Raw genomic sequence first — 121,896 nt, forward strand, 5'->3', positions numbered from 1 at the left:
TTAAGTTATAATTGTGAATTTACCAACCGAGATTAGCCAAAATAATAGCTATTCAAACGGCATAAGCACACCTACTTATAGTCAATAACGACAAAATATCCTGGCCTTCTGGCGTTGCCTGGAAGAATGCCATACATACCATTCTTTGGTAGATTTTAGTTTTATTCGTGTTTCATTCTCCATTTTGTAACGCAATGTGGACCTCGTGTAAAAACCAATTTAATAAGACTGCATCTATGGATTCACAGAAAACATTCTTATTTTAGCTAAACTGTCTGAATCTACAAAAAATAAAAAAAAGTTTATTTGACTGAAACGAGACGGAAGGATACATCATCACTTCTTTTGGTTAAAACGTTTAACAAGTTTAGTAAATTTTTTATACTTAATAATTTGTTAATTTGTTGGTGTGTGCTTTGGAGAGAAGTCAATTTAATGAGTATTCCAATATTATTCCCGTAATCTACAAATTAACGAGTGAGTTTTATAAAACTAGCATGTCTTTCCATATAAACTTTAATGGAAACTCGCTCATTGTTTTCTGGGCGTTTGTAATTGTAAATACTGACTGTCACAGTGAAGTGATTTTGTGTCGGAATTAGCTCGTATTATATAATTTTGCATTCAGGTTCTCCTAAATATTCCGTAATTTGATATAATTATTAGCAATTTGTTATGTCAGCCACATGTCTATTTTAGGATTTTATAGGAAACTAGCTACCTATTACATGAATTGCAAATAGATATAAATCGTTATTAGATCCTGAATACTGAAGTAAGGTTATGTTTATTTACCTTATATAGCTTCCTCATATAAGTATAAATGTTTCGTTATCTAAGTATTAATCTTAACTAGTAATATAATATACAACTACAAAAACGGATTTCAATCACCACTAATTGCAAATAAGATGCAGAATTAACGAGCATATACACAACAAATAAAAGCAAAAATAGACTGCCGAACTATGAAAATAAGAATTAGTTATCGTTTAGTTATAGGAAGTTAGTAGTTACTAACTTCCTGTTCGATGTGTATTATAAAATAAGCCAAATGTTCCAATTATTATCAGAGAAAGTAAGGACTTATAAATCTAAGTATCAAAATTGGTGCTTCTAGGTTTCGTTCACCACCAGTTGGTTGCGGGTTCAAATCTTCGCACGTTACTAACATTTGTTAAAATAAGATTTCATATAATTGTATATGCAGTGTAAGAATTCATAAGGTGTATTGTTACATTATGAATGCTTACATTGCACAATGTAATGAAAACTGTGAAATTAGTAGTAGTGTAAGATTTATATAATTGTATATGCATATTGGTAAATCTAATCCTCCAAATAAAGATGGGTGACACTGCATGTTGTCAACTCACCCGGCCGGCCAGCGGTGGTTCTGGGCCAGACGGATAAGGTCTGCCTCGGTGTCACTGTTAGGCAAATTGTAACATCTCGGCTGGAGTTGTACAAAAGTGGAAATTAAATAAATATTATAATATTAAAGTAAATTAAAAAAGGCACGGACGAATATGTCTGTGGAAAAATGTATTTAAATAAAAAAAAAACATTTATATTTGTGAATATGATTGATTGATTAGCTCTATTTAGCTTGGAACTAGCTACTAACTACTTTAGCTCCTTTTCTTGTTCAATTATGTATTGCTTTTAAGTACCTATATCCACATAATTAGGTGTAGTACACGTATAGGTATATTATGTTATATATTTATACACTTGTTCAAAGCGTATCACAAATACCTTCTCAATGAAAATGTTACTAGGTTCGGCATGGATTATTTAGGTAATACATTTTTCAAAAATCTACAAGTACTCTATTTTATACTCAGGTAGGTAAGAAATGTTATCTCGGAACTTATGTAATAACTTATAACTACTGTATTTCGACTTATCATAGTGTTGCAGCTGCGCAGTTGTCAATTCAGCACGTCTAGGAAGTACCTAATACCCACGTAACAGTGGACCAGTAACTAGCCAGAAATAAACAACGGGCCGACCAGTAATGCACTACTACCTACACAAAGAAATATAAACTGAATTCCACTTATCTGCTGAACTTCATATTTAATTACGAGTATTTATATCTACATAAAACTTACATTGGTAGTACTTAAAAATCAGTGAAGAGGCTGGGATTGATATTATTTATTATATCTATTACTTTACTATAATTTAAGATTATTTTCCACAAAAAAAACATCAATAGGAATATCATTGATATGATACCGACACAGGAGACGAACTTTGACGTTTTTTCTATAATTGAGACGGTAGATAGTGATAATAAAAAAGATCAAAAATTTAATTTTTCTTAGAACCGCCATTAACATTCTCTACAAGATTTCTTGGATCTCATAGCCCATTGTATCATAAGATAAATACGGCAAGCTATAGAGAATTTGAATTATGGTCTTTTTTTATAGGTAAATAAAAAAGAGGTTTGAGGTTACTAAGTCAACTGAGAGTGCCGCTCGAGAAATATAACTATAAAATAGGGCTCTGTAAGTGTTTTTACTTTATTTAAGAGCCTATCAATGTTCATGTTACGAACTTATTAAAAGTAGTTTTTTTGTGTATTTCGGTATATTTTTTGTGAATGATCACGGATTGGTGTTCCCACCTGTATTTAAAAGTATACGCCGCGCCGTCTGGTACGTGTAGTAAAAGTAGAAGTTAGATCATCGCCGTGAATTCACCAGGAAATAACCACGATGCTTGAAAAAAAGATCACGTGGGTTATCCGATAAGGCATCCCCTACTAATATTGATTAGCCAAATAATACACAATATTTATAAAATGTAGCAAATAATTACGTTACAATAAAACACATACAATACAAAATCATACATTAAACATATTACAATAATTTAGACGAGATTCTTTTATTTAATGGTATTGAATAACTAATGTCTAATGATATAATATTTATTATTAATAAAATATGGTCGAGGTGAGTCGAAGATTGTAATAGATTTAAGTTGTAATTATTTAGAGGCCAGGGTATGCCTACGATTATATTGTAATATTTTCATGGCACAGATGATTATAGTAGTTACGTCAGCCATGATAGTAGGTAGTTGCCCATTGAATGATCTATTCCTGGAAGGGATCCCGGCAGCAATTGATTCTAATAACCGCACGTAACGAGTCCTAGTTCAGGGCCAACATCAACAGAACTCGTTCATGTTTATGCACAAAATATTTACGGAGCTTGTATCGGCACGTGCGTCATATCATACCCCACTCTTATGGGTCGGTTATGTTAATTGACACCGTAGTGGGAATATTACTCACGGCCATTCCACACTACGATTTATTATTTGGTGCGTAAGTACACATGTCTCGATTAAACATTCTTCGCATATAAAATTAGGTATGATGTTTTAAGTGTCTTTTAATTGACAATAGAAAACATGTTTATTTAAGAGTAGCATGTACGCTTCTTTTTTATTGTGCCCATTTAATTTGTTTACGCTTTTTCATTATGGTTAGTTAAAGGATGTTATTATGATTTGAGAATATTTTTAGAAAACAGCCAATGCGATGAGTTAATATTTATCTACCGTTTTTTTTTCTAATTTATGATACTTCACTTATGATGATTATATACCTTTTCGTAGATGTTATAACATACCCTAAGCTAGATATATACGTGAATCGGAACGGCAAATGGAATTACTTTTACCAATGATTATTTATACTAAATTGTCTATGAGCTGATTGATTCAACTTAAGTTCAAATAAATCCAGAACTCACATTGTTAATGTGAAATTTTACATTACATAACAAACTGAAGAAACATTACTTAAATTACCTATCGGCAGGTATGATTTAAAAATTCATTCATCAGACTTGTTTGTTTACATTACATTATTGATAGCACGTCACTGATTGCGAGACGTAGGTAATGTTTCTTAAACTAATGAATAATCACGTCATACGTAGAAAAACAGCTGTTTACGTACCTAACGTATAAATAATATCATCATGAATCACTTGTTTATGAAAGTCAAGTTTAATGTACGCATAACTTAAAACCCAGTAACATAATAAGTACCGATATACGGTTACAAATGGATAACATTACCTTATTTATCTAAATATTTATAATAATAATAATAATATCTCTAGACAATTCACACAGCTTCATCTAATCTCAAGCTAAGCAGAGCTTGTGTTATGGATACTAGACAACTGATACAAATATTTATATACATTTCTTTTTGTAAAACATAGAAAACACCCCGACCAATACCCGCAATCATTACTAAGGAATAAAAAGTTTGTATAGTGCGAGGAATCGAAACCACGACCAAATCAACCGACCGACGGAATCAACGTAAGGATGCTAAACAGATAAACTGCGAAGGCAGGTTAAAATAAACAGGTTTACTAAATACCTAATCTTGAGAAAGTCACTTGTTTGACGATACTCATTCTTTTATTTTAAAAATGTCGAATAAAGGGCATATTCTTAAAATTGACATATTACAGATATGTCAAATATATATCAGTAGTAGGTTACGATAGATTAAGATGTCCTTTATATACCATTAATATAATATTGATAAATATGAATATATTTATATTTGTATTACATATTAGTTACGGAGGTAGGCTTTGTAAAAAGTCACCTCTGTCTCTACACTTCTAAAATTCTACCATCAATGATTTAGTTTGGAAACTGTGTTTGTGTGGAGGGGTGAAATACGTTAGTGATTTACAGTATTCTTCTAGTGCTTCTATGAATATAATTAGGGGTAACTTAACATGAGGTGGGTCGCCCTGTTTCCTAATCCAATTATATAAAAGAAATATCAAGTAAGTACTTATAATCCATTATATAGGGATTATAAGTACTTGAAAGAATCCTCGACATGGAATTTTAAATTTGTATCTCCGTACAAAGAAAATTCAAAATTGAAAATATCTTTATTCATGTAGGTCAGATATGTCAAATCTACTACAACATTTTGAATACTAAAATTATTCAAAATGTCATTAAGTATCACATATATATTAATACTGTTATGGAAGATTCTCCAATTGACGACTCGTGTGTGCGTATAATATGAAGACTACATTGCATTACGTACATAGTAGTACATACCTACTCCAATGATCGCATTACGATCACATATTGTTCCTGAAAACCATATTCGTCACCGCAGGCATCGTGTTACTTAATACTGTTTTGCTAATATTGTTCATAAAGATTGGTGACATGGTGGTCAAAATATGTTGCCAGAAACGATTGAAATATAAGTTAGAGTTTAACGTTCTCAGAACTTCCACGAAATAGAGACTCCTCTTCTTTTACAATCATCCGTTAAATAGAATAGAAGAATACATAAGTCAAGTATGTGTTGCTGTTTAAACAAGCCATTAAATGGCGCCCTTATAGTTTTTAGTTGCTTAGTTAACATTGCTAGGTAACCGTTTTTGTGTCGTGAATAAGCAATCAATCATTGTACATTTTTATTGAAATAAAATTAGACAGAACGACAACTTTGTAGTTATACTGATAGTAAATATATAAATTATTCTCGAGGATACTACTTATATGAAGCCTATAGTATATAATAAACGGGAAGTAAATTATGCAATTACGCTTCTTGTGAATAATAAACACTGTAATCGAATCACATAAATATTTTTCCAACTAACACGATCATGGCCGGTGACTGAACCCGGCAATATATTGTAAACAAAAGTGAGCCGGAACAGAATTCATCTTGTTACATAATGATATTATCGTTTTGACCAAGGTCTGTCCGTCTGAGCGTACGAGAGCAATTTGATTGACGAAAAGAAGATCTTTGCTGCACGTAATACGACAGCATTTTATAAATTGCATTAATTATCTGAAGTAAAATAATCCTTTGTCTAACATACATGTACAATGTATTACATATACAACTTCAAAACAGCGGCACCATATTTTTTTGTTGTTTATAGTGTTGTTAGTTCAAGGTATATATGAAAGAAAATATTTATAAATCAATAATCATTTCGAATTCGATATAATTTTGTTCATTAGTACAGGTATCCGGGGAGGAAAGCTAGATAGCTTTAAATAAAAAAATATTATTAACTGACTTCTAAACGACGGATTATATGCGTCTTTTATTAGCGCAGCTTTTCGCTAGATAGAGTTTATTCCCGTGTTGGTACCATACTAAGTTTCCAAGATTCAAAGTAGATTTTGTTTATTTATTAGCTACTACTGGACTTGGTTAATTTATAAGCTCCCGATATATAATATAATGTATAAATATCCTGTTTATATAAAATTGTAGAAAAAAAATAATTGTACAGATATTACTTTGAATTTTAGAAAATATTATTCTTCTCCTTAACTTGCATTTAAATACATAATAATAAATTTAATAAATAACACATAATAGTTATTGAACTTATTATTTCATAATTTTGTACCTTCATTTACGAGCTTACAATTTTATTTCTAACTCCTCGCCTTACAGAATATGCTGAGAAAACCAAGTAGCAATGGCCTTTACGCACATCTTTTGCTTCACCCACTTTCGTAACAAATGTAAGATTTAAATTACAATACAACTGCCTATTTTATAAAGAATTTGGTGAGGATAAAAATGGTCAATTTGTATGGCAACAACAACAACCTTGGCAGCGCCACCTTCAGCCCAGGAGAGGTTGCGCAACTGCTTTAGGTCAAGGGTGGGAACGTGCCGTACCTACTTGATTTTGGCAATACATATATTACCTACTTAAAAACATTCGATGCAAATTTTATTACTTAAAGTGTAAAGACAACGTCACTGTTACATTCGACTAACTATGTGTATAATGGTATCTACGTAACAATAATTTTAAAGGCATTTATATAATTCTTCAGATAAATAACTTACGGCCACTATTAGACTTTTTTTATGAATATTATTGGTTATTTAGTTATTTATGAACTGTTACTTAATCTTATTAATATTTACTAAATCTGACAACGAAAAAGTATACTCATATCAGACATATGAATATCTATTTTATTCAATATGTAGTGTAATATGCGAGCAATGTAAACTAAAGCTAAGTGTGTGTGACGTAGAGTTTTATAAACATAATGTAGAGTTCTAGTTATAAGTAGGTATTTTTTTCAATTTCCCACGAGAAGAGCGATACATTGATGAAGCTGCAGTATTTACTTCTACTTTACCAACGAGTAATTCGATATACATATATACTTGGATGAAAAGCCAATCGAGTTTTGTTTCCAACAATTGTCTGCTTCTCAGAACGTCTAGACTACGTTTTGTAAACAACCAACACCTGTGCGCGAGGTTGGATTCGTGTGTGAGCAATATCATTATTAAATTTTATTAATAGAGTTCATAAAATATATATAACTAAATTATAGTAAACATAAATACAAATGTAATAGATAGGTTACTGAGGGATGGGAGCAATGATAGAAATGACGGTCGAACGAGCAATGTACCATCGACTTACGAGCTGACCTCCTGATAACCATCGTGGTTAATTACTATCGAATTTGCCATGATGGAGCCCTGACTTATACTCATTCTAGCATCCTACACTGGTGCTCTCAGTGCCAGTATGCGTTTAGCGCAGGTGGATGCACCATTTCATATTCATTTCTATTAAAAAAATAGGTATGTAGGTATTCGCGCAACCGATTTATGCGTTATGTCCTGCCGAGGTTGCTTGAGACGCCAAACCACTTTTTGTGACACTCGATGCATGGCCTTGACCCGACTGATCACTGGCAAACCAGTTGTGGCGTAAAAAGTAAAAGCTTTCACTAATAATCGAACTTGATATACAAATATAAGGTTGTAAGTATACTTAATAACTATTTTGGTCCTATAGCTATATATAGTAATATAAACTTTATAGGTATTTTGAAAGTGACAAGCACCGAGCTATTGTCAATCATTTAGCTTATAGTAACTACTTTATCCCATCAAAAACATAAATGTGAAATGATAGCCGAGTTTAATATTATGATATATGGCTTGATTGTAGACTTCTACGACAAAAGAGATGAGATCTAAATGGGTGCCAAGTTCAATGGTCTGTCCTGAAATGTATTTATAACAATATAAAACATCATTTCTTCTTATAACTTAGGATAATATACTGTAGCCTAAGGTCTAACTTGGCCAGTTCTCATATACCAATTATTACTTTCGATTGCTAGTTACTATTAATATTAAAATAGGAACCGACAAGTAACATGTTTAGAACTTGCGAAGGCTACAGTATATTTCGTATATGAAAACTAGCCAAGTTAGACCTTAGGCTACAGTATATTATCCTAAGTTATAAGAAGAAATGATATTTTATATTGTTATAAATACATTTCAGGACAGACCATTGAACTTGGCACCCATTTAGATCTCATCTCTTTTGTCGTAGAAGTCTACAATCAAGCCATATATCATAATATTAAACTCGGCTATCATTTCACATTTATGTTTTTGATGGGATATCATTACTTTTTGTACATAAATTATACGAGGTACTTATTTATAACTAAATTAATACCAAATTATTTTTAATAAATTACTGTATTTTCGTATATTTACGGGGTATAATTGTCTTTTTTTTGTGTTATTTTCTATATTTTCTTGTAAATTTGAAATGTTCAAGTGCAATGCCAATTCAGTATCAGGAATTTTTGGGCAAATCGGGGCGGTATAACGTCCACAGATGGTTGTACTCTACAATAGAGCTCTCGTGATTTGGATCAAAATTGTTAAGACGTACTCCATCTAAGGTTTTAACTCTGGAGAGTCCAACGTAAACCTGCCCTTTATTAAATATAGAGGAGCCTATGTTGAGAAGAGGACTGCTAAAACTAAGGCCTTGTGATTTGTGGATAGTAATAGCATATGTTAAGCAAATACGGAATTGTTCTCTATCAACATATACATTATTTAATATCTGAAACTTCGTATTGACACGTTATAGTTCCTAAAGACGATTATGTAACAAATTGACTGTTATCTATTGAATTATCAAGAAAACAATTTGTTACCAATAAGTTCTCATTCTCGAGTTAACTGTACATTCCTACTTATAACTATACTAAAATTGTTATTAATTTTTGGTTTAAACTATTGTCTATACCATACGTATTTACTAAAATAATGTAATAATAATATAATCACAAATATATAAGTATAATTTAAGAAAGCTATAAATTTCGTAGCATAAATCGCAACCTTATAGGTTAGATATCCAGAAACAAAACATTGAGTTTTATCGCACCGCTCCCACACGGCGCCACCGCGGCGCCCTATACCGAAATGCCTATTATTTAATAATTATTTATAAAAATAATGATTTTACACTATCGATGTGCGCTAAATATTGAAACAATAATTAATACCAAATCTCAGTTAATAACATAATAAATACGAAATTCGACTATACTCCTAGTTATAAGTACGAGTATATTTTAGACAGAATCTAAATTATAGCAACTAGTGTTTACCGCTCAATGCAATATTTGAAGTTTGCTAGTTATCGACACTGATGTGAAGGGGTCAACGTAAATTGGTAATGATCGACGTTTTCATACAATATTACTTTCGGTCCAGTACAAGATGAGATTTTTCGCCAGGGATCAATGTCAATTGGTGGCTATCGACGTTTTCATAGAATTTTAGTATTCGTCCAGTATAAGTTGAAATAGAATCAATTAAAGTGAAAAATTGTAGTAAAATGATAACAATTTACCAGTTTCAGATTTTTTCCTTTATATTCACCTAATTACCTATCTGCATACCAAATTTGAACTTCCTAGGTCATCTGGAAGTGGGTTATAATTTTGATCTATAGTTGATCAGTGATAAAAATGACGATTTTTGGACATTAATATCTAAATAACCGTTTGAGATATGTTTATGAAATTTGGAACACATATTTATCTCGCAAGTCTCAATATATGAACCAAATTTGACAGGTTTGTGTGAAAGAGTTTTTGAGTTATGAGGGGGTCAAAAGTGGCTCCAAATGGTTCGTGTAAATATACACACGGTGCTGCAAGCCAGTTTACTTGAAACTCGGCTTGACACGCTGCCGCGTGTCTAGATATATACTTCTCGCATGTCAATGATGATGAATAGGGATGTCGAATGAATAAGTATGGCTCCAAGTACGTTGTTTTTTTTTCTTTTATGTTTTTGGTAAACGGGCCGACAGTCCACGTAGTGTAAATTAGTAATCGTGGCCTAGGTACATGAACAACACCACGGACATGGCAGAATATCTATGATGTTATGCCACAAGGCATGTGGTATGTGTGATATACTCATGAGGTATTTTGAAAAATAACTATGAATAGGATAGACTATATTATGCATCTGTATCTTATACCTGTTTACTCTGCTCTCCGTACCTATATCAATCATGAAACGAATTTAAGCGGAATTTTCAAAATTTGAACATCTTATTCATACAAATATCGGATGCATATTTAATACGAAATGATATTACATTTTAGTGAATTATGTCTCATAAGAAATATTTACTTTTAATTTTTTTCTTCCTGTTAATTACATTATATTTACATATCTTCGTATGTTGATGTTCAGTCCGGAAAACCGTAGTAGTGTGTCGTATGTCAACAAAGTAATATTAATTCAATGCAATATTTTCTATAAATAGGTCTTAATAGGTATATGGTTAATAGATACTATTCTACTGGGTACAAAGTATTAATAACTAGAACCATAAATTATGTGTCTATAGTTAATAGACTTCAAAGGTGTCAATTAGAATAATTTATTAGTGTTTTAATAACATTACATCGTTATAATATCGAATAAATATATAAGTTTTAAAATAGTATGAGAAGTAATGTATATTTTTACCAGTGTGATGATGCAAAAAATATTACGTAATCACAACTGACGTCATCTACTTGTTGACTTACTGCGGATTAACTGCTAAATAAACAGGTAAAAAGACAGATTTAAAAACGAACATAAATAAAAAATGATCAAGTATTTTTATTTCACTGTTTAATTTTTAATGTAATGTGTTTTTGTGAAATAATAAATTATATATGTGATAGTTCTAACATATAAAACTATATACTTATTTCAAATGGGGTAATCAGAGGCATAGTGAAATGTCAATATCCTTTATGGTAAACGCAACATTTGGCATAGATAATAACATTTTCCTTAGCTATAATCGAATATAACAAGGCAAGGGCTAATGCGGCCTCTTTAAAGTTTAATTAATTTTTGGTAAGAAATATAAATTGACACGTACTTAATTTTCTTTAGCTTGAGTCGAACCTACGACATTGTAAGGTCGGTTTAAGTCCAAGTAATAGACCTTGTAGTCTACCATATTCCAATATGATAGTTGCAAGTTTTATAGGTCACAATTAGCAAAAAAATATAAATTTACCCAAAATACGCATAGACTTCAAGTGACCGGTATACCAAATTTACCAAAATGTAAAATAAATTCACATAGGTTCATTTATATTCCGGTCGACATCACTAATAGCAGTCAGTAAACGAAATTTTGAGTTTGAAATTTTTTTATTATAGGGAGTCTCACGTAAAACGAGCCACATCATTAATCACTAATACCTGTTTCTGTCTTTAATTTTTCATTATAATAATCACTCAATTATCCGCTTTATTTTGTTCGCTATAGTTCATTACAAAAGGGAACTTAACTACCTTTTTCCCTCAAAATTAATCATATCTACATGTAAGAGCAAATTACTACAAGTACTAGTATTATAAACAAAAAACGCTTTCTACTTAAAAATCATGTCGGTAAAGTTTCAAAACAAGCATCTCCTACAAAATCTGGATGTAATACAGATCAATAATAGTGAAAAACAACGGAAACTGTTCAAAATGTATACGTGAATATCATTTACTCTATTATTCCAGGTTATCCAAATGTAGTATGCAGATCTTCATGACTAAATATTGAAATCGTTTTTATGACATAGGTAGACACGGTATTACAAAACGATTACATAGTTTGTTGTTAGTTTTGCAGTTTAAACATGTTTACTTATTAACCATAGACTAAAGGAGAGACGGATACATATAGAATTGGCTTAATAATCTTTGTTTGCATGTTAATTCTATAATTTAAAGTTGTCGAATGTAATTCGAAACAATATTTTTCACATAAAAATAGAAATTCCAATACAAACATTTCCATAAATTATCTATTTTATATTAATTGTGTTTACCATTTGTCTTTTACCATAAATAACATATCTCCACACTTTATTCCTGGAATTAATTTGCTATGACTTTTAAAGCTCAGTTATTTAATAAACACAGAGATCATAATTGTTTAAAAATGTATAAACATATGGGTTCGACGTCATTCTTATATCGTATATGGTATTTAGCAGACGTTTTGTCACTTCCTACTTAAATGCTTTTAATACTTACCTCAAATTCGTCACGTAAACAATCAATTGATACAAGTCATCGCTGATAACTAATACATTAACGAAACAATGAATATAGCACAACATTTAGTGTTGATAAGTTTTTTTTATTTTTGTTTAGCATGAACTATCCAATATTAAACAAATTTTAATTATTATTTTCTAGCAGTTATCTTAGACTGTTTTTTATATAAATATAGATGGGTTATGTCTATTTGGACCTATATCCTCTTAATATAAAATCTGTCCTTAAGTAAAATTTTGTGAATATCCTTACTGACGTTTAATCATGAAAGACAGACATTGTTTTGAAATTTATAATATTGGAATGAATAATTTTTTTTAATCAAAACATTTATATAAGATTTTTTAAAGTTTTACAATTGTGTACTGGTATATTTGTCAAATAGGTAAGAGAGCAAAGGAGTCAATGGTAGACATATTATTTAAATTAATGACTGAGATATATAAAATGATGGTCACCCGAAGTTTTATCCGCTTCCTAATCATATGATTACAAGGCGTAGGTATAATAGGTAGGTAAGGTTACCTAACTGATATTCATAGCTTCAACTATTTACAACTTGAAGTATTTAATAAAATAAATATTGTAACTTTTATGATTGAATTATATTCATCTATTGGCCAGTGTTAATAATATAGGAAATTTAAAGTAATAAAAGTAAAAGAATATTGCCTTTTTAAAACAATACAATTTATTTTTAGTTTATTTCTATATTTCTTCTATTTCTATAAATTTATTGAAAACATCTAAGGGTAATGTAATGTCAGTCAAGTATTAATTTTGCTTTGACACTAGTTCCTCTTATGCAGCTAAATACGTTACATGATATAGAGGAAGATTTTTTTGTATAATTGTAATGACCAATACGCTGACAGCTCACCTGATGGTAAGTAGTTACCATTGCCTATAGACATGAAAAGTACTATGTTTCATGTTATTCTGTGAGACCCATAATATATGTACTTCATACATTTTATTAGTAAAAAGATAAAATGTCTAGGTATGTATTCAATAAAGAAATAATAGTAGGTATTTAAAGATATATAAAACGATTTTAGACGTCTACTTTTCAAACACCGAGACATCGTACGTGCTGACCAGAGGGACTAAAACTATTAGTTGTATTACACGTCCATTAGTACAAAAGATGACAAACTGAATAAAACTGTAATATCTAGCTGTCTGACCAGTATAGTTACAGTAGGCCAGGTTAAATATAATGTATCGTATCGGTTGCAATAATAATAAAGAAATGATAAATAGGTAATGTGCTATGATGATACGTAGGTACATATTTTTCACTTGTGAGAAGTAGGTATATTTGATTTGATTGAGTAAGACCGTAGGAAAACTTTATACGATTTATTACTGCCACCAATCTGCGTTTTGGTTGATAAGCTTGAGGCGATATGGCAGTAAAATTACAAGATGGCATGGCATCTTAGTACTCAGGAGTGGCAAAGTTTGTAGATTACCAAGGAAGTTTTGTGATTACCGTAATATTTTTCATATCTCTAGACGATGGTTCGACATCCATTAGATTCAGTACAATTACTTGTTTGTCATTCCTTGCATAAAGGAAAGAATAAGACAAATAGATAAAACTTGTGGACATAGAAGTTTTAAACTTTTACGGAGATTGTTATGTGTTCCCTTCTATGATTTACACTAAGATAATCCATTTTGAAGACTTCTTCGTAAACAATAAATAATGAACCAACAAAAGATTAGAATTCAACCGCGGCAAACAGTCTTTACTAGCTGTTTCGCTGTGATACAATCTATCTTCAGGCCATACTTCATTATAATTCGTCCAACTGTTTTGCCGTGAAAATGTAACAAACAGATAAACAGACCTACGCATTTATTATATCAGTATGGATATAAGATCACGTGCCTACGTTCTGTAATTTTAAACGACTAGGAAGCAATTGCTACATTGCACTTCCGCGTATCGCGTCGCATAAGAAAATTATTGTGTAGGTGGTGACTGGTAGGTATTATATACTAGTACCTACAGCTTGATTGGTGATGTGCGACTATCTCAAGGATAGATAGGTAGTGTGTCTAGACATCGGTTGTTCAGAAGTCTGTCTCGAATGAGAGGTGCTTACGTCTTCTTTGATTTATCTGTAATAACATTATCCTATCTATACCCAAAGTAAACGGTCAATAACCTTTACAAATATTACTAGGCAAAGCACCGGTCACAAGAGCACTGCGTACATTAAATCATATAACGGAGCAAATAGATCTATTTTCTTGTTCTCTGAATGAGTTCACGAAGATCGCTTTATTTATTATAAGTTACAATTAATTTAAAAAATAATGTTTGCTGCTCTATTGTATTAGGCTAAGACCTGTAAAAATAGATGTAAGTGTGGAAAAATAAATAAATATTGCTTGCAGTCGCTAAATTGCTAATTACGAGTAGGATGTGTTTCAGTTTAAGGATGAGATAAGGCAGTAAAATTGTAAGATATGTAGGCTTAATATCAGCTCTCCGGAATGACAACACATGAGTCGCATCATGGGCGTCACATGGTAATATGATATCCATAGTCCCGTTTATTTATATAAGCGACAGCTACCACTCACCATCAAGTGCGCCGTTAGATATTATACCATTGTAATTAAATAAAAAAGACAAATATTCACAGTAAATACCTGTAATTGTTTTTAGACGGGTCTTATTAAAACATAATCTTAAAAATGCTCTATCAGGTAAATAATCCATTTTAATGTTACTTTAAATTAGTATATTTGAGACATACAAGCAAAAATCACTAAAATATTCATAGAACCACATTTACTTTAAGACTTTTTTATAATACTCGGAAGCCTAAACCCTAATTCTACTAATTCATAAAAAACTAACTTAAAATATTCTATTGACATTTTGTTGACACTCAACTACGTATCATTGTAAATTATTAGAATTGGGGTCTGATGGGAAGCGATAACCATCGCCTATAGATATAAATAACAACATTTTATAAGTCATCGCCATTTCATACTATTAACGGATTTTTTTAGCAGAATTAGCTTTGTTAAATGGAATTGTATTACTTTTCTTAGTGTAGTTCATATAAAAAAAATCTGATAGAGATATGTAAACACTCTACAAATTTCTACCAGGTATTGTAAACAGGTAATATAATCTATAACATTTATAAAGCCATTGATGCACTTTTAATGGCTATTAATGAATTTATAATATTGTAAAAAGGTTATCTATATAGTTATCTACCCTTGAAATATAATAATATTTTAAAGTAATTTATACCTGTAATTTTCACTCCAATGTATAGTAGGGCTGTAGGTATTCTAAGTGTATATTAGGAATATGTTAAACATTGACGTCACTATCTTTATTTTGCAAATAGGTACTTATATTGAAACTTTGACGAATAGTAATTATCTACTTCTATAAATTATATATATATTAAACAATTGATAAAATAGTTTTTACTTTTTCTTTATAGAGCTATTTTTTAAATATAAACAAATATGCAAATATAATTCGTGATTGTTATATTCTGTTCTGTATCAAAAAACACATCATACTAAATACAATCAACAGTAAATTAAAATCGCTTTAAACTGACATGAAAAAAAGACAACTCTATTATTCATTAAAAATTGCTCACGTCCTATCTAGTTAATTAAAGTGATGTTAATAGCACACCAATCCACACACATTTCCTGTGCAAGAGTTTATCACGTGTTATATAAGCGGCGGCACGCGCAGACGCGTTCCGACGCCATGTTGACATTAGTTAAGGTCAAGGTGAACACTATTATCCTTGTGACGCCATTATGGTTGCGTAATAGTTGCATATTGCACACTAAATGGACCGTAAACCGATTTTTTCTAAACTTTTATTTCATTAATAATAGTAGTCTATATATATCTATATAGTCTATAGTATTAATACTCTTACCATGGTATAATTGATGACCCATTAGTTGAAATTCAACCATAATTAATTTAAAATTCAGTAAAACTATACACAAATACTATTAAAGATAAACAATATTCATCTATTCTTAATTTGACCACAGACTATAACAATAAACAAAAGAGTATTTATATTTCTCTACCCTTAAAAATAATATTACACAATTTCCACTATTATATGTATATAAATATATAATAGTGAAAGTATTGAGTAAACTTTATTGAAATTTTAAATGTAATATAGCCTTCAGATAAAAAATATCCTTACGACAGTAATTCTGATAAGGTAGTCAGCTGATTTATTAACAATTTAAGAAATGGAATCAAGCATCATTTGTATAGAATAGTCGTAAAAGGCGTATAAGTTGTAACCGCACTGACTTTGAGAACCACTGTCAATTCATTAATTTCGTACTCTTCGTTTATGTTTGTATTCATGGAAATTTGTATGTAACTCTTCATTGTAAGTAAAGTATAGAGCACGGCTTTGTTTATTCTGTAAATAGTTAGTATCCCACAACATTATTTGCTGCAAATAAGCCAGCGTAAAGCCTTGGGCACGTCGAGATTTTATGTAACACGCAAAAAAACCGCAATGCGCTCTCATTACTTTTTATCGACAAAACTGAAAGCATAAAAACATAATTGTAACATGTAATTCTGATTTCCCTATGCATTTTTTATTTCAGTATTTATGTATTAATTGGAATGTTAACAACATACACATTACAGTATGCTATGCCTTTAATAATAACTTTATTCTACTATATTAAACCAATTATGCTCTTGTACCTACTGTAGACTATATCTGAAAATCAGTATTTGCTCCCCGGGTGAAAATTACATTGAGCTAACGGCCTTTGTTCCATGTTACATGCATTACGTGACACTTGTATCGTAAAGTTGTTTATTTATTATTGTTTGTTTTTGTTTTTGTCTTGATTTATTACTGTGTGTGCTGAAGATGCAAATAAAACATTTATCTGCACATTATTGTTCTTAGAATAGATAATATGCTAACATTAGGATAAGCTTACATCTAAAAGAATAATTAGTAGATATTGCTGATTTGAATTGGTATCAAATATTTTTTTAATGTATTATAATAGTAAGTGCTCTCTCAAAGGAGCATAATAATGTAATAAAAATAAACATAATGATTCATCGTTTTAAGCATTAATTCATAATCCACTATGGTTAATTAATTCTAACTGTCGCACGCTCTGATGTCTATCAATGGTATCTACATTGTAGTTACTTCTACAGTCACGTTTAAGTAGCTATCAGACCAGTCCAGTATCAGACGCTGACTAAACATGAAATCCCTGAAACAGACCGGACAAGAACATTTGGTACGATAAATACACGCCATTGACACCATTACAAGAATACATAAACAATGGCAGAACCTCTGTTATCAAGTCTCGTTGTATCTGATCGAAGCACACGGGCCAGTCACGGAGATTAAAAACAATGTCTTTATTGAAACTTGCGGACCCGCACATCTTCATCTGCGTCACATTTTCCCCGTTTCTGCAACATTATTCATTACCTCCACTTCTATTAGTAATATCATGATATTATATAGTCTATAATAATAACCTTTCTTGATATGTGGGTTATCCAAGAGATTTTTTTAAATCGGACTTTACCACCAGAGATTACCTCGAATATTACAAAACTCACAAACTTTACCTCTTAATAATATTGGTACAGACTAGTCATACCCACAATGCTGTTCGAGGAATTACTTTATACAATACCAAGTTATCAGCACATGTCTTCAAGATATCTTTCCAGAGTAATTCAGCAACACATACATTACATAAATATATTATATTTTCAGTAATCGTATATGTGGTTTATAAATCAAGCTGAAACTAGGTAAATCTTTCAGATTTAAAATGAAAAGTATGTTGTCAAAACTAGACTATGCTCGAATAAGTTAAATATAAATACTACAAAAACTATACACATTACATAACAATACAGCGTATAATAATATATATATATATTTAAAATAGTCAATGCCAAATTAATGAATAACCTTAACCTTTACATGTAAACAAATAGGTTGTAAATTTAAATACGTATGTTTTGTCAAATAGTTGTATTTTACCTCGAAAATTCGCGATATTTATATTTTTTATATTTACATAATTATACCGGTGGAAACATTTAGCGAGTAAATATTATTTTGCTTCAAATAAATATTTTTACTAATTTTCATTTGAAACGAAATTTGACTTTTTAGTGACGGTGACTTTTTATCAAAATAACTCTGTCCTTTTTCCGGAAAATAATTGTGTTCTAAGTAATGTTTTGAAAAACTAATTTATTATAAGATTTTTCCGTAATTGTAATGGCAAACAAGCCGACGGTGACCTTGTTGGTAAATGGTAACCTATACACATATTTAATACAAGACCAGAACTAATGACGTCATCGTAATGTGACCTGTGCCACGACTTATGCCTTACCATTTCGGAAAATTAAAATGTCTTACCTCTATTAATTCTGTATTTTCTCTACCTTGTCTTAACCTTTAAACGAAATGCGAAAGTACCAAAGATTGCTGAATTGACACAGAGGTAACTACTCACACGACTTTACACAAAGTCTACTTTATTAAAGAGAGTGTATAATTGCTTTCTAAACATGTAACAAATAAAAAAGGTATGTAACTCTCTATTGTCTAGATTATGAGCATACCAAATTTCAAAATGATCGGTTGATTGATTGGGGAGTGAAAGTGGAAAGAACAAACCCAATCTATTTTATTTTGTATTCTGTAATTGAAACAATAAACAGTCATGACAATTTATGTTATTCTCTAATACGTTTTTATTACGTAATTTTCCAAGAAACTGTAATAGCAATATTACGCAATACACAACCATAATACAATATACTCGTATGGACAGTTAAACCGAAAAAAATAGACACAAGCATTACTTTATAAAATTAGAATATTGTATCTCTAGTATCATACAGTGTAGATTTTATTTCTATATAACCTAAATTTCTATACCTAAGTAAGCCTATTTCCGTCATCGTAACATAGTCAAACATAAAATTTTGCTAAGACTTTATTAGCCGCCTACCGGCCTAGTCGTGACATGGTAACTTGTTGTCACTTTCGCGTTTATAATATTTTTTTGGATGTTTATTTAAAATGTAAAAGAAAATCAGAATCCATAAATTTAAAGATAGGTCACTTATAGACAATTACTTTACTGTTTATAACTATGTATTACATAGTAATTTAAATTTGATTATCATTATATGACAATCAAATTTCATGCATATGCACGGCCAGAATAAATATAATAATTATACAGAAACATATTTTATTTATGTTGCTGAATTTCCCTAACTATGTATAATACACTAAATATTGTAAACTATATATAAATATGTTTTTGTAAGATTGCTATGATGTAATATTATTTATTGTGTTAGTAAGTTAGTATTAGAAAATGTATTAGTTATCGGTATCGCACTGTCAATGCCGGGGTCATGGAATTGTCTTGTTGTTTCATTGAAAACAAATATGAATAGCTAATTACATACTATCTCAGATAAGTTATTATTATTATTCACTTAATACAAGGTAATAATAATGTAATATTACTATATAGATACTTGTAGGTAGATAAGTAGGTTTGCTCTATTTAAATTATATTTTTTTAATTCTCACAATTTTTATAGGTGAAGATATATAAGGATTCTATTCAATTTCAATTTTTATACAAGTTGCAAAACCCTTAAAAATACGTTACCACTTACCATCAGATGCCGTTAACTTGTTTGACATTCCAATTCCATAATACACAAAAATTATAGAGCTGTTTATTGGTAAGCATTTTTATCAGTAATACCATTCTATCTGTAATTTGATATTATTGTAGTTTTAGAAAAGTAATGCGTTCTGAGTTATTGAGCGAAAAATACCAAATAACATAAAAAAGCAATTGTTGAAATACACAGTGAATACACTTCTTTAGTTATGACATTTGTTCTCTGTCCACGATTTACGTCAACAACATATTGTAAGTCCATGTTTATATTCTCATAAATACTTTTACAGTTTATACAACAATAGATAAAGAAGTAAGATTTCAGAGTATCTTCAACCTTCAACTTTAATAAATATCATTAATAAAAATAAATGCTGTTTACAAAAAAAAAATATGTAAATAAAAGATCCAAACATAAATAAAAATAATATCATATTACTGAAAGAAATCTTGTCATAATGCGGAAAGAAATGCGGCAAAGGTTGAACGCGCACGTAATATCATTTCATTAGAATATAGAATGGAACCGAGCAGGGAAGCTTCTGAATAACAATTAGACAAGTGAATAAAACTTTTGATCAATTGGGTAATCAAGTTTCGCTTGCGTAACTGCTGCGGTGCGTAAGGTCATCATTTCATTTTGCACACTGTCGCAATGTTTATTTTTTACAAATGTGCACACAATTTTAGGCTTTACCACAATACATTATTGACCACATTGGCGCAATTACTTAGCTTCATTGATCTGTCTGCTATAAAATATACCTGACTTGTGCTGTTTAAAATAAGTAGGTAACTTCAAAACCTGCCGATAAAATGATGATGTGATATGCAATCTTTTTTCATCTTATTATATACATATGTATATGTTACTAAATACAGTGGACAACCGTCCGATATTTCACGGGAAGTTCCCGCAATAAATTATGAAATCGCGCATTGTAATAAGTGTATAAATTATTTTTTATAGGTATTTTTTATTCTAAATTACCAAATAATCCGTTGGTCCACATAAATCACCGCTATCTAGTCTGGTCATGGGCATCCTTGGTACTTATGTGGACTAAGGGATATTGAATCCCTAAAGTATGCTTTATACATCATCAGACATCGCATTTTCAGATGGATCTATATGCTTAGTTTATCTAGCACCATTTTTTTATACTATTGCACTTTATTATGTAATTTCACAAAACCAGCAATTTAATTATGAGTAGTAATAACACAGATATGACACATAAGGCAGAATAAGAAACGCAATATCTATGTTTATATAAATTAAAATTATAGACAACAGACATTGAATACTATGCGTTATATGAAATTTTCAATCCTAGTAGCAATAATTATGAAGGCTCCGTTTATTGCACTTTAAAGGATTGTCTTTTTATAACTACATATTGTTATTCTAATGTTAAATAAATACTCGTATATCTGATTACAGAGATATAGTAAAAGAAATTTGCTTCGAATGTATTCGAATTAATTTCCATTAAAGAAGATGTTTTGAAAGTTTTTCATTTTGTCTGCATTTTCTGTGCGTATAACATGTTTAATGTTATACGCACAGATAACATGTTATATGCGTATAACATGTTTAATGTTATACGCTTTCGCGTTTCAGTACTGTTTTTATTTATCCTTTACTTAATAGGTTATTTATTTGGATTAGTTAGTCATAATTAATGTAGAATTTTACCATCGAATAAAACCATAAATTTGAAATTAACACAAATCGTAGATTATTATATTGGCAATATACATATATCCTTCAAAGACAAAGTTTATAAATTGATTATAATTTATTTAAGAAAGGTCGCAGGATTATGTCGGAGACGGTAACCTTGACCTGAAGATGACGCGCCTACATTGACCCAAATACAGGTACGGTGATGTCATATTAAAAAAATCTTAATATTTTATAAATACAAAAGAAATATTATAATGGAACTGTATCAAAATAACACTGAATTTGTTATTAAATACATTCAAGGTCTGCTCTATCAGTGAGAAAACAATAGACGATCTTTTTGCTTTAAAGTGCTTTACATCTGCCTGTTATAACATTAACGAGTACAATGGTAACTTGTATTCCACCAAATATCAGGGTCACAATGAATACCCGTCAATCATGCGCGAACGCAGCTCTTGAGTCCGCCCATTCATCCCTTGCGACCTTGGCGTTTTGGTTCGGATGACATTACACGTGGCATATTAAGGTGTCGTTTTGATTTCACGATTATTTTTTTGCAACTGAACACAACACGTATTACAGTTATTATGTACAACTTAGAGTGTGTATAAATTTAAAATATTCTGTATGTTTTTAATCAATGATAAGGGAATGGTGCACTCATCTGCGTTAACGGTATAGGCAAGTGTGGCACCATTATAGGATAATAAAATGAGGATGAGTATATCAATTAACGACTAACGAATTCGCCATTAACTACGATGATGTCCAGAGGAGACCGCGTGGAGTTTTACCTGATACAGCATTATTTGGTTACTATAAAATTCCATGTGAAGTCACCTGGCCAGCGTGGCAAATAAAATGAGGATATACTCATATCAATTAACGAAAAACGAATTCACCATTAACTACGATGATGTCCAGAGGAGACCGCGTGGAGTTACCTGATACAGCATTATTTGGTTACTATAAAATTCCATGCGAAGCCACCTGGCCAGCGTGGCAATATCACTGAGGATTTGTATACATGGGTGTAAGTTTATTTATATATATTCTGTCTGCTAATGTTAAGAATATATATAAATAAACTTACGTGGTATAAATAAATATATTACATTTAATTAATTACATACTACACTTTCGAAGTCACGTAAACAATATTTTATTAATTATATTAATAATTGCATAATCGCACTGATGAAACTGTACGTTAAATCCTTGAACTTGGCATGGGACATTATTTGAATTCGTCGATTAAATAATACTGAATAGGCTCTCCCTTCTGACCCCTGAATGCTTCAAAATCACAAGGTCAATTTCAAAAGAACGACTATAAATTAATCTGTATTATGTGCAATCCTTTTGGAGCTTTTTTTATTATTAGGTATTCACCTATTCAACTTATTAAAAGTTCTACATAAGTAGGAGTTATATTAAAGGAATAAAAAAAGCTATATAAAAAGTGACTAGAATAGTCCTAGGTAGGTTTACATTAAAGAATTTATTGACCTTCAATCTTTTGGATTGTTTGCGCAGAATGAAATAGAACGAGGACTTGAAAGACATGAAAGAGGACTTGTTGAATATCTATCTTTATATCATAAAAAATACATGCTTGAGGCTACGAATGTTTTATTTTTTTAAATATCTAAATTTCTCTAATGAAAAACATTGAACATGCAAAGTAGATAGTACAAGAAGCACTTTAGTTTTACAACATGTTATAAAAGAGAAAAACATAAATTCCATCTAAATCTAATCCATTTATCTATTATGTCTTATTTTGGTTTTTTGATTAGTTTTTTTGCAATGGATAAATTCGTATAACCTCATACATTTTAAACATTCTTTCATCTATAGACATTATCAGACAGTCAGCAGTCAGTATTCCAGGCAGGCAGCGCCACAAGATATTACTACTTGTACAATAAAATTTCAGATTTCAAATAACATGATAGTACAACAAAGAACTTCCACGTGGATTTTCTGCCTCATTTAATTCTGCTTCACTTAAATGTCTATGTACATTTGTAAATTTAATTTAGGTAATGACTTCCCGTCATTCATTCACAATCATGGACAATGGGCAGCAACGTAACAAAGCTAAACAAGTTTTTGTCGGCGTGGCACAAATCAAATACGCGTCTGTAACTCATATTATTATATATAATTTATATATGTATGTATGTATTACAAGTATGATATTAACGCGTCATATTGTTTATATTTATTACTGCAAAACATTTTTTTGTCTTCACATAATTAGCCAGAAATCGTCAACATGTCTCATAAAGATTATACGGCTCATATCATAAACACGTATGATAATTTATGATTTGCCCTAAACTCAGAACGTCATATTTCCGTACATTAGTTAGTAACAATTGCATAATATGCATAATCACAGCTTATCATAAACTCACTGCGTAATGAAAACAGACAACTTAATTGTTGTTGCTTAAATATTCACATCATATTTATTCCTTTATATATATTTACAATAATTTATGAAATTTATGATAATATGTAATTATTTAATGTTATCAGTTTATTTGTTCAGTTGTATTCAAATTTAAAACGATATTTTTAAATATGTAACTGGAATGGCCTGTATACTGATTTACTGATTTGAAATGAATAAATTGGACGGAAATTGGTATCACCACAGCCATCACGTTGTCATGAGTCGACCGTCACACCGCTCATATATTGCCATTACTGAGGACTGCGCTGTCATTCCTTTAAGAGTTAAAGTTAAAGACTCTTCAAACCTAAAAACGACAACCTACAAAACTAGCAAGGTACAATTAGGTAAGACAGAAGTGTCCATATATAGATATGGACACTTGTGTCTGTCGATTAAATATAGAGCTACTATAGAGTAGCTTTATTTTTAATCCACTAATATATAATAATCACCATAATAATTAATAATAACGTTTATAATAGTTGTAAGATATAAACTTGTTACTTTATTATTTGCAAGTTTATATTGTATTTAATCAGTAAATAACTGAAAATGTTGATTAAATGATACGCTATATAAAAATAATGTATGTTTCTTACGCGATCTTTTTTGTTTAATATATTTTTTCACTTAAGTAATTATTTAGCAATCAGTAATCATTTTACAGAGTAAATTCGTAATGTCACTCGATATAGCCAACTTGATACATGTATGTACGTATGTATATCGAATTTCGCCAGTTGAGCTTGCCACTGGTTAGCATAAATTACAAAATTGCCACTTTTCTAGTAAAGGGTAATAACCTCTTTAATGTTATTCATTATCGAGTATCAAGGACTTGCATAAGCAGAAATCACGATTGGATAATAGTTCATTGAACCGATCTATACAATAACGTTCCGGGTTTAATGATCACGCAAGGTCGTCTATTAATCGGTATTGATTGAAGTGACTTGATCAGCGAATTATAACCACATGGTCAGTATTGATATTAAAAGTAGCAGCTTTCTAATTATGTATTAATTGGACTTCTCATTAGCAACAATCAAATAGTCATAATAGAGATTTTATTATACTATCAGAGTAATCTGTATGAACAATGATCTGTAATTTAAGGCCTTAGTTTACATATACTCATAATTAACAGCCTGTACTTTATAATGTACTAGAAACAGATTTTAGGTAATAATAAAATGGTACCTATATATAAATAGTAACGTCATTGTTCACAAATTCCAGTTACGAGCACAATTTTTCAGTTCTCTTTCAACCCAAATAATATAAAAATAAATAGAATTATTTAATAATATTATACTTCGTCTTAGAATAATCAATATTATTTTCTAATCCGTCTGATTAAAAAAAGTATAGGTATATGTACGACTATGAAAAATGTGTCAGTTGAATGTCTGTTATCATAATGATCTAGATTAGGACTAGAACTACCCATGTATCAATATATACCAAGAGACTAGGAGTGCTACGATAATAGATTGTTACCATACATTACATAAAAATAATATATCTGATTTAATCTTGAATCCTATCACAGACAATTCTTGTCTGCAAGCATTTTATATATAAGAATTTGATGGAGTTGTGAAAAAAATAACTGTAAATTAGGTTTATACAAATGCACATAAATATCTCACTTTTTTAAATTGGCGAATGGCTAGATTTACTTTATAAAATAAGAGTTACCGAATATCATTAATAGTATTCGATAATACTTATTTTAATTTTCACAAATACACCGATACAAAAGCCATTAACCCTGTGTATTATGCACCTTCTAAGCTTAGCATCCTCTTGCCTGCTTTTGCGTGATCTGTCATCTGTATGACATTAGATTACACCGTTCAATTCATATTTCGTAAAATACCTAGTTTTCTAGGTGCAGGTCATTGTCCTCATATTTTCCTGTACAGGTTTAATAAAATGAGAAAATAATGGTCTATAGATAAACGATCAAAGAGATAAATTTTCCGTTTGTTTTAGCAATATCTTAACTTCAATGCAGCATTTCAGAAACGTATTTGTGCAAGCTATAGCATTTGTTTTACCTTTGTACTGTCGAATAATTTTACTATATGCCTACTTAAACTTACAAGAAGAAAATGTTTATTATAGTGTTTAATCTAGTTCAATAAAAAAGTAGGCTACAATTTCTCACAATGCTATTGTGACAGGTATGTACCTACTGGAATCTGTAGTGTTCGGGGGTCAATGACCGGGTTACATACGTCAGTTAGTATTCTGTAGGTATTGTATTAAATCTTTATAGTTATATAAATAACCAGATGTATGTATTAATTAAGATCACATTAGACTTTGGTTAAGTTTTCGCCACACGTGCTGATGAACAGGTTTTTCGTGTACAATACATTGTACGAAAATTATAATAAAATTGGTATCTAGTTACCTTCTCATTTACATTAGTTTTGTTGTTTAGTGTTATATTCTCTATTCCTTATAAGTAGGTACTGAATAGTTCAAAAATTTTCGGAAACACAATTGAGCAGGTGAAAAGCAGACTGTTGTTCACCAATTGAAAATGATTATCTTCGAATTCGCATTAAGGGTTTTATCTTTTTTTTTAATTATTTATTTGTTCATTTACTTCAGGAAACTTGACCCATATTATAAATACCTTATAGAGTAACATACCTACATATAATTTAATATTTAAAAACTAATGTATTGATATTGTAGATATATCTATTTACATATTAAGCCAAAACCCAGTGTTATTAATGAATCAGAATATGGATAAGTTCTTAAGTATTATATTATAGATATACGAAACTATATAAGTATTACACAAAAATATTTTTTCTAAACAAATTTTGGTTACTGCAACTCAGGCGACTAAAGATTGAAAAAAACTTTCGTAAATGCTGATTAATAAACTCGTCGCAACCAGCGCCAGCGCGATATGAATTCGGCCATCAAAATGACGGTATCAGTATTTCAATATTCATTTCACATTTTCACTTTCATCCAACCTCTGCAAACGGTCAAGTGATGTTAGTGTCACCACACGTTTCAAAAATAAATGTATTTCCTATGTATGTAAATAATATTTTTTATATGTGATTCTCTTTATTGAAAAATCCAGAGTTAAATGCTTCTATTCTTTATTCAAAATAAATTACCATAAAGTCCTTACTCAGACATATTGATTCAAAATTCTTCTAATATAATAATAAGAATAAGAAATGAATGTTGATTTTTATTTTCTGTCTAATCAGAAATCCGAAGATTTTAGGAATATACTGAAATCATGTTTTTTTTCTCATCTTTCTGAGGTAGTCAACCGGTCAGCATGTAGATGTCTTATTTGTTACCTTGGTTCTTGGTCACTACCATAGGTCTCTCAGATATCCTGCCTACATATGTATGGTTTCCTTTCGAAACACGTGATGTCTTTAGTCTAAAATAATTTTTATATCTTCTTTGGGTAAAAAGTGGTCACCGTAGGTGTTATTAACCCCGTGTCCTCGCGGCCACAGACTAACACGACTGAGAGACTGAACGCACACTAAGTATCAAAATGTAAGATTGTAAAATTTTACCTGAAGGTTTCTTCATCGTGCCGATAAATGTATAATTATTTTGGCTAAGTTTTCTATTTTTTTTTAAACTTATAAAATTAAACAATATATTTTCTAATAATAATGTATATGTGTATGTGTATTTCATGTTTCCAATAATATTTATGTATAATCGTTATTATATTGCAAACGATAGTGTTGTGTTATATAATCCTATTCTAGGCAAACTGGGTGATATTTATCCAGAGTAAAAAGTGTAGTCTATTGCTATACACAAAGTTCAATTTAAGAAAAATCCTTGTCATGACTAAATAATAAATTTTAAGCCTATTTACCTATAGAGTACACATGTTTATTGCTACGAAATTTATAACATAATAACATACTATTAATAACTAAGAATCCTGGTCTATAATAAAATTTAATATACACTTCACACCTTATATTGAATACAAAATGTATTTAATATAAGGTATCGTATCGTCAGAACATAATATCTGTAATTAGGGGCGAGAAATAAACGGGCTTGGCTACCGCGTGCCCTCCTCCTTCATAGGTAGAGTATTTTATATACACACATATAAGCCTAACATATAAGTGTGAAACATAGTAGGTATATGATGACAAACAGATTAATAAAATGACGTTTTTGAGCAATAATGTCTAGCTAAATCCTAATAATGTAAATTTTTATACAAGTGCAGTCCTTCGAAGAACAAACATCAAAACAATATTATTTAAATTGTAATATAAATCCATACATTTATATATATATATATATATGTATAATATTGTTAACACTACATAAACTTTGATCTCAATTTTTATTGTTATTTTATTTTATAGTCTCGATTGGAAACTTGAAATCTTTCTAAACTTATACATCTTACGTAGTACAATTCTGAGTATAGGAAACGGCAGAGCCAGATTATTGTTTGTCACAGAGTTGCTGTATATTTTATTATTGGATGTTCTTGAAATGGTAGACTCACATATGGTAACAGTAAATGCTAGCGGTGCACCAGTGGAAGATGATAGGACGAGTATAGAATTATTAAGATCCAAGAAGGATCATGCAGAACTCTACTTGATACTATCATTGTAAGCAATGAACCCAATATTCTCCTATACTAACAACTCCGGTATGAAGTGATATCTCTGTTTTGTTTATCTACTCTTTATTGCGACCGCGTGCCGGTTAGATAATTTCCGCGATGCGTTGTCAAAATACTCGTGACCCAATGGTACACTGAATGCGCAAATGTCGATGAACTCTCTTCTTCTACACGGACGGTTAGTCTATTAAGTTACCCTGATATCCTGTAAGACTTACGCTAACAGCATCTTAAGTAGATCGGAAAGGACGTTCTTTCGAGGTAAACTATTAAACATTATAGATACTTTTATAGTACTATATATAGGTATACTATAAAAGTTTCTTTTTTTTTATTACATCTGACGTCAGTTACTATGTATTTGAGGTCTCTAGTAATAGCCTAAGGTGAGGCCAAGGCTGATTTAAATATCGTTTGATGGTTACCCTCATTCCAATGCTTGACAAGTAACCAACCACTTCAATTCCTATCGAACTCTCGCATGACCTAATGGTATACTATAATGCGCGAGTTCATTGAACTCGCCACGGACGCGCAAATTGCGTGTGCCGTATTTGAATGATTTCGCTGTGATAATCGTTATCAGTCGATAATATTAATACTAAGAAAATATCTAAACTATAGACAAATACCTAATAACGTGGTGATAGTTTGACAATTGCAAATTTTTTCATGTGAGAAAATGGTTTGTAACTAAGTACGTATGGACGAGACTACGGGAGTTGGGCCGTCGCTAGTCAAAAAAGGAGTTTTCCGTTCCTGCCCTCACCTGTAGAAAATCTTTACTATGGTCTCAGTCACACAATTTATTTAATGTGACAAAAATACTATAAGTATAAGTAAATAACAGTCGTTATGCAAATATACTTACACGTAAAAAATTAAATATTGTTCATTTCGCAAATCGGTTTAATCTCCTCTAATGGAACTAGTGGAACTACTCTATTTCAGGAAACAGTAATAATTGTATGATATATTAGTTTCATACATTAAAAAAATCTTATTTTATCCATACTATTAAACTAAATAAAATAAAAATAAAGAAATTGAAGCCTATTAAGTGATGGATGTAATGTAAGTTGCTATTAAATGTTTTATTATAAAAACTAGAAACCCCAAATATAATAACACAATGCATTTTTCTTCTCGATATATTTCTATGGTTTTTTTTGTCTACGTCTGATTCAGATGTTATCTCCAAACACAAATAAAGTAAGAAATAGTACATTTGGCGAACTTAACACCATGTATTTGTATATGCATATAAGATAAAATTAATTATAAACTGTGATTTTTATAACTCTAACTCTAGCTATGCATATATACTATATGTTTTATAAAGTATTTGTATATAGAAGAAAATGGTACAAGGATGGCGGAATCCAACGACGTCACCAACCAAGCTCGCCAAGAAGTACGGGTCAAAATAGGAAAATAATTTCTGAAACTTCATACTAAATTGGTTGTGACCGCGCAGTTTGTGTAAAAAGTTTTTCCATTTTTCCATCCATTTTCCTCGAAGAAAGTTCTCAAGTTTTACGACAGATGCTATCTCTGATCGGATTATTATTTGTTTATCTTTTCCATTACCTTCGAGTAGATATTACGGCAATTATTATATATAATAATAGTCATCTGTATAAAAAAAATAAGAATGACTATATATAAATCTTGTAATGAACCCAAATAATCCCTCTCACTATCACTCACCTATTGGATAAGTAAATCCGTGCATAAACAAATAAATTCCATATTAATACGTATTATAGTAAAATTATCAGAAAGTTTACATCAGAGTCAGAGTACGTTTGGAAAGGCTCTAAATATTTTGAAATGGACTGGCTTGAAAGTTCAACTGTTCCGCAACAAACGTGTTGTAAAAGGGTTACCTTACAGCATTGTTCCTACAGGCATTTAATAGATTACACTATAACAAATAATTTGTATGCGAAGATGGTTTTAACAATGAAGCCATTTGAGCTGAATTATACACAGTACGTATGATTGGATATTTGTTACTCTTTCACGCAAAAAATACTGAACGGATTTTAATGAAATTGTACAGTAATATAATTTGTACATCAAAATAACACATTAGTAGGCTGTAATTTAAAAAGATATTGTGTAAATTGTGCGAAATATAAATGCTATAAGCTAGTATATAAATATATTGAAAGAAATATATAATGAGGCATCGTCGCTTAACTTATTATTCGCAGATGCGTGGTGTGCTTTTATATACTTTTATATTAATTACGTAAGTAGGTACATAATCTGACTTATAACTCCATATTGAAGAAAGGCAAATGCAGTGTATGGTGCCCCTAAATAAATTAATAGTTTCAACAATTTATTTATTTAGGGTGCATGTTTATATGTGTATAAATTGTGGTGTAGTAACGCAGGTGCGCTTTATATAGTAGGCTTGTACACGCCTGAAATAATTAGTATCTATTATGACATACTTAATTCAAAACTAATGTAAGTATCTATGAGTAAACCTATAAATAAGATACAATTACTGTACCATTTATAATTTTATGCGAAAAGCCTAAAATTTTTCGAATAGTGCGCATGCTTGATTTGTATGTTGTGTTTTGGTGGTAGGGTGAGAAAAGGCAGTGAAATGACAGGATAAGAGACATGACATCTTGTCCTCCAGAATGGTGATGCTAACGATGATAACGAGATGTTCGTAGTGGGTTGATGTATCTAAATTACCACTTAATATAGGGTGGGCTATCAGGTTGTTTGCCATTAAAATTACGTAAAAAATACTTTTGTGTCCGGTTGATTGTTGCCTTGGCTCGCACTTCAATCATAAAAATGAAATTAAAGAATGCAATCAGGGCTAGATTCAGTGCGAACTCACACAGGTGAACGATGCAGGATATATTCATGCATGTTAATTGAGCGTTTTTATGTAAATAGGTAGATAATTAAAGTAAATTGATGTCATTAAATTAATATTCATATATTAATGTAGGTATGCATAATATATATTAACCCATGTTTTATGAGGTTGATGATCTGTCTTAGAGTCACGTGTTCATTGATTTACTTTGAATATCTACCTACATACCTACATGTCATGTTAACTTGATGAGATTTATTTTTAAATTACTTTTTACTTCCGATGGTCGCAAGTTCGATTCCTCGAACGGTATAAACATTTGTATTTATGAGTATGATTCTTTGTGTCGGTCTGGGTGTTTTCTATATACGTTATGTATGTATTTAGAAACTTATACAGGTATGTCTAAGTATTACATCAGTTGTTTAGAATACACATAACACAAACTCTGCTTACCTAGGACTAGATAGCGTTGTGTGTATTGTCCAGGAGTATTATAACTATTTTATATTTTATAATTATTACGAAGCTAACTTTTTTTCATATAAATATAAAACTAGGGTGATATTGTGTTGATTATTTGATACTTACTAACTGAATCCGACATCGACTCACATAGTGCGGTTAGAATAAAATGAACACTAAATTTTAAATGAAGAATATATACGTACTACATACTTTGATGAATCGGTTAATCCGTTAACCATTTCTGAGGTCAGCTGAGATTATTGTTTTGGTTTTTATTACTTCGACAAAGTCCTTCATACTCTTTTTCATATATTTTCTATATACCGACAGAAATCAGTTTAATGTTTAAACATACATAGGTATGATATACAAGTATGTAGATATTTTTATTTTGAAATCGAATGGATAAATATATCAAATAATTACACTACTATTTTGTATTTTTGAATAGACACCGTAAGTATTTTTATTAAAACAAAACCTTGTAAACGAACTAGAAAAATGGAAAATTTTATAAAGCTGGAATATTTATTTTACAGGGTATTTTCCTACTACTAATAATGCAATGACGTCAATGCTTGTTGCAACAGAAAAAAACAAAGTTCAACGACACTAGTTACCTACCTTGATGATATTTCGAATAGAGCTGTTATTTCGACACAGAAAATGGTAAACGTCTATTTACTAATGTTTTAATCACTATAATATATTATATTATTATCTACCGACCGACTCCATATTTCATCAACGTTTTATAATTAGGCGTATCTAGTTGAAGTTAGATATTTAAAATGATTATTAAATAGATACTTATAATTACGTAGGTACTTATTATACCTACCCATATGAGATTATTTCATTTGTATGTGTGATTATTTATATCATTATTTTGCAGTATGTTATTCATAATTTAGATACTATTTTTAACTTACTGTAAACTATTATAGATCCTCATATTTCACGAATGAATAGCGATGGACATATTGTATGTTTGCGTGAGTGTATGGTAAAAAAGATCTACGAGCTTTTTTCAAGCTGTTGTATTGTTTTGGTTATTATGACTTTAGAGCTGATTGACCTCACTGAAGATGAAAAGTGGCATCTACTCATATAATAAGTAGAATATAATTAATTATATCACACGTAGTCAGGGGTTCATTAATATTTTTTAAAGAGTATTAAATAGTAATTTCACTGCAACATTGCCTTTTAAACCGAAACAGTTTCCTAATAAAATGTTTGGCTTGTTTTACTCATTAAATAATATCTAATATAAAATATATACATAAAGTAGGTATATACTTTCTGGCAGATAATAGATATTATTACATCTTAAAATATATATAGTCATAATATGTATATGTAATATGTAGTCTCTATTTCTGTTACTATAGTAGGTTGTGTTCAAACCTACTAATAAATGCCGAAATTCCGCTGTGTCACAACACAAGCTTCGTAAGTTCAATGAGGTCTTTGGCATTTAGTTTGTTAATCGCCACATATTGACGACGGAGATAACATCTAAAGAGCGCTTAGCACCAAAATAAGGTATAAAATAATCGATTATAGTGTGCATAAAATGCATATTAGTAAATTTGCATGCACGTTCGGCGGTGAACGCACGCGGCGACCGGCGCGAGGCCGGCCGATCACCTGAACTGCGTTATGTAACTACAATCTACCATGCACTACCATAAAGTGCAATAACCGCGCTCAAAACAAATTGCGAATAGATACGACACGACAGACAGGTCTTTGATCTTGATACCTACGAATGCACTACGCCCGATAGATGCACGTAATAACAATAATTTGTTGTTTAATTGGTTAAAAATAAAGAAATACTTATTTGTCGCATGTCATAAATTAGTTTACAAAATAAATGTTTATAAAGAAGTATAATTATATAACGAAGTAATAACGATAACTGAAAAACAGACAAAAACAGTTATCACTCAGCTTTATATCAATGTTGTAATAAGTACCGAAACTGTGACTACAATATCTATTATATCAAAGCCATGCAGTTTATATTTCCCAAAACTTTTAAATATCGTACTACTGCTATTTTTTGTTACTTTGGTTATCTTAGGAAGGTAACAATACTTCCTAGTACGTTACAGTAATTATTTGCAATGATTGAGTGATCGCGTGTATTTTTATACTCTTTAGAAACATTAGATATGTGAAATACCTAGAACCATTGATGATCGTATTCTTCTTCTTTATTTTTTTATATATAAAAATGAAATGACGTTTGTTAGTCTCGCTAAAACTCGAGAACGGCTGGAACAATTTGGCTAATCTTGGTTTTAAAACATTTGTAGAACTTCAAGGAAGGTTTAAGTAGTCAGAAAATATGAAGAAATTACGCTTACAAATTTGTTGCGTAACTTTAAAAAACCTTTGACATATCATTTAATACTGAACCGGAGTTCGCGGCGTCAGCTAGTTTCAAATACTTTTTTTAGTGGAAAACTACGGTATGGCATTTCAAACTACGGATACCTATGGTAAACGCAGTCGATAACACCCATATTATTTAATCGAATTAGGTGTTATTTTGCGGAAGTCCATGTCACTACTTAATTAATTTATATTATTTGTAGCAGAATTGGACAAAATTATATAAATTCATCATGTACCCATATTATTGGCCATTTGTTGGATGACCCCATTGATGATAATACTTATTTCTCCCCAATACAGTGGATGAAGATATTTTTTGATTGGCGCAAATACGTAACTAATATAGCAAGTGTTATACCATTACAAAATCTGTATTAATTTTATGCATTAACAAACTTTTGAAAAGTTATAAAGTTATAGTTTACAGCAACGAGATTGAAATAATCATTATCAGATGTTGTTTTTTTTTAAACACTATTTTATGTTCCTAATAGCTGTGATGACTTTTCCATCTCCCATTTCCAGTATATCATAGACTTTTGGGGCACCTGTATGCAGGTAACACGCAATGAATACGAGTTTTACGTCAGTTTTGAAAGTAATTAATAAATAAAATAAATGCATTACAAATTACAGGTTTATCCGTAAATAGGTGTTTCGTAATGTATGTTATGGTTTACAGTCATTTTATTTGTTAATAGGTAAGGTGATAACTCATCATCATAAAAATAATGCAGGTTCAGTAAATTTCATAAAAATAAACAAAAAGCCGAAGTTTGATCGTTTTAAGGAATGTATACCTACCTATCTATACGATGGATTTATAAGAAATAGCGACAACATAATTTTTATCCATAGATAACATATGTAATTATTGTTATTATATAAAGCCTGTCTTTCCTTGTATGAAAATGGTATTTATATTTATTTGGGTTTCTTGCGAAGTAAATAAACTCTCCAGTGTTGCAAAATAAAAAAAAAATACTTATAAAAAGACTATATTCGATGTATTTACAAGTAATATGAGAATATATTTTAAATGGCTTTTAAAATCGTTAGTGGCTTGCTATAATAATTTTATGGCACGAATTTTGGAATAACCACTAATAACAATAACATATACTTACCGCTACTTAAAAAAGTAGTCTTATTTTTGGAACAATAATTATGCAATGCACAGGGTATTTCATAGTACTTGGTACAACATAATACATGAACAATGTAATTTTAATAAAAAGCACCTTTTGTAAAAATGCAATACAGTACAATTTAGCTTACAGGTTGCTTCGTCCTCTTAATCGTAGCAAAAGTACAATTAATTTATTTCTATCTCTACCGCGCGATTATTGAAATACTGCCACCAACATCGCTCGTCAATACTTATATAGCTATAAATTAAAGTGCGAAAGGTCATTGACCTGATAAATATGTTCTTATAAAGTACAAGTCATTACAACCATCAGGTTTGTGGATAACCAGTAAAAATTGTGTAAAATTCATTGTCTATATATACAATACAATACAAAATTCTGATGACAGTTTAAAGTCTCTTCAGCTATATAGTAATTATTATCTTATCCTAATTTTAATCGTTGTTTTTAGACGGAGTTACATTAATTGACATCTTGTCAAAAAATCATTAAAACTGTCTTACATCAGTCAGATCATTCGCAGGTTTGTTTTATACCTATCTATGAATGGATAAATATATATTAATCTAGTTTTCTCCACTTTATACGCTGTATATATAATATACGCGTATGAGATACGCGGAATATTAATTAATCAACCTGCGGTAATACAGCTTTATTTTATTAGGAGATTAATATTAATGGACATAAAAAGGCATATTACTAAGTTCTTTCGTGGCTAACCGAGCTGCTCTATTCAAAGTTACGTTACAATGTGTATGTAATGCTTCTAATGAGTCACTCTCCTGTTTCGTCCATTTTGTGTCCATGGCAGCTGAGAAAGCTGTGCAGGAATAGGTACATAACAAACTAATTAATACACAAACTCTCATTCTCAATGCATCATTTGGCTGTTCCAGAAGGTATAAGAAATTGAAATTCGGGTCATCGAATAGTATCTTCTCGACGACATCGGCGTGTTCGGGTAGGTCTTGTAACACTATTATGAGTAGTCCGACTATGTTTTGAACTATACGAGGGCTTTTTGTATCTGGAATCAAATTTAAGTAATAGCTATATAAAAATGTATTTATTTTTTAGGTAACTAGAATGACATTTAAGGTAACGGACCTTATGGTAATGGGTAACCGTCGCATGTCTACATGAACAGTGAGCTTACATACTGTGGCGCCCGTGATATGCCGTATAGCACACCCTCATGCATTACCATTAATTAGAATTAAATATCCATCCACAGTCATCAACTTCCGCGTTAATAATAATAATATTATAAGATATTGCAGTTTTAAAATTTAAAAAATCCGCATAATAATTCATTGATTAATTACTCTAGCAACGATGTCATAGACAGATACACAGACAATCCAACCAACGCATTGCAACGCACAAATTAAACGCCGATCCAACAACAGTGTTGTTGGATCGGCGTTTAATAATCCGATTTTTAATTGGACAATACTTACATTGGGCCATGAGAGTAGTGAAGACTGGATGTGCTGTGTGCTCAGTGAGAGCGGTGGCCAGCTGCCTCGCGCCGCGACTAGAGCGGGCGCACACCCACGAACACGCCTCCACCATGCGACTCACACCCTGCAACCTGCCCACATACAAGTACAATTTTTTATTTACAATTGTTAAGCTTTTTTGGATTGTAATATTAATATACAAATACGTATGTATCCTATTTGTAAAATAAATAATGCTATCCAAGGTTTAAAACGGGCACAGCTAGTTTTACTATATAAAATATAGTTTGAGTTAAACAAAATTGCGCCCTTAATTGTAGAAAACTAGTGAAATTGATTTTAGTTTTAAGTTCATTGAGAATTGATTTTTCTTATAATTAATATGGAAAATTAATATTCATAATAAAATAAAGAGATTGAAAACAACACATATGCTTTTTTTTAACAACATTTGCACTTTTTTGAAGAAATTGCTCTGTGTAAAGAAAATACTAGGTACCTGTCTTCTGCTTGATCATCACAGTTGCTGCTGTTTTTCATCAGTGTATTAATGGCAGCGACAAAGTTGAACACCACCTTAGCCTCAAGGTAAACCTGAATCAACATAACAAAATACTTTAGTATATAAAACATCCCAAAGAAAGGAATTTAATTGTGATTAGATGATATCAAGTGTGCAACTTATAAAACTTGTAGTTTGTACAACAATAGGGGTTGTAGTTGTAAACTATAAAAATGTTAGTGTGCTAGAACGCACGCTCTATTCAAGATTTTTCTTAAGAAAAAATAGTTTTAACAGTCACATCCGAGCACATAAACGCCAACAAGAAGTATTCAATTTAATAACCCTCTAATAATAATATACTCTTCGACTATGAAGTACGGATTTGAAGCCGTCACTGTAACGAGTTAAAGAATCCTGATTCTTTTAGGTTTTATTATTATGTACACAATTTTTTTTACACAACTTGGAATATAACATAACACATAAAGAATTAAAGAGCATGATGGAAGATCACGGAAAGTGGCATGAGCTCCACCGACGAGAGCGTAGCTCTTAAATTATGGATGAATGAACATGGGATAATTTTTTGTTCGTAACTACATATATCTAATAGTACCGATACCACATCATCATGTCACACGTCTATACCCTTATTTTACTACCATATCGCTAACAAAGCATATTGCTTAGTGGCAAAATACATGCAATTGCGTTATCCACAGACGAATTAGTGCAATGTCTACCTCATTGAAATATATACCAGTAGGACAAATTTATATAATAGTACCTTTACTGATATGATTATAAAACTAGAGATACTGACGTGTTGTATATTGAGTAGGGTATTCCTGGGCAGTGAGTGCACGAGTGCAGGCAGCGATAACAATGCAGCGACTGCGCCGCACACTCGTCCGCCGCCCGCAGTTCGTGACCGTGCCGCACTACCTACTACACCAATAACCATGCTCACCTGAAAATTAAAATGCACCATTAAACATGATTGATTGACTGATGATTGACTTATTTGATGGTAACCGGTAACTGTATATGTATCCACAGTACCATTGTGATCTCGTTACCATGTGACTCACACCATTTGTATAGTTATTCTTCGACTATAAGGTGCTTATTAGATTCTGTTTGCTTTTTACTGTGTGAATACCAGTCACAATGACATTTACCTTAGGCATTGGCATACTATCGCCCAACTGTGCGATGGCTAATGTATCAAAATCGATCGATCGATAGGATTAGATAGACATTGCAAAACAATACAAACCATATTAAGCTGAGTGAGAGATTCGACATCGCCGTCCATTACTTCGTTTATGTTCGAATTAAGAAATGCTTCCCATTCCTCTAATTCTATGGAAGATGGTTCTTTAGCTGTAAAACAATATCACTGAAATAGTACATGATGAGGCACCAGAGTGGCTAATAAAATATATGACAAAAAAAGGTTTTTGAAACAATTTGACATTACTAGGTTAATTTGTTCAAAATATCAAATTTCTAATAAACATATATGTTACTTATTTAATTCTTCTTTCCTTTAGATAATAGCTGTGAGAAAACGCAGTAACCGTGGAATTAAATATGTTTTAGGTTTTATAAATAAAAGGATTAACATTCATTGCATATAAGCTAATAAGCTAATATAATAAAATCCAATAAATATGTTAAATATTATGACCTTATTACCTTCATCCCTATCTTCTGGTTTCTGTACATTATCATTGTTAGCGATTTCTTTATCATCCAATGTTTCCTCAATAATCTCACATTTTTCACTATCCTCATCTTTCTCTTCCTTAGAACACTTTTCTTTATCTGTAGGAAAAATAATACTTGGTATCTCGACAGTGGGCTCACTTGTTCGCCTTTGACTATCACCTTTGTTTTTATCCCAACTTCTACTGAAGTGAAATGACCTTTTAATGCTTCTCGTTAATTTATTGCCACCACTCCCAAATCTAAGTTTATCTCTTGAAAATTGTAATATTTTCTGTTTATAGGAAGGTGGAACACTTTTACTGAGACCTGAACTAATATCGCTACTACATTTTGTTGAACTTTTGGGGTTTTCTAAACTTTGTGACGCAGTATGAGTTTCTATAGATTTCGCTTTATGTTTTGTTTCAATTACATCATTGCAGTTATTACTTACTGTTTTTGTTTCCTCAACATTTTTATCTACATTTTGTTTTTCTTCATCTATCTTATCCATTTTATTTAAATTACAGTCATTTTGTTTTTTATTAGTCGCCATTAATTGTGCCATGTTCTTTTCGAGATTACATACAACAAGATTCGAATTATTCATAACATTATATTCATGACGGAGTAACTTCGCATTGACAGCAGTTATCGGTTGTGCTTGGTCCTCGTCATCAGTTTTGAGACTGTCGCGAACACTGAAAGCACTTGTGGCTCTAATACTGTCGTCATCCGACATAGGCACACACTCTGTAACTTGCATCACGCCGCGTACATTTCGTAGATCATGTTCTCGAGTATTTTGTTTCAGTTGCCCGCTTTCTATTTTCATAGTCCTATAATTAATTTTTTTGCCGTTAATTTCAAACACAACAAAATTTAATATTAATTAAACATTTAAACATTAAACAATAAATCAAAATAAATTACACCAAGAAAATTAAATTTCTTGTTGTAATTCTTAATTGTATGAGTCTGAACAGCAGTCATGAGATACTTGTAATGTAGTGAAGATTAATTAGTTACTAGTAACTTCACAGTATGTATATACATATGTACAAATTTTATTCTAAAGTCTAGAGCCGTATACCCTATAAATTATCATGTTGTGCTGTATGTACAATGATATGTAAAAGTGAACAAAATCATTTTAATTATGAGCTTTTAAAAAACATAAAAATTAACAACATACCTGGCATTATTACTTATTATATCTCTTTGCAGTTGTTTAGCTTCTTGTTGGCTATGTGTTAAGGGTTTTGTAAATGGTGACTCGCTCTGCACATCTTCAGGCAATATTAATATGTGACCAGAAACAAATTCGTGTTGCAAAATTTCTGGCCAACTCAAACGTTTCATTGGATCTTTATGCAACAGACCCTGAAATTTCAAACATCATGATACTGTTAAAAATATATCTAAACTACATATATTCATTATTCATATCAGGTTTGACATTATTCCGTTCCTAACAGTTGTCCGCCTACAAACTCTAATGGCATATGTTAGTGCAACACCAGTAGAAAATGATAAGATGAGAAATCAAGTTCAGGTTAGTAAACCCATCGTGACAAAATAAAACAGGAATCAATCAGTATCATCTTCTTAGGAGACTGCATGAGGGCTAAACTGACATGGTACATTGCTACTAATGGGATCACCGGGTACTGGTGATTACTAACAATTCTCTCCCTCCAACAGACAAATTAATTCGTACAAGATATTACATAGATATTAGTTCTGCAACTGATTGCAGATAGGAAAAAATATATATATTATAGTTTCAATGAAAACCAGAATTGCTGTTACCTGTAAAAAGGATCGGGCCTCAACACTAATAAAGCTTGGCCATTGAACAGGTTTATGTCGAATCATCCGAACTAGTTGCCAAAGTGACAGGGTGCAGAATGGAGGCTGCCCAGCTATGAGCTCATACACAATACAACCAAGAGACCAAAGGTCAGCCTGTAACAATACAAATAAATTTCAATTTTGCTCCACATAAATTTAAATAAATAGTATTAATATAAAGAAGAAAAAAGGCATAACTGAAAAAAATATGGATGGTTTGTGTGTATAAGAGATATGTTTAAAAGGAGAGTATGTATCAGGGTTCAGTAGAAGAATATAACCTACAGATCAACCATAAGCAGCAGGATGAAGGAAGATAATGTTGATTAAAAAGCAATTTTTTTATTCATTGTTTGTAATTAATTTCTGATCTCTATAGTAATAGTAGCTCTATAAAGCAAGATTTGGTCACTAATAAATATCTTCTGTATATTAAAAACGTGATAAAACTAAAGTAAAATATACCTGATGATCATATGGTTTCTCTTCAATCAGTTCAGGAGCCATATAGAGTGGGGTACCTTTTATAGAGGTAAGAATATGAGTAGCATTGGTCATTATCCGAGCTAGGCCAAAGTCGCACAGCTTGGCCTGACCATTGCTGTCTATTAGAACATTCTGTGGCTTTAAATCTCTGAAACAAAAGAAAAGGTAATATTACATTTAATATAAAAAATAATAGTTACATATGCAAATTCTTATTTGGCTTTACAGGTGGTATGGATATAGGTGATAAAAAATATGACATCAAAAGGTCATACAAAAATATTTATTTAGTTTGAGTAGAGTTTAAAGTATTTTCTATAAACCTGCTATAATTATGCTACTGCTACCTTGCCATGCCTTCAGTTTCACCTGCATGAAGTTTATATAGCCTATGTGTGTGTATTCTGATGTATAAGTTATATTATTGTGCGTGTGAATTGTCCTGAGATATTGTTATTATTATTGTAGTTTCAATAAAATCCATTCTGTAGTTTTTGCATGAAACAGTAACAAATATACATCCACACTTACAAACTTCCATGTTTATAAGATTAGTAACATTTACATTTGAATTTTCTTTTTTATTTAATTGTAGCTACCTACTCCATAATAATTTAATATAAACTTAATTAAAATAATAAAAATATACAAATTGTAATGTGGACTCTATTCTCCGCAATCTCACAATTACTTTACCTGTGAAGAACTCGATGAGAATGTAAATAATACAATGCAGACACAAGGTCCCATGTTATTTTTTTTACTTGCTGTTCATTTAGACATCCTTCTTTCGCCAGTATACCATGTAACTCTTTCTCAGCATATTCTGTGACAACGACCAATTCAGTGTCTGTATCAAAACTATCAATCATGCGAATTATGTTAGGATGCTTCAATTGCCTTTGAATATCACATTCTTGTCTCAAATTTTTCAAGTCCTTCGACGACCGACCTTTCTAAAACACAACATCATATTTTTTTTATTTAACATACAAATAGAAAATTATTATATATTTCTTTTGCTGCACAAACCTTTCTTATAACTTTTAATGCAACTACAGCATCGGTTTCTTTGTGTTTGGCTTTAAAAACTCGTCCAAATGATCCTTCACCGATAAATGATATAACTACATAACTTTGCATGGTTTTATGTAAGTAATAATTTTCGAGATAATTTTAACAAACAGTCATTTTCATAATTATGTGTCTAATAATAAATGAATAAATATTAAAATAATTTCAAAAATTAATGTATATATATATGTTGTTTATACAAGACACTTTAGAAAGCTATCACTATAACTGTCATTCCATCAATCAGTCAGTCATTCCGTCAGTTGCTTGCAGATAATTAATACATAATGGCTACAGAGTATACAGTTACCATAGATTAATGTATTGTAAAGGTTGGTATTTGTTTATAGCATACTAAATATTCGAACACTAATGTCGTGTATTTTGTACTTCTACGGCATACCATGTTCCATAATTTAATTTAATTTAATTACGCTACGCTTGAAAAATCGTCACCCAGATTAATACAAACAGTTATGAACGTGAATTAATTTATTTGAATTGTGCAGGCATCGAACTAGCGAACGCAGAAGGTAACACAGTGTGTTACACCGCCAAGGTCGTCAATAATGTCTCAGCACTCATTATGCACTTACTCAGGCCGAGAAACAAATTTATACATATACCTACTCACTATTTAATTTTCATTGTTTTCGTCAGTAGAGACAGCGGAATGTATTGATTGTCTCTCTCATCTCGTGAATGCGACAACAATTTAATTTACGTTTTGTTTTCAAGTTTTATTTTTTCATGTTGGCTGTGAAATACCACACACGAACCGAAAGAGACGGTTGGTAATAGGGATTAGGGATTAGATTAGTGCCCTCATTGTTAGCATGTCAGGTGGACATCCATGTGGTCCACCGTGTCATGCATCGTGGTTTATTCCTGGTGAATTTGTCACTATGGGCTAACAGACCTGACCTCATTGTAAGCGACCGACTGCCGCAAACTATTTTGTGTTTTATATATCATGTTTTGGTAGATATTTCCATTGTCTTTTTCTTTTCGTAGCTATTCATCATTTGGAGAGCCATATCTACAGTCCATCGACTCTTTACATTAATCTTATAATTTTTCACTGATGCCCCGCCACCTACCGTTAGGGAAGACACCATCTATATGGCAATATTGATTATCTGTAGAATGAGTAAGTATTTAGTAAAGAAATAATTTAAAAAAATATATAAGGATAAAATAGTTAGGTCGACAGATTAATGTTACCTACCACACGCACTTTTTATTCATAGGTAGGTACATTACAGTGGCTGTACCTATATTTCATCTTAAATTTTCATAGATATGTAAGTAGGTAGTAAGTAATATACTTAAATACTTGTTTATTTAGTCATTATCATATTAATTAGCATTTGCTTATTATTACTTTTAAATAAATCCTGTAACTTGTTACACACATACATAGTTTTTTTATGGATGATAATGATGATATTGGTGCATCCGCATGCGCTAACGGTTTACGCTGGCGGGGCACCAGTGGAGGATGATAAATTAAGCATGAGGTCAGGTCAGTTAGCCCATCATGACAAATTCACCAAAAATTTGTAACGTTGTTTCCAGGGGGAACCGCGTGGAGGTCAACCTGACGTGGTACATTGCTAGCAAAAATAATAAGTCCACATTACTAAGAAGCCCTTTTTCCCCCACTACATGGTCTTAATACAAGTAAATATAAAACATCGACTAAATGCTGAAAATAAGATAATAATAGGTAATTATCATTATACTCGGGTTACATTAAATTTCGGCTGTAAACAAAAGATTAATGTATGCATTCGACAGCGGCTTAAGAAATGCTGATGGTTTGTTTTCTAACCGCTATTTATATTCTATTATACAGCAACCAACTGTACGAGATATAGCTGAGATCGCATACACAATAAAACATGGACCAACTGCGTTCACCAAAACTCGGACGAAAGCATTATTTAACTTTGAAACATATTATTCCACAGCCGTGTACGATGTTGTAAACACACGAGACAGAACGTGGGCGTATGTGTACATTAGGGATTTAGTAACTGAGGGGATATATTTTTCTAATCAATTCTTGTTTTTCATGAGTAGAAAGCATCGAAAATATGTAGCTGTAATGCAAATATGTAGATTGAATAAGCTTGGCACTCTTGGCACATCTTTAAGTTTAAATGCGCTTGCAGGCGCGTAAGTATAACAATAGCAATAAATTAATGAAAAAAATATTTTGATATCATCATCGAAATTTTACAAAACAGTCATATGTTTAGTATTTTGTACTAACTAATTAAAACTATTGACTAAAATAGAAAATAGACGTTGATTTACTGGATAGAAAGTGGTAAGGGTGACGACCGTAGTACCTACTTCTCATGTTCTGCTATACCCGAAGATTCAGATGTATCTATAGCTTTTACCGAGTCATTTTTTCTCCTTTTAGAATAAAATCTAAACATAGCTTGCATTGCTCTTTATTTAGGAAGGGAAGGTTAAAGTAAAGGCAAGTAAATTTCTTAGCAAAATGTGTTTAATTGACAATGGTTGGTGGGTGTCCAAGGGGAGGTGCGTGTGTGGATGTGCTTACGTAAATTGGTTGTAAAATAAACATAAACACGTAGCTAATTAATACAAGTGAATGGAACAAACAACTTCTATTTCTAATTGTAATGTCTTTGTTTTTCTGGCAAATCCTTTGGTTGGATTTTGTATTAATGTCTAATAATACTATTCAATTTATAGTCATTACCGCCAGCACTGCAATAAACATACCAATAAAACTTTAGTGTATCTTCTTACATACTATGTATTAAAATAATGAGCAAATGTAATGTAAATAGAGATACTCATGACCATGAATACATTATTTTTTCTACAGTGCTAAAATCAAACTCCCAAAAAACGGAAGGTAAAATTAATGATTAATTAATTATGACTAATAAATAAAATGGAAAATACCCGTTTTGAAAAAATAGGGATTTCATTCTGGAATTTATATTAACCCCGGAATCGGTGAATTGGAAATTCAAGATAATTTTACTTTATATAGAATGTTAATATTCTATTTTAATTATTGATATTATCAATAAATCAATATTACCATTAGGTACACAACAATAAAGAATTATCTTTTATAGTGATAAACAACATAAAGTGCTACGATGACTGGATCATGATGTACCTACACTATTAGACTCTGATGCTATAATCAGGTGGCACCAAAAAACCATTGAGTAAATTTATAATTCTCACTGACGCTCCAGTGATGGAAATACCGATAGCAAAAGAAACTATAGCGATAGACGGCCGCAGGCATGCCTCCTAGTTTAGTTATAAATAATTTATTATATGTAATATTGTATCCACCGAGCGAAATATGGACATGTTAAGTACTTATTGGGATCACCACGCCATCAACTGTTCTTACTGATTCTGCTTACTTTATTTCGGATAACAATAGTAAAGAAAAGAATGAATAATTTCTGAAAAAGAACCTTTTTTACTGATTGACTCTACTAACAGAACTATAAGGGACTAATTAAAAATTTTACTATGATTTTGTATCTAGTTACATTGTGCTTGATCTACCGTATATACCGAACTGTTGAGTTCATAATGGTCTAAAAATAACCTGTCTCGATATTCCAGTGCTCATAAAAATGTGATTGATTTATGGACGGTACATTTGTATTGGCACCACACCATTACTTTATAGGCTAAATAACAAGTTTATCATAAACCATGAGCCTAACAGATGGGAGCATAGAAATAACAAATGCTTACAGGAATATATTTATAGCTAACGGCTACATATCTATTGATACATATAGATACGAGTGTATGACATAGCTACAAAGATGTAATTAAAATAACTATTAATCATAATAATCTATGTTTAGTTTTTTTTTAATATGGAATATTTAAAAAAAAATTAATTAATAATATTAACGTTCGTCTCTTGTCCATGTTGCTGTACCTAACAATGCATATTTTGTGTGGGCATTTACTAGTGTTGTAAATCATTACATCATAATTGTGTAATGCATAATACATAAATATCTAGGATTTATTTTATTTTAGTTCCCTAATTTTATTTAAACATATGTTACAATATAAATAGGTTATATTATACTTTAATTTATTTGATTTCTACTATTACACTATTTTCATAATCTTATTCCATTCCTAAAGTAATTGTCGCTCTATATTCATCAATGTTTAATGGCACCTATAAATGTACCATAAATTATTGTTTAATTATGTGTATATTAGTTATGGTGGCTTAAGCTCTCATTATATCATATCTCATAATATATCCTTATTTCCTTATTATTCAGTGGTACCCGGCAGTGCAGCACAGAGAGCATTATTATTCTATTTATATAAAACCCAATATATCTAATAAATAATGTATACAAACGAATAAAATTAAAATGTTTCTTTGTAATTTCAAATTAACAGCTTTTCACTAAATTTCAGTTTACCCTGAAACAGCTGAATCGATTTTGACGTACTTTCCCTTACAGATAGTTAATATTATAAAGAGTAGTTTAATTTTATTTAAAAATGTTAAATTTATCGAATTTTATTGAATAATAAATACCCTGAACAATTCACACAGTGTATAAGATGCTCACCTTGGGACAGACTCTGTTTGTTTGCCATTATAATATTATAAGTATATAATAATAACAACCCTGGACATGTCATTTAGGCGCAAGCTCAACCGAGCTTGTGTTATGAATACTAGACAATTGATAAATAATACATATCTTTTTGTAAATGGATACATAATATACAAATGATGTTACTATTGTCATAGTAACATCATTTGTAAGCATGGGTATGATTGTTTGTATTGGCAAGGGTGTTTACTTTGTATATTATGTATCCATTTACAAAATGATGTTACTATGACAATCGGAGCTAAAGCGTTGTGCTAAACCGCTAGACCACTAAGGTTATGATCTAGCAGTTTAGCACATAATATACAAATATAACATTATTTTCATAATTCAAATGTATCTAAAAATATTTGTATTATTGCAGTAGCTAACGAGTACTACAAAGACTAAATATGTATTGTACATCATCATGTTTATTATACGCATTTACGTACAGAAATACAATAACTACATACACACAGTAAAAATAAAAAAAAAATGCACTATATGATATTATAACAATACGGAAGTATACTACGCCTATATTCTTCAGCGTACACAATTGCATGTACGTATATTCACCTTAATCTGAAAATAGTCGTTTCGCAACTCGTAGGAAATTCTCTATTTTAGTGTAGACAGACACATAATTACGCAAGTTCTAGCCACGACCTAGGTAACTGGCTATCTTCTTCCTTCGTTACGGTAGACAAAGGAATATAAGCCAAAAAATATTATTAATGTTCTTTACATGGTATCTTGTACAAGTAGGACTACGTTTATCACACCGCCTGACTTCAGATGGTCGCAGATTCTTTTATAATCGAAATTGAAAAGTCTGTTGGATTATTAATTCTCCAACAAATAACTTATAGAAGCTAAGTTAAGCAATGTAACCCAAAGAATGTATTCCGAATGTATTTCTGAATACATAGTGCACCTACCTAATATCTAACACCGGAAGGAAGGGGATTGTTAGTAATATGGACTAATAGGTGATCCCATTGCTAGCAATATACCATGTCAGGTTGACCTTCAAGTGGTTCCCCCTGGAAACCATCGCGATAAATTCATAGTAAATTACCACGATAGGGTAACTAACCTAACCTCTTGCTCATCTAATCAACCTCCACTGGTGCCGCGCAAGCGTAAACCGTTAGCGCAGGCGGTTGTACCATTCCATTATCATCAATAAGAATAGCGCGGTCTTGTTGTAAACTGAATAATATAATTTCTCACTCCACCACATTCATATGTAACTAATATTTTTTTTCTATATATTACCGTAAGTGGTAATAAGTATGTAAAAAGCCTGGTAGAATACTGAAATAGGTACTTAGGTACTAACAAAGAAGTGAAAATAAAAACATTGGCATTTAACTTCACATGGTAAATAATTACAACAAATTTTATAACGTGGTAAACTTTGTATAAAGCCGTTTGCGTAAGTACTTTATGTATTTCAGCTGCCAAACATCTTACTTTGTAATATCTGTTTCGATTGAAAAATTGAGATAAAGCAATGAAATTATAGGGTACGGTGGATTAACATTTTTGTCCTCTCGAATGGCATAAGTAAAACATTTAAGCGCTAATATTACAAGCAGACAGTGTCACGGGAAACGGCTAGTCATCAAATTGAGTTGGTATTTAGGAGAGAACAAAAGAAATTTATTTATAAACACACTACATTGACTTTTAGGGTCATAAAGGACGTGAGTGCTATTCAACTCAATCTGTGCCAATTTTCCAGTGCAGCAGTTCTCGTGACGATCTGCGATGATGGATTGATGACTGAGAGAATTTATATACCTTAATGTGTACATAAAAATCAAAGACGGACCAAATTAACCTTTGAGTAACATTTAAAGGTCCTTGACGTTTTCACAATCATCATGTATTTTTATACATACGCCAATGTACAAAGCTAAATAATACAAAAGGAAAATTTGTTTGTGAAAAATTTTTCTGTTCGTTCTTTTTTCTTGCATTATATTCAATGTGTATTACCCGTTATAACATACGACGTTATGATATAACGATCACGCAGTTCAGAAAATCCTTCTCTGAATGGAGCTTTCCAGTTGTTTAGAGCGCTCTGCGTCCATCGATAGGACTTAGTTATTAGTTACGAAACATTAGGGTACAAGGACATCATAATACATAGTAAGGTAAGAAGTTTGCTTTCGTTTTCGTTTGGAAAAGTTTTCTATGTTGGTAGTTTAGGTACCTACTAAACTTTTCTTACAGAGCAGCCGGGATGTACCAGCTCCGGCATAGCACAAGTATTTCAACCAATTTACACAGAACTTCAATGAATTTTACAACAAAAATTTCCTTTAATGCCTACTGATAAATGAAAACCGCGTAAAAATCCACTCAGAAGTTTTTGAGATTATCGTAAATATACGGGCAGATACGACTTCGAACTTTGTTTTATAATATGTAGAGATAAATGTGTAATGTAACAATATGTTCAAGTATTAAACACCTCTTATAACTATTATACATTAATTTGTCTGCGTCATTTGGTTTTACTCACGTCACGCAAACTTGTAGACAATTTTTTTTTCTTAATCTTGGCATAGGTAATACCTAAAGTCTGAAGTTCCAAGCATCCAGTAGCAGCCAGTTACATCAAAATATTAATGAAGAATTTTCAAAGTTAAATTTGCCACTAAATACCACGTAATAAAATTTAAACTAGTAGGAAAATAGCAAAACTGGTGCCAAGATACACAAATAATTTTATTCTGAATTATTAATGATGGGTATACCTTTAATTTATTGAAATGGTCGACATTACGATTATATCAAACTTGATCCATTTATCTGAATATCGCAACCGGAAAATAACGATAATCCATTGTTTTCGTATATGTATATGGAAAAGGGTAACAATCTAGTACTAGATACAACATGACTGGATAGTATTTATTTTGTGATTCCATACAGCCATACACCACATAATAAATATACGCTACGCCCACTGCCGTCTCTGAAGATTTATCTTCGTTATTTTCTTCATTTATTTTATAGAACAAGTGAAGGACAAGTTTCGTTTGGAACATAACTTGTAAAATGAAAGCATACTCTAGCCATCGAGATTTTAACAATGAGTAGACTAAACTGCAAGAGGCATTTAATTAGGCAGGTATATTACTTTATATAATTAATATCAGTGACAAAATTATATTATATTCTCGCTCTAGAAAATAAATATATTTAATACACTCTAATACAGTTTATAGAAGTAAAATAATAAGGATAATTTATACAGACAGGTATAACGTATACAAAAATCAATAGCGTCTTTTACTATAACAGACAAATAGTACGTCAAGAATTTTGTCATATGAGACAAAATGCTCGACGTACTTTTTGTCTGTTGATGCACAGACCTGAAGTATTGAGCATATTCCAAAAAGTCAGAGAAGTGTCCGTTGTTAATTTACCATCTTACACTAAATTACACGCCAAGGTTAGTGATTATACACCGCCTCCAATGTATAATTTACACACAGTTACATTGATATGCCCAAACAAAAACAAATTCATCAAAGCGAATTTATAGTACTTTCTTGTATAAACAAATTATACCGAAAATACAGTTTGAAAACTCCTCTCATATATTTATGATATTTCTGTCAAGCTTTAATTAGGTAGCCAGCAAAGAGGCCAGGGGCGGATGATATACACCACTAATACTTTATTGTATTAATAAAACTTGACTGAACTATATAATATTATTAGAATTTTGATTTAGTTACCTACTTAAATATATATTTTTATTAGCTGTTTACCTCGGTTTTGTACGCAAAACCCGTTTACTGTCATTACCGTTGGAATTTCGTCTATTATGTAGATGTATATATCCAACCATACTAATATTATAAATGCGAAAGTGGGTTTATCTGTTTCTATCTTTGTTACCTTTTCATAACCAAATGATTATAAGCAATTTTTTATTTCAAAAAAGCAGACGAAGTTTCGGGAAACATTTAGTATCTTAAGAGTGAAACATATATGTTACTTTTAATCAGGTTTAATGGTTCCAGAGTATATACATTCCACATTCCACATGTCGCGTGTACTCTCTTTTGTCCCTATTTACCTATATAGGTATAGCGTAGTGACAGTGGATTGTGAATTAACAGAAATAATAATAACTTGATAGTTAAGTTAACATAAGCTTTAGCTACCTTAGGTTGGGACTAGATGGCGCTGTGTGAATTGCCCTGAATTATTATTATTTCAGTAATCCATATCAGAAACTATGGTTAGTTTCTGATATGGATAACTGATACAATTACATAGATATATTTTTTTCGTAAATACATACATATTAGGTATACATAAAAAACGCCCATACCGATACAAACAATCATTTTCATGAATACAAATGTTTGTGCCATGCGAGGAATCGATCCAGCGACCATAGGAAGTAAGGCGGTGTGCTAAACAACTAGACCATCGGGGTCGTCAAATGAAATGAATAATTAGTACTTTTTAAAAAAAAAGTTCTAACGTTCGAGTAGGTGCTGTAAACTTTGAATGTATCACTGCTCTAGTCAACTCCGAACAGTTTTGTTTTATTTGGACAGTTGTCAAAACAGTTTAAGTACGATCTAGTATTGTTTGAATCTGAACATTAGAATTTGTAATTTCAGTATAGGATGATAGTGTTTTCAACATCTGAGGTAACGATAAGCATTGCCATTGTAATATCTACACTCTCAAAACTTTTGTAAATAGACTGATTTTGAAAGAGATGCGATAAAAGACAAAAATCGTCCAACGCCGTCTCCGATTTCTCCGCGTTAGCAACCAACTTCCCATAGATCTTGCTCAATTCTCAGCCAGTTACAACATAGTTTACTTGTATACGCCCTATACCCCCCGAACACCGCACGCATCGCTTGTTTACGTTTTTCCTGACCACGTTTCCGGCTAAAAATACATCAGCATCCTGCCGTTTGAGGCTCACGCGATTGGTCGACGCAAACGCAGGAAGACGGAGAGGACTCAAGAAGCAGGGGCCGCCGACCCCCCGCCACCCCCGCGTGTTTCCCGTTATATATGAAAGTATCAGAAATGCCGACTATATCGTGAAGAAGCAGAAATAACCCTGAACGCTGAAAACTAAAGACTCGTTGCCAGTCGTGTTGTGCGTCTCACAGTGATAACTAGTGACATCAAACATGGTTCTGGATACTGAAGACTGGGTAGGTATAATGTTATACAAAATTTTATTCAAGTTTATTAAAACAATATTATTTTTTCGGTTTTTAGAATAGAAGCAATATAGCCATCAATTTGATAATACATAGAGCCTAAAGAGGAATAGACATCAATGGTGTAGATAGTCACCAACCAGAAACTTAAAGCAATGCCAGTATAGTAAAAAAAACTATTCAACTTTCCTTAAAAAAGGTGGTCGAAGTAGCAACACTTTTCTAGGACCTTCCAGCGCGGTGACGTGATGGATTTATGTATGTGTGACAAGACCTATAAAAGTTATTTCCATATCTATCCCAAAAGTAGTTCAATTGCATGAATATTAGCACTGGGATTTTAAGTTATTCCTTTATGACCAAATCTGTGAATATACAGATAACGCCAAAGAAGAAATAAGACATAAAAATGAATTATTATGATATCAAAGAGAAGTATAGTAGGGTATTGTCACGCGTATGATACGACGCTACAGTGGCGGTCGCTTGTTAGTAACCTATTTGGATGAAATCTTTCGCCGCGTCTGATTGAGGCCAGCTGTTATGTTGACAGCTAATTTAGTTTTATTCTTTCATACTAGTGATGCTATGTTATTTTGGATTCATAACATATTTAATAATATAAATATTTATAAATTCTAGTAGATCTTCACCGTACAACATAAAAAGGCTTCAATCTCACTAACTTAATATGGCACTGTAAAAAGGCGCAAACATTAGCGAATAAAAAAATATAAGAAAATAGGTTCAGAACTCAACCTTAAAAGAAACAGTCAAAACCTTTAGAACACAGTTATCATATTAAGTCAAATGAAAGTTACAACTTTCCAATGGAACAAAAATTATTATTGCAACATAAATTGTCAATAACTCAGTACAAAAAAAGAACACAATCTATATCTAACTAAACTAGCGGATAACTTCTAATTTTATGTGTCACGTATTAAATTAAAATTAAATTCTAAAATTAGCCAAGTGAAATGAAAATTAAGAACAACAGTTTATAAAACGTTGAGAGTATTAAGAAATCATATATTTATTTAGTTCATATTGTTAAACAATTAATAATTTCCTAAAAGCGTTATCAAAAATTTGATGTTATTCTTTTTAGGGAAGTAAACGAACAGACAGTCAGTGCGGATGGAAAGTGGCTACTGTCATTTATAAGGACTTGATATAAGAGAGGGGTTAGTTTATTCTATGTAATGGAATTAACTAGTATCTCTGGTATATGGTCAAGTGAGTCTCGCTCCTTTATAGAATAGGCATATTTTCTTAAAAATTCTGTACGTACGTGCTCTGAAGTGCCTAATGAATTTGGAGGAAACAGTTTCAGATACCCTAAATTTTATGCGCAGTTACTATATATGTATGTGCCATACATCCAAAATGTGATAAAAGTTGTCTCTTCTTGTCAAAGAATTCATCAAAATTCGCCAAAGAAATTTTATTTAGGTATTGTCACTTTTTGGATATAACTATGAAACATAATATAAAAAATTTGGAAAAGAAGATGGATGGATGTAAAAGAAGTGTTAAAAATCGAACAGGATAAACGATTCCTAACAAGACACTGCATATTCGGAATTTATATACAAGAAACTAATGTTTAAATCAATAAGTTAAAATGTCCTCACGAAGTATTAGGTTCATCGTTAAATAAAAAAATATTTTGATATTGTTGCTAATACTGTTCGGGTAGTAATTGTATCACGGTCATGAAAATAGGTGTAGGGTAGTGTCTTAACCATATAATTTGTTACACTTGCAATTGGGCACCTGGCACTGTAGAATTAATTTCTTGTGGTATTTGGTTATTCTAAATCATAATTTTGGTATATATTTAACAAATTACACAGAAATTTGATGTTATTAAGGAATGCATAAACATATAGTATGAATGATGATACAGGTACATTTCTGAATATGCCAGAATGTAATAAGTAGAGATTTGGCACTTGCCAACCATATCCGCTATTACCTACATTTATTGCTTCACCCACTTCATAGTTCCTAGAAGAAATGCGATCAAACTTCTAACTAAACTATAATATTAAAGTAATATTATCTGCGTGTATTATTTTGGACGAATATCGAAATCGCGCAACTGTTTCTATTTCAGTATCAATTGCACGTAAAATAAATTTATTGCGGCCCAGCAAGCAGAGCGCTTAGTTCCACGGGATTCCGCTCTATACGACCTACTTACGTTGTGTTATGCGTCGAGTCGGATGATTAATTTGTCGGATTATACGCTCTAGTACCTACTCGTAATGTTTACACTGAAAGATATTTAGAAAGAGTCAATTAACTATCTTAATGCGATTCTAAACTATTAGACCAATATTAGACTCATTTTTCTTTATCAATATATTAAACTCTCTTAAGAGGATCGTTTGTAACGTTAAAGAAGATTTATGATATCCATTTATTATTTTATAAATGGATATCATAAATCTTCTTTAACTTATAAATATATTCTCAAAACCTTAGTCTTATCTGCTGGCATAGAAGGAAGCATTCTAAATGCATTATGGTACCTACCATACTACGACCAGGAATATAAATAATTGTGCACGTTGTTACGCTAAAAGCTCTCTCATTGATAAATGAAAAATCATGAAATGCGTATGTATTTACTTTATTCCTACAAACTATCAGGCAGGAATGTCTATTTAATATTGTTTCCCTTTAGGGATTAAATTTCGAAATACGATTTCTTATTCCTCGTAAAGGTAGGCATTAAAAATTCATACGAAAAACACTGATTTCTATGTCGGTCAGTGAGTCGGGCCTTCTCATATTACATTGGAAATTACATTTATTAAGTAATGATTAAATACAATATAGAGCTAAAAATTATTTGTTAAAATATCAAATCAATCCAATATCGTGTAGCAAAGAACGAACACACTTGATAAGCCGAGTAGGTAGTAGAAGTAGACAAGCGCAAAGATATATAATTACTATAATATTTAATATAGAAAGATTACTAGGTGATCTACTGGCGATTTATTTAATTCTGTATATTGTTTCAGGCTGACGAGCTTCCAGCAGAACAGATTGCTGGTAAGATTAGCAAAACATTTAATATTGATTACGAGTTTTACACTACATATTTTATTACTAACAGTTATCTCTATAGAAACTGCAAACTACTTTTCAGTTCCTATAGAGATAACTTTATACAGAAACAGAAGTAAAGTTAAAAATATACATCTACCCATTATTAATATCGTCATGAATATAATACAAACATTATATTCTAAAAAACAATAGAAAATACTGCTAAAGTTACAAAATTAACAAAAGAATTATTTATAGAGCATATGCTTACTAATGTAAGTACCCTATTTAGGTATACGAGTATATTAAATATATATACCATAAAATAGGTTCTTATATTTCATTTACCACTGTAATCTTGATCATCAAATATGTCTTCTTACATTGCCAAGAACACATACATTGGTAGGCAAGAAGGTTACTCATTTCTCAAGTACTATTGCTGATTATTCTTGTACAGTACGGTTAGGTACTTATATTAACATTTTTGAAACAAGATTATTTTTACCTACATGCAATACATAGTAATGATCAGATAGAACCTGTAATATTATTTTTAATTATACCTTCCCCTGTGTGTAGTAAAATATTTATATTTAGTTCTCCAGAAACTATATTTTAGGTACCTAATAATATTCAGTAGGAATAGTTACTGATGTGACATGTTGATTTAAAAATTACACTTTCACAACATTCCCAATGGCCAAGTCAAGTATCAATGTTTAAGATTAAGATTTTGACGTTTATTTTAACTAATATTTAACACACAAATTTGCTGCAATGCATGTTTACGTAAAAAATCGCAAGCTAACTATTGGCGTAAAGCCAAGCACACAATGGAGGCCGACTTAATAAAAACAGATGTGGGGCTCGCATAGTAAATTAATTGTTCCTATCGTGCGTGGGTTTAATTATGCGTACGAAAATAACATTAAAATCAACTACAGAAGGCGTGGCTCTTAAAAAAATACCGACTATTTTTAGATGCAACAACTATATCTAGTTATTTTTAGCAAGTGGATGTAAGTACATATTTACATACATGTAGTTACAATAACAGACTTACAGATTTGTTGTTTTATTTATATACAAACTGTATAATCCGCTTACGCTCATTTTAAATTATTATAATTTATAATAAATTCTTAGGATAACTTGGTGAAAATAACAATGGATATAATATTATCTAATTAGAATATAAATATAATTTCATTCTTCACTCACATATAACTTAGTGTATTGTCGCTAACGCAATTTATTTCAATGAGTAAACAAATTAGCAACCAGTATACACACAGTTGACAGCTTATAAAATTGTATTTAAAAAACCGTTAATCATTTTGTATTCGAATGTTAAAAATGAACACAGGAAAATAAACAACTCAACTATTCGTCTGTAGACAACTAGACATGCTCGTAGACAGTGACAATGACTTGTCGTGTGATGTGAGTGATGGCGACTAACAACCAAAATATGATCTGAAACTGACATCTTACTGAAAACTTTATATTTAATATTTTTCTTCTACCTAACTTTGTGACCGTGTTATTAGCGAATGATGTTCTGATGCTCAATTCATGTAATGATAAATTAAATTGAGTTTTGAATGAGACAGACAGTAATAAAGTGCCAAATGTACCTAAGTATAGGTATTATAGGAAAAAATATTTATACAAAAAAGTTGACGTTCATAAGCGGCTAAAATGTTCTACAGGATATACATTTAATATCTACTTATAATAAATCTATACTGATGTCATAAACAGGAACAATTTGATTTTATGTTCGTTTAACTCTGGATAAACCCAAAAAATTCTCGATTAATAATAATCCCTTTAGGATAGCTAATGTATCAGCTAGCAAAATGTAAGAAATATTTCATACCTACATACAGTGTCGCAGGATACAGTTAGTATGTTATAAGCTATGTCATTAGTAAATAAACCATTGCTCTTCCCGGGCTCTTATTCACAAACTAAAACATGTATTATTGTTCCACTACATCATTCATGAACACTATAGATTCAATAACCTGAAGTCGTTGAGGTAAATCTAAAAGTCGATGGGTCATGCGGTTCGTACTTGGATCTGTGCCAATATAGCATGAAAATCTGAAGATTTCCACCGTAATTGTTTAACCAATATCATGTTCTCAATATTCCACAGAAACCGAAAATATCAAACATACTGTAATGTTATTGTTAGTGTGCCTATTCGTAACTATGACTAATATATAGATTTGTTCTTGTTTTACTCATGTTATTGATATGAGAAAACTATGGTTGCATAAATAAGTCGATTTCAGATAAAAGACTATGATTCTCATTTATGTTTTCAAGCAACTTTATAATGGTAAACTACATTATTATATTACATTACTTCATCCATATTTTCCACGCACTAATTTCACAAAATTATGTGAAAAGAATATCTAACTATTAAATTTAATAATTATTCTTTTCACATAATTCAGTGACACTTAAGTTTTTCTCGCATAGTACGCGCATCACTTACTTTGTCCTCTAATCTGTTCAATCTTTCTTGAGATAAGACTAAAGAAATTACCTACTAGTGTGTTTGGCATTGAGCCACAGGCTGGTAGCGTTCACTATCAAAAAATTCTTTCAACTTTGATAACAATCCTTTAAAAATTGAAACACAAAAGAAAATGTTTAATGGAGTAATTGGAACACGAAATATCACTAAACTATGTCCAGATACTACTAGATATTATATATATAAATGTTTTAGAAATCCTGTCGTTTACTATCTCATTACATACTTACTACATATAATTATGTATATACATTAGCATTGTAAACCGTAGTATCTAATTATATTAAATTATTTATATATACATGGTAAGAGTGACAGACAATGAGACTATATAAATGCAAAGAGAATAAAATTTTAACGCAAATTCATTAAATTTATTAAGGTTGCATATATATCTATTGCACAACCTAGGTACTCATGAAATATACATAAACCTTTTATATAATCTTTCTAATAATAGATAATCGATCTAGCTTACTAAATACGTATTTTTATAGCTCACCCTCCTATGGTATCATATTTCTTAAAACATACACCTATTTAAAACATTTAGCTGTTTGTAGGAAAAAAAAATTAATACCGTAAAAATTACTATGTGTACGGAAACTACACAAATGTATTTTTGCGTCCTTTATACAAAGACAGTAATAGAAACAGTAGTGTACGTACGTAACTTTTAAAAGTATGTTGTTCAAACTACATAAAAAGCTTTAAAACTTATCGTTTAAAATAAAAAAATCGATTCAACAAATCACTACCCCTCTACAGGTAGTTATTAACAAAAAAAAAATTATTTGACAAATTTACATTTTCACTTGTTAATTTAGTCTCCGAGACTAAAACCTGACTATAGATTCCCAATGTTCGCAGTAGCATAATGATAGATTATTTATGTTAAATAATTCCTAATTTATCTATGCCTGATGAAACTAACGATGAACTCATTTTTAAAGCAACCCGCACTGTATCCCGTGGGCGAATAATTAATAAACTGGTAAAATGTGGAAAAAGTAATAAAAACTCATGGGACTTTGAGACAACTGCCAAGACATCTTGACGATTAAAATTAACAACGCGTCGCGCAGGCAAAAATAAAAATTATGTTTTTTAAACTATTTTGTTGCCAAAATATTACAGAACAGCTGCATACAGCTAGCGTCAACTTTTTTCCATGCTTTGGTTTACCTCATGATAGGAGAAAACGCGTACACGAAATAATTACAAGATGCCTCTGGAATTGTAAAAAGGCACTTTAATATCACAATTGTATATATTTCGCCTGATTTAAAAAAATAGAGTTTGCGCCTTTATTAAGACCTATAAAGTAGCATGATTTGGAGGGAAGTCTGAAAATGTGCTATGTGCTACCAAGAATCGTACTGAACAATAAACTTATTAACTTTGTTGATGATACGTATTTTTTGGTATCACATTAAACTCCAAACTGCAATGGGGTGCTCATATTTCTAAATTGGCGAATAGACTTAGTTCTTAGCGCTTATGCGGTAAGAAGAATTAGACAATTAACAGACGTGGCAACGGCTAAACTCGTGTATTTTAGCTATTTTCATAGCATTATGTCATACGGTATTTTATTATGGGACAAAGCAGCTGATATAAATACAGTATTTATTTTACAAAAGAGGGTCATCCGCTCCATTTACGGTATGGGTTCCAGGGAGTCTTTGCGTGAATGTTTTAAAGAATCAAACATCCTCACCGTTGCTTCTCAATACATCTACGAAAATATTATGTATGCCAGGAAAAACATTAACAGTTTTAAAAAAGTAGGTGATTACACTAATAAAAGCATACGTAATGTCAACAAACTAGTTTTACCTAAGTGCCGTTTGACGAAAGTCAGTAATTCGTTTTATGGAAATTGCGTAAGGTTTAACAACAAACTCCCAGAGTCTGCAGTCAATTTGCCAGAAAAAAATTCAGATGTGTCATAAAATATTTTCTTTGTAAAAAAGCTTATTATAAAATTGAAGAATTTATAAATGATAATAATGTTTTTGTAGAAAATATCTAACTTAAAATTCATAGCGCTGACAATGTTATCTGATTGAACAGAGATTAAGTGCGTAGCGGTTTCTATGTTGATTGTCGCATGCCTAATCCTTGTTGTTAATTAAATATAAGTAAATCAATATTTATTTAAAAGAGCAACACACAAGTTTCTTGCTTATTCTTCTTGTGATGAATCTGCATTCCGAATAAGCGGTAGAATAAAAAAAAACTTGAATATTCAAAAGTGCTTATATTAAGTTTATTTGAATAAAGATTATTTCTATTTCTATTTGTCAATCTTACTCATGATACGAACATTATTTCAAATAATCTCACAAATATTTTTTTTTATGAAAATATTTCGTAGGTACTAAAAAGTGTTGATAAATAGCCAGATCGTTTCATTAATCATGTTTTTACTTACAAACAAAGCAGTTATTGCAATAAAAGATGCGTTTCAAATTGATATTTCCTCATAAAAATATCTAAATTAGTAATTCAATTTGTTTACAAGAATTATAAAATATTCTTTATGTGAAAAAAAGCAACTCAAAAATACACGGCTCTCAACGAAATATTTGTAATTTATTTAGCGAGATCGCCGTAACACGTAGTGAATCGTGTCCGATTCAGATATAGTCTGTATTTCCAGTGCGTTATTTTAGGCTGCCCATCTGTTTTCGATTTTAACCACAATATAACTATTGAGTTATGGTTTCATACTTGTAATTATATGTATAAAGTTCACTTTGTTGAAATACTAAAAGCAAAACTACCAAATTTTGTGATAAATGATTTTTATGTTTAGAGTAAGTCTTGGAAGAGCACGTGTAATATACAGGTTGATATAGTGATACAAGACGTCGCACTATTAGTCTATGCTGTCCATTTGCAATACCTACTAATGTTCTGTAGTTGACAACTACTAACCCACGTTACCCATAACACATACATAGAATATATTCATATTAATGACTCTCCATTAACAAGTGAAAGGATATAAGTAGAAGTCCATATTGATACCGATTGCAGACGAAAATTCATAAGTCCTTACTGGTACTTTTTCTCAAAATTAATTCAATTTACGCATCAATTATTACTATAAAATAACAAACTTTTTTTTGTTGATCGCTTGATTTTTGTATGGTTAGCCTGAATTTCTACCTGACTATACTAGTTCTAATTTCTAATATGTATGCATGATATTAAAATCAAATTCTAGTATTAGCAACAATACATAACGACTAGTTATATTACATTTTATTGAATAATTATACATATAGGTAGTCTTTAATACAAATGTAATTATTTAAAACTTAATATGAATATTAAAAAGAATGTATATAATTTTATTTACGTGGAACCAGAACATTGTGCTTACCTATAGGGTTGGGCTGATACGACTGAAAGTTAACCTTCATCACCGCGGCTGATTTAAATAAAATTACCCAAATTATAGAAATCAGTCAAGATGATGATGATTGTTTCTTAAATCGTTTAATTTTGTTTATGTTGTTGTTTTTTTAATGTTTTGTACATTAAAAAAAACAACATTAAAAAATTTAAGAAACAAAAGAAAAATTATCGTAAGTGTCTATAATGGAGCACCATATATATTGCCAGTATATAAGAATATATGCTTCTATCTACAATTTTTTTTTAACTGACGTATATATAATAATGGGGTTCTCTACTATAATAAAGATTAAAAACTTCATGAATAATGACTAACCATGCTACACCTGTTTATCTTTCAGGCAAGTCATTAAAAAATGTGGAGAAGTTTATTTTTGTAAGCTTTATATCTCTTCATGTTTATAAAATTATGACGCAAATTCAAATATATAAGTTTGAATATAATTATGTCTCTATTAAATATTATGACGCTTTTATGACACTTTCAAACTGGTTGATGATAATATTATAGTTACCGCAGATTTTATCTCTCTTGATGCCCTTTAGGTTCCTGCCTTTGTAGTGTTACACTCCATTATTTCTAATGAATGACCATTTCGACTATTTTAAATTTAATTGTTATTTATCATTGGCCTATATACGAGAAGCGCAACAAGTAACTATCTGGTCGGCTTCACCACGCTAGGTTACTAGAAATAGCCACGTTGCACAATTTATTTGCACTGCACCTCAGTGCAATGAACTACTGTCCTAATCCTAACGCATCCCGTCGAACGATCAGTGTGACTGTTTTTATTGCCAGTGTAGGAGGCATTGCAAGTTTCTCTCCTTAAAACGCTAAATTATTACATAACAATCAAGCAACGATTTCAAATAAGGAACGATATTGCTTCACCATGCATCCCTTCAATATGGAAGGTATAATTTAGTGACTTCCAGTACATTCCATGTCACATTGTTTGTACGACTAAGATGTTTGAAGACAACTGTTATTTGTTCCAGTCCTGCGCAAGGCATTTGATGGCTTCGACCACAACCGCTCAGGCAGTATCCCCTGTGACTTCGTCGCAGACATCCTTAGGATGATGGGACAGCCTTTTAACAAGAAAATCCTTGAAGAACTCATCGAGGAAGTCGATGCCGATAGTGAGTATTAAATATACCTACTGTTTTTCTGTGGAAAACTTTATTTCACTTTGGTGTAGGTCATTGATCTATAATTGTGCCAAAAACTGTTTTGCGTAGGTATCTATTTTAATATAAGTATTTATAATTGGATAGAGAAGAATATTAATATTGCTTTATAGTGGTTGAGTAGTTATTTATAAAACATAGTCTATTTTTATATACATCTTCAAATTGAGATCCTTTATATATTTAATAATGGACTCAAGTAGCTAAGCTATATCTACAGACACCTGTAAAAATAGATTTTGTAAATTTTGTAAATCTACTATAAAGTTATTAATAAATAATAATATATATTTATTATGCGTAGGATGTTAATAAATGTACTCAATGACCATATGACAACTAGCAAATTTGCTACATGTCGAAGGTAGGCGATATAGTTTTAATAAAGAAATGTAATACCGTATTATAAGTACATATAATATTATCAACATAAACATATTTTCGTTAGAAACATACGAGGGCATCATATTGTGGTAGGTCATCATATTGTGTATCTACACATGCCGCATCTATGCACGTTTAAAATTCTACTGCATACGAGTATCAAACTTAATTCAACAATTTATATCCATATTATTTCAGAATCTGGCCGTCTCGAGTTTGGAGAGTTCGTCACCTTGGCTGCCAAGTTTATTGTTGAGGAAGATACTGAGGCCATGCAGAAAGAACTTAGAGAGGCATTTAGATTATATGACAAGGAAGGTAAGAACTATCGCTTTACTTACCCAATATAAAATAGAAACAGGAGTTTCTGTATTCAAAATATAAACAAATTTAACGAATTTGGACCGACCAAAATTAATCTAATTTAGGTTAACTACCTAACTAAACATATTTTAGCTATACATATTTTTTATACGTTTGAAGTCATTCAAACGTATAATAAATATGTATGTACATATCAGTATATATACTGAAATAAAACTGATGGCCTCCTAAAATTGTGCCCCGTTTTTGAGCTGATAGAATGTACCTAATAGCGTATTAAATCTACTTCTTCGTATTAAATGCATTTGTTTTTCTTTATATTTAATTAGAATTGAAAAGTCAAATATAAATTAGTTTGTTTCTATTGCTCTTCTTTCTTATTAAGGTAACAAATTAGAATCTGGACACTGAAAGGTTAACACTGGGTCTTCATGCTCTTGTTAATTAATTGTCTGAATGTTTCGTGTAAAGCTGAAACATGTGTCCCAGCATGGATGTAAATCGTTACTCATTGAATAGAAAAAAATTGCTTGACGCAGTGCATACCTTGAGATATTGTGTCTCATTTTGCGTAGATAATCGTTCATCGACAATCAATGCTCAAAGTACCGCCGGCGATTGCCTAATATACTAATTGCTCTGTTGGCCGTTTGTTTGGCACTGACTCAAAGTTGTAAAGTTTAGATTAGGGGTTTAGTTGTTGGTAGTGGATATCTATCATACACTATTTGAGGAAGTAGGCGAGAATCTTTAAAATAAGCTTAAATGCACGAGTAATAGTGTAGTACTGCAGTAGTACAGAAGTACAACAACGTGCTGAGTGTGAATTAATTCTCATTAAATGCTTAAGATTAGTTATATTCAGACCATATAATTTTTGGTCCCGATTATGAAATAAAATATATTTCACTACTTATTATACGTATGTCTGTATAATAAAATGAGGGACAATTAAGATGAGTGCTATTAAACTTAATATTTAAAAAAAATAAGTGTCAGCACGACAATATATTATACCGCTCTACTTCCAATGAACAGGGATACGCATTAACTTGGTTCGTTCTACAAAGCAGTTAAGACAGTCTCGGTGGTGTAGCGGTACAGCACACCCATTTACTTCTGATGGTCGCGGGTTCGATTCCTCGCATGGTACAAATATTTTTATTCTTGAGTATGATTGTTTGTATCGGTCTGGGTGTTTTCTATATATGTTATGTATGTATTTACAAAAAAAGATGTTTGTAAGTATTTACACCAGTTGTCATGTACCCATGACACAAGCTCTGCACTACATTGCGACTAGATTACTCTATGTTAGTTGTCCTGAGATATTATTATTATTAATGGTTTTCGAATAATAATAATTAGAGAACCTACTTAATAATTATATTGTCGTGACGCAAATATTAAAATTGTGTTTAAATTGAATATATAATTTATTTCAGGCAACGGTTACATTCCCACATCGAGTTTGCGCGAGATTCTGCGTGAGTTGGACGAACAACTGACAGACGAAGAACTAGACGGCCTAATCCAGGAAATCGACACTGACGGCAGCGGTACGGTAGACTTTGATGGTAAGTAGTAGGTTTTTTTAAATAAAAAGTAGTATTATATAGGGTATAGAGTCGTAATTATCCACTTAAGAAATATTTCAACTTCCATGAAATAGGGGTTGTTTGTTTCATATTAGTTAATATGACCTACTATTCTAATAGTGGGACAATATAAATGATATATTATCTCGTCGAGTTCTACGTTTCCAGAAGACTACAAATATAACTTATAATAGTAGATACATAAGTACGCACCATCATGTGAAGAATGTGGTTCATGGGGTAATATGAAATATAGGTATTTCTTTAAAATATAATAATCGTATCCAGTAGGTATGTAAAAATGTAATTAATACTCAAGAACATGTAATTTAATGTAAATACGAGTCGAATAGATTTATGTTTCATTATTTTATTTTTCAAACTTCTATCCACAATATATTCTTAATATTTATTTATTTTTGTTGCAGAATTCATGGAAATGATGACAGGAGAATAAATACTATACTTCTATTCTTTTCTATATTTATGTTTAATTTAAGTTACTTCTACATCTTGGTACTTCAACCTTTCGAAACTTGGAAACATTGGACAAGATCACTTAACATTAAGATTACGAAAGTTCAATATCTAACTGCGATCTTATAACATAAAGTATTATGTATGTATTGTACAAAATAATATTTGTTCTTGTTTAATTGATGTGTGTGACTGCGTAATGTTTATACCTACTTATTAATAAATCTTTTATTCTACTATCTATGTTTAAATTAATACTATTTTTAATAATTCAAAAACCCGTTGAACACTCTGTATTCAACATCCAATTTGTTATAGCACATTTAACACGAAATATTATGCAAGAATGACTCTAAAATAACATTCATGGCAGAATTATATTTAGTTTCTTAAGATTTTTCTTCAAGATAAATATAATGAATCCCCAGCTTTTAAAGCGGACGCCAAATTGTCCTAGATAATTTTGATGACATAAAATCCAGCAAATTTGGCGAGCAGCCAGCTACAAGTAATAGGTCTATTTGAGACGTTATTCCAAATTTCATTTAAAATTATTTATTTCAGTAGGTAAATGAAAATACAATTTAATAATAATTATTTATTATTAGGTTTTTTTTCGTTTAATAGCTTACAATATTTATTTTTGCAAACCGTTTCGACAATAATTTTACAAATATTAGCGCGTAAAGCGAAATATATCGTTATGACAATCTTACTCACTAATATAATTTCAACAATTATATGACACATAGGTATACCGAACTGTGTATAAATAAATATTTTATTTATTTATTAATATGGCATTTGAATTTCTACCTTTTAAACATAGTTACTTACCAAGTTTCGTGGATCGTTCAATTAGATGTATGTCTACCTGTAAATCAATACTAAACAGCCATAACGGCATAAGTTGACAAATTGTAAAATAATAATGTTCACAAAGTATTATTTTTATGTTATATGGTAAATAAAAATTGGTTGATTGTAAAATAAAAATTCGATTTAGTTTAATACTTATAAATACCAAATGAAAGTCACAAATAATTTAAAGCCTACATAAAACGTAGACCCTCCTTAATAATAATAAGTATAAAATAGATTAAAAATATAGACAGGAATTAAACTTAATAAATAGGTATAAGATATAAAACGAGAGCAATTTAATAAACATCGATTGTCTCAAATGCTTTTATACAGAAAGCTAATGCGTGGAATACTATACTTAGCATTTTTATGTGTACACATAATACTTAGGTATACATAATATATTTGCTGGTAATAAATATAGAACACAAAAGTATGTCGTATATTTAAATCAACAGTACTTATATATATCTGAAATTTAAAGGTAATTAGAGAATCTAGGTATAAGATAATCAGCTATATTAGTAAACAGGACTTACAACAGACAATCTCACAAAGTAGAAACACACATTATCACAATTTTGTCAAATAAGCCATATTCGATGGCACTTAGCCTATTTATAGAGAAGCGGTATGCGTGCAGGAAAATGTCGACGATCCCACACGTGTACTACTTATTTATAAATATATTTAAGCACTTAACATTTTTAGGTAAATTAAAAAAATAAACAATGGAGAAGTGTAAGACTTATACTTTAATTAGAATACGTGTTAATATTTGTAGGATCTCTTCATTATTCATTTAAATAAATTAACAGAGGGCGGTGACGTCACAATACCTTAAAATACTTACTATATATATAAATAAAACTATTTTACACAAATAATAGGTTGAGTAAAAATATTCTCAGCCGAAATACCTTTTAGGTAGGTATAATACACATTAACTTCTAATTCAGTTCTAACTTCTCCATTCAAGTTTCTTTCGACCATACTTAGATATCTATATATGGATTACAATTCACTAGCATGTAATAGATTACTTTAACATAATTTAATTAAGTCAAAATTAAAATTCATTGGTAACGTATTATAAACTAAGAACGAGTCTTTAGTTAATGTTACAACTAAATTTACTGTTCAATGTATTACGTATTATGTACATACCGTGTGTTTATCAAATTCATTAGCTTCTTGGCTTCAGATAGCTAGGTTTATCTAAGTTTTCATAAAGAACTACCTACGGATGAGATCTCAATTTGAACTATGTTTTACCAAACGCTCCTCTGAACGTTTCCGAATAAACGTTGCCTGAAATATCATTCAAAGCTAATTATCACATTTTATTGAACGTTCAGTGTTGGAAAAAATGTAATAAATAAATTATTAAATTTATTTAATATGAAACACTTCTGCTAGGCACTCAACTTACAACCAACAGAGAGGCTATTATTTTAAAATACAAATATACTTACTCTTAAACTAGAAATACTAGCTATCTGTACCTATCCTTGATTGGTACAGTACTACCACGTTTATAAGTGAATACATTTATTTAGCAAAAATACTAATATTAGATTTAGTTTGTAAGCAGTCATGCTCACTAGAATATGGTTTTTGCTGGAATGTCAATTAACAGATATTATGTTATAAATCAAATAAAATGAATACATTATGTTAATGACTAAGGTAAATAATTTGATTTACAATAAGTTCCTATACAAATTTCAAAATGTTTATATACGGGACTAACGTTTTGTAATTGTGCGATGTTTATAAATGTAACCCTTCAAACGTGGGAGATTTGTATTAAATCACTCGCTAAGTTAAGTAGCTAGAGCGTTTTAACTCGATACCGTATTAAGAAATCGATAACTATCATTATCATATTGTAAGATAAAGTCGAGATTTTTCTTTTTGATTACTATTTATATCTTAATATGCCTACTGAGAGTATACCAGAAATCTATAAAAAAGTAAATAGGTATTTTATATTGGCTGAATTTATAATTTCTACATAAAATATCTTTGGATAAATAATTATACATTATTATGATTTGAACAAAATGCTGGTTGAAATTTGCGAGGCAGTACCTAATTTAATGAGCTTTAAGTTGATCTTAACATTATTATGTACTTGTTTACTTAACTAGAAGTAGTCTTCTGAATACTGTTAAGTAGTAGATAGATCTTCATTCCAAGTAAAGCTGGTTACTATTCTCCGATGCGTCTTATAAACCACTCCTTGTAATACTCTGAAAAAAACATATGAATGTATTTTATAAAATAAAATAAATAAATAATTGAATTTATGAATGAACCAAAGCAACAATCCTTATTATACTAGCTTCTTTCCGTGTCATTGTCCACACGACAATGATCTAAAAATAAAATGCAACCTATATTCATCCTAAATGCAATGTAAGGATATGCCAATTTTCCCTATTATTGGTCCAGACTAGAATAGGTGACAAACAGTTGTTTTGTTGTTTACAAACAATTTATTTTAGTTAGGAATATAACAATCATATTCCGATATCCGTTTCTACAAAATGAATCACGGAATCACTCACTGTGGGTTCCAATAAAAATATACTTAAAAATAACTACGATAAAACTGACTAATTAGAACCTAATTTGTAAATATTAGTTATAAATTAACATCACCTCAGATAGCATAATGTGGTACAATGTTGCGGCTTTATTTTATATAACAGAAGTCTCTCATTGATGTTAAAAAAAACAAGTACAAAGACATCTGTGTTGTTATGTAGTGAATTGAGTAAAATTAATATTTACCTTATATATGCGACACTGGCAGATTTGACTAGTAGCGATGTTGTTGCAAGAATCCTCAGTGTAGTATAGGAGGCGGGGGTCGAGGCCGAGTGCTGTTCAGCTTGGGTATCGCACTCAGTTCCGGCAGCGGTTCTTTCACATTCGCGACACGGCCATATCCCTTACGACCGCGGTTCAACCATGGTGCAGTTTCCCCAGCACACCAGGCTTCCTGCGCCCAATTATGAGGCTCAGCACCAACACGAGTACACTCTCGAGCATATGCCCTATAAGCAGCACAGTGGCAGTTCGTACCCGTACAACTACAAGCGTCCAATTCACAAGCTTCTCTATAATTGTGCGGATTCACTTTTGCACTGCAGTCTGAAAACGCACTATACCGATTAAATCCCCGGCAGAGGCGACGCGCCCTCACCTGCTTCGACTGGCGACACCGAGACTGTCTGCTCGGCCGCTCTGGTTTCCTTGTGCACGCGTGCTTGCCGCCCACTCGCCACGACATTCCGAACCTCCACGTATCGCTTAAAAGTCTACCATCGCGAGTTCGCATGTCGTCCCTCGCCACTGAATTGAAATTTCCACATAGACCACACAATTTGCCACGGTAAATACTAGATACAGTCACTTCCAAAAAACCGTCACCGTCCCACAGCATTTGTACACCTATATTGGCTTTCAGTAACACTGATCCGTTGGCACGAGTTATATCACCAACTCCTTCAATTCTATAAGGTAAACTCAATCTTTGTCCATTCATTTTTATTCGCATTTTTCTGCCCATATTTATTCTCGTTGAACCTATTCGAAGTGTCGCAGTACGCGTCCATGAAGAATGTAAAGTATTTCTTGCATCGTTCGATATTCTAATCGAAAATGTGTTATTGTCGCAGTCAGATACCAGCTGGTACTTACATGATCCTTGAAAACTATAAAACTTTCCATCGAAAGTCTTGTAGTGTGGATCACCAAAGACAGTACAAATTCCATCTGCATCCACGCATTTAGGACAGCAATGGCCGGGCAAATGCTGCACCGTCTGGTCCGATCGACATGTCAATGTAGGACATCTTTCCATCGCGCAACGGGGTTCTCCGCTATGGCACTCACAGGACTTACACGCATCCAACTGCCATGTTTCACCGTCCTATAAAATAAGAAAATACACAAATAATATCTAATAGTAACAGAAATATCAGAATATCAAATTAAATTAATAAAATTTTTGATACCTGATATACAGCACCGCCAATAACACATGCGGCTTTGGCCTCTTCTACTTGAGGACATTCTGGACAGCACTTTTCTGGTGGTGGTGGAAGTGCCCTAGCTCCACATGTTAATACAGGACAAGTATGTCGAGAACATACCGCAGTCCCATTTAGACAAGTGCAATCTGTGCATGGATCCACTCGGAATTTGCTGAGATGATAATGGTATTCTTTACCGATAACGCAAGGTTTAGCTATAGTGTTTCCTGAAACTGAATGAAATTAGAGATTATAAAACCTTTAAATATAAATATTGTATATTCCATTACTTTAGGATGCATTGTATTTTTTAAATATTTTAAATTCTATTCTAACAATGAAAAAATTATATCGTAAATCTATATACTAATATTGTAAAGAGGTAAAGTTGGGTTGTGAGAATGAATGTTAGGGGAATATTTTCATTTTCTTTTTGAGTTTGATGTGCCATTTATAGAATAAGGTTACGTTAAAACGAACGAATAAACTGCGATGAAAAATGAGTCGTCACTCATATATTTTAGTCAAAATAATGGCATATAGTATGGCAAGTATGGCAACTAGGTATATTGGTTTTATAAAGTAAAAAAAATATTACGATATACTTAAAAAGGGATTTTACATTATTTATAGACTTTTAAGTCTATAAACTAAACCTAAAAATTAAATAAATCTGAAAGTCAGTTAACTTGTATTTCTGTTACTCTTTTATGCATATTAAAGCATAAACCAATTATAATGTGTAGAATTTAAGATTTAAAAAATATGGCTACTTCCTATCTCGGTTATTAAGAATAGATAAAGTGCATTTTTCTGATAATTATACTATATAAATGTTTGCGGAACCGGTTTATATATATAAAAAGCATTATGAAAGTATATATAGTCAGTAATACGTGTACATGGAGTTAGAAATCGATTTTCTCCAACTATCTCATATAGAATATAAATATAACACGCTGACTTAAACTTACTGGGCAGTAATTTATCAGAGGTGGGATGTGCGCACCGCGGACAGCATTCTCCCGGCGGTGTGTACTGCTGTTTGTGATGGCAGGGTAATACGGGACAAGCACGCTTAGCACAGGACAGTGCACCCAGCACGCAGCGACAAGACAGACACGGCTCTTCGGGAATCCTTACATCGCGCCCTTCCCATACACGTTGTCCATTGATTATACATTCTGAAAATAGTAGTATAATGGTTCATAACAATATCATAATATATATAAATAAATAAATGTCATGTTGAATATTTGATGCCCCGATTTCACTGTATAGGTATATCTGAATCAAACGGTATTAAGAAGTGCGCCTAACTTTTCCAGAATATTTTTAACGGTGTTTTTGCCTCAGATTAACAGTAAGTAAGTACCTAACTCATACGTATATAGTTTGTTTGGTGTCGTCCAAAATTTAATTCACGCCGTTATACCATAAAACAGGAGTGGGGCAGTAATCACTAGACCACGAGTACAAGATGCTTATCTATGCACCTATATCTATACATATAAATAAAATTGGAGTGTCTGTTTGTAATATTGAAATAACCGTTTATTATTACATGCATATGAATATAAATACGGTACAGAAATTAAAATAACATTTTTTAAAATTTTTGTCTGTCTGTCTATCTGTTTGTTCCGGCTAATCTCTGAAATGGCTGGACCCATTTTAACGGGACTTTTTTTGGCAGGTAGCTGATGTAATAAGGATAAACTTAGGCTACTTTTATTTTACTAAAGTTCTTTTATTTTAGAAAAATAAAGTTTATTACCACACGGAATGAAGTCGCGGGAACGGCTAGTTAAGTATAAAAATATACCTTACAACGGCTTATTTATAAATTAACTCAGTATAACGAATATTGCAATCACCGAAATCAAGTTATAGATATATATGTATATTTTCATATTTAAGTAATATTTAACAGTATAATACAAATAAACGCATACCATACATACTAATTCTTATATACCGTGATATATTATTAATATATATCTAGATATATATACATACAGATAGGATTTTTTTTACTAGTATTGTCCGCAGTTTCAACCGCATGAAATTTATAGGTTATTTGTTATTCTGATGTATTAGCTATATATTTTTATAAATTTTCATTTAAATCCATTCTGAAGTTTTTTAATGTAAGAGTAACATTCATCTATCCATCTACAAACAAGCAAACAGCCATGTTTATATTATTAGTAAGATGTTTATAATATTATAAAAAAAATGCTTAATAATAATGTATAACATCTAAATTAGACAGTTAATATTATATATCTTTGAAATATAAATTAATATTATACATTGTTGAGTAAAATAAAAAAAAGAAGTTATCTTATTTTATTATACTTACGATATTTTCTAATGGAGTTAGATATAACAAAACCCCTGATGAAATTCATTAGCAATCTTACATAGCTACCTATCTTCCTACGACTACAATATAGGTATTTAAATGGAAATATATTGATTTTACTTTTACGCTAAAACATTTTGTTAATTATTTAAAAGCTTCTTTATCTTACTAAAAATAAGAGCAACAATGGCAAAAATAGACAATGAAAGCTTAAACAAAAGAGTCGGCTATTGTTTGGCAAATCGGAATGAGGCTCGGGTCGGTAGATGCGCAAAGAACACAATAAATTAGTGAAGATGGACGATGAATCAATCAGGAGCTAATGAATGAGGAGGCATTGGCGGCCGCACACGACGAGACCAATGAGTCCTTTATTATGAAGGTATCTATCTCTACGGCAGTGCGACCCTACTGAATACAACAAACAGATAAGTTTTTTTTAGCTATTTAATATTTTTAACAAAATAATTTGAGCAACGTCTATTAATATATATAGAATGGGTACATTAAAATCATTTTTATGACTATAAAATGTTTCATTTATACTAGGTAAGAACATAAATAAACGGGGTATTTAATATTTACATTTTAGTTACTTAAGAATTAATTGTTATTTGCAACTTTATCTCCAAACTTTCATTCCTTATTTTACTCATTGCCGGATATTTTTTTAGATAGGACATAGGCTACGGTAACCGTTTACCATCAGATGGCATGTATGCTTGCTTGCCACTTACGTGGTACAAAAAAGAACATCTTTAAGATCCGTTCAGCCGTTTAGTCTTGAAAACAAACTCATATACTCACTTTAGATTTTATAGTATTAGTATGAACAGTAAAGTATTATATTGTATAAAAAACGCTGACTGTCATTAAGAAAATATGAATATTTGTATTCTTATTGTTTTGATTTATAGAAATGGACGTATACTATTTCGATTGCAAAATAATCCTTAATTTTGTTTAACAATTGGAAAAGACTTCACGATATCTTTTCCAACTGTAAACCAATTTTGAAGATTATTTTTGAGGACATATTTCTAATGAAGTCCATTTAAAAAAGAAATTATTTTGTCCAGAACTATTTTTTAATTTCACTGTTCATAACAAGGACAGGAAAGAATGGTAGACCCCTAAATAACCTATAATGACGGTTCAGTAGTACTACTGTTCAGTCTACTGAAACATTTAAACCATTAATGATTAGTTAGATAGGTTACTTAGATCATATATCTAAACAATATATATATATATGAAGTGAGTGGATAATTCACTTCATATATATATATATATATATTGTTAAAAAAAATCAAGTTATTTAGATTAACTTACATAAAAATGAGGGTCAATACTTAATAGCAAACAGTGATACCTACGATCCGCTTACATCGATTAAATCAACTTGATATGGAAATTAATGTATGTAGGTATTATTAGATAATGATAATTATTGTTTTTACCATAGATATATCTCTCTATGCGTGTTGCCATGGAAACTTGTAGAAAACGATAAGAATCCAACAATTAAACATTGTGAAGATATTTCTACACGACTACATTATCTCCAATACATGTTAATTCAATTTTGTTTCGTTCAATGTTGATAAGTAATTACTATATGCAATTATGTGCGTATATTCTTCAAAATACTTAGTACTTTAAAAAAGGAAATAGACGTACAAAAAATAACATATAATCGTTGAAAAACGATCCACGCTAAAATGTATTTAATTATATTCTGTCCACATTTCAACTTTAAAGCACTTCTATCCTTTAATATTAGTTTTACCATTTCATTATTTAATTAGCTGTATACAATGTAATGACAGTGTCTACATAATATATGCTTTCATTAAAAAACTTGCTCAAATACCAATGTAGAGACCACCATGGGTCCGCAGAGTTTTAGAATATAAAGAAAACGAACATACGAATGTTTGCCGTAAAACTAAATATGGCTACATAAACTATCCTTTTGTAGATTAAAAATTAGTTTGTAGTTTAAAAATTAGAATTCATAGTCGGTTCAAAACTTTATAGTGAACAAAATACGACATATATACAATGTTACCCGATGAAGTTTCCTAAAATTTAAATTTAAATATCTTCTTCAAAGAGTATCCTATTGACACATAGTTGATGGATATATATTTCTTAACGATTGTTTACCCAGATGAGATAGGTATTGTCTACTAACCAAAGTTTTATATGCTTTATTTTGTTGTAAATTATGTTGTTTTTCATTCATGAAACCCCGTGGTCACTTATGAATTACTAAAAAAATATAAATATTGTCATTAAAGAAAGTTTTTAAAATTATATGTATGACTGCTGGTGGTTACAGCTTAGTATACTTACCTAGTCGGCTATATGTAAGATGGTATACATGTCTAACTACAATCAAATAATTCGATGCACGTAGAGTGCGTATATCACTCGCTAATTATTTCAATTTCTCGGGCCGTCGACGCAGGCATACCTAATAATAACGACGCACCTCAAAACGCTGAGAGAATTTCAATGAGTAAAGCGTTTTTAATTTTGTGACGCACAGCGTTTATCATTACAAGTAAGTACTTAGATACTGTTGGTTATATTAATTTTTAATAAACGAAATTCCACTGTATTTATTGTTTTACTTTACATTTATTGTTTACATTACATAATGTTTTACCAAACTAAAATTCGGAATCGGACCTCTTTCAATTGGAAAACAATTGACAATCTGTTCGTTTTGTCGAAGATAAACACAGAAGAATATTTTCAAATTAGGAACCTCCATCTTTTCCCAGTCAGGTGAGAAAATTACTATTATTATCACATTATAGAAAGGTATATGAGATCAATGTAAAAAAAGTGATAGGACCAGATAGCTTAGTTTGTTAAAAATTATTATTCATTCTTATTTTATTGATCACTTAGTAGGTACTAGGCTTTTTGATAAAGGACAGTTAGTCAATCTAGATACACGTAAGTTTTCTTAAAACTATTAATATTTCCTTGATATAGTTTAGTTGTAATGTAGTTGTTAATAAATATTTATATCAATTATAACTTTACAAATTTTATTCAATTCCCTAATTTTGTTATAATTAAGTATATATTTAGTTTAAAGTCGGTCCCAAATAAAAAGTAACCATCACATTGATAAGATGAAATCGTGGAGGAATAACAAGAAGTATAGAGAACAAAAAACCTAATGCACCGTTGGGATCGTAAAACAAACAAACACAGAACACACCTCTAAAATCCCGCAGCCGAATGGTCGTCGGTCGCTTTGACCAACAGACAAAAACCCTCCCGCCTCTATATCTCGTAAGTAGGTTGTTAACTTTTTGATTTATGGTCAATAATAGAGACGCAACGCCGTGGGAGACTTTGACCACAAATATATTATATTAATGAATACCCGTGAATACCATAATAAGAACTTATTTCATTTTTAAAATGAATTCCATTTGTTTCTAAAATGATGACAAGCGGAATCGCTTTTGGTTGTGAAAATCTAAGGTGGTGCGTACGCGTGTGGTCTGTTTGGCATAAAAAATAAAGAAACATCTCGGCGCCGTCATTACTAAAATACATAAACTAATTTCTTTTTGTATAACACGTAGACAGAGAAACAAAGCCTTCGCAATCAACATAATATTACTTCACGGTCGATTAAGTGTTTTATGGCTTATAAAATCTTCCCGAAGTGATCAGAACATAGCGCCAGCTTCTATACAAACAGTTCATACCTGAACCGAGAATAGTAGGTATATGGGTGGGTTGTCCACTATATATTTCAAGTTTTTTTGACCTTCATCTAAATAATGGCTGACAATATTGAGTTATATGGATATAGACACATTAATCACTTCGTTGTTTAAGAATAAGTCATATCCAGCTATTCGCGGATCGAGTTATTATAGCAGAGTGGTCTATTGTCTGGAGGTATGCTACTGCGCAACAAGTCTTGTGCATTATGCCATTGTCAATGGCGGCGTGTGGGCGATGCAGCCACCTTGCTTTTTATATAAGACATGAAATATGACTTGCAATTTACAAAGAATTACAGTCCTGCACTTCCTTAATTAACTTCGCCGCACCTTTATTCATGTTTCTATGACAAAAACTAGATACGTAACCTAAATTTATTGCTTTTGTAGATTTAGTATCAATATTAACAAACGTAAGATAAGTATATCTCTAATACCAGAAGAAAAACATCACCATAAATCCCAAGCAAAGATTTATGCAATGAGATATCAGATCTGGTCGCTCAGTTTATTAGTTCAGCATTTATGTTAACACATCTTAATCTCTATTTTACAGTGAAAATTAGCTTTTATCCAGTGTAATTAATATAACATAAACACATATAATAAATCGATAGAATGGAATGCGTCGGCTTCACACAAAAGCGATTCCCGAGTCGTCATCTTGTAAATTACTATTATTTGATATAGAATTAATAAACTTGTTAGGGTTTGGGAGCGGAGGTAAATAGCCTCAAGTTTTGGTTTTATTAAGTTCGCGTGGCGGCGTGTGTTTGTTTTTGTATGGGATCATCGAGGTTCTTTTTTGTTGCACACAAGTCTGGGTGGGCGCGCTCCGAGACACCGCTGCGCCAGCGCCGCCCGACAATTATATTCTTTAAACAATATAGGTGGATTCGAGTGGGAAAATGCACCGTAAATTGGTTTGTCGATTCTTCAGAGTCATTCCGTTTTCTACTTACTTAAATTATTACTCACGGGGCAATAGAATCAGTCAATCAAGTAATTGGGTTTATTTTTTTAATACATGATGGCTTATTTTTATTAGTTAATCGACAGAGCTGCACTCAGAGTCGTCTAATGATTGCTTGAGCAATTATGTGAGATATTAATAATAAAACCATGAAATTAATTTTAATTTCGAATATTGCATTATATCAAGTTCAACTAATTCTGATGCACAATAATTATTATTACAGCCCATTAGAGAAGTAATTTCATGACCTGTAACATTACAAGAAATTATTTCTGTCAAATTTCATCATACAATGAAATATATTTATTTATTTTATTTATTTAACTTTAATGCACACAATATAATATATAGTATAGTACATTTGGCGGACTTAACACCATGCGGCATTTTCTACCAGTCAACCATTGGTGGTGCAGAGAATAATTGTTGGCGGTGCAAAATTATAAACATAAACAAAATGCAACAAAATATAAATATATATACAATATATATATATACTTAAGAGATACAATAATATATAACATAAATATATACAAATATGATACCTATATACACATAAATACACACATATATATGCAATAAACTTAAATATATACCAAATAGTTTGACAGTCACAGAACTAAAGAGAGTTAAATGGAAAAAAAGTGAATTCAGAGAAGAGAGAAAGTTATAAATTCAAATAATATTCCCGTAGTTTACGTTTAAAAGAAAATTTATTCGTAGCAGTTATATACCTACCTATTTATTTGCATAATATTAAAATACTTATGAAGTAATTAGTAAAAAATACTTAAACATTTTTAATGAAATCGTAGACGAAATGTAAAGAAAGTATATTTAAAAACAATGACAATCTAAAAACACTGTTTCATCGTTACTTACCATCACAGACAGGACAATTGTAATGTGTGTGCCGCTGATGTTTCGGTCGCTCACAAGGCGCATAGCACTCTGGTTTGGAGATGGTGATAACACCTGCTTCGCAGCGAAGCACTCTGCCGTCATCCCCCCACTCGGTGTGAGAAGCATGCTCAGTGCCGTTGTACCAGCACCCTTTGCAGCGAGCACAGCAACCCTCACGAGGCATCTGCACAGCACAGTCCTCCATCTGTCCACACTCTTCTGCGCCACTTCGACACTCTACAAATCCGTTCTGCAACAAAAAATATATATCTATCTTAGTGTACTGACGATACATTACCGTCATATGTAAGTTACAGTAAGATTGAAACACTAAAGTTGTCAGCGTGGACAACTCTATTTCGCTAATTTCTGCCAGTAAGCAGATTGCTTCTAAGCCCTGTTACTGTTCCACGTATGGCTTAAATCAATGAACATAGAGGCATAACATCATTAGTCCTCAGGCAACACGTGAAGGGCACCACAAGAGAACATGACGTTCGTGGTACTGTTCATGTCTTATAGTATAGAGGATAGCACTTGTTACAACATTTTACAACTAACTGGAACGACAATTTGGTATATCTAATAAGTATCTAGAATTCTGGTATACATAATTACCTAGATAGCTAAAAATGTTATATAATTTGTATCACGTTATTTTAAGTAATCATAATACCAATATCTGTGTACAGATATTGGTATTATCCAATCTTATATGTGAATTAGCTGTATAAGAGGTCTAACACTGTAAAAACAAAGAGTAGGAAATGATATATTCGTACAATAACTACATTTTTTTTATTTTATAAAGCAATGAACAATATCAATTAACGTAAGTGAGCTATAGTTAAATGTGTAGACACGATACGGAAAAGATTAATTGTATAATGTTTTCCTCCTTTAAGCTGAATTTTTGTGTTAATTAATACGTAGATACTAATATAATAATGTCAAATTTAAGTTATTAATAAGGTGTAAATACTATTATCAATATGTAACAATATGTTAATAATCATCCACCATATTTAATTTATATTAAATATGGTGGATGATTATTAACATATTGTATTATTACAAACATAAAATAAGCAAAAGAATGACATAACTGTGTGGGGATCACTATAATGATTTTTTTAATTAATGAGTATTTACATATATTACTCGCTGATACTGTAACTAAAAGTGAAAAATATATAAAAAATTCGGTATTTAAAAAAAGTACTTTATGAATTTGTCCGTTACAAAACCAACATAAAGAAAATAATCTTACCTCATTACAATATTATTGTATCATTGTATCTTTAATTGCCAAGTCATAGTTTCAATATTAATAAGTACATATTATGATATTAAATATCCTACTCATAAATGCAGGATTCTAAATCAATAGTAAAAAATAGATTATTAGCGCCAAGTTTTCATCTCAATAGCTACAATGAAGAGTTTTTTTCTCTAAAACAAGGTCTATATATACACTGATTTCATTTGTCTGTTAACACCTCAAAAGTAATACTAATTGGCTCATGACTTGCTATTATTATTTTTGCCCCCGTTTCATTGTCTAGTATCTCGTAGTATCTACAGAGACACCTATTGTTATGCCCAGGCAATGTATTTATTCGGTTTATTTATCAGGTCTTTTATATTAGGTACGTATGATAATGAGGCCCATGAGCTAATAGCAATTTACTATTATGAAACGTAAAGATGATTTGCTGAAATTACAGATGCTATTGTAATCTATATAGATTTATCTATCCTCACATATATAATATGTTATTTTATTATTTTTATATATATTATTATTATTACTTTATATAAATAAAATAGATCAGTTTTTGAATATTTGTTTTGTTTAATTTGTCTGTGTCTAAAACATGGAGAATCTTAATTAAAAGAATTAATTTTATTCCATTTTTTTCTTTTTGATGTTCAACTCAACGAAACAAACGATCTTTACCAGGCCAGCTACATATTTTGTAATATTGAAATTTACCTACCTGACACATTTGTAAGACTTAGTTTGCATTAGAATTAATTAACGTGTAAATATATTATAATAAAGTTGTAGATTATCTTTTTTAATAGACGGAATAATAGGTAAATAAAAGTCAGAGCTGTAAATAAGCTGTTTATAAGACATTCAATTACAGCCAATGATGATAATATTAATTTCAATTTATAACGTGATAAAATGGAATTGTGGCCGTTTTCTATTATAATAATAATGTACACATGTAAATACATAATGAGTAGTTTAACCAGTCTTTACTCTAAGTTCCTGTTTTATGTTTAAGTAAATAAGATATAAATAAAAAAATGTTGCATAATGAAGTCCTTATTAAAAGACTGTATTCATTTTCCATTAAGTACCGTTAAATAATATAGAACAACTTGATTTAAATTTTTACTTAAAATGTTGCGTATAAATTAATATTTACAAAACATATTTCTTTTATTCATATAAATATAAATTGTAGCTGTTTGTAGTTGATCTATTTACTGCAAATATTTATAATTGCAAAATTGTGAACGTATCCATTAACTTATAAGTACTCGTATGGATATATACGTATATGTAACATCCTTGAATTACTTAGGTGTCTATTACATGTACCTACATGTTAATTATCGGTAACCAATGAGGAGCAAGGTATTTGACTTGACCTCGTATAGGCAGACATGGTGTAGGCCGACCTCCAACTAAATGAAGCTAAAACGTCGTGTTTAAAAGGAAGTCAGTGAAGACTAGTGAATTTATATCGTTCTTTATGGGGACACTTATTTCTATTTCATTATAATGGCAATTATATGAATTTTACAATAACAAAGAAAACATATTTTGTACCTATCATTTTAAATTATAAGTTTTAAAGAGGACTAAAGATGATTGTTGTCTTTTTAGTAAAGCGATAACAGTGAGGATAAAATTATTAATTAAATTGAATCCAATAATGCCAAAAATATTAGATTAACGCAGAGTCACTTATTATTTATAAAAATATGCATCACTTGTTGTTAATCATTAATACATGTAATTTTTATATTTGAAATTATTCTGTAACAATAAGGAAACGACTGTTTAATTATTTGACAGTCGAAGGAATTCGATTTGTCCACACAATTATTTAGCATCCAAGCTGGCAGACATGATCAACACAAGAGGCTAATATTTGCATAAATCTGTACACCCATCAAACGTTTTAACACCAAACATTACAACGTCCTAACTTGTCTGAGTGTATATCATATATATATCTAATCTATTCTATGTTATTATTAGAAAGTTTTGTTAACTATAAGAATATAATAATTGAGATTTCTACGATAGTCGCATCCGTGTATAACCTAGTAGTAGGTCCCTAGTTAATCTCCGTATGGGTCTACTGAAGTTACCTCTACAGAATAAGCTTAGAAGTAGTCGGATTTTAATGTGACATTCCATTATTTTTAGTTTTAAATTAGACATATACTTAACATGTCTAAATACAGTTAAAGAATAATAACAAAACTCTTTATTGTGTACACAAATGATACAATAAGAAAATATAGTAAATTTATAGAAGCAAATTTTTCAGAATTCCTAAATAATATGTTACTAGCTGTACCTGCAATTTTACCCGCATGAAATTTATAGCTGATGTACAATAATTTTACAGTAAGTAAAGCTTCATCAAAATCCGTTCAGTAGTTTTTGTGTGAAATAATAACGAACATCCATCCTTCGTCTATACCCACAAACTTTTGAGTTTATAATATTAGTACAATATATATATACGTTTCTTTAATAAAGTTAATTTCGAGATAATCAAGAAATGAGGTAGAGGGAAAATGTTCAATAATCTTTGATTGATGAACAAAACAACAACGTTTTCTGAACCATCATAACAAAAATAAATGACTGTTATTCAGCATATATGAGTAAGATCTAGTCTAGGAATTCGATAAAATGTTTTGTATTTGGAAATAAATACCTAGATATCACCACAAAGTCATAAGATGAAAGACGTACCTGCCGTCTGAAAAAGTTTTAGCTCAATATGTTTTACATATTACCACGCGAGGTCACCCACTCTTTGTTGTTTATTGTTATTTCTTTACTTCGACTGAAATTCAGATGCGGCTCTCTTTGAACGAACCCTCAGATGGCGAAATATTTACATTACACGTCGGATAAAAATAACTGTAAGTCTGTCGACTCCCCATTACTTACTATAATGTGTATCGAACATAAAATAGAACAGATTATACGAATTAGGGGAAGCTTCGAGCAATAAAACTCTAGGAACGGAATGTTTCTGATTTCAGATTGCATGTGTAATTTCTTGTAGTGACGAAGTATCAATAGGACATATCACAACTTTACATCCTTAGGATGTCATCCTTATGATAATGTGTGTAAGGTAAAAAACAAAGGACAAGTACAAGTGAGTAAAAGAAGGGAACTAGGAAATAAAGAATTGAAACCGTTTGACCTGTTTAATTATCCCTTTAACTTTGAGACGGTAATGGATTCTTATATATTACACATATATTTGAAGTCCATACGAGTAGTGCTTTGAGATCAAAAATTCTTCGGTCTAGTTTGAATTTAAATTTTATATTTAGTTAAATTTGTATCCGTTGCCATGGTTTCTAAAAGAACACTTTAAAACTGAAATTAAAACTAGAGCAATAACTTTAATCAATCGAGTTTTTCAAAAATAGCGTACCTGTATGTACTAGTATGTGTAATATACCGATATAACATTACAAACATAAATACATGGATTTGTTATGCTGTCCCTTTCAATAAATTGTTACTTAATTGAAATCAATCTAAAATTATAAAATATGTGACTGGAAACATAAACAAGAGGTGATTTATAATTAATTGATATATTGCATGTTATAATTATATACTTGGCCTAGTTACTACTGTTCAGGTTGACACAAGTATATTATTATCAATCACATCAAAGGTATATCTATTAATTCTGTTTATTTATATAATAAATATTTTTTTATTGCGTCGATAATGGCAAACAGACATACTATATGTTTAAATGAGAACAGATTACGTTGAATATACATGTGCTGGAAACACCAATAGTCACGTGTTATGTGCCGACCGTGAACTCATATCCCGTACTTATTTAATAGATTATAGTGGTGTATATATTCTGCCATATTATAACCTAGCTACTTCTCCAGACTTCAATCAGGTTGTGCTATATATCTACATGATAGCATATAGAAAAGGTATATTTGAAATGATAAAAGTATTTTTCAAATTGAAACATTGGTATAGTTATTTTTATTCTTCAAAAATACTACAAGTATTTGCTGCCAGCCGTGTTTGTGAGGAGAAATAAATATATTATTATTATTATCATATACACAAACTCAACAATTTTGTACTATCTTTTTATAATATTGCCGTAACAAATGAAATTTCCTGCGGAGTTTTTTATTCTGTTACCATGGGGTCTCCACTGTTAAATTTGACTTCGGACTTCTGTATGTAATGAGATTTTTAAATTTGAGTTTGCTGTTCTTTGTATTAGATCTACCAAGTTATCGATCAAAAAAATACGTCCTTCTAACCTTCTTATGGTATCAGGTTCCTCAACACAAATTTAGATTCTATAGTTTATTTTCATCAAGTATTATACTTTATACCCGAGTTTATGAGATTTATTTTCAATAAATCATTATAAGTATTAATATTTCACTGATTATACTCAATTCAGTCTTATTTCACTATATAATATAATTAATAGAACTGGGTGCCATTATTTTTCGGTTGACCGCCACGCCATTTCCTGTTCCACTGATAGTGCAAGCACCAAATATCCTCAACATTTCCTGGATACTTGCGCAATTTGTCACGTGGACCTTCAAATAAATTGCGAGCAACACAAACCAATATTTTATAAAGGAATTGTGATAAGAGAACAAAGTACATTGAACTGAGCCGCTTTGGTTAACAATATGACTAACAACAATAAGAGTAGGCATATAAATTTATAATTAAGTAATATAAATGCATATGAATGAATCAAAAACAAAACAGGAGCATATAGCTCTTGGTTCTACCTATTCCTTAAAGGATATGGTTTGTAGATAGTTAAATCCGTGAATTACATATCGCTCTTATTATTTAGATTTACAATATTTAAGTAGGAATTAACTATTATACTATAATAATTCAGTAAATATTTTACATATACCTTTTTGAAAAAGTATTTGCTTTTCGCAAAAATGTGATATATACTTACATGATATTATAAATATGGAGATATTTAAATAAAATGGCCGTAATCGTTTTGCTAAATGGAGTTCTATTATTGAGCCATATTATCACATTAGGTCTATATAGCTACGTTTAAAAAGCTGTGGGCGGGAGTTTTCTGGGTAAACATGCATGCATGTTAGATGAATATTTATTATTGTATACGTTACCTCATTATATACAACATTCAGGTAAATTTGATAATTCTATGAGGTAACAGACTGAGAGGCTCCCAATACTATTTATAATTAGCAGATTATATTTAGTCACATTACATGTATAGACGTTAACAGTTTATTTTTTTAACGTTATAATAACTCTATAAAGCATTGATCGGTCAGTACCACGGATAAGGCATGTGATTTGGTTCCTGTTTGTAAGGACAATCGTTTTTGGGAGTACTTAACCCATATGCAGGCAAGGTCAGTATTAAGTAGGTATTTATATCATTTTTTATTGATAAACCAAATAAACTCACTTGAGAATCAACGAGCCCAGCGGTTACTCACCGGTTATTAATATTTAATTTAGGTACGGATTAATTATAAATAATTTCATAGAAATTATTGCAGTTCATCAATATTTTCTTGTATATTAATTTATATTCAGATACAATCTTCAGCGTATCGACAACTTGCAACACAGGTACTGTAATAAACGTTAACATTCATTTTAAATATTTATCTCTTAATTTGCATATTGAAGTCGCTTACTACTCAGACTGCTCGGGGACTTCACACCGATAATGCTCAATATTAATCCATTATTTATTATAAAAATTGTTGTATATATGGCAAAATAGAGTACTATTATCAAATTCAAATAAAATGGTGAACGTGCTAGGAAGGATGGTTTCAAGCAAGCATATTCTAAATTCTCAACTTTAATAAAAAAGGACAGTAATTTCATATTTCAGCAACGTATGTATCCAAGAAAAGAATATAATAAATGTTATGGGAATATTCATTACCTGATAATCTCAATATTTGCAAGGTGTAGGTTTATGCCTATTATATAGAGACTAATATGTACAACTTTATTATAGTAACAATGCAATGTATACACAAATATCCACAGTAGATATTTTTTCTCTGATGTAATAAATTTTAATTTGTTTAATGAATGTTGAAAATATAAAGCAGAACATAGTTTTATTAACTTCACTACATTTTTAATGTATATTATGTTTAGAACGGAGTGTTAATTATACGTTTAAAGACAAGTGTATTTATTACTAGTTGTAATTGTATCTAGACAAGTAAATGATGCCAAGCGGCGGCGACAGCGCAAGGCCGAGTGTAGGCTGTGTTGTGAGCTGGTGCCTTTTACACTTCTGCTGTTTTAAATGTACAAGTCACGCAAACTTTAAGTGAAATTACTCTTCTCTAAAGAATGCTGTGCAGAAACTATACCCAAATGTATACAAGTGATCTATGCCCTAATGGAATTAATCTAATTGCGAAAATAATATAAAATTATCTATGAATGTCTGTATTAAATAATAATTAGATTACATTAAACCATTCACAGCATGATTCCTTCCTACATGACTAGTCCTAAAAGTTAAAATATGCTCCTAAATGAGATTGATCATAGATGAGCTGGTAGATTTATTTGGAATTAAAACAGGAACGCAGTAAGTGTAGGTAAAATTTATATGTAAAGGCGCCTTAAACTAACCTATTAGTTTTGGCAACTAATATCGATTGTTTAGATGAAATGCGTAGGTTTGATAAGTTTAATGGGTATCTAGCGTAATTCATAATCTTACCATCACAATGAACGTCAATGTATGAGTGATACGTTTGATGTTGCAAACTTTCATAGAGTACGGTAAACAGTGAGGTTGAAATAGGTTAAATAATATTCTGACTTTGGTAAAAGTAAGATATGTAAGTATTTTGTACTTTATACTTATGTAAGCATGTAAGTAATTGTCAAAAAAAATGCACTTATAAAATGTATGGCCACTCATGACTATATGCCTAATAAAATAACTCTCTCTACTTGGACTCATGTAAAGATCCTGGCAGCAAAAATTTATGGAAATTCTTATATAACTGTTCTAAGTCCGTGTTAAAAACCTGCATCTAAATTAAACTTGATTTTTTTGCATCATAGCAAAACATAATAACAATGTCGATGATGTGTGGCGAGTAAAAAATTCGCGTTGCTAGAAGAACCGGTGGGACCGCATACCACACGCGCGCTCGCGGCAAGGCCTCGCCAGCACCTGCGCGCGCGCAGCACGCCACCATGCCATGAGACCCACAGCCTGCGCACGCACCAGTACTACAACACTACTGCTACTCGTCATCACCAATGCACTCACCCGCTTTCACCAGCTTACTTTATCTTGATACGAACTTTTCATTAGTGATCTTTTAATGTACCCCAAAATACGTTCTGTTATAGCAAAACATATTTTCGGGATACATTAGTAGGAACCAAAAGTTTAGTTTTTGAAAATTTAATGACCGATTTCAAATATATTGTTACTTCATTCACGTCGTTATTTTCTTATGACTAATTCTAAACAATTTTGGTCTTTTTCGACAAATTTTCTTTACAGATATTTGTAATCAAATTTAATTTGATTAAAATTTTCAGTTCACTCCTAATCCTCCAAAATAAAGTATGTAATTAGTACTGGCGCCAGATTTTTAGATATTTTATTAATTAATTAGAATTATCCCATGATCTACCTACCCTTTCAAGACACTATTTACTTTAACTACCTTGAGATACGACACATGAGTATGAGCATGAGCGCAATGGTAATTTAGAATATGGAAAACATAACATGTTCCTGTTCAAAATGAATTACTGATCAGAACAATTTAACAAATATCAGAAAGTTAAAAATTTTAACGGGCTTGAAAGCCTGATCTTAAACTCTATTAAAAAGTAATAGGTACTGTGTTGACTATTTCAGTATTTGAATCAACCCGCAATGACAGACTAGATTAAAATAAAGTTAGATAGTTTATAATATGATAAGATATATGTAGATTGATCATTTTGCATTTTTTTACTTAATATACGCCACACTCAGTTCTTTAAATTACAATCTTAAACTGAATATATATATAATATATATATAATATATATATATACAATCTTATACTATATATATAACTTTTTAAATGTTCTATCAAAATGCTCCATGACAAATAACATAAGTCGCGTCATATAATAAGAGTCTAACATAACTTAATTACTAATATCAGAAATTTAGTAGCCTCCTACCAGCCAACGTTGGAAATTACTAGACATGATTCAATATAATTCTCATAAAATGCTAGAACTGTTATTAAGCCCCGTACTTTACTGTTAATTCACGTCATGTTTACTTTATTGCCCAAGATTATACTTCTAGTAGAAAATTAAATAGAAATACTCACACTATATAATTGCTGTCATGTTTTCTTAGAGCTTACCGACTTTCAAAGAACGATGAAAGGTTCTACAGACGATACGAATCATTTGTAGATACTTTTAAACAATGCCTGCTATCAGTTTACCACAAACTAAACTAGAGCATTGTGGGTTGTTGGATAGAAACCTGCAGTTACAAGAATTATGTAGAAAATGCATATCAATACTCTAGAAATCGAACCAACCTTTAAACTGCCAACTAGCATCACATCACATCAATATCATTTTGGTAAAAAATTACGCTGATTATTTATGACATTTATCAGAAGAAATTATTTAAAAATGTAACGATATTTAAAATTTCAATTGAAACTCAGAAATCATTTATAAATTCTATAACAAAGTTTCGAATAAGTTATGTTTTAACGGTTTACATTCTCAACAAAACGTAAAGAAAGTGGAAGTTTTTGAAATTTATGAATCGGTAACACGATTACGATCGGTAACATAAATATATGATAGTAATAAATAAAGCATGTTACGAATGCAAATGTTGAACAATAAAACTGAAGCACCACTTAACGTTGCACGAAATTTATTATATTGACTACGACTGTATACACTTGTATTCAAAATATTTCATTGTAAATAGGGAAAATAAAATACATTATAATAGAAATAATATAAACACGATTCGTGTAGTGCCTTCGGCAGGAACAGGTTGTTAGTGATTTTTCTACTGGTATTTTATTCGATACTATTAAAGCAGGAAATATATAGTTTCATAAGACTCTACTTACTCTACTCTTCGAAAAGTTTAACAACTATATTACAGACGTTTATTATTCATTAAAACTAAATCTTAGTAACAGTGAATATTCTAGAGAGATTGTATGAAGTGTTACTTTTACCCTACTTATTTAACCAAAAGTTAAATAAGTAATTTAAAGAAAATATTAAAAACACTTGTACTTGATGTAAAAAACATTATATTTACTTTTAAAAGTTATCAGTCTCCACTAGTAGACACATGTGAACGAGATGGCGGAGAAACGTGAAATGACTACGTGGCACGCAGAGGTATAATCGGTGCCGCGATAAATGACATGGCTCATTAAATTAAGCGGTGAGCGGGAGCTACAAGATACTATCGGCATGCTACTGGAGTTTATAAAAAGCCTAATAATGGTACCCGCGGGTCAACATGACTTACGCCTATCCAGATCAAGTATTCTGCATATTACAATAAATTAAATTCTATGCATACATAGAATACTACATATTAATATATACAACCGTATATGAATTAACCGACATAGGATTGATAAATCATAAAAATTCCATCAAGAGCGCACAGTATCCCATGGTCGCTATGTGGCACGCGACAAAAAAGCCCATTAAACAAGCAAATGTATATTTTAATTCAGAATAAGCGATAAATCTCGATGGGCTTTCGAATTCCGCGCAAGTCATCCGGCGAGGTGAGATCGGCTGGGAAATACCACCTGATATACGGTACACAATCTCACTTACATTCATCTGGCGTCATGTCGTTGTTAACTATACAGTAATAATGTTTTATTGACGTCACATGTAAACTGACAATCACAATAATTTGCCAGGTAACATATTTTTACGTATTACGTCGTAAGGGACAATAAAGAGAAAAACATCTAGAATATATTATGTAATGTGATGTTATTGTAAATGCAAGGAACAGTTGCGTCGAATTCTTAACATAACAGTCCATGCGGTTTCCGCATTGGTATTTTTTGCTTGGGCGCCATGGCAGCCGCGCGACGCGACTGTGCGCCACTATAGTGTAGCACGCCGATGAAATGCCGACTAAGTGACGTGAAATGCACTACACTTTAATTGTTTTAGATAAAGAATGCAGTACTAAAAATTCTTAAAAAAGATCTTTATACAAGACCATCCTGTATAATAAATACAAATAAATTCTCTAACACATATTATTCTTTGTAAATTACTGATATGTGCAAATAAAATCTGTGCGTCCAAGTATTTTCTTGTTTTATCTTTAATTCCCGAAATCACAAAAATGTACATTACTTACTATTTAAATAACTATAGGTATTATTATTATAAAGCATATATTTAGAGTATCACTTGTAATTTTGTATGTCATATGTTACAAACATCTAATAATAATACGACATCATATATACTCAATTCAGTTGAAATTAGTAATTACATATTAAACACGCATGAAGTATATAAGGTAAGGTTAAAAACATTTCCATTTTTTAACAGATTAAAAATAATTTTCTTCATATTTGTGACATAATAAAGCAACACGAAACAACAGACAGATATAACAGGTTATTCTTCTTTGGAACACTTAAGACATGCTGGAAACGTGATGTACTTGTATTAACAATTATCACTTAGCACTTCGTACGTTTATGGTATTTAGATATAAGCGTTCTCTATTTTAGGAATTTTCTGCTTATGTTTCTTTGATTATAAAAAATATTAGCTTAATAAATATGCGGGGTTCGCCATCATCATGCGAATATTGCCTACTCGTATGTATTGCCCACTGCTGACCACATGCCTACATATTATTATCGTTATATATTATCAAAATTTGTTCATTTAGGACATCTTCTGTTGATTATAGTTGTTAACATTTTTTATCAACCATCCAGTACGATTCCTTCAGCTGTAAAGAACTGACAAGAAACACGACTGGTACATTTATTTTATTTAACTGTCTGAATTATTTTTCATAGCCATCGTCTTACCAGCTTTTACTCCGGCAGCTCCTATGCGAATTTCCTCGTTTCAAATTCTATCACGTAATGAAAATTTGAACATGAGCTATTACATAACTCAGTGATAGTATTCATGGGCAGTATAACTTTCTCCAAATAGAATAAACAAAATCTACAATTACTATAATGACCTATGAGTAAAGCACATGCAGTAGGTATGCAAGTCATTTATAATTTAATAAATACAATTACTTATTACTAAAAAACCTTTTAAGTTATATTCATTATTCATTAAGTTATAAATTACCAGCATATGAAGTAGGAGTAAAAACGTACGAGCGTAAAACGTAGGTATAAAAAATCAGGCCTGTAGTATCATCGTCTATAGTAGATATTATACGATATTAAGTGTTATTATTATCTATTGTGACACGGAGCAGTATTGTCACTACTTTGAAACTTTTTTAAAATTCCACGTATTACTTATACAGTCGCTAATCAAATTACCCGTCATTGTCTAGGTGTGAGCATGTCACACGCGAGTTAGAATTATTATTCTAAACTTGGAGTGTGATAAATGACTCGGTGACAGCAGTCACCGTATAGGCATACAAACATATTTAGCCAAAAGTAGAGACAATTACGTAGGTCATCTTCTATAATTCACACGTAAGCGTTATGTTAGCATTATACAACAAAAATAGACTTTACAACCAATTTGACACATGAAATTTCCCACTGACTATTTTAAAAATCACCTACATATGTATCGGTTTGAGACAAGTCTAGTGTACATCCATACGAATATTTGCCCGTTTATCACAAAGGGTTTTTTCTTTTTTGTTTGTTGCTGTAACATTTGGAATTCATGGAAATCTATTTTAATTAAATTTTAATTCGTTCGCTTTTAATAATTAATTTTAGTTGTTGCGCTTATTTATCCAGCCATATTGTTTATTATTGCTACTCCTCGTATCACCCATACTTTTCTCATAATGTAAATGTGACGTGAAATTAATATCGTGAAAGCTTTGATGCTGACAGAGTCAAGATTTCAGCAATATTGTTCGAGTAGTTTTCATTGTGGAGAAAGCAAATTTCGAAAACACTTTCGAAACTAGTTCCATGAAATTAATCAGGCGCGTGTGTTACATGTAAACTACACACTGTAGATAAAACCCACAAAATTGTTTTACTGTTTTTTACAAAACGACTAAATAACACACTCATAATATCTATCTAGCCTTAATATAATAAAATATAGTGTTCAGCAAAAATCAATTATATTATATTAAATCATTAGTATTATGATAATTACAAAGTATAATATTATAGATACAATAATAGGTAACTGTTCATATTATACGTAAAGATTTAATATGTAATTAATTATTATAATTTTGGTAATATATAATAATATGGTAATTTATATGTATAATTTAAATATACCACTATATTTATATTTAGATAGATATAAAAGAATTGAATTATTTGTAGAAGTAAGTGTAATTATAACTTTATATTTATTACGGCGAATGATATAATATTCGCTAATAAGCCGACATTAATTGTACCTTTTTGTTGTAACTTAATTTCTTTGATATTTGTTCTTTTCGACTCGTTTTGGATTATTAACACTTGAACTCGTTGTGAATGAAATAATAATAATAATAATATATATATATATATATATGTGTTCACAATAGTAACTAGAACAGATAGAGCTACAGAGTAAGACACAAAATTATGAAATTATCCATATATGTTATTATGTGTTTTTCCTATACCAAGTTTTAAGATTTTAAGTTTTAAGATTTTAAGATTTAAATACTTAATTTAAAGAGAATCCCAATATTAATTGAAATAATTCTAAGAAGCATTCAGTTAACACATTATATAAGCTTCATAAATACCTATTCTCAAAATAAAATTACGTCAACGAAGCTGTACTATTTACATTGTGTGGCGAATAAATCTTGATATGAATAATTATATGCAAATCAGAATCTACATAGTATCGCCTTTTAGAATGTATAGTTAACATTGTAATGGTCCTAAATAAAGCTATAACAATTATGTGCGGAGCTAAAATCATTATTATTACATCGTAATTCTCTCTATATTGTACTGCGCATTGGTTTAAATTGGTAGCAATTAGAGATTAATAATAGAAACAAAATATTCACCTATCCAAAAATGAATTCATGAATAAATGCATCGAATATTTTTTTGCCTTTCTCCATCCTATAAATTCTTTGACTACTTATGCGCTAAATTTCATGATTATCAGTTCAGGAGGTTACAAACTAACTTACTTAAACATTTATTTATATATGTTTTAGCGAGGAGAAGGGTTTATTTTATTCGTACTTCATTACATACACAAAATAGTTTCAGACTCAGACTCTATAACATTTTTATTCCAATAAACAGATTGAAGTGAAACATCAATGTTAGTGGGTGGTACAGTACTATAAAACATTCTGTGGTAGTACTTGTATTAAGGTGCATAATATATGCAAATAAACTTAATGTATATTTATAACTGATTAGATCTATTATATACATATATTCATATATATTATCATCACAACAATCCTTATTTCGCATTGTCACTAGAGGTAAACTTCGTACAAAGTTGTCAACGTGGATTCATATGTCGTCTACATTTCATTTCAGTAAGGCAAGCTATGCTAGCTATTATTCGGTTGTAGGGTAGGATATGGCAGTGAGATTACAGTTTTCTATTAAAAGAAGGACTTATACTACTGCTACCATGCGTAATTATAGTATGGGGTTTTATATCGAGATTTTCTTCTCTTCCGATGTAATTTATTATTCTCTGACGCAATCTCACATATGATATCCTGAAGGTTGTAAAGCTTGTTTTTTATTGTATTCTTAGTGCAATACGATACATATATAACATACCACTTATGATAAATAAAAAATGTGTTTTTTTTAATCTGCACTGTAAAATAATTTTTAATTTTATTTTTGTATACCATGATATGTTTTTTAGTTGTAAAGCTTAAATAGCTAGATATAACTAAAATGACAAACTTAGATCTAGTTAATACTATGCAGTATATAGAGAACTTATTTGATTTGTTGTATGTACTTAACCTGGTTTGTAAGGATAAACTTAAAAAAGTATTTCAACAGTTTTAAATATTGTTTTATTTGTGTGTAGGTAGCTTACCTAATCTGTGAGTAATATAAGCTATATTCCACGCAAGCAGCGTCGCAGTCTAAACCTAGTAAACAATACAATCTAAATAACTAAGTGTAAGTCTGTGATCGAGTCTATGAGAAATAAAGATTTAACAATGACGCTTACCTTACAGATGCAACGGAAGCAGCTGCTCCAGTCTTGCTCGAGTCTTGCAACTTGCAGAGGTACAGGCTCGCCTTCGTTAGAGCAGGAATAACGTTCCCCAACTGAAACAGAATTATTAAGTGAAACATTGTAAAATCAAACTGAAAAAGAATAAAATAAAATCCTTTGCTCGTATAGGACACTTTTGGTCCATTATGCAAGTCATAATTATTTATCTACCCCTACTAGCTTGTTAGATTGACTACTTCACTTGTGAAAAACCGTCCAGAAACTCAAATTCCTAACTAATCTTTGCAAAAAGTATTACAGAGGGCATATAATGTATATGAAATCCCTTGTCTGAACTATTAATCCCACACACAGTTGTTTTCTAAATAATCTTTTACAGTGTAAACAAGCTTTAATTAATAAATATTTCTTAAAGAAAAACATTGAAATTGTTACAATATTCTAAAAATTAATGACCATTCCCATAAACGATCTATTAACGTTATCAAAATGATTTTCTAAAAGCGAACGATATCTTGTGGGCACTAAATAGTTTGAAGACATTAAAGGACATTAAGGAGGTCTTACAAGGCGAAAGCAAGTTGAAGTAGTTATAACGAATACATTATACTGATATGTATTTTCATATTACTGAAAAAGTAAGGTAATAGATATAATACAAAACGTATAAATGCGGAATAATCAAAATTTAAATTTAAAATTTTTTAGTTATTTTCAATATAAGCGGTAGTTAAATACTTATTTCACCCACTGCTTACTTATTTTATTAAGATCCTTTAATTGCATTGTCAGTGTTGTCTCAGATACTTAGGTATATAGGTTTACTTAGCTTTTACCTGACCGCTTGGTACAAGCCAGGTGCTCTCTCAGTGACCACCGAATGCGGAGGAGGCTATAGTTTAAGCAATATGCGTGGGAACATTTTACTGTCCACGATCAACTGCACGAATAAAGCACTTTAAACTGTCTTGTTGAATAATTTACGACAGCCCTAAAGATACCTTTACAAAATTTGCTGTTAACAAATTGTTCTATACTACTCCTTTGATACAATATGTTGCATTAATGTAATTATTTTATAAAATATTAGCATAATTAAATCAATACTATCAATACTAGCTAGAGTATTATTGTGGATACTATTGCAGGTTGTTACAACTTTTTAAAATCCTGACTCCAGAAAAAAGCTATCACGATATATATTTCCTGTTGTATTTTTTTTTATTGAATATGGAAAACCCTATGAGAATAAGAGACAATTTTATGACTCTAACACTCAGGTTCAGGTCTCAGGTTTTCAAGTTTCAGATATTATGCAAATAATAGAATTATGCAACTTAATTAAAAGTTAAGTGACCAAAGTCATTCTGATGAACAAGTAATGCTTAGTAAGTCTACTGAGATTTACTTAAGTTGTACATTATTATGACAGATGAGTCTGCTCTCTATATATCTGCATTAAATAAGCATGTAAATCACAAAGTTTTTATATAGGCTACATTCAAATAAAGAAACTATGTAGAGTTACACAACTATATTTTACTTTACAACAAATAATAGTCCCTATTTCACACTATCACCACTACTAAAAGAACTGTCCAAATCGTTGTAGAAATGGCAAAAATATCACGTACAATACACATAAACAATCAGTAGAGTTAGAAATAAAGGTTCGCTATAATAAACAACAAGTGATGAGTGTCAGTCATCATGATTGTATCAGTTAATAGCCATGGAACACACTTGGCCACAACGGGACGACACAGTAATGTCGTCATCTGATGTCGTAGCGGAGCGATCACGCTATTATCTTGATTTAGATCTACGGATCCGCATTCTTATTACGTACCTACCTACCTAGTCATTTTTGGCGCCATCGTCGCCGATCACAGTGTCCTGCGTAAATATTTTGGCAATTAATGTATGCTTACGACCAACATGTTTTACGAGATAATACATCTCATACATATGTTTGGGTGCGAACTCAATGAAACTAATGACCGAATCCGTCTCATTTACTGTTATTTATATAAAAACTGTTAAAGAAGAATGATACACGAAGTTCATGTGAAAAATTGATCATAATATTATTATCAATTGATTCAAGATAAAGTTAATCGTTAATGTTTTTACCATAAGATAGGTACCCATCTCCGTTTTGTGGACAAGTTGTATTTATATTTTATACTAGCTATCTCATAGCAACGAGTGGTTTTCAAGGTAAATGAATATATAAATAATTCACTGAATTTTAAATGAACAAATTAGATAGGTAATTCATATTGTAGAGGATTTAAATTATGTCGAATAATAAAAAGCTTTCCAGCTACGAAAATTAATCATGATTACATAATGATATTTAATTTAATTCCAAGATAATACACATTGTATATCATATCTTATAACAGAATCAGGTTTGAATGCACATCACGATCAAGGAAAGTCCTTCAATAACGTAGATAAATTGGTAGATAAGCTATTAGGTTCATCAATGTCAAATACAATAACACAAGATTTCATATTCAACATGTATTGCTATTTGTAAATCAAAACTTCATGCATAGCATACGTATTCATCAACCAACTGTCAAATTAGAATATATTCAACTCGGCTGAATTTTGTATAATTTAGCTGGATACCCCGCAGTCTTAGACGAAATTGAACGATTTCGATAATTCTTATTATAATCATTGATGTCAAAATATATATAATAATAACATATAATATTTTATGGTAAGAATATTTAAAAAAAATACTACTAATTACTACTTCATTGCCACCGAATCAAAGAGAGTTGCTCCCGTTAATTAAAACAATGAAATATATAAAATAATTAGTTAAATGTAAAATATTATGTTGACAAAATGATATAAAGTAGAGTCTAGAAAGACTCTAGAAGTTCCATCTTTAGGGGTTTCTATGACGTCTAGACTTATATTTTCTAAGTAACATGACAACTAATTTAATAAGACAAATATAAGTATAAAATTTCACCACCTGACTGTAGTTTTATACATATAGTCTATGTCAAACTTGAATATTTATATTCAATACCCCAATAATCCAAGTTTACTTGTATAATTTTTACCTCTTTATTCTTTTAGGGTAGTTAACATTTATTTATATGTAAATATAAATTAGACTAGATATTATGTATAATTTATGACTTGTTTATATCCTATTCAAATATAAATTCATCATCCTTTACATATTTCATCTCATGCTCAATATACCAATTACCGTTAAATACTCGAATACTATTATTCCAGCAAGTGACAAGAAATTATGCTAATAACGAAACTGTACGGTACATTAAACACTTTACACGCAGTTTGATTGCTGTATTTTAGATATTAAAGGCATATGCGAATATACATAAAGTAGTCATTAGGTCGGTGTTTATAAGTCATTTCAATAATAACGTCTAGATTGATGAGATTAATTTTTCGAAAGTTGCTCCTTGAGAGCTGTATTCAATCACAGCCTAGGGATAAAATGTCATTAGACAACGCTGCTTTACATAAATCAATGTATGTAATAGATACTGCTATTGGCTCAGACTTAATGCACTGTAATCATATCCTGGTTACGCAATTATTTGTAATGTATTTTTTATATATAGTGATTACCTACTTGCATAAATATTCATTGATATCTTCATAAAAACCTCTCAATAGATCCCATATTAAAACATCCAGTTACAGCTTAATTATATTTTTTATCAGTCAATAATATTTTCTGATATTGCATCTATCTAAAATATTTTTTTTAAAACGGCCATTATTTTTTCTACATTTATCCATTACAGTGAAATAATAAAATCTATGTACTTTATTATATTAATATAAACGAATTGTAATTATTTATCATGGTGATTTTAACGACGAACTATTCTACTAATTTACTGTGAATGTTTACATCACTCCTGTCTCCCAATGCTATAGGCAGAAACGATGAAACTAAGTGCGTCAATTCCAACAGACCTCTTTCAGCCGCCGCCTACATTTCTCGAAGCTCTCTACAGAATTAATCTGGCTTTTATTCTTCACGATTCAGTTCCATGTTGATGTTAGTAATCCCTCAACAATGACTCTTTGGTCCATGTTTGTTTGACATATTTCTTTTATTCTAGTGGTTCTCTCGTACTTATAGGTAGAATAAATATAGTATACCTATTGCTTTCCTTCGCTTAACAGTATTATATTTTTACTCTGATGTCAAAAACCAACCAAAATATCGAAACTCTTATAATTCCAGTAATTATAATTCAATACAAATATTTAGTATTAAGCAATTGACTTTATTTATATTTGTGTTTATTTATGTTTTTTTATAAATGGTACAATAATCATTTAATTATCTTTAAGACAGTGACTGAGGCAGATGGACTAAGGCAGAAAACCATCATACGCAGATTACACAGTGACATAATTCGCATGGGTCAGTGATAGCAATGATAATTCAACATTACAGGTAAAAACATAATTTATTAGAGTGTTTACGGTTAGAACTATGTGTGACCCGGTGAACGATAAAAAACAGTATAATCAAGTAATGTGCTTTGTTAAATAGTATTTGAACTGAGATTAAACCATTCATAATAATAATCTCAAGACAATTCACACATTACCATCTAAACCCAAGTTAAGCTAGCTAAAGCTTGTGTTATGGGTACTACTATAGATAACTGATATATACACATAGTTTTTTTTCGTAAACACATACATTAAAAATACCCAGAGCGATACAAACAATCATACTCATGAATACAAATATTTGTGCCGTGCGAGGAATCGAACCTGCGACCATCGGAAGAAAGGAGGTGTGCTAAACCACTAGACCACCGAGGCTGTCATTAAGTAAATGAAGTTAAATAGTTTAATAGGTCACTACAGATTACAAAGTTTTGAGAGTGGTCCTTAATAACTTTCAAACTTAAAGCTTCTGTGCTAATTTCGATACGACTGCTAGTAACATTTATTGTTACTAGAAGATAATATAAAAGATGGTTGGAATGAAGGAATGGTTATTAGGAATAAAAAGATTCTTACTAATTCCACCGGATGATGCGGATACCGGGTCGGCGAGCGTGAAGGCGAGCGCTAGCAGGCAGGCGGCGGCGTGTGCGGAGCGGCGCGGCGCCCGCATGGTCGCAACTACTCGCGGCGCCGGCGCCCGCCGTTCAGCGCTCCTTGCATCACACCCTCGCGCCACGCCACTCGTGCGCAACACCTGCTAACATTACCATACTCAATTATAAACCACCAAAAAGAAGTAGTATGTTACTTATTATTTACAGAGACGCGAGGAAATCCGGATTCACGATTATAAAAAATAACCAGTTCTGCTCTCAATTAATTACGTTACATTTAAAAGTATAGACTAGATATATGTATATAAATTTTATTATGAAATGCAAATAATATACTAAAAATGTTTTTGGTACGTCAGTTTAATATATTGCTCTTCCACATATAACCCATTAATGAAAAGTCACCTCATTATTATATTGATTACCTCACAATTAGACTTAGATCATTTCCTTCATTACGTTATGAAAATAAGAATATAATGTAACACTGTGTTGTTGAAACCCCTCAATTAAAGTATAACAATTATACCTAAGTAATTTTAATACACGCTTTTATAAGTCTATCTATCCGCTATGTGTAAATTTCTACTACCTACATAGAAGTACCAAAGACCTCGCAATATCAGGCCAAAATTTCTGATTATGAAGTTCTAAGATAACTAAAGGATATTTGTAATTAAACAGGAAAATCCCTTCGAATCTGGATCCAATTTGGTAACTGATTTGATAACAGGTGTCAACCGTGTAAGGTGTAAATATATGTATAGCCCTATATATACAGTTTGTTTTTGTTTATCTTCCTGTTATGGGATTTCTGTATTGACAAATGTTTGTTCTGAATTATCGCCATCATGACGTCAATATATTATTCTCCAACTGTTGGGTACGAATATCTAACATAATGTATATCCATGCATGAGACGAGTTATGAAAGTGGATGAAGCACGATAGATAGACAGACAAAAAATTATTATATGTTTATTATCAAGACCTTATAACCATAATTAGAGGTGATTGTACCAAACAAGTTGTATAAAAACAATTTTAAATTCTACAACTTTTTGACAACACAACTGCGTCACTTGTAGAATTTGCATATAAGATTGGTTATATACTGTGTAATAAATACTATCGAAAGTTACTAGACAACGATTTTCATAAATAGTAATATTGTTTGAGCAATTATCTGAGTATATTATTACGTATATGATATGTAAGTATTGAGATAGGTACTTACAAATATGGAAATATATGAAGTCTCTAACATAATTATTTAAGTTATCTAATAATAATAAGAAATTGTCTGTTGTATTCCGCTTGTAATTTATACTATATATTGAGTATTGGCGAAGAAAAGTTTTCATAGAGAAGTTAAAGTTACGTTTAAGTCACTTTACAGACTTTTTCTTTTCGTTATAAGTACCTACATTATACCTATAAAGTAGTATTTGTTCATGCGTAGTATTATTGTTTATTCATTTCGTAGATCTTATAGGAGTAAAATTGTGTTTTTGTAATAGTAACAATGTAAAGATAGTATTATCGGTTTATTAAAAAAATCTATAAAAATCACTTCCCTGTATTAAAATAATGCTCTTCAAATATTTTATTGATTAACAGGAATTTTAATAATTATTACTCATAATTTTAATAATTAACTATTAGAATTACTACTATTTAATTTTAATAATTATCTATTAGAATTCTTCGAAATAATGGTCTATAGGTATATTTCGTACAAAATATATAGACCATTAATTCGAAGCTAGGTATGCACAAGGCGTTCTAAGTTTTGCTTGCCTTGCTACCAGATATAAGTCCACGTATATTTTATTTGGTATTTTATCAAGACCCATAAATTCGTATTCAACGATTATTTTTTATAACATAGTAATCAGAGGGAAAAATTAATTAAAATCGGTGTAACAACAATCTGGTTAACTAACGAGCAAACTCGATAAAGCTTATGCTTTCGGAATTATCTGTTAATTAATTATTCAAAAGTAATAAGAGAATTAATGACCCCGGCTGTATTAGTATAGGCACCTAAATATATCGGTTGTACAATTGATAGAATTCCGATCTGACGTCCTTAGCACATTTTTTACAGCATACCACGCGATCGTTGACCTCGAGTACCTACTCTAACATGCTAACATATACCATTTATTCATTAATAATAACAGGGTGGAGCAAAAAGTGGTTCATATTAAGTGCGTTTACACGGCGGATAGTCGCGGGCTACGACCATCTCGCCACACCGATATTGTCAATTACAGCAGTTCCGGTTTCACATCCTCTTCGATAATGCCAAACCAAAAAAAAAACATAATAACGTTCTGCTATATTATTAAATTCTCTAAACACAATGCAGAGATTTATATTATAAACCAAATTCCGCATTTTTTTTTCAAGTTCAATTGAAGTAATTAATTGTGTACCTACTAGCAAATTAGGCATAACACGTGTATATTTTTTTATGTTAACGTTATCTAGAAACTAGTTATTTAAATAAAGAATATCAAACTATAACAATTATTTTGAAACCATTGTGTTGTTTCAAATTAATTGTTATAGTTATTAGAGTTTTAATCTGCAACAATTATTATCATATGTTAGAATAGAGTAGAATTACAACTGCCAAAATATTATACGGAATAAAGATACTATTATTATTTTATTCTTGTATTAAGCTAGGGTTAGATTTCAATGATCCTTCTATATTCTTGAAATTGAAATTGAATTTAAATTCTGTCGATATTGATCGCTATGAAGTTTTTCATTACATAATTAATATTAATCTAAGCATTTTTATAGGTTGTATTTACAAAAAAAATATTTATATAGGGAAGGGAAGGGAACCTATGTTTAGTAGTAGTCTAGGAGCCATAATACGAACTATTCTTAGTTTTTATCTTCTAATTTGAATACATTATTATTTAATATTATATGTAACTACTTAACCCGAGCACAATAACAAAACTTTGAAATAAATCATAAATATAAGTGAGTTAGATAACAATAGTTTACACGCCCTGCGATGTGGGTAAGATATAAGACAGTAGCAATAATATGTACTAGCAGTATTGTTTCATTTTTTGTTCGACATGTCAATCAAGTGGTCGTTAATCGTCTAACTACCGATTGAGTCCGATTGGGACAATAGACGCTATAAAAACCACTCGTTAAAAGAGTAACAAAAACATTTATTATTCGGGTTTTGTAATCTTATCGCATTGCTATGTTACTTAATGTCTATCCACAACTAAAACTACATTCATCTTGATATTATGTACTCAACTACTCTAGATCAGTGTAGTTATTTCTATTAATTAGTTTTTAAAGTTTAAAAAGTAATTAATTAATAAAGACTAAACATATTATTTTCTTACGTACTATTTTCTTCATAAGCTAAATAAAGTGAGTAAATTAGATAAGTAACATATTTTTATTATTAATAACGTGAGCGTATAAATATGTAAACATTATATTTTGCGAAGTTAAAAAATATATATCTAGAAAAATACCTATATTACCGAATTATTGTTTATAAATGCAATAGAATATTTTATATAATATTTACTTCGATTACATTATTACATACTTAATTTAGACGAAATAACATTGAAATGAAGTCAAATATCGAAGAACACAACGAAACAAAACTATGTAGAAAGATTAGAAGACAGTTACACTGGAGATTAGGCTATTCTTTAACTGCATGCTTATTATGAAATAAAGATGAAATCAACTTAATTCAAATTATAAAAAAATAATACATACATTTATGAAATATGGAATATAGTAGGTCATAGATAATCACGGATCAATCACTTTCAAAGCCACAATAAATGCACCAAACAAACGATTGGCAGCTTCTCACTCAAACATACATCGAAGTAATGTCAGATATGAGTACGTTGGTCTGCCCTGTGAGCAATCTTGGAACTCCTTGGTAAGCATTCAGCTAAATGTGGCCAGTTTCATTTATCATACATGGAATGTGTTCCCTCGTGAATTCTTCTACGAAGATGTGGCGTAAGCCATTGTTATCGAATTGATAATTGTATTTCCGGTTACCTCGAAGTATTTAATTGCAATCTAAGCACCTATTTCTATGTAAGATTTTTATGATGTAGCATATCTTTGTACTTAACTGCTATCGAAAATATTTCATTTCTTACTTAATATACATTACGTTATAAATATTGCCTGTCATTAACTCGATCAGTAGTTTTATAAGTTTCGTGCAATTGCTAACACCATTTTATAAATTGACATAATTTTCTATTCTAATATTTTTATCTATCCGAAATATTATAATGTGTATTTTAAACTTAAAACTAATTTTAATGTGTACAATTCAATTAGTATAAGTATCACTTAAATATTGTTATAGATAATTATAATATAATAATAAATGCATTGTTATAATTGAATATGAATTGCCATTGTTATAATTGAATATAATACTATAAATAAATATCTCTCTATAAAACTTATTAATACCATAACTAATTTAAAGTGAGAAAATATAAAAATAATAACGCGCACATTAACAATTAAATAAATATCTAAACAAGTTCGTTCATAACTAAATTTTAAATTAGATTTATGGAAAAAATATTTACGTAGGTACTGATAGGTATTTTTAGAAAGTCGTTTTTTAAATTAAGCTTTGGGTCCGTATATGGCCAAATGAAGACGAGTGTTGGAAAAGCAACGCGGCTGCGGGCGGACGGTGTCGGATGCAGCACCGCGCCGGTGACGCGGCGGGCGGCGTCACCTACTTTCTCGACAGCAGCAGCGACGGTGCGGGGCGAAGGGAGGGGGACAACATGGCAGGGCAATCCAGCATGCGGAGGCTGCGCGCGGCAAGGTCGCCGTGAGGCAAACCACTCGTCGACAGAATTTCTTCGGCTCAGAGACACGCGCATACCAGTCCGGGAGCGGAACGCGGTCGCAATAAAAACACTCGGATATATTTCACGCGTGCGCAACATTATCTGGCCGCTCTCGGCTCCGATTACTTAATGCTTCGCAGCTAACTGTACTCGCAGAGAAACAAGATCAGGTTTTTCTTACTAAGTTCGATGATCGAAGGGGTAGGACTAACTATCTCCGAGTTGCAAAGTAATATGAAATCACTGTAAGTAGATCATGCGATTAGCATTTTTCATACTTAACTATGATTTTGTTAGACCCGATTCAATGTAGTATTATTAATGTACATTTATTAATTACCTATCCACATAATTGTGCCTACATAAACGAATTCCATTGTCCTTTAATTAAATGCAGAAAACTAATTAAAATGATATGAGATTTATAGGTACCTACAAAAAGTGCAACGAAAGAGGATAATAAAATTTCCTCTGTCATGTAAGAACAAAGTGTAAGGTGAACGTCATTTTATAACACATTTTTTACTTTATTGCAGTCTACGAATCCCGGAACTTTTTCTGCAGATCGGAATACGTTTATGTACGTATTGACTATATCAAAATGATTTAAAAATATAACTGCTAGACAAAAAGGTCAAGTCTCACATAATTAATGCGGAGATTAGCAACATGCCACTGAACCGCGATTATCTTTAGCAAACATTAAAAGTGTTCATAATTGCCTTTTGTTTGCTAAAAGCAGACAAATATGAATCCGGCCATGGTGTGAACGGGGATTTCCTTCGAATTTAAGTAAATAGGAGCGCATTAACCAGCGATTAAAATTTTGTTCAATTGTGTCCCTGGTGGTGCTTTGAGTAGCACGTGAAGGACCTTCGAAATAATTATACCTATCTTAAAGATTCTTTAACCTGCGCTAATATTATTGAGAGAGACAAAAGGTAATAAACCATCCGGAGATTAACATAAGATCGGGGTTGTAATGCGCTCATGGCCGAAGCAAGCCGAACATCCATTTAGACAATCTCTATATAATATATTTTCTATATATTCCAACTAACCTATATATCAGTGTACTTTATTCTTATATCCATACAGTGTTAGAGTACTACGCAACAATGTAAAGAGTCGAGTATTGTCGTCGTTCAGCTCAAAACGTTAAAGATTTCATTGTGTCGTGAAAACAATGAATACCGTTGATTGACGAGCCGCCGTCTGGCACAGCTAGCTAATTGAATTAACAGGCAAGAACACAACATGTCCATTAAGACTCAGAGTTGGTAAATACGAGACACAGAGCAATAAGCCCAGTGTACACAGCCTGCCAAGGTTGCTTCTGTCGAGAGTGAAAGACACATTCGACTTACAATAACCTAACTCCTCCTGATTTAAAAATAAAAAATAGCATGTATGATTATTATTTCATTGTAAAGTTTAACCTAAGTATACCATGTTCTATGGATAGGTACTTGTTTCATGTGGTATTTGATTCATAATAACATGGAGTTAACATACGGAGCATTTTATTGCCATATCGGTAGAAATAGTTCGTTAAAACAAATTGGAAATACAATGACATTTAATAAGAATCTAATTAATTCCATATCTCCATCGTAATCTTACGTTCATTGTACTTTACTCACGCGAATAACGTGCGAAACGGGATTTGACATTATCAAGACAATTAGGTAGGTATTTCATTTGATTTATTATATCCTAATCGAGTACACCAGCTACGTTTGATTTATCAAGATAATTAAGTATTACATGTAAAGTATGGTTCTGAAACTTAAGATCAACAGTTTATTTATAAGAGTACTTGCCTAGTTAGTGTGCTCTGCCGATAAAACCGCAGGCGGCGTGCATTGTGTGGTTATGGTTAGGTTAGGTTAGGTTATAAACTCATAGTATTTAGATTTTCATGTATTGTTATTAAAATGCATGCTAGTGTTTAAAGTATTTAACAAGTAAGTGCGTAATGAGACTCATAACAAATTAAATAATAGTAATTAACTTTAAATAATAAGATAAATTAAACCAAATCTAACTAAAACCCAACTCTACATACATATACATATATACTATAGAAAAATACTTCATGCTGCAATTTAGGTTGCGCCATTGGACACAATATTAATACCAGATTTAACAATCTTTAAAGAACTAAACCATAATTTCAACATTAAAAATGTCAATAGTTTATACTTTATATAGTTATAAATTCGAAAATTATAAAGTTAAGTATGGCATTATATTTGCCACTACATTGTGTTGGCATTGCAGTAGTTTCTTTCGCCTCTACATCAAAAATTCTTGGCATTACATAAGCCGGGGCTTGGCTCTATATATATATATCGTATTGGCAAGTATTGGTATATGTAAATGATAAGACTGTAAGTCTTAAGAAAAATATTTCAAATATATGCGAATTTTGAATATGAAAATATGAATCAATTTAATTCTTTTAGATATCAATTTATTTTATTTAAGAAAATCTTACTTACACATAAACATATGTATAGAGAGTGTACATAATAAAATAAAATATAGTATAGTATTGTAGTAATAAAAAAAACTACCTTACTATTAAAAGATTTAATGAGCAAAATAATAGTACGAAATCAACCTGGGATCAATATTTCAACATTACAGTACCTACATACTACATACACGGAAATTACCGTGCACTTAATCGACCATCTAGGTAGGTATCCGGTATTTACAGGCCAATAAGTTATATAAAATGTACGCTTATATAAGATTGAGTTAGAAATTAAATGAAATAAGCTACCATGTGGATGCCATAAAGTGTTTGTTTAACATTTACATCTTCTTGTTAATTGTTCATTCATACTAGTAATATTATACATGCAATAATTTTCATTGAACATAGAGACAAGATATTAGTTGACAGCGCTCAAATAATTATGCAAAGTTTATAGGCTTCTATATAAATGTATCATGAGATGCGAATATGTATGTTATGATTAAACATCAAGAGGACGAGATCCTTGATACTTATCTTGATATTAATGTTGACGATAGGAACAAATCATTATTTAGTACTCAATTGCTTGTGAATTGTATGCATACTAGAGAAAAGAAAATCAGGAGAAACATAAGAGCAATAGCGAAATAGATTGCCTCATATGTATGTAGAGAAATCAAGATCTATTTGTCTGAATACTCTCATTTAATGCCGATGTGATCAGGAACTTCTTAATACTGTATCAATTACTCTAACAAGGAAATAAATAAACCTTAACAATCTCATCCGATTGCTCAAAGTAGAGAAGATTTTGAATTCTACGGTAATGTTATCTGTTTTTCATTGTTGGTTATTTTTCCAAAAAATTGAGTTTTTAATAATATATAGCTTATAAATGTTTTGCAGTATTGTAGGTGTTTGCAGTATTTTGTTTTTGTGACAAATATCTGGCATTAAGCTGACCATATAAAGTATGAAAGTATAGGCCACATTCTTAATATAAGTATCATAGAATAATGATAATATATATATCAATTAATAAGAATAAGTAAGACGCATGCCTACTGTGAGGGTGGGAGGCCTTAGAAACACGGTACTCGGGCGGGGTACCTACTAGTCGCCACGCCCTTTCACCTGTGTTTACGCCGCCTATTTAACCTTCTCAAACTGTACGCCTTTCTTCAATTTATATCCATATAGAAGATCTATATTTTATTTGGTATATTATTATTTTTTGGTATATTATAGTATTATTAAATAATAAGCTGAGTTGTGGAAACTGCATAGGAGAAGCCTTCAATTAGCTCTTTAAAAATACATATAAAGTCTTCATTTAAAATCGATAACTTTAAACATTCGAACATTGGAAATCATAAAGTTTGAAATGAGAATATTTACGATATGTCATTCAAAATAACTACATGGGAATAAAAGTTCACGGTAACCGAGGATTTAAAATAACATACATACTAAGATGGAACGATACGCGTATACTAGGTGGTTAATTGGATGCACTACAAAGGCATCATTCCATCTGATTATATATATTAATCGTGGATACATCTTTATAAAAGTTGAGAGAATATTCCCAGAGAACAATAGGTTGAGAGATACCAGATGAATTATTAATAGAGTTAATGAGGCGCGCGCAGTGTATCGTGATAGCAGGGTGAGCGGCACGACCTCGCTGCAGACGATAATGTGCCCACGCAGCCTGATTGTCGCCTGCAAACCCGGACCGATACTTTTACAATTCCCCACAACTCACAACATGCTTATGTAAAACAAACTCACGCTGAAAACAGAGGTTTTGCTCATGCTGTTTATTAAACTAAACCTCTATTACTTCATTTTAAACGTGCAAAATCTAATGCAGTTACATAATGTGCAACGCTAAAGTAATAGATGTATATGTAGTTCTGTTTATAGTCATGGTAATATTATTCATCCAATATAAACAATGTCCTTAGATTTCATATACTCGTACATAACTATGTATAATTATACTTCAAATGCATATTATGTATAAGTGAGATCATAAAATGTCTTAAAAAATAGAACCTCTTCCATTAAATAAAAAGGGCAGAATCTATACTAATATTATAAAGCTGAAGAGTTTGTTTGTTTGTTTGAACGCGCTAATCTCAGGAACTACTGGTTCGAATTGAAAAGTTCTTTTTGTGCTCGATAGTTCATACGTCTAAGAAGGCTCTAAGTTATATAATATTACGCTACGACAAATAAAAGCGAAGCATTAGTGAATAATGTTGCAAAAACGGGAAAATTATTCATATTTGAGGGCTACTGTTGCATGCGCGGGCACAGCTAGCTATAGATAAAGCTAGGAAAGTGGGAAAAGGTCCCAAATAAGAATAATCGACAGCAACGGTAGACCAACACACTGCCTTACATAAGTAGGATGGTTGCGGGTTCAACAAATTACTCTTTTTCAATAATAGTAAGGTTTTTTATTTATTTAAATTCAATGCACACAATGCAAATGTTATAGTATATTTGGCTGACTTAACAGCATGCGCTATAATATTATGTATAGGGAAGTTAGACGCATTGCTTACACTGCAGCGAACATCTAATAACAAACACACAATAATTGGTTTATCAGTAAAGTTATAATCAACATAAAAGACAAGATTAGGTTACATTGTTTTATTAGAGAGTTCCTACAGCCATTAATAAATAAGTACATTGTCTGAATAATATAATATCAACATTGTTTTATTAATACATAAGCTATGTTTGTATGGATTTCAGTTAGTATAGTTACCGGCAAAATATTATAAATGGTTTAAAAATTTTGAATAAAAAATTGAAAGAAGGGTGGAAAAAAACATATATGTATGTATATAGGACCTGGTGGCTAATTCAAACTAGTGGTGCCTACGATTTCGCGTATACATTTGTAATTCGCTATCAATTGATGGTGATCAAACGACAATAATAAATAAAGTATCTATAACACGCTATCTGTTATTTAATTAATTCATCCATTCATAAAATTGTAGATGGCATATCGAAAATAGTCACGAACATAGAAGATATATTAGAAAAATAGATTATTGCGTTACTTTATCACCACCTAAAACAGTGACTTTAGAAAAATTATATATTAGTCTGTGCGCAATTATCTCGGAAATGATCCTATATGGATGTGATTTTCACTAATATAATGTTTAAATCTTTATTTAAAAATTACTGTTTTATTCTAATCGATTTACAAACATTTATACGGGTACGACGTTAAATATTCTGCATCTTAATATATATATAAAATAATAGAAAAGCATCGACAAATTAATGAATAATGAAGATATACATTTAGACCAACTAAATGTCAGCAGTAAATAGGTTTGTAGAACACTATGCTGTTCTGCAGTATGTCAAAATATTTACAATACGGAATACATGCTCGGTGCAACGAAACGTATTTTATTAACGTCAAGAACAATAAATTGAACGAGATTCTTTGATGGGAATTCCGTTTTTTATTTGGTATTTTGTACCGTTAATTACGTTACCGCAACATATATGTTTTATGTAATCGAAATGGCAAATAATCTGACAATCCCTCTGGTGGTAAATGGTAGTGGTAATGGTACAGATATCACGTTATCATGTAATACCTGCAATACCATTGCCTTTACGGAGAACTGGAGTGTCATGCACCTTATTCTATAATTTCACTTCCTTATCTCACTCTTCACTCTATACATCTTTGTAGGCAACATAGTGAGCTGTATGGGAAATGGATAGTCTGTCCATAAAAAATAACTTGTTTGAACTATACTGCTCTTGACAATTAGGTATAATTTGCTCTGGAATTCGGAATCTTTTATTCTTTCAACAGTATCTCCTTTTAGCAGACGTGGGAAGCAAGATGGATAGACTAAAAAAGCATTTAGAGAAATAGCCCAAACTCGTTACATACCTACTAAATACCAAACGGTGCGCATCAACGTCATAAAATGTAGGGTTGCCAACCCCAAATTAAAAAAAACAGGATTTGAAGTCGAAAATTCACAGACAATTCAGTTTTAAAAATGGGACGCCGTAGTAGAGTTGCAATTATGTAATTCATATTTATTGACTACATATTAAACTAATCATATTTTGTAATAAATGTATTTGAATAAAAATAAAAATGTTATGAGGGCTAACGAAATTTTAATTTCAAAAACAATAGTTACCCACGTACGCGGCTGTCAGGATACCTCAATTTTACCTATTTCAGCCGCCAAAAGCTGCCTTTAAATTGAAAAGTTGAGATAAGGCAGTGAAATTACAGAATAATAGGTATGATATCTTAGTCTTTCGGAATAGCTACGCATGAATGGTAACACGGAGGTCACCCGATCATGTAATTTCCGTAACACTACTCATGTATATATGGGACAGTTTTAATTTACCATCGGATGATCCATCAGTTTGTTTGCAATTCCAGTTACATAAAACATTCTATTCGCTATAAATAGGGCTTCACAATTTCTGAAAAGCTAAAAAAGACTACCTAACTAACATACGAATCGTTTTGTTTACATTATCGATTTTAATACTACAGAAAATAATTATATAATAACTTATTTATTCTACGAATGCTATTATATCTATGCATACGTAGTTATTTATTTGTGTTGCTCAACTTTATAAACACGGATTGATTGCGCCCGCCGCGCCCCGCTGTAGCCAACGACTGTGATAACAGGGGTCGCGAGCTATTCATTCAAGTTGTAATTAAATAAAATGAATGACTACTGAGTCGACCTCCTTACACGGTAATTTACTTACCAATTAGCACGGTTCATCTTACAGTATTACTTAATTGATTTTGTTACTCAATATTTATCAGACAATAACAAATAGGAGGTTTTAACTCGACTATTGCATATTTTATGTAATCTGATATACTAAATAATTTCCTTTGTCTTAAAGAGTGTGCTCATATATTGTTTCAATATTAATCTTACCAATAAAAGTTGATTTTATATATTAAACAAACTATACATCAAATTGTAAAATCATAGTTAGCATTTAAGATGTTGTTAAATTTTACATCGCCAAATAAAGTATTGAGATGAGATGAGTAAATACAATTGTTTTATTACAATTCTTTTTAGTAATCTCTTCGTGTCAGTACATTTTAGTTAGAACGGTGGAATATAAATAGGTATAATTTGCAGTAGGTATTATTCTATTATCTATGAATTGCATATATGATGTAATTAAATATTTAAAAAGGAATATGTAATAAAAAAAATAGGAATATGCTGGTATTTTAGTTACATAGTATAGTAAGCAAATATTACTAATTACGGTGTTCCAAAATTCAAGAATTTACATTAAATTCCGAAGCATATAGCAATCATAACAGCCAGACATAGACAGAATAATAGATTTACAAGTGAATTACTTGATTTTCCTTTAAACCTACCGAACCCTATTACTATCAACATCTATGACTAAACAAGTCCAGTCACAATTCGAATTATTACTGGAAAATAACTTATGCATAATGCAAATAAACGCCTTTTGTAAATACTATTTACCTGTATTCACTTGAAACCATATCAGAAATACTATAACGTCATCGTGTATGAGTTGACAATATTGGTATGCAACGATAATCAATAAGCAATTATGATAACACATTATAGAAGAAAACAATAGTTTCCTCAGTATGACAATGTGATAATTGAAATTTTCCAAATAGTTGGAATTATTATTGATAACTAGTTGTAACGTAACAAAGAAGATTTGCGACGCGTCACCAACAACGCATTCCTTTTGTTGTCACGCTTTCACAATATTTACGTATCTTTGTTAGGCATTGAATCATTATAATATTATCAGTCTCAATGAAACAACGCTCTATCTGATGAAACGTGAAACGATTAGATTCAATGTTCAACATCAGTAACTCTGACAATAATCTATTACTTCCATTGTATCTATTATAAAATCGCTAATTCATAAGTTTTATAAAATGTTATAATAATATATTAGACTCCAACAATATTCGTATTATAGTACTTATTTATTTCACCTATCTGTTAGTATACGGATAGCAGAATTTTTTTTTGGAAAATAATTTATCCCTTTTTTTTGGTGATGAAAATTTTCTTTTCACATAGTCTTAGTTGGCAAAAGTATGTTTGTTCCGATACGAAATCATACTGATAGGTCATACTATACTATAATGGTCACAATACACCTAACCTAAGCATCCTTTCTGCAAACATTAATTTGACTCTTTACAAAGTTGTCTGCAAGGACAAGCAACCTTTTTTGTAAGGTTACCTGTTTTTTCTTTTGAATGTTGAGATGTGGCAAAGACATTACAATGTACGGATACATAATATCTTAGTCCATCTAAAGATCAACTCAGTAGTGACGTGACGTCTGTGGTGCTCTTCATGTATATAGGCGACGGTTGCCCTATCCATCGACTTATTTGCATTTTTGCAGCAGATAAAAATAGCTATGTATAAAATCAGTGTACCTGAGTTTTCAAGCCACAAGTACCTTCTTAGTTCACTAACCCACAGGTGTTAGTAAATAAAAAAATAAATGTTAAACGAAAGGACTTCGTGAAAGTTGTCTTAAGTGTAGACACATTTATCTAAGTCAAATTTAACTACCAAACTAATACCTCTTTTACTGGGATTCCAAGACAGATGTGAGACAGAGCTCGTAAATGTGCCCCATATGGGTATTAATTGCTTAGTGCAAGACAACACTTAGATGCGAGTAAGCTAACTTTAATTAGCAACGCGGCTAAACTCCACTCGTGAGAAATACAAGCGAAATTGTCGTTATGTTACCCTGCCTCTATCTTGCAACGTAAGGTTATCTTCGTTTCACTTACCATTAATTAAAAGTGTCAGTAGTTACCTACGGTTTAAGAAAACAAGTAAATGATACATATATAGAACTATAAGATAGCAGATCCTAAAATAGCCGGGACAATGTTAAGAAATCACACTAAGAAATAAACAAACCTAATATTTACGAGTATATGACCTACCTTCTCATATTTTATTTTTATAAAGGAGTATATATTGAATGAAGAAATCTCGGTCACGTTTTATTTAGATAAAATATCACTCTTGTTTTGTTGTACGTTTGTATTCTAATACAATTAAAATATTACGATGGAAAACAAATTACAAAACCTAATAAATCACGCATTCGCAAGTATTGTTATTTACACGTCTATATTAATATTATAAAGGGTTAAAGCTTGTATATTTGTTCGTTCGGGGTAATCTCAGGTTCTGCTGGTCCGATTTTAAAATTCTTTCACTTAGAAAAGTTTTTTATCCCGAGTTATACAATGACATCACGCTGCAACCAATAGGAGCGGAGCAGCAATGAAAAATGTGGCAAAATATATTCATTTCCAGTGCGCATTCAAGTGCGCAACATAAACGGTTAAAGTTATTAAAAATATGTAAGACGGAATTTTTCTCCTTTAAAGGCTCTAAAAAAAGTCCGTGACAACATAACAATATGTCTATCTTTTAAGATTAACTCACTATAAACTTTTTATTGTAATCGAATTTCTTTTAAAATAATGCATTATTTGCGAAGATGTTTTATTCAACATGATATTAATACTTATCGAAATAAAGAAGTTATTAATTACAAATATATATTAAACATTAAACCAAATTGTCCTTTACATAATTTGATTTCAACGAACACTAGGAGATATCTTACTTTTATTAAACAAGAACCTCAAATCATGCGTCCGTGCCTTGAGTTCTTACCTTGCCAATGCCTGAGTACTAAATTATTGCTTATTAACCTTGTACTAACTCATCCCTGAGATCAAAACCCAGCAAGTTGCTTGATAGCAGAAATAATTGATAGGTAAATTGTTTGCATATAGGCGTTATCTACCAATGCATATTACATAGTGTATTGATTACTACAGATTAAAAACATCCGTATACATGTCATATAGATAACAAACAAAAATGTGCGCCTTAGAGGCGCAGGCGTTTAGTCCGATAGACAGCTGAATCATAAGTTGAAACGTTTCGCTGAAAAAAATGAAACATGTTGTCGTCATAAATGACGACTCCTAATGAAACGTTATACTAGAATTAATGACTAGAGTCATGACTCAATATGAGTAAGTACCGCAGCACGATATTTTAAAAGATATGTTATATGTGGCGTAACAAATATATGTAAAATTACATATAAATAAAATAATGTCTTCTAATTCTGTCAATAATCATTAAAATATCTTTATAATATTTAATTAACAATTATTCGTTAATAGGATAAAGGATAAAAGAAATAATAGGCTAAAGGCTAAAAAAAAATAGGATAATAAAAAATTATTAATAGGATAAAGATGATTACATGAATCCGTTTGTGTGTCTGTGCAGATCGATCAAGAAAACAAATATGTATTACAGTACACATGATTTATGTAAATTTAGCAGCAATATTTTTTACAAAGAAAGAAGCTTGTGAATTTACTGGCTGGGAATAATTTATAAATCGTCAATTGTATTCATAGAAGAAATCCTGGACAATTTCTTTACTTTTCAGATAATACACCTACCTCAAACAGTGCATATAAAATAAATATTATATTAAATACTTTTAGAATATCTAGGCATTTTTGTAACATAGATACGTTACAAATGATAACAATATGCAAATAGTTGATAAAATAATATTATGTTATTTTGCTATGCTTAGTTTGATCTATTATATTTTAAGCCCTTATCATTATATGTAATAGGCGGCATTCTGTTTTAGGTATTTCCATGGAAAAATACAAGTAGGTTATTAATGATTAAATATTAGTAAATTATTATTACATAAAAATAGGCGTTATTATATTTTAAATATATATAGCTATTTTAAAATATGTGTTAAAGAAAATCCAATTTGCCCATAATTATATATATTATATTAAAAGTGTATGATTTATTTAAAATCTGCGTAAAAAGGGAATAATATAAGAAATATGTAAAAGGAATACCCCCTTTTATCCCCCTATATGTAAAAGGGGAATTTTTAATCGTGTACCTAAATAATATAATAAAAACAATATGTTATCAATTATTTATTACTGCTGAGACCTTAACTTTATACCCTTTCTGTAGAACTTTATTGAACTTAACTTTATCTTAAAAGTACATCAACAAATGAACTGATGACCACCAATGAAACTTGAACAAGACTCTAAAGTACTCTAAACCTTACTTCAGTTCAGATGAAGAAACCTATTAAATTAAATCATATTAATACTCTTACAAGTAATATTTACAGCGTTCTTATGGTAGCTATTTTATGGAGCTCAATTTTATTATACCTAACCTTAGTTGGTCGTTTATATATGCCATTTTCATAAAACCTACTGTATACAATATTCATTTATAGCTAATTACTGAACACACATACAAATTAAGCGTAGGTCATGTACAATGATTGATTTTTAGTAAATATCAATTATGCCTATGAGTAAGACTGTAACTCCAAAATTCATAGTAAATGGAGGTTTATAAATAGTACTACAATATCTTATATACTTACTTAAGAGTTACTACTTTACTTCTTATTTTGAAACTTATTTTAGGATTCCGTGAAATGGTATTACTTTGAAATACAATATATATACGATGTATGTATGTATACAGATACGAAGGACTTATAGATGGAGAAAATAGGAAATCTCTCACGGTAAAATAATTAATATATTACATTTTGCCTCCGAATTCCTATATGAGATTAATGATATTATATATTTCAACTATTGATAGAAATAATTTTACTAGAAGTTTTTTAAAAACAATCCATTCTTAGGAGATGAAACTTTTAACAGTAAATATTATATTAAAAAGTCATTAAAGGATATATTATGTTTATTTTATTGTTATAAAATATTTACTCTATAGTTGGTATATTATTTTTTTTGACACAATTGCTTACATTACTTAGTTTAGTTAAAATTATTTCTCAGGAAGTCAAGTCACCGAAACCAGCATATGTATATGAGACGAGTTATGAAAGTGTACGAAGCAAGAGATATGTCGATATATCTAAGGATACAGGTCATTGGCATTTGATTTTCACTGTCCATGTCATAAGTGTACCTGGCACGCTGATAATAATAATTAGATTAAACTTCTTTACGATAATACCATCAGTTAAGATTAAGTACTTTTTTAAGAGCATTTTCGCGATGTGTTTTCGGGAATCTAAAGATCATTTCGACGTATTGGCAGATTTATTGAAATTATAACAAAACATTAATAGTCCTAATAGTTATTCCTAACATTTGCTTTGAAAGTAAGTACTTTCATGATTTATATGTTGATAGCTTTCTAAATTTATTCTACAAGTATGATAAGTAGGGTTTGTATCGTATACCAAAGCGATATGTGGCCCGCAGTAGATGAATATCATGTTAGTGTTACCACACCATCAACTGGTTTTCATTCTACCTTACTTAGTGCCCTTTACATACTGGGCACATCGCCTTCTCTGTGTTATTAATGTAATATTCACAGCATATAATATACATATGTTTATATATTTCACGTTGCAACATGTACCTACGTACAAGATGAGTAATGTGTGACGTCCTTATCTAAGCTTCATTCATAGATAATTTAAAACTAAATTCTCATACCTATCAAATTCTTTTACAATAATACCTCGAATATAATAAGTTTATTAGTACAAATATTAATTATTACTATAGCAGTATTTAAACATGCAATTATACCATGAAACAGTAATACTTGATTAACGATCTATACGCAAACTAGAGTGTAATTATTTTAGTATGCCGTTTTCGCGGTATTTCATTCACTGTTAGTTTATACACACGACATTTTTAAGCAGGTACATGATTAAGATAACAATGTTGCTTTTCAACGTAGCGGACTTCAAATTTTGTTTGACAAATTCAACATTATTCAACATGCCCCAACATAACGAGGTTACATCAACTCAAGTGCCTACTCGCGTACTTACAAGTATACGTGTACGAGTAGTTTCAACTTGTTTTGTTGCTATGCCATGTAACTTTCTAATATAACATACTCATAATCAAAATATTTTAAAAAGTTGACACAAATTTATGTAATAATAATAGACCTAAGAACCACTTGCATAATTACAGAATTTAATTAATAAAGATGAAGCTTACCTTTAAATTCAGATCGCGATGTCCCTCCGTACCGTTAAAAATATTAAACTTCACTTGCGATGCACTATTGAAGAAGCTAAGTTACTTCAAGTAATATATATAAAAACACGTTCTGAATTATGGATAAGTCGGACAAAACCCACGATAAAAATTGTAACGGACATTCAAGTATTTTTTTTTTTGCGTAGTATTGTTTATTGATAGATTTCACGTGAGTGTCGAACGAAGTATCGGGAGTAGAATTGTGTGTCGCATGTACACAGGCTGACAGTGGCGAGGCAGCGCGTGCACTGAGCGCCGATACGAGTTGAGTTGAGCTCGGCCCGTGGCCGGTGGCGCCGCAGCCGGCCGCCGCGAGACTCTGCCCCGCGCGTGCGCCGGACCTGTTCCTCACAGCCTCCCGCACCACCAGCCTCACTGGCTTGAACCATGCAACATGCAACTACGGTGCACAGCACTCACGACTCGCAATCGTGAACAATGGATGCAGCCGCAGACACAGACCACACACGCGCCCCACCGTTCGCTTAGTTACAATTATCAACGTCACTTCTGACGCTTATTAATGATATTGTCAAGATAATTGATAATATTGCTAGCTACACATTTTATTTTGTAACACACTCGCCTTTGTATTAATAATTGTAATGTTGTCTGATCTCCATAACTTGTCTAATCACTAACTTTGACGCATAAGTCAATCAGCAAAAATATACACATTAGTTGCCTATTAATACTTAATGTACACCTAATTAAAACAACTTTTCCTGTATCCCTCATCCCCTTGTGTGTTATTCTTCCACTACTAAGGATCATTACTCTATCCATACTCTGCCATCTTTGATATCATGGGGGACTTCATGGAACAAAGTGACCAGTATGCCCACCTTGTGAGGTTACACTTCCTTGTATATTTGCCGCCCAACCTGCCAATCCCTATCCACTTTGTTCCAAGTCATGGCTTACTTTCCGGCCGATGCAAAGCAAGATAAAAGTCAATATTATTTTAGATTAAAATATATTGATACAAAAATATATTACTGCAAAATTATTGCACATAAAATGTTACCCTCATTAATGAAAATGAACACTTTTGTCCTTTTCTCTCAAACTATTTTCTGTATTTGGAATTAGTGATGAAATATGTATGGAAATATTTATCTCGGTTGTTTATATTTATACACATTATATAAATGGAATATTTATCGTGCTTATATTGTAAGTATATGAAATTCCGATATTTGGTCGCTGTTAAAAGTATCCTCGTCACTTGTCGACTGGAAATTATAGTAGCTTAGCCTAGCGACCTGTCCCGGCTCCGCACGATTAGTAGAATATGATATTATAGACTAAACCTTAAGGAATCACTCTGTTGATAGATAAATACTGCATGAAAACTCCTTCAGTAATTTTTAGTTTTTCGCAGACATACAGACAATCGCGGTGGGAGCCGTGTGATTGTTTTATAATATGTAACAGACATATCTGTCTGCCCTTTTTTTTCATAGACTGTCGTCATTACAATGTGAAATCTACAACAGACACGATAAAACAAACTCGCAACAATTTATGAAATTATATTTATAATCATAACGTACCTACCTATATCGTAGACTTTATACTTAATCCTAAGTATACCTAAAATTTGATTGAATACACCAGATTTGTAAGCTGTGTTTTGGTTGCAAGGTGGTTAGGTAGTGAATGTACAGGATAAGTGATAAAATTTTACATCTCTGGAATGGCAACGCATGATTGATATCACTAGTATCACATTATAACATGATGTGATAGTGCTAGTGCTGTTCATTGGTCTTTTTTACAGGTAAAGGTATAATTATAATTAACAAGAATACAAATATTATTTATGGCTTACATAGAATCAAAATACTACCTACTTGTTTCCATATTTCTCTGTTAAATTTTAGGAAGCATTCATAAAATTTAACTTTAATTTAATTACTGATTCGGCTTATTATTATATCTTTTCTTTTCCTTCCTGTATGTCTGGATTGTGGTTTGGATTTCTAACAATAAGATAATATTGTCTAAACTTCTTAGAAACCAAGAACAATTTTTAATAGTAAAATACCAATATAACAAATTTTAATAAAATTTAACACATCCTTTTCAAACCACTGTAATTTCCACAGTCCTAAAATGAGTGTTAAAACTATTTTCTCTAATTTGACCATTTAGCAATTACATAAATTTAGCTCAACTCAAAGAGTATGGTCAAAGTGAAAATTTTAAAAAGATTTTTTCTATTTCTTTCGGTAGGCTCCATCGTGTAGCGTAGCGTATTCAAGCGTTGATTTCAGCATCAACAGTTAACAATATCTCTGACTATCCTTTTCTGGAGTAACAGTTGTGTCGGTTTATGTTATATTTGTTCTTTCTAAGAAATTATATTACACAGAATTTTTTAATCTTTTTGCTACGATTAAATAATTTTCTCATCAATACATAATATAATGCAAAGTCGTTGTCGCTGTCTGTCCATATGTATGCTTAAATCTTTAAAACTACGCAACGGATTTCGACGCGGTTTTTTTTAAATGGATAGAGTGATTCTAGAGGAAGTTTTATATATATAATACTGTGCGAAGCCGGAGCGAGTAGCTAGTGGTAACATAAACGCAATATCTATTTACTTGATGTGAACAATTTTTCCTTAAGTTATAAAATAAACTTTTATTCCAAACTTCAATTTTATAGACTTCGTAATTTGACTGTGTGTTGATAAGTCAAAACAAATAAATGATTTTATATAAGTAAATACAGTTTTCCATTTTCAGGGATAAATTTGACATAACCCGCCATTGACATTGCCAGCTTTTTGTGATTCTCAAATTGGGTTGTGGCACTATCGGAAATTAATATTAATTACCTATTTTTAGGTTACTCAGAAATAATCTATGGCTTTTTATTTAAAACACCTTAACATAAGGTCGTATTGTATTATTTATACCTAAAATACTGACGATTTGAAAATAAATTACCTTCATATAATATTACAATATATTGATTCAATCAGAGATTAAAACACAGTTTAAAAAAAAAACAGTTAAAACACAAAAAACGTAGTTAAAGTGAATCTGCGTTTTGTGAATCTCTAATTCATGTGCATCATTACAGCAACAAGTGGTTTACTCTACCGTGAGTCAAACAGACACTCTAACAATATTGATAATATGTGAATTATTATAGAAATAAACATTTATGCGATGTCTTTTAGCTCGCACAAAAAAGATTATACAGCGCGTTCAAAATTCTTGTGCAAGATTTTGTTTTCCGATACCTCGCAGAGCCCACGTATCACCATATTTAAATAGTAAAGACCTTATGAGTATGGAAACACGGCGTAAACTACACTTTGCCAGCTTACTATTTGAAGTTGTAAAAAAAAAGATTCCCGAATATCTTTACGAAAAAATGAATTTCAGTAGTCGTCATTCACGCGGCGTTCATTTGATGTGCCCCTCACATAGAACGGCAGCGTTTCGTGGTAGTTTTCGCTATTCTGCTACGAAGTGCTGGAATAATATACCTCCTCCTATAAAAGATTCTTTAACTGTGCAGATT

At 30.9% G+C, this 121,896-nt stretch overlaps 3 protein-coding genes across 5 annotated transcripts; 1 reads left to right on the forward strand and 2 right to left on the reverse strand.

Moving 5' to 3' along the window:
* Positions 1-35,967: 35,967 nt before the first annotated feature.
* LOC131848400 (serine/threonine-protein kinase fused) lies at positions 35,968-43,223 on the reverse strand. Its single transcript, XM_059198236.1, has 11 exons — positions 43,016-43,223; positions 42,680-42,939; positions 41,963-42,131; positions 41,456-41,611; positions 40,839-41,026; positions 39,632-40,482; positions 39,210-39,316; positions 38,754-38,900; positions 37,925-38,019; positions 37,423-37,556; positions 35,968-36,989 (listed from the first exon to the last, which is right to left on the reverse strand). Exons 1-11 carry the CDS (start codon positions 43,124-43,126, stop codon positions 36,637-36,639), a joined length of 2,571 nt encoding a protein of 856 aa, XP_059054219.1. The 5' UTR covers positions 43,127-43,223; the 3' UTR covers positions 35,968-36,636.
* Positions 43,224-52,809: 9,586 nt separating this feature from the next.
* Positions 52,810-66,212, forward strand: LOC131848540 (troponin C-like). 2 transcript variants are annotated; one of them, XM_059198438.1, is made up of 6 exons: positions 52,810-52,937; positions 55,985-56,015; positions 63,001-63,144; positions 63,775-63,894; positions 65,346-65,477; positions 65,927-66,212. In XM_059198438.1, exons 1-6 carry the CDS (start codon positions 52,914-52,916, stop codon positions 65,953-65,955), a joined length of 480 nt encoding a protein of 159 aa, XP_059054421.1. In that variant the 5' UTR covers positions 52,810-52,913; the 3' UTR covers positions 65,956-66,212. The 2 variants fall into 2 exon arrangements, with proteins under 2 accessions (XP_059054421.1, XP_059054422.1); XM_059198439.1 differs by lacking the exons at positions 52,810-52,937; positions 55,985-56,015 and adding an exon at positions 62,801-62,916.
* Positions 66,213-66,314: 102 nt separating this feature from the next.
* LOC131848538 (BMP-binding endothelial regulator protein) lies at positions 66,315-118,676 on the reverse strand. Of its 2 annotated transcripts, none has more exons than XM_059198437.1 (8): positions 118,312-118,676; positions 99,685-99,865; positions 94,624-94,724; positions 78,873-79,143; positions 71,860-72,069; positions 70,868-71,118; positions 69,639-70,782; positions 66,315-69,094 (listed from the first exon to the last, which is right to left on the reverse strand). In XM_059198437.1, exons 2-7 carry the CDS (start codon positions 99,779-99,781, stop codon positions 69,694-69,696), a joined length of 2,019 nt encoding a protein of 672 aa, XP_059054420.1. In that variant the 5' UTR covers positions 99,782-99,865; positions 118,312-118,676; the 3' UTR covers positions 66,315-69,094; positions 69,639-69,693. The 2 variants fall into 2 exon arrangements, with proteins under 2 accessions (XP_059054420.1, XP_059054419.1); XM_059198436.1 differs by having other exon boundaries at positions 99,685-99,868.
* Positions 118,677-121,896: the final 3,220 nt, after the last annotated feature.

Source organism: Achroia grisella, unplaced genomic scaffold (genome assembly GCF_030625045.1).
Source record: "Achroia grisella isolate CSIRO2021 unplaced genomic scaffold, CSIRO_AGI_Agris_v1 utg558, whole genome shotgun sequence".
Classification (NCBI taxonomy): Eukaryota; Metazoa; Arthropoda; class Insecta; order Lepidoptera; family Pyralidae; genus Achroia; species Achroia grisella.

Bases quoted from the DNA above. Each gene is read 5' to 3' on its own strand.
- LOC131848400 (XM_059198236.1), bottom strand. From the start codon at position 43,126: ATGCAAAGTTATGTAGTTATATCATTTATCGGTGAAGGATCATTTGGA. The intron at 42,940-43,015 runs GTTTGTGCAGCA...GTTGTGTTTTAG, and splicing joins CATTAAAAGTTATAAGAAAG to AAAGGTCGGTCGTCGAAGGA. The intron at 36,990-37,422 runs GTAAGTATTGTC...ATTTGATTCCAG, and splicing joins CACTACTCTCATGGCCCAAT to ATACAAAAAGCCCTCGTATA.
- LOC131848538 (XM_059198437.1), bottom strand. From the start codon at position 99,781: ATGCGGGCGCCGCGCCGCTCCGCACACGCCGCCGCCTGCCTGCTAGCG. The intron at 94,725-99,684 runs GTAAGAATCTTT...ATTCTGTTTCAG, and splicing joins CGCATCATCCGGTGGAATTA to TTGGGGAACGTTATTCCTGC. The intron at 72,070-78,872 runs GTAAGTAACGAT...TACTATTTTCAG, and splicing joins CAATTGTCCTGTCTGTGATG to AATGTATAATCAATGGACAA.
- LOC131848540 (XM_059198438.1), top strand. From the start codon at position 52,914: ATGGTTCTGGATACTGAAGACTGG. The intron at 56,016-63,000 runs GTAAGATTAGCA...TATTTGTTCCAG, and splicing joins TCCAGCAGAACAGATTGCTG to TCCTGCGCAAGGCATTTGAT. The intron at 65,478-65,926 runs GTAAGTAGTAGG...TTTTTGTTGCAG, and splicing joins CGGTACGGTAGACTTTGATG to AATTCATGGAAATGATGACA.